The sequence below is a fragment of the Myxocyprinus asiaticus genome, chromosome 5 (genome assembly GCF_019703515.2).
Source record: "Myxocyprinus asiaticus isolate MX2 ecotype Aquarium Trade chromosome 5, UBuf_Myxa_2, whole genome shotgun sequence".
In the NCBI taxonomy this organism is placed as follows: domain Eukaryota; kingdom Metazoa; phylum Chordata; class Actinopteri; order Cypriniformes; family Catostomidae; genus Myxocyprinus; species Myxocyprinus asiaticus.
This window is the reverse complement of record NC_059348.1, coordinates 12,937,115-13,081,293: the sequence shown is the minus strand read 5'-3', so window position 1 is coordinate 13,081,293 and position 144,179 is coordinate 12,937,115. Positions and strand designations below refer to the sequence as shown.

The window sequence follows — 144,179 nt, the reverse complement described above, 5'->3', positions numbered from 1 at the left end:
CATCTGTGCATTCTCTACAGGTCGGGTATTTCGTTGTCCAGGAAAATACATCATGTGTGTGAATAAATTTGTTTAGTTCCCTCCTTCATGACATATATATAATCGCAATATCCAATTACGTCGGCAGCACCTGGGCTGAGGGATCAGTGAATATTCTTGCTTTAGTGATTTGCATTGAAAATTAATTTATTTAAAAAATGAAAAACTTAAATCAAATACATTTCTAAATTCAAACTGCACTCCAAACGAAATGTAAAAGCAATTAAAATAATGAAGTGATAAAAGAATAATATATATATATATACAGGTGCATCTCAATAAATTAGAATGTCGTGGAAAAGTTCATTTATTTCAGTAATTCAACTCAAATTGTGAAACTCGTGTATTAAATAAATTCAATGCACACAGACTGAAGTAGTTTAAGTCTTTGGTTCTTTTAATTGTGATGATTTTGGCTCACATTTAACAAAAACCCACCAATTCACTATCTCAAAAAATTAGAATACATCATAAGACCAATAAAAAAAACATTTTTAGTGAATTGTTGGCCTTCTGGAAAGTATGTTCATTTACTGTATATGTACTCAATACTTGGTAGGGGCTCCTTTTTGCTTTAATTACTGCCTCAATTCGGCGTGGCATGGAGGTGATCAGTTTGTGGCACTGCTGAGGTGGTATGGAAGCCCAGGTTTCTTTGACAGTGGCCTTCAGCTCATCTGCATTTTTTGGTCTCTTGTTTCTCATTTTCCTCTTGACAATACCCCATAGATTCTCTATGGGGTTCAGGTCTGGTGAGTTTGCTGGCCAGTCAAGCACATCAACACCATGGTCATTTAACCAACTTTTGGTGCTTTTGGCAGTGTGGGCAGGTGCCAAATCCTGCTGGAAAATGAAATCAGCATCTTTAAAAAGCTGGTCAGCAGAAGGAAGCATGAAGTGCTCCAAAATTTCTTGGTAAATGGGTGCAGTGACTTTGGTTTTCAAAAAACACAATGGACCAACACCAGCAGATGACATTGTACCTCAAATCATCACAGACTGTGGAAACTTAACACTGGACTTCAAGCAACTTGGGCTATGAGCTTCTCCACCCTTCCTCCAGACTCTAGGACCTTGGTTTCCAAATGAAATACAAAACTTGCTCTCATCTGAAAAGAGGACTTTGGACCACTGGGCAACAGTCCAGTTCTTCTTCTCCTTAGCCCAGGTAAGACGCCTCTGACGTTGTCTGTGGTTCAGGAGTGGCTTAACAAGAGGAATACGACAGCTGTAGTGTCTGTGTGTGGTGGCTCTTGATGCCTTGACCCCAGCCTCAGTCCATTCCTTGTGAAGTTCACCCAAATTCTTGAATCGATTTTGCTTGACAATAGTAAGGCTGCGGTTCTCTCGGTTGGTTGTGCATCTTTTTCTTCCACACTTTTTCCTTCCACTCAACTTTCTGTTAACATGCTTGGATACAGCACTCTGTGAACAGCCAGCTTCTTTGGCAATGAATGTTTGTGGCTTACCCTCCTTGTGAAGGGTGTCAATGATTGTCTTCTGAACAACTGTCAGATCAGCAGTCTTCCCCATGATTGTGTAGCCTAGTGAACCAAACTGAGAGACCATTTTGAAGGCTCAGGAAACCTTTGCAGGTGTTTTGAGTTGATTAGCTGATTGGCATGTCACCATATTCTAATTTTTTGAGATAGTGAATTGGTGGGTTTTTGTTAAATGTGAGCCAAAATCATCACAATTAAAAGAACCAAAGACTTAAACTACTTCAGTCTGTGTGCATTGAATTTATTTAATACACGAGTTTCACAATTTGAGTTGAATTACTGAAATAAATGAACTTTTCCACGACATTCTAATTTATTGAGATGCACCTGTGTATATATATATATATATATATATATATATATACACCTTTCCATTTACCATCAGGCAAGTATCCGTCTAAACATGCAGGCAGAAAATTATAAAAACAATTATAAATGTAAAAATAACGATGATAATAATCACTGAAATATAAATCATGATTTGAGGTGAACATGTTTTTGTATTATTTTATGTTTTAATCACCGATGTATAGGCTGTAGAGTTGTAGTCACAATGAACTGCTCTGTGGAAATAAAGCAAACTGAACTCAAAGCACCTCCTGAGCTGAGATGTCTGAGGTCACACTCATAGATGTGCTTGCAAAAAAATAAAAAATAAATAAAAGAATCTGAAGACAGAAACAAAGAAAGAGTGAGAACCTTTTAGATGCGCGTGTTCCACGAGACTGCACGCACCCATATAAACAGCGTGTCATACATGCACATAGACGGCTTTTCTGTCATCTGTTCTTAATAATATAATAAAGTGTGTTTCTTCAAGCGCGTGTCTGTGTCTCTACGGGCAAATTATTTGTAATATTAATTTGATAATAATAGCCTAATAATAATAATAATTTAATACATGGGAAAACTAGCCAAATATTGTCTTGACATCATCAAAGGCATCAGCTATTGGCGATCACTCTGACCATCGTCGATCCCCGAGATCATCGTCTGTCGGCAAAACCCTAATGTGCATTTCTCTCTATAAATTAACAACGTTCAGACAGTCTCCTTGCTGGGTTTTCCAACACATTCAGAATCATTACCACTTTTGCCGGTGTTGCTGCGGCTCGCTTCGTGTGCGCTTGTAAAATTTATATTTTAAAGGCTCATTATTACGGTTTAGTATTTCTCTGTCATGTAGAACAGTGTTAGCAATGTTACTTATAACGTTCTTTCTCAGCCCTGAAACTCAAACCATTTTCTGATGCCCCCCCCCCCCCCCAAATATATTCAAGTAATTAAATTAATATCATAAACGTGCAACTAGTCAACTAGGAAAATCTTTGGTCGGGGGCAGCCCTAAAAACTACATGTTTCCACAGCTTTAATATAGTAAATCTTTAATTTTTTTTTGTAGACAAAAGCAGCACTCCACAGTAAATAAATAATTTAAAAAAAACACACAAGTGAAATAAATTGGCTTAGTTTATTTGAAATACTACTCTTATGTTATTGGCAAAGATAAACAGATGGTAGCAGAGATCTTCAAAAATAGTCACTATAAAATACGCATTTGGTTAATTTGATTTGAAATATGAAACATAAGGTGCACAACATTACGACAGCAAAATTAATCCACAAAATAACATCCTTCACTCACTGACAAATCTCTCTCTCTCACACACACTTTTTGTTAAAGAACACAGTAGAAAATATGAAGGTTGGTTTAAGTCCCTATTATCCTGTTTGTGAAACCAGCACTACATCAGCAAAGAACTAGTACTGTTAATAATTTAGCAACAGTGAGGTCCCGACTAAAAATGATATGCATGTTGTAAAGTTTTCATTAATCCCTGTCATATGGGATTTTCCATGAGTGTTCTTAAAAATACAAAAACAAAAACTAAACAAAGCTAACCAACAACACTGAGCATAAAATAAACCAAACCAAATACTTTCAAAAGCCAAATCAATAACCATTTCACACCATCATGTTCGGTTTACCATCATTTCTCCTCTAGGTATGTGAAATAGCTGATATTCACTATTCCATCACATACAATGTTTGATTTAAAAGAATAAACTGTTGTCCACAAAGACATCAGGCAACAATGTACGTGCTAACCTCGTTTTCTGAGATTTATTAATAGTTAAAAAAAAAAAAAGTTAACACATTCTTAAAAAACAGGTCCTAAATTATTTGAGCAATAAATACAGAGGAACACCTTAATATGAGGTGGTATTAAGGGCATATCAGGTTGTAATACACTTCTTCTGTTCACTTTTTTTCCAATGCCTTCTGCTCCAATGCTTTCTGTGCCTCAGCAGGCTTAAGGATGTAGTCTTTGTACATGGAATAGACCACTCCTGAAACAAAACAGAAAAAAAAAAAAATCATTCTTTGCACTAGAAGTATGCAACTATAGGCAATAGGACTGGATAAAAATATCAATTTTCCAATGCATCGCAATCTTTATTTGAACGATCTCGATTCTTAAATACCAAGATCGATCTTTTACTAAATGCACAACTCTCTAAAATGCAAGTAAATCACTTGCATATGAGATCAAATTAAATGTCTGTGATTAGTAACTGGCTGGTACACTTTCAGTTTTCTCTCACCAGCAATTGAGTAGTATATTGGCGAAGAAGTTCAGCAACTACAACTTTCACAACGTGTTGAGAGCAAAAGTTGTTCTGTGTAATGTGTGTCCAAAGACGAGATCCACGCAACCCATATGTCACTGAAAAATGTCTCTTTTAACATCCTTTCTGTTCAGGATATTGTTTCTGTTTGTAGGATATTGTTGATCAAAAATAAAAAATAAAAATGTAATTCTAATCACTAATAGCACAGATGAGGAAAAAATGCCATTAGAGTCCTCTCTCGTTAATATGCGCTCACTTACAGACGCTCTTTACAGAACTGACGGTTTTCTTAAAGAGACAGTACCGATCATGTGTTCTCAAAATCAATGTAAATACTTGTAAACAGTATAAATTATGCAATAAACAATAAACATGTAGCTTAACAAAATGAAAAACTAATACAAATATTATTTGTAAAATTAATATTTTCATAATATACCTTGTTAGAAGGCCCCCAGTATATTTAACAGCATTAGCTGGGAGAATTTCTTTCATATGTAAGCTAAATGGACATTATAACTGAATATACCCATGAATCGATATCGATTCGAAATCAGATCGAGAGCTTGTGAATCGGGATCCATTCGAGGAAATTTGTATCAATACCTAGCCCTAATAGACTACATGCAATAATGAGCGCATTAGATGTTACCTAAAGTCATTGCTCCCACCACAAACCCCTGAGCAGCTACACGCATGTGAATTAGGTGGACTGACATCTTGGTATCGCCTCTAGTCTTTAGTTTGTACAGCCTGTATGCCACAATGGCAAAGAACCCAGCCATCCCTGAAAAGGCAGCACAGTTACACCTCAGTCACAATATAGTATATACAAAAGACATGGTTAAAAGAGATCACATAATTTAATACTGTGATACCACAATAATTGAATACATGAATGCACCATCTGTCCAGCAATGCAATGAATTTATGATCATTTAAAAAAAAAAAAAAAAATTATGAATGGTTTACCTGCAGGGACAAATGGATTCTCTTTCGCTTTCCGTAAGAACTTGGATTCATTGTCTTCGTATTCAACGGTTGTCATCTTGGCTATAAGAAACACAGGGCAAAAATAATAATAAAATAAATGTCCGAAATGAATCACAACAATGCCATTCTTCTATGACATTTTGTTGCAGATAAATGCTATCAATACATAATGTAATAATCCTCAAACTAGTACATATTGTGTATCTAGGTCTGAATTATAATGTCTGGAGTCCATCATCACATTCAAGTATGACTCTAAATGAAAACACATGCATGTTTCATTACATTATTATATTTATATATGATCTACAGTCTGTTAAACCTTATGTTTGTTAATGACTTAATGAAGGTCAATTGAAAGTGTTGCCCCATAAAGACTTACATATTTCATATAACAGTTTAAGCTATATATGCCTAACCTACATATCTGTTTTAATCAGCTCCAATCAATAAAAAAACAAAAAAATAAAATAAATAAAAAAAGACTCATGACGTTCCTAATGTATCAAAAGGAGGGTTTTACTACAGAATATCAAAGGAAATACAAATTTCCTCATTTGATTCAGAGCAAAGTGATTCATGTTGCATGAAGGTCAAACAATTCATCAAAGCCATTAAAAATATATTTTGACGGTTTAGATGATAGAATTAAGGATTTGTTTTGATGAAATTTAAAAACATAACATTTCCATGTAGTAATAGCATCATAATCAGTTTTTATTTTTTAAGAAATGCGGCATTTCCTTGTGTGTTAGACTGGCTTTCTTATCAAAGTAGTCAAAAATCACTGCGTTCTACATTATTAATCATTAAATACGCAACTATATTACCCAGACATAGCTACAAATCTAAATAAACTGGTAATATACCTTTTTTGGTAGTCTTCCACACGCTGATGTGAAGCTGCTTTCTGCCGGTTCCTGCTGAACTGCGTGACTGACAGTGATGTAACACAGGCTTACGTCACTTTGACGCGACTACTCCAGCAATCCGTTTTTACAAAATAAAAGTCTTCGTTTCATAATTCCTGCACGACGTTGCATGTCTAAAAAGTCTATTTTTATACTTTATTGTTTTTTTTTGTCCTGAAATAAATCTAACCCCGTGAAAGATCTCAGTTCTTCTCTGTAACGCAAAACTTATTAATTTCTGCGTTCTTTAATTTAACCTTTATTTTGAAGACACGAATAGTCCGGCGCTTCTAACAGTTTCCATCTCGCTGACGCACAGCACAGTCTCGATCACGAGCCAGGGGGCGTGACCCTTGCATGCCATTTCTGAGAATGTACCCATTTCTCGTAAATGATGACACCCTGTACTTTACATTTCATGATCTTCCTCATCACACATACTAAGGGGCGTTCCTCCATGTCTATACGTGTCCTGCTGCACATACACGTTTGTTTATGCTTGTTAAATATACTGTATGTATTTAAAGGTTGTTCATTTGAGGTTTATTTGGGGGATTCATTGAACTTGTTTAGCATTTGTTGTACATATTTGCCACTTGAATGGTTTTTAAATGTTTTATGTTCTGTTTTATGTATTGTGCCTAAATAAAGCACACACCACAGCAAGCTAATATAGTGGAAACTGCAATTGTCCTTCATCAGCTGTAGACATAGGCGTAGAACACGCGGGGGATCCGGGAGACGTGTCCCCCTCACTTTCAATAAAACCAAAGTTCATCCCCCGGACTTTTTCACAGAGCAAATGTGTTTACAGCAAATGTCTAAATGTATAAATGCAAAAGTTAAAATTCACTGGTCAATCATGTAATTAATTCAGTAAAAAAATGTAATCAATTGAGAGCCTTAAAAATATATCTTATATATTTATGTTCGTCTTGCGCTAATTGTTCTGCCCCCCTCACTTTTGAAATGATTGCTACGCCCCTGGCTGTAGAGTATTATGAGTTCTTGCTGTAATGACAGCTGTGCTGTTTGTTCTATAGAGCTGCACTGTCCTTGTTGCCTGTAGATACATGGACATCAGTTGAGCTCCTCTTGATGCTGATCATGCAGTTCCACCGTAGAGGAATGACACTAGTAAATAATGCTTGATGTTGTTCTTCTCTAAAGTAGTAAAAGATGACCAATAATTGCAATAAAATATACTGTAGGGTAGGCCACTTACAAATCACCAATGAGTTACCAGTAGTAGAGTTATATAGTACATAACTAATTAGGTTACTGTGTTTGCCCGAGTGTCAAACACTTTTCACAGGACTCAGAAAGAATATATGAAGATTACTTGGGAGTTTTGTACAACGTTTGTACACTGGACAGCAATAACAGCGCATGTTTTAAATATACAAATATTCAGTGATATCATGAACACTTTCAATGATTTAAGTCTGAGCTGTGATACTAAAATGAGTCGCTAGATGACGTAACAAGTTTAAAAAGCTGAGTCACTGTGACACTATCATGTTTTAATGCAATCAATATAATAACAATTGGTGTAACACTGAGATATTGAGATATGTTAGGCATTCCCGCTGCGTTACATTATACACTTTGTATAGCAATCAATGTTTAGATAAATGCACATTTATAAAGGTTATTCAGTTATGGCATTTAGCCACAAACATGCAGATTTCTGGGACGTAAACTCATGATGAGGTGTGAGAAAGGTGATACCGTCACAGGTGCATGGCATGTTTTTCAGGTCATTTTAAAGATTTAATTTTTAAAGATTACATTTAAAGGTGCAATATGTAACAATTTTCATGTAATATTCACATTATTTTTTTTTTTTTTTTTTTTTTTAATGTGTGAACGGCTTGTAATGCAACTTAAAAAATGGTTGCCTATTAAAGCCTGTAGACTGATTTTCATGTGAAGGGAGCGGGTCGCTTTTGCCGGGAAAATCCAAAGGATGTGACGTTTGTGCGTGTTCCCGAAAGCCTTGCCTCAGTGCTTCTCTTCCGCTATTCAACAGCGACAACAGACAGTCTGCAACACTAGGTAACGTTATCTTAGAGATGGATCTCCCAGCACAACACCGACTCCTACACAAACTTTGAGTAAGCCAAAAAAAAAAAAAAAAATGTATCTACTGAATCCTGTCTGGTTAAGCGGGAACGTGATCGTGGTCGAGTGAAAACTAGAGTGAACACCGGCAGGGCATTTGATTTCTGGAGGGACCTTCGTTCGGTTTTGGGGATCAAAACCGACCCTGAATTGATGATCTTCTTATTGGACAGGTAAGCTTACATAACTGCAAAGCATGTGAAACATAGTGCCATAAGGATTGATCTGTGTAACTTTAGCTAACTTGATCTTGCCTGCTAACGTTGACGAATTGCAAGCTACCTTGCTTTATAACTTTCAAATAATTTCAATGATCTTCTCTTTATACTGAAAGTCAGGTATGCTGATTCACAGTAACTGTCATAATGTTAATCTGTAATTATTCAGCAAGGTAAACTACAATAACACATGAAATTAATGCTAGTCAATGTTCAAGATAATGCAAAAAGCTCCATTCATTAGTGTAATGTAACTTGGTTATACAGAAAATATATACAATCTATTATTATAAAACAATAGCACATCGATATATCAAAATGACAGTTGTGATGGAATCACATCAATACTGAATTGTGTCAACATGTTTATAATGTACAGTCTATTTTATAAACAGCTACTGTCATCATCCACCAGATTTAGCTAACAGCTATTGATAAAGCTGGCTAGCTAGCTAACGCCGACATAGGCTATCGTACAAATGCAGTCAGTGTATCATGCAAAGAGAAGTGATTACTTCAAACTACAGTCTTGCATAGTCAGACCTATATCCACACTTTGTTTTAGCCCTGTTCCAGCACTGGAGAGTCAAATATAATATACAGTCTCAAAGTTTGTAGTAAAACAATCATAAGTGTGTAATTTTAATTATGCTACCTCATCTGTCAGCATGATGCTGGTGAATCACATTCAGTCTCTTTGTACGTTACGTCATTGTTTTGGTCGATGTTCGCTCGCTCACGTCCCAATGGAGTGTGTGCACGAGTGCGAGCGCGAGCACGAGCAACAGGTAGCTGGCTGCAGTTCCCTTAATGGCCACAGGTTTCATTAATAACAAGGGTTTCTGAATCTTACATTCTGCACCTTTAAGAGGAAAAACATTTACCATATTGTATCTGAAGATTAAAAAAAAACAAAAAATCTGGTATGCTCCGAATTTCTTCAAAAAATATATGAAGGTGCTCTTGAATGAGGAAATATAATCCAAAAAGAAAAAGGATAATCAAGGCACAATTCCAGATCAAAAATATATTTATAAAGCCTTTATTGTAAATTGCTATAACAATAACAGTTAAAACAGTGGAAAAAAATATATGCACACTTTTTTCTCTCTCTCATTATTGTGGCATGCAAGTTCCAATCACCAATTTTCATTGGCCTTTTCTCAAAGATAAGAAATATTTTGGGTTTCCAAGAGTGACCCCCTAATGTCACTCCATTGACACAACGTCAAGTGAATAATAAATTGGAAACCACAATTGATCACCATTTAAAGGAGAGGATAAAAGAAAATTTCTTAAAATACAGTAAGATTCAAGTGCCTAATCAAAGATAAAAAATTAAAAAAATAAAATAACACAAAATCAGCAACACTAAATGAAGCTAAAGCTTTATTAACTCCTAACCTTTTGCACACATGAAAAAAAGTTACTTATAATAATAGAACATGGCAATGTTGTATTTTGAGCATTTTCACGCTTTCTCCCGTGAGATGTTGAGACATTTCGTTTGTTGTTTAATAACATATTTTATTTGCAGTTGATGTACATCTAATGTTGTGTGGCTGTAAGACAGATTCAATTGTTGTGGTGTTTGCTGGTCTGTTCTCTTGTTTTTCTGTTCTTGTTGTTTCTCTTTCCTTCAGTAGACTTTGCTTGTTAACATCAGGTGTCATCACTAATAATCAGTCATCACTCAGAGAGTGTATCTACTTTATTTAATTATCTGCTGTAGATTCAACACTGCTTCAGTGTTAGTTTTTAACACCAGCGAGTGAGAACCATATAAACACCAGGAGTGTACATTTAACACTGAGGATTTTGCTGTGCACCAACAGTTGCCTGCCTTTTGAAGTCACCAGGTATCAATGAAACACATTTACCTGTTGCCTTTTGTGAAACAACTGAGGGCTGAGTATGTTCAGGTACAGCACTATATACTATATTACTGTTACTATTTGATGCATCACCTACTTCATATGTATATTGGAACTACACTGTAAAAAGAACTAACCGAAATATATATTTTTAGAGGGTGATGGTGCTTGATGCTGATGTGAATCATCACAAGTACATTTTTGTTGATGAAGCGGGCTTTAACCTGGCCAAAACTCGTCGCCATGGACGGAACATCATCGGCCAACGGACCACTGTCCAAGTGCCTGGACAATGTGGAGGAGATGGTGTCTCTGAAGATGGTGTGGTAAGACGTAGGCCATTACTTGGCTCCTACAACGCTGCACATCTCACTGAGAGTCTCATGAAATTGAGCCAGTATGTCAAGGTGAAGGGGTCATCTATGTACACTACTGTTCAAAAGTTTGGGGTCACTTGCCTGAAATGTTTCTCATGATCTTAAAAACCTATTAATCTCAAGGCATTAGTTTTGTAGACAAAAATATAATTGTGCCAACATATTAATTTATTTAATTACAAAATTAATATTTTATTTAAAAAAATTTTTTTTTTAAATGGACGACTTGGACTGAATAATTACAGAAAAGCAGCCACTAAGTGCCCAGCATATAGATGGGTACTCCTTCAATACTGTTTAAAAAGCATCCCAGGGTGATACCTAAAGAAGTTGGTTGAGAAAATGTCAAGAGTACATTTCTGCAAAATCTTGGCAAAGTGTGGCCACTTTGAAGATGCTCAAATATAACACAGTTTTGATTTATTTTGGATTTTTAGTCACAGCATAATTCCCATATTTCCATTTCTATTATTCCATAGTTGTGATGACTTTACTATTATTCTAAAATGTAAAAAAAAAAAAAAAAAACATAAAGAATGCGTAAGTGACCCTATAAACTTTTGAACGGTAGTGTAATTGTGTGGGACAAAGTCAGGTTCCACCATGCAGAGGTGGTTCAATCATGGTTTCAGGCCCATCCCCAATTCATGACCCTCTTCCTGCCCCCATACTCTCCTTTCCTCAACCCTATTGAGGAATTTTTTTTCAGCACGGAGGTGGAAGGTCTATGATCGCCAACCCCTTGAGCGCACCACCCTCCTTCAGGCCATGGATGAGGCATGTGATGACATCACTGTAGACCATTGTCAAGCATGGATTCGCCATGCCAAAAGGTTTTTCCCAAGGTGCATGAACAATGATGACATTCACTGTGATGTGGATGAGAATCTATGGCCAAATGCTCAAGACAGGCTTGATCCAAATTAATGTAATGTGTGTTAAATGTTATGTTTTGTTTTCATTTAGTTAATTTGTTTTATTTAACTGTGTACATTTGATTATAGAGAGTATACCTATGTTACAATTATATCTGAAAAACACAGTTTGCCCAAATAATTGTAGAGGATGTCTTCATTGATCACAACTTGATTACACATAGGATAGATATTATGGAAATGATAGATTCTGTAAATGCTGGGTAATGTAAGTGTATTGCCTAATGTGAAAATTGTGTAATCTGTCTTTTACAGTACTGTAGCTTATTACTTTCAGCACTTCTAAGGGTAATTTGAAACATGTATCTTGCATTGTTTGTTATTGGATTCACTGGTAGTTAAAACAACCAAACTGAAAAGATATCATTATGTTGTGTTTTGGTGATTAAACTGTATGTTCTCATGACATTTCACGAGAAACTTAAATTTTGAATCAATGGTTGTGTGGTGAGAGATGTTTATCCAAATGAATGCACAATGGGAAGTTTTGAATGAAAGACTGTCTGCGTTACAAGTGTGATGAGTTTGGAGTTATGTACTAAGAGTTGTTAGGTTTTACCACATACTTGCGATAATAGTACCAACAAAAACTGTAACACACACACACACACCTTTTCAAAATCAGACATACTTACTGTTTATTGTGTTGTTTTGGGCTGATATGATTTGGCTGATGAGGTTTTTATTCAATTACTGTAAAATCTGATGTGTTATATCAGTGACAAGTGTTGATTTCTTTTTTATTCAAACTGTTACTGATTTATCATGGAGTTCAAAGCTGTGATATGACAATATTATTTGTAGAATAACTTTATCTTCTATTTTGTTAATGACACAGTTTGACTGTTGATCCCCTATTTAACACAAACCCAGGATAGAGAGGTTGAGTGAATGTGGTCTGTTCTCTGTGGATGAGGGTCATTGTGTCAGAGACGCTGTAGAAGGACAGAGTTCCTGCACTGTGATCCACATACACTCCTATTCTAGAGGAGCTGTGGGACACAGGGAGTTCAGTCCGTTCTGTATTGTGCACGAATGAGTATCTGGAAGGAGAGCAGTACAAACTCCAGGACTGATTATTATATCTAAATGCACACTTTATCCGTCCCGTCCTGGTGATGTTCTTATATGACACTGATATATCCACACCGTAACTCCCACTCCATTCGATCTCCCAGTAACAGCGTCCACACACACTTTCTCTACACAACACCTGAGAAACACCATCAAATCTGTCTGGATGATCAGGATACTGCTGGACTGTGTCAGTGTAAGTAACCACTCTGTTCCCCTCAGACAGACGGAGGTATTTATTCACTGTGTTTGAATCCAGAGTGAACTGACTGGAATCTGATAAAAACACAATTATTTAATGTCAGTCAGTTTGTGCATGCACATGTTTCTGTGAGTATGAACTCATTTAATTTGGATGAAGGGCAGAGTAGGAGAAGATGAAGACAATTGTAGAATACAGTATTATATAATTTAAATTAAACAGATATTTCTATTTTTTCTATCAAAAAGATAGATTTGAAACATTGGATATTTTTGTTAAATAAATTTGATACTTGATTGTACAGCTTGAATTCACTTTTGATTTTCAAACTGTTTTGTATGTAATTCAATTCAAAGTTTTAACACCAAATAAAATGTATAACTCAGTAAGAATCAGTTAGAAAGTAGTTTATGAACAGATTTATATCTGCTCTGCCCAGCGAGTGTCCATTTGACAGGTGTAGAGGTCATTTAGACACAATTTAACATTCATGACAGTCCATGAAAAGACAACACTAAATATATCTTTCTTCATCTGCTTTTCAGTGTTAAGATGGTGTGTGTGTGCGTGCATGTGTGTTTGTGTGAGTGTGTGTGTAAGTGTGTGTGTGTGTATAAGTGTGAGTGTGTGTGTGTGTGTTTATGATATCTTACACTGTAGGAACTCCTCCCTGATCTTGGGTTCTTTGGATGGAATAATTTTGATGTTTGTCACTAAGGAATAAACAGACATTATTACTGTAAAAGTAAATATTTCCCCTCCAGTTTCTTTTGTTCTAAATGAAACAAAACTTATTTTTGAGAGTAAATGAACATTTAATACTTTACCTCTATCAGCTATCTTTTCTATCTCTTTACAGAAATCCTGCAGTTTTTCTTTCAGTTTAGAGACAGATTTTCCTACATCATCAAATGAGAGGAGAGAACTGACAGTAATGTTGGATAAAACTGTAGATTCAGGAGGTGCAGATAGAGACTGGAAACTCTACAAAAGAAATGATAAAAGAATTAAGAAAAATGACTTTTTTGTATAGAAAATAGTTGCATAAAGATTCTCAAAAATGTTTTGTGTTCCACAGAAATACAAAAATGCAGCATACAGGTTTGTGTTGATATGAGGGTGAGTAAATAATATATACAGTATATATATATATATATATATATATATATATATATATATATATATATATATATATATATATATATATATACACACAGGATATATACAGTATACTGTAAATATATACAGGATATAAATAAATATCCCGCTGTCTGTATATAACAACTTGCCGACAAACATACCGTGTCTACTAATCACTATGGGTGATTTAAAGAGCCCATATTATGCTCATTTACAGGTTCATGATTTTATTTTGGGGGTCTACTAGAATAGGTTTACATGATTTAATGTTCAAAACACACATTATTTTTCTCATACTGTACAATTCTGCACAATCTATTTTCATAATCTGGCTGAAATGCTCTGATTTAGGTCCTGTCACTTTAAAGCCCCCTTTCTGAAAAGCCCAGTCTGTTGTGATTGGTCAACCGCATAGATCGTGTGTTAGAAATGTAATGCCCCTTACCATAACTGAGTTTCAGACTTCATGAGCAGCTCTATAAACACTACTGTAACTATGGTAACACTGGCATTAGCTTTTGCCGTACCAGTTTGAGTCCGAATCCGATAACGAAAGTTTGGAAGAACAAGCTGATCGATCCAAACCACCTTCGCAAGCACGACTTGAGCAGAACGTTTCACAGTGGTAAGTTTTAATTTTGTAGCTTTCTTACAAGTGCACTGTTGATTATTGTGAACCTAACAAAGCTTTAAGTAAAAGACACATAGTGCATCTAAGTTAGTCATCTTTTGCTGGAATGGGTGTAGCTGAACTTTTTTTGCCCGAGATATGAACGGAGAACAGAGGCTTACTCCCGGTTAGTGAGCAAATTAGCCGTGGACTACCGTTTATAGCGGCTGTAACATTACAGCTTGTAATTATATAATTATATAAGTGTAACATTGTTGCTGCTGGCAATGATGAAGATGAAAAAATGAGGAACCCAAGTGCAATTTAATTCAAACGTGAAATCCAAAACAGTAAATCCAAATGTAAATAAAACATAAACCTGACTATGACAAACTTGACTTAACATGGCATGACTAGACTATGAACCAACATTACATCAACACAATACCTGACAAACAATGGAAAACATGAGGGCTTAAATACTTGGACATGGGAAAACACATGACAAGGATAAACAATGAACAGACAGAACTCTAAATAAGATAATCAAGCAATGAACCAATGAAAACAAGACACATGAACATGGAGGGAAAACAGGACATCACATGACTAGGGAACACATGACATGAAACAAGAACTAGAATTACAAAATAAAAGACATGATATACATGAACACACACATTAATCATTACATATCCCCCCCACTAGGGGCAGCTCCCGATGCCCCAACACATGAACACACACATTAAACATGACATAGTTCCAAAGCTCTGTAGGGAGCTGGGATGGGGGGGGGGGGTTCTTGAGGCGTGGGGCGTGGGGCGTGGGGCATGGGACCAGGGAATGGAAGGTGTGGCCCTGAGAGTCTCGAGGGGTGGAGCTGTGGAAGGTGGGGTTGTGAGAGACTTGAGGGGTGGAGCCATGGAACTTGGTGCCCGGAGAGTAGCCGAAGACTCGAAGGGCCAGGGTGGAGCCGATGGCAGGGAGGACCAAGGCGGCGCTGGAGGCTCGAAGGAGCAAGACGGAGCTAGGGGACTGGAAGGCTGAGGTGGAGCCGGTGGGGCTGAGGACCAAGGCGGAGCCATAGGGAAGGAGGTCCCCGGTGGAGCTGATGGACCGGAGGGACGAGGCACAGCCAGAGGATCGGAGAGCCAAGGCGGAGCCAGGTGACAGACCAAGGAGGAGCTGGAGGGACGAGGGACCCTGGCAAAGCTGACAGGCTGAAGGACTGCAGTGGAGCCGAGGGAACGCAGAGCCGAGGTGATGTCGAGGGATCGACAGGCCAAGCCGGAGTCCAGGGCTCGGAGGGTTGAAAGTTCCCCTTGCCTGCTCAGGAGAACTAAGGGTGGGTACAAGGGCGGGAACCATCTCCAGGTCCAACTGCTCAGATGTGGCCATGACATGGCGTGGAACATACTCAGGCGTGGCTGTGACGTGGTATGGAGCAGGCTCAGGCGTGGCTGTGACGTGGCAAGGAGCAGGCTCAGGCGTGGCTGTAACATGGCATGGAGCAGGTTGAGGCATGGCTGTGACATGGCATGGAGCAGGCTGAGGCGTGGCTGTGACATGGCATGGAGCAGGCTGAGGCGTGGCTGTGACATGGCATGGAGCAGGCTGAGTCATGGCTGTGACATGGCATGGAGCAGGCTGAGGATCCGGGGCAAAAGATGGCGCTAGCTCAGCGACCATGATGAGCAAATCTGGCTCGGCAGCTATGACGTGGAACTCTAGCTCGGCAGCCATGACGTGGAACTCTGGCTCGGCGGCCATGACGTGGACCTCTGGCTTGGCATCCGCCTCCCCCACAGTGAACGTGGAACCAATAATCTGCAGAGCGAGGTCGAAATATTGAGCCAGGTTGTGGGTACTCTGACCGCCTGGCATCAGTGAAGAGATTGGCTCATTTAATCCAAAACAGAAAATGTCTTTGAGGGCAACCTCATTAAAGTCCACCCAGCAGGCCAGAGCGCAGAAGTCCTCAACATAATCCTCCAGCGGACGATTCCCCTGACGTAGGCGGAGGAGCTGGATTGCAGGGTTCATTGTAGGTCAGGTATTTCTGTAACGTTGTTGCTGCTGGCAGTAACGAAGATGATGACGAAGAAATGAGAAACCCAAGTGCAATTTAATCCAAACGTGAAATCCAAAACAGTAAATCCAAACGTAAATAAAACATAAACAGGAACTTGACTTGACTATGACATAAACTTGACTAGACTATGAACCATCATTACATCAACGCAATACCTGACAAACGACAATGGAAAACATGAGGGCTTAAATACTTGGACATGGGAAAACACATGACAAGGATAACCAATGAACAGACAAAACTCTAAATAAGATAATCAAACAATGAACCAATGAAAACAAGACACATGAACATGGAGGGAAAACAGGACATCACATGAATAGGGAACACATGACATGAAACAGGGACTAGAATTACAAAATAAAAGACATGATATACATGAACACACACATTAAACATTACAATAAGACTCTTGAGATCGACCATTTTGTTACACAGTTTTAGGTAAAAGCCGGCCCACAGCTAAATAGTAAACCCTTACCAAAACATTAATATTACATATGAGGGTATTTTTGGAGCAAAACATCTGAGCGCCTGTGACAGTGGAATTTGTAGTTGTAGAGATTAGCCACACATGTGTATCAGTAAATTTTAAGTCACAGAGAAAAATGTTTTAAGAGTTGCAAACTTTTTTTTTTCTCTCCCACAAACACAACACAACAGTTATACTTTCTCAAATTCTTCATTGCAGGTGCACAAATCCTATTCTACGAATCACAAATTAAGAAACTCATACGCTCACATTTTTGCTGCAGTTGCTGCAGTGAATATGGTGCAAAACACATTCACATACTCACATCAAAACATTTGGGTAAATATATCTAGGGCAGTGTAGTGTTGTTTAAGTACAAAACACTGTGATAGAGACAATCCACCTGGATGTTATCAGGTATATGTAATTGAGATATCATTTGTAGTATCATTATTAAAAGTAAATTCATATAAATTTCATAAATACTGAGAAGAAATATGAAGAAAAAGGGTGAATTCAATGCTGTGACAACAGAAACTGTCTCTTTAGGATAATTTGTAAGCTGTCGGTGATACACACAGACATCTAGATTCAGCATACAAAACACATCAATGGTGACAATCAAAAAAGTCAATTTCAGATTCATGCCGCAATGCATTATGGGTGTTTGCATAGTACACAACTCAACAATGGCACCCAGCATGCATTGCAGCATGGATCTAAAAATGAGTTTGTTGATTGTCATCATTGATGAGTTTTGTACGCCGAGTGTTAATGTCTGAATGTCTAATTGCGTAAAAGTTCTATTTTTTTTAATAAACGGCTGTTGCAGCCTTCGCTGGCAGTATCTGCTCAACTTAAATATCTGTTACAATAACTCTTTCATATTTATTGTTATTGGTATGAATAATGTAGCTTTAATTTTATTTACATGTTTGCTGGTCTGTTCTCTTGATTTCCTGTTCTTGTTGTTTCTCTTTCCTTCAGTAGACTCTGCTTGTTAACATCAGGTGTCATCACTAATGATCAATCATCACTCAGAGAGTGTATCTACTTTATTTAATTATCTGCTGTAGATTCAACACTGCTTCAGTGTTAGTTTTTAACACCAGCGAGCGAGAACCATATAAACACCAGGAGTGTACATTTATCACTGGGGATTTTGCTGTGTACAACACAAAACTCTGCAAATGAACTCTCTGTAGCAGATACATCCAAAAATAATCAAGCATACATACAGGTTGTGATACTGAAGTGCCAGATTGTCCCAAAAAAGTGGGAACTGCACCATCTTTCAGGAGTAACCATCTTGAAAATCCAGCATTGGTTGTGGTTGTACTGCTAATTAATTAAAATAAATTTTAACCACTGATTCTTCAGTTCATCTGCCTTTGGAAGTCCAAGCAAAGAGGTTTTGCTTTCGCAGTGAAGAAATCAGCATCTTCTCGACATGGCGACAACAATAACCCAACTCATCCTGGCCTCAGCTATAACTATGTTTGTTTGAGGGCGGGCCAAAGTAGTCCTTAGGCAGCTATTATGAAAACGTGTTACATAGTGACGTAGATACTTTACGGAAGAAATGGCTGGACTACAAACAGCCCGTTTCTTGTAGTTCTTGAGCAGTGTTGTCTGTGGGAGAGTATAACTCCCTTTTGCATGGACTTGGTGCTTTGTAACTTTGCAGACCTTTTACATGCACAAACAGCTATATTACACACTAAAGAAAAGGTAAAATCCCCAAAAGCATAATAGGGCCTCTTTAAGAAAGTGTGCTCATAAAATGTGACATCATCCCTAGCACCGAGGTCAACTCTGCCTTACTCTTATCTTAAGATTTCCACCGATTCGTTGGTAAAAATTTGCTCTTAGCAGTTTGTGAATTGGTTTTAAGCAAAAACTCTTAGCTGGGAACTCTTTGGAGAACTCCTAGTGATAAGATAATAATCCTGTTGTATAAAAGCAATATCACATTCACAATCGTGCTGTATTGTCCATCTCAGCACAGCTGTAAATACCTGTGGCACTCTGTCTTCATCAAAGCTGTGCTAAATAAAGCTCAAATTGACAAAATGTTTCATTCTTAAAATAAATTTGAATAAAGGCATGCAGTTTGTTTCATTTGGCTATTCAAAAAGTACAATACATGTACAATTTGAGATTAAATGGGTAGTTGCAGCTGTTCTATAATTGCCACTTACATTATATGCACCTTTCCCAAGTCACTTTAGTTAGAAAGAATCTGCTTAGATTATGAACTTAAAGACATTGCTCAGACATATTAGTTGTGTTACCTGCAGGAATTGTGTGTTATCATGTGTGTGTGAAATCTGCCCCAGCTCAGCATCTCTCCTCCTCAGATCAGCAATCTCCTGCTCTAGTCGCTCCAAGAGTCCTTCAGCTTGACTCAATGCAGCCTTTTCCTGATCTCTGATCAGCTGTGTCACCTCAGAACGGCTTCTCTCAATGGAGCGCAATAGCTCAGTAAAGATCCTCTCACTGTCCTCCACTGCTGTCTGTGCAGAGCGCTGTTACACACACATTACAATCAGCTCTTACTGCTTCCTAACACAGTGTGAAACTGCTCTTCCAGCTGTTAGCAGATGTTCTTCTGCTCAGATCTCACCTTATGAGACTTCACAGCCTCTCTCAGCTCCTCAAGCTTCTTCTCGCTCTCCTGGATTCTTTTCTGCAGTTTCCTCTGTGTCTCTCCCAAAAGACTCTGAAAACAAATAACTGTAAAACCTCATGATATAAAAATGCATGCAACTAAATCATTATAACACCAGTCTAAAATAAAATGGCATAACATTCAGTTCTTGGCATTACTGTTAGCATTAGCATAGCAGCGTCTGATTTCAGTTCAAACCTGTTTCTCAGTCCTCTCTGCAGCAGCTGTTACAGTATCGTGGTTTTTATGTTCATCCATCGTACACAGATAACAAATGCACATCTGGTCAGTACGACAGTAGATTTCCAGCTGTTTATTATGTTTTGAGCAGATCATCTCATGGAGTCGTCTAGTGGGATCCATCAGATTATGCCTCCTATCTTTAAAGAGATTCTCATGTTGTTCAAGATGATTTTGACAGTAAGAGTTCAGACACTCCAGACAGGACTTGACAGCTTTGTATTTTTTCCCAGTACAGACGTCACACTCTACATCTCCAGGTCCAGCGTAACAGTGAGCAGGACGAGCAGTTTGAAGTTTTGTCTTCTTCAGTTTCTCCAGCACTTCAGCAAACATCACATTCTTAAATAAAGCAGGTCTTGTAGTGAAGGAGTGTCTGCACTGAGGGCAGCTGTAGACTCCCTTCTGATCATCTTGATCCCAGCAGTCTGTAATACAGCTCATACAGTAACTGTGTCCACAAGGAATGGTCACTGGATCCTTCAGTAGATCCAGACACACTGAACAGCTGAACTGATCCTGAGAAAAACTGCCTTCTGCCATTTCAATAAATGGACAAACAGACAGAGAGATGCATAGCCTAAAAGCTCAACAACACTTAAGTTTCGGTTTCCCTGAAATAGTTTCCTGTTTGTGCATTTGAGAGACATGTGCAAAATAGGTGTGTCCATAACATGTGATACACTTGTATTTTTAGTGCACACTTACAGACTATAAATAAAAAATGTCCACCAGGTGTCAGAGTCAAACTAAATGACAAATGATGGTGTTGTTACTGAACCAGCATGTCATCTCTGAGTCAACTGTTTTAAAACATTCATTAAACATGTATTATATTACACTTAAAGTTAATCAGTAAATCATATTTGAATAAGGTTAATTATGAGATAATTAACTGAATTCTTTTTCTTTTTTTTCTTTCTTTCTTTTTTTTTTTTTACAATTTTGACGAATGAAGCAAACAACAGACTCAGGCTTCAAATAAACCAGACAACTGGATTGCTCAAATATTTGCCAGAAAAATTGCAATGTTGTAGCATTTGTCATTTTAATATGTCATATTTTATTTTTTAATTTATTTTTTAAATACCACAAAACAGATGTGACAGCCTAATAATTAGCAAGACAAAATATGGCTGGCAGAACTGGAAATTTTTTTATTGAAACAAAATTGAAAGAACTCAAAAGTATCCTAAAAGTAGTCCATGCAACTCATGACTCATATTCCAGTTCATCTGAAGGCAAACTATAGGTTTTGGTGGGAAACCTGCTGCACATTAAATTGATTTATTTACTCTAAACCTCCACTTTAACTTTCACTTTCAGATGTAAAAGAAAGTGGAGATTTAGAGTAAAATATGAATAATGAATATTGTTCTGTTTCTCACCCACACCTATTATATTGCTTCTGAAGATATGGAATTAACACGGCAGTCATATGAATTACTTTTATGTTTCTGTTATGTGATATTTGGTGCTACAGAGGTCTGATCACCATTCACTTGCATTGTGCGGACCTACAGAGCTGAGATATTCTTCTAGAAAATTGTGTTTGCGTTCAGCAGAAGAAAGAAAGTCATACACATCTGAGATGGCATGAGGGTGAGTAAATGATGAGAGAATTTTCCTTTTTGGGTGAACTATCCCTTTAATGTGCAACAGGTTTCCCACCAAAACCTATAGTATTTCTTCAGAAGAACTGGAATGTGATTCATGAGTTGATGTCAATTTTGTTCTGTTTCTCATCCACACCTACACAGCAAAATCCCCAGTGTTAAATGTACACTCCTGGTGTTTATATGGTTCTCACTCGCTGGTGTTAAAAACTATCACTGAAGCAGTGTTGAATCTACAGCAGATAATTAAATAAAGTAGATACACTTTCTGAGAGATGATTGATCATTAGTGATGACACCTGATGTTAACAAGCAGATTTTACTGAAGGAAAGAGAAACAACAAGAACAGGAAAACAAGAGAACAAACCAGCAGACACCACAACAATTGAATCTGTCTTACTGAGATTTACATCAACTGCAAATAAAACAGATTATTGGACAACAATCTTTCAATATGTTGAGTGAGGATGTTTGTTTTTATATGTCTGCAAAAGTTATTTACTGATAATTAATAGAGGTTTGTCTCTATTTATTGTTGCTGATGTCATTTTGTTGTTTAATTTATTGTTAATTTAAAATTATTGTTCTCTTTGGTTAGATACCTGAAACTTGATTACATGCAGAGCAGTGTAGTGCTGTTCAAGTACAAAACACTGTAATAGAGGGGATCCACCCCACTGTTATCTGATATATTAAAGTGACCTCTCATCTGAAGTATTATCATTAGAAGTAAAATTAGATGAATTTCAGAAATATTACTGATAATAGAGAGGATGAATTTAATGCTATTATAAGGTGACCAGAAACTGTCTTTCAATGATAATTTATAACTTGTTAATGATACACACAGACATCAAGATTCAACATACAAAACACATCAATGGTGACAATCAACAAAGTCAATTTCAGGTTCATGCCGCAATGCATTATGGGTGTTTGCATAGTACACAACTCAACAATGGCACCCAGCATGCATTGCAGCATGGATCTAGAAATTTGTTTGTTGATTGTCATCATTGATGAGTTTTGTACACTGAGTGTTGATGTCTGTATGTCTAAACACATAAGCAGTTTTTGCATCTTTCACTGGCAGTATCTGCTTAACTTGACAAATATCTGTTACAGTAACTCTATATTTATTGCTAATGATATGAATAATGTAGCTTCAATTTTAATTACAGTGAGTGGCCAACAAATGTGATCATCACATCACACTTCTAACTGACCCTTTTCAAGTAAGAAAAATCTGTTTTCTGCTAATTGGTTTCTATCTCATCATGGTACAATTACATTGGCTTAGAATAAATATTATTACACTGGTTAAAAGAGAACTTGATAATTCAGAATAAGATTCAAGTGCCTAATCAAAGATAGCACTAATCACCATAACGGTGTCTTCAAATAAAATAAAATAATAACACAAAATCAGCACAAATGAAGCTAAAGCTTTATTAACTCCTAATCTTTTGCACACATGAAAAAAAAAAGTTACTTATAATAATAGAACATGGCAATGTTGTATTTTGAGCATTTTCACGCTTTCTCCCGTGAGATGTTGAGACATTTCGTTTGTTGTCTAATAACATATTTTATTTGCAGTTGATGTACATCTAATGTTGTGTGGCTGTAAGACAGATTCAATTGTTGTGTGTCTGCTGGTTTGTTCTCTTGTTTTCCTGTTCTTGTTGTTCCTCTTTCCTTCAGTAGATTCTGCTTGTTAACAGCAGGTGTCATCACTAATGATCAATCATCTCTCAGAGAGTGTATCTACTTTATTTATTTATCTGCTGTAGATTCAACACTGCTTCAGTGTTAGTTTTTAACACCAGGAGTGTACATTTAACACTGGGGATTTTGCTGTGTAGTTTGATGCTTTAGGTATATCAGTGGAGGGAGTGCACAAGTTGCAGCTATAGTCTGTGGAGTCAATTCTGACCAAATATGCAGAGGTCTTCCAAGACATTGGGGTTTGCCGGGCCCAGCCAATTTCCATTGACATTGATCCTGCAACCACCCCACCTTTTCTCTAAGGCACGCCAAGTTCCCTTTGCTCTACGCCCAAAGCTTGATGAAGAGCTTTACAAACTGGTGGCTCAAGGAATTTTTGAGCCTGTATGGCATGCAAGGTGGGCCACACCCCGAGTAGCAATAGCAAAGAGAGAAGTTGGCTTGAAAATTTGTGGTGATTATCGCTGCGCAGTAAATACAGTTATCAAACCTGATGTTTATCCCATACCTACCGTGTCTGGACTGTTCTCAAAGCTAGCAGGGGTAGTACTTTTCACCAAGCTCGATTTGAAACAAGCCTACCAACAGCTTCCACTAGATGACAAAGCAGCATATCAACTGACTATTAACACTCACCGTGGTCTTTTCCAGGCCTGCCGGTTACAGTTTGGGGTGTCAACAGCTGTGTCAATATTTCAGAGATTCGTGGACACTTTATTTGCTGGAAATCCTGGGGATCAACCATATTTGAATGACATCCTGATCTCAGGTAAAAGCATAGAAGACCACAACATATGGCTGCGTGCCTTACTGGAATGCTTTCAGAAGTTGTACTACAGCTGCAAAAAGAGAACAGAATTTTTGCTGCCAGTCAAGTCCAATTTCTGGGTTTCCAGGTGGAGAAGGACGGTGTAAAACCAACTGAGGAAAAGGTTGAGGCAATCCAGGAAGTAAAGCCTCCTAAGAACAAAACAGAACTTCAGACATCCTTAGAACTGTTTAACTTTTATATCGGCTTCCTACCCGACAAGGCTACCATTTCTGGAACCACTCCATCGCCTCCTTGACCAGTCTGCTACATGGCAGTGGGAAGCTGTGCACAAAATTGCTTACACTCAGGCGAAGCAGCTGCGGCAAACTGATAGGGTGCTGGTACATTTTGATTAGAAGCCTTATGGCCTTGGGGCCCTTCTGTTCCACATGGAGTGTGATGGCCGAGAGATGCCCATCTCTTTTGCTTCCTGAACAATGATGTCAACAGAAAGAAAATCATGCCCAAATTGACAAGGAGGCATTGGCGATCATCTTCGCTGTCAAAAAATTTCAGCAATATCTTGCAGGCCGCCACTTTGTGATTTTCACTGACCATAAACCCTTACTGGGCCTATTGCATCACTCCAAACCAATGCCTTCAGTTCTGTCACCACGCATTTTATGCTGGATTGTGATCCTTGGGGAATATGACTATGAGTTGTGCTACAGACCTGGCAAACAGATGCCAAATGCTGATGCATTGAGCCGCTTGCCCCTGCCTGCACCTGTTACAATTACACCACCATCCCTGGTAGTTCTGTTGCTGGAAATGGTGCCAGATGCCCATTCTGAAAGAAGAGCTGCTCTTACACCGAAAGACCCCATCCTGTCATGAGTACTGCATTGGGTTCTATATGGCTGGCCAACCAATGTTATGGACAGCTGTTTTAAACCCATTGTCACTTTGTCACCACGAGCTGTCTGCACATAAGAACTGTTTTTTTATGGGGAAGTCGTGTGGTTGTTCCCAAACTGGAGAGGGAGAAGGTTCTTACTATGTTGCATGATTCTTACCCTGGCATTGTGCACATGAAAGTCCTTGCAAGGAGCTACGTGTGGTGGCTGGGAATGGATAGAGACGACTGTTAAAACATGACACCTGCCATAAATCACATCATGCACCGCCTACACCCTTGGGAGTGGACAACAAAAAATGGTCCCGGCTGCATATTGATTTTTCAGGTCCCTTCCAAGGCAAAACAATTCTCAAAGTGGTTGACTCACACAGAAAGTGGTTGGAAGTGTCTCTGATGAATTCCATGTCATCTTCTGCAGTTGTTAACACACTGAGGCTAATCTTTGCAATGTTTGGTTTGCCTGATATTATTGTTTTGGATAATGACACTCCCTTCACCTCTGCAGAATTCCAGGAGTTTGCCAAGCGTAATGGCATCCGACACGTAACCACTGCCCCCTATCACCCCAGTTCAAACGGAAAAGCCGAGTGCATGGTCCAAACAACCAAGGAAGCGCTGTCCCGCATCACTAAGGGTGACTGGCAGATGCGGCTTGCCAGATTTCTACTGTTAAAGCATGTCATGGCAAATTAATCGACTGGAAAGAGTCCTGCTGAGCTTCTCATGAATCAGCGTATAACCAGTGCCCTGGACCGACTCCACCCACCTATGAGAGTGACATACACCACAGACAAGAACTGAATGCTGAGAAATGCCAAGGCAGTGTCAGGAGTTCCCAACCAAAGGACACTGTGTACATGAGGAGTTACGCAAGGGGCTCTAAATGGATATCTGGTGAGTCCAGACTAATGACGGACAAACACACCACCGACATCTTGATCAGCTACGATAGAGCGGTTCCTCATGTGACCATAACATCACAGGAGCCTAATGACCACACCAAACTATTTCCTGAGACTATAATGTCTGAAACACCAGTGCATGTGTCACCCCAATCTGTAACACCTGTAGAGGCCCCTGTTGACGGACTTCAGGGAAGTTCTACTAGAGCTGTGGATGTGCCCAAGCTTAAACCTCTTCGGAAGTACACAATGTTGGGCCTCATGTATTCAGATAGAAGACAAAGGCAGGCCTAACAGTCAAAAACATTCCTCAAGCCCATCCTTCTAAGTCGTAAATTTTACTGACAAAAATCGCGCCAAAATCAAACAAAGGGAGTCCAAAACAGACTACAGATCCATGAAGCCTTGCCCACTAAAGGATCGAGCACTCAACTCCTATTGGATGAGGCACACAACAGAACATCCCTCAAACATGACATCATCAGGACTTCAAATAATTCTGAAATGCTTCCAAAGTGGCTTCCAGCGACTTCGTTCACCGAATACAGACGTAGCTTTTTGCTGCTCTCCGGTGCAACCTCGTGGCTTAAGGAAGTAATGTCCGACTTGAAACTGTGGCCATACAATCTCCATCTCGCTCGACGAGTTGAGATTACTCTGTGTTCAACCGAACACTCTAACGGATCCGAAGGAGACCGCCGAGCAATTCGCATCTTCATCCGTTGGCCTACAGAAGTGAAGAGATTAAAGATTTCTCTTCCATCTTCAATCAAGTCGACATTTCTGAGTTCTCCGCCAGCCCGCCAAGAATCAACAGCCGTACCGCCCGCCGACAGCGCGAGGAAACGCCCTCTCGTCATCACCCGAGCCTCAAGGAACCGGGTCAAAGTTAAAGGACAGAGGAAAACACATTCTACCTGTGTCCTCATGCGATTCAAGTAAGAGGTTTACGTCTGGGCAGAGATAGAATATTATAGTGTGCTATTCTTGTGTTTCAAGGATTTTGCTTGTACAGTTTACGGACCGCCATGTCCGCTCATTATTAATACTCAGGGTATTAATTATCAGGAATTTGTTTTGCTGTATTGTGGTCCAACCAAATTGGATTGTTGTGCATTTTCGCCATCGCGGGTGAGACAGCAACTGAGTTCATCCATTAAAGAGTCAAATAACAAGGAACTTTTACGAGCCCCGCTCGTAAAACCGCGTCTCTGAGTGATGAACACGGCTGCTTTATCTCCAGCTATCGTGAAATCAGCTTTCGGGCTGTCACTGAATAATCTCTCTCTCTCTCTCTCTCTCACTAACCACACTGACACACACACACACACACACAGTCACACACACACACCTTATGTGTTATAGGATTATTTTTATTTCCATATCTAATCATATCACTGTTTAGTTTGTAGTTGTAAGTCGGAAGTTTATTGACTGCATTGTATGAATTATTAATTGATATTACTGCATAAATAAACTTTTGTTTATATTACAAAGAGAAGTGTTTTGGTTTGTTTTGCATACGCCTGTGTCATGCTGACGGGATGTCAGTGCTCGGATTCAAACCTTCATTCATTGTTTTTTCCCAAAAATCGATATTCTTCGGATGTCGATTTTCCTAAGAAAACAATCTAATATTGAGACTGTTTTAATATTCGGTTATTAGTCCCTGACTTCAGGGTGGTGCCCCGTCAATGTTAATCCTTATTAATATTCTACTGATTTTTGATAATTGATAATTATCTTTGATTGAATTTGAATGATCAATAAGCTAGTGTTAATTTTAATTAATGTTTCATGGACGTTAACAAATAACGATTATCTTTGATAACTGTTGATTTAAAGGATTAAAAAAAGCTAACATTGATTCTCATCAATGTTCTATTGATTTTAATAATTCATAATTATCTTTGATAATTATTAATTATTGCTAATAACCAAACTTGCTCCTAAACGTAGCACACTACATTTACTGGAGTCCCATATGAGGTTTTAATGAGTTAGATCCAATTCATTAATTTAAATATTGATTAATAACTACAGAAATAATTATTAATTATTTCTGATAGTAACACTGATCTAAACAACCAGTAAAGCCCTACAACAACATGAGAGTGTAATCCTCCACAAAGGTTTTCAGATTTTGTGGACTGGAGGAAAGGGGTGTAATGAATTGAACAGCTTGTAAAAACAGTGCATGCCCCTGTAAGAAAACTGATGATGCACTGGTGACGTTGTTCGTGTGTTCCTGTTTTGGGGCTGTTAAGATATAGCCTGTTCAACACACACATCACTGAGTTCTGATGTAATGCTTGGCTCACTGAATATTAAGTAAATGCCATCATATGGAACGGCCATCTCCTTCTCTTTTATGGATCTTATTGGCACAGATACAGATTACATAAATGCAATGAACAGGACAATTATAAGTATCCACATTATAATCACAATCATTATGGCATCTGGCTCATAAATACTAAACCAACCCAGATCAAACCAACAATTGATAAAAGCAGCTCAAATCAACTTTCAGACACATCTACCCAACTTTGTTTATTTCCAGGTTTAAATTATATTTCAAATCCAACATTTTCAATGCAGTCAGAGACTTTGGACTCCACTGTTTATAAGTAAAATCAGCCCCTCAATAAGCTCATACCACCCTCAACATTTCCTGAGATTAAACTGTTTACTCAAATATGATGTTAAGCATACATTTTCTCATCTTTTGAGGAACTGCCTCTTTTCCTGCTCTTTTGAACTGCATACTGCTTGGATTCATTGTGTTTGTGTTAAATGTCTTGGATGTGCTTTGCATGCCAGTATTTTCCAGTCTGATTTAATTGTTACTCTGCATTTCCCAGAGACCCACAAATGGATTTGACAGAAGAATGACATATGTGTGGACATATTCGAGTGCCTCAGAGTGCATTGTGAATTTTTTTGTGTTAACAAGAAAATTTCCTAAAAGACCTGGGACTGATTTCCAAACCTTGGATGTTTTACCTCCTCCAGAAGACAACAGCTATAATGAGGACTATTATAATGCAGAGGGCCTTGAAGAATATGGACCATGCAAGAAGACACATATTCAAGAATCCAGCGATGCCTTTCTGCCCATATTCTACTCTGTTACCTGTGTACTGAGCATAACTGCAAATTTTTCTGATAATTTTCATCAAGTTTAAAACTCTAAGGAAAATGTTTCCTCTGAACATGGTCATCTCATATATTTTATTTACTCTAACTCTTCCATTCTGGGCAATGTATGCAGACAGTGAATGGATATTTGGTGATCATAGCTGTAAGGCAATCACATTGGTTTATATAGTAAACTTGTACAGCAGTAACCTCTTTGTCGCTAGCCACAGCTTGCAGAGATTTTTGGACATTGTACATTGTACACCTGAGGCAACACTTTCCACTTGCGTTCTAGTTTATAATGTATAACTATACAAATATGAAGAATATAGACTTTACATAAAATATATTTTATCATTCAGGAAGCTGCCCTGCTGGGACATTACATGTAAAATTTTTGTGGAAATATTAATGTATAATGGTTGTAATGTAATTTCAATTAACAATAAGCAATAGTTTCCCAGTGAACAAAAGATTTGTAAAGCTGTTTCAGTTGATTTGTTGTTTCATTGTTATTATCTGTCAGATCAAACAAAAATATGCAGAAACATACCCCCATGATTTTGCAAAGAATTTCCTGTTTTTCCAGTCCTAAAATTTCCAGTCCTTAGTGACAATAATTTATTATTAATAATAATAATGTACAATAATTAATAGGTGTATTTATTGTTTTAAATACTTTACCCAATCACACATTCTTTATATACAGTATATATATATATATTTACACACACTGACACACACATGTAAAATCTGCATATAGATTTACGTGGTTACAGATGCTGCTTGTTTACTATTTTTACTACCTTTGCATATAAATGTATGTTCTTAAGAGATGTCAAAGTTCACATCACATTTACATGCTAACAGAGATTGCAAAGAACACAATGAAGAATAGATGTCTAGGGCTAAAAACAAAGTATACTGGCCATTGCCCCATGGTCATGCTTTATCTAGTATTATCTATTTTGCATTTGTTTATTTTATTTGTCATCAAAATTAAGTTAGGTGAATGCAGTTCTTACTGACTTTGCTTGTAAGGGACATAAACATGCCAGGAGAGGGCAGGATATCCCTATTTCTGATGTGGAAACATTTTCTCAGAATATTGCACCATTGAATCTCGCAGTGATTTACATGTTGAGTCATCACTCTTTGCACTACACTACACAGGGAGTTAATCAAACAAAGCTACAGAGATCCAGTGTAAATATTAACAAACCTATTTCAGTGGAGGGGATTGCTAACAGGAATATTAATTCCATGTCATATACCAAATATTTCAAAACACATGTCCTGTGGTATATTTTCTTAGACTCTATGAGGTGTCCCAAAGGCAGTTTTGGTGTTAAACCACAGCGCAAAAAAAAAAAAAAAAGACAAAGCTTACAATGACTCCAAATGTATTCCAAAACAAATGTCACTTTGCACAAAAAGGTACAAAATAAGGCCTGAAACTTTTGAATGAAGCAGTTTAGTTGTTTTTCCTTTTCAACAAATGCTTTGTAAATAGAGATGCTTAAAGGGATAGTTCACCCAAAAATGAAAATTCTCTCATCATTTACTCACCCTCATGCCATCCCAGATGTGTATGACTTTCTTTCTTTTGCTGAACACAAAGAATTTTAGAAGAATATCTCAGCTCCTTTGTAGCTCCAAAAATCACACAAAGGAAACTCAAAAGTAATCCATAAGATTCCAGTGTTTAAATCCATGTCTTCAGAAGTGATAAGATAGGTGTGTGTGAGAAACAGAACAATATTTAAGTCCTTTTTTACTCTAAATTTCTACTTTAACTTTCACTTTCAGATGTGAAAGTTAAACTTAACAGGCACAAGATGTGACTCTCAGATGTAAAAGTGAAAGTGGAGATTTAGGGTAAAAAAGTACTTTAATTCTGATTTTTTTTCTCACCCACACCTATCTTATCACTTCTGAAGAAATGGATTTAACCACTGGAGTCATATGGATTATTTCTATGTTTCCTTTATGTGATTTTTGGAGCTACAAAGGAGCTGAGATATTTTTCTATAAATCTTCGTTTGTGTTCAGCAGAAGAAAGAAAGTCACACACATCTGGGATGACATGAGGGTGAGTAAATGATGAGAGAATTTTCATTTTTGGTTGAAGTATCCCTTTAACTATCTGAAAATTTTACTTTTAAATATGTCAAATGTATTTTATTATTTTATTCTATATTTTATAGTAAGTAAATTGAATGTTAGATCATATTTTATGTAACATAATGGAGAAAGAAGGGCTTTGTGCCTTTAATGCTTAAAAAAGGTAAAAGAAAACTAAAGCATATGTGCAATATGGCAAATAGTTCTTCTATAAATACATAAATAAATATATTTTGGCTTAATGTAGAGTCACTCTGTTTTGTGATTTTGATATCTGTCATAGTTAATCAGTTGAATTTAGTCAGAGGTTTTTCTGCAATGCCCTTATCATAGAGATAACGGTAGCCTTGACCCTTCACCATATGGATTAAAAATGACTGTGTAAGTTGCGCAATCACACAGTGATCCATGGATATTTGTTCTCTTTTCTTTCTTTGTCTTTAAGGTCCTCAGTTTGCCGACAGTTTGGATAGGAAGTGAATCCTGTTGAAATGGGACTGTCTATGAAAATAGGTCAACATGGTCTTTATCTGCACGGTTAGGAGTCAGACACAGTTAAATCCCGTTAAACTATTCAAAATAATTTATAGATCTGATGCTTGTGGTTTAGAAAGCTAAGATTAGACATAACTGCACTTTTGAAACTTTTAATGATTGCTGTATTTTTGTTTCTTAATATTTTATTTAGATGACATTATTTTAGATAATTGTTATAATATCAATGCATTTATGTTTTTTATTCAATTTTCTTAGTTACGTCAGTACATTCTCATGATATAATTTAATATTTTATCTGTTTATACAGAAAAGCACAATGATGAAAAAAGTTGTCGAGCAACTCTAAACCCAAATTACAAAGATGATGATCCATGAAAGTTAGGTTGCAATTCAAATAGCTTGTTCTGTGATAAGTAAGCATTCAATAAATAAAAATATGCAACCAGATTAATCCCAAAAGACTATTTGCTGTTTTATTTCCTACAGTTTTTGTTTTATATATATATACAGGAAAATTGTGATAACGCACTATGTAAAAAAATAAATAAAAAAAAGTTCCATAATGGAAGTGTACCTTTCAAAATAATTGCAATTATAACTTCCAAACTAGATTTTAACATTTTATGAAGCAAGTACTGCTTGCCTATGTGAAACTCGCCACCACATTGCAAGGGTGTAGTGTGGTGGTTAATGGGACAAGTGTTTATCAGTGCAGTACTCTGAGGTTGCTAGGCTGAGTCTTATTAGATCCAGACAGAATGTTGTTTAGAGGTCATACCTCACATTGAACAAATCATCTGTAATCATTTCTGCAAAGTCCAAGGTCAGTATAACAGATGACCCCCTCCCATTCCCATAAACTATTTGCCCTCCTAACGCTTCAATCAAGAGTTCACACTATAAGGTTGAGCTAACTTTACTAGACTCATGGTGTCAGGCTCTTTTAACAGCCTCATATTTACTTCATATTCTAGGAAAAAGGTTTGAATTTCTCAGTGGTGTATTGTTTACATTGTACTGTTAAAGACAAATCGCTATAATGCATATCTTGTGTACACTACCTCTATACAGTGCACATTGCCTTGGTTTGCTTAGTCTGCAATTGCACCATTGACCTTCCCACTGTTTAGAATGACCATAAACAACAGAAGCAATATAAATCAAACTAAATAAACATCCTTAAAACAAGATACATTTACTTGAGAAGTGAAATGACGCAAGATATTTTGTCTTGTTTTCAGAGAAAAATAGCGTATATTAGTTGAGATTATCCCAATAAATAAATAAATAAATAAATAAATAAATAAATAAAAAAATTTGCCAACTGGTGCATGCCAAAATGAGCCGATGGGGCAAGAAAAGAGATATTCTCTTAATATATACTGTTTAGATATTTTTACTGGACAAGAAAAAATCCTGATTTTTATTATATAAAATTGGTCAGAAATATTATATATAGATATTAAGAAAAAACATTGATTAGATTTTATACAGCCCTTTATCAAATCATTGTAGAACTCCCAAAAAATTTACACCCCCAAGAAATTGTTAACCTAATCATTTTTAAATATGAAAGAGTAATGAATGTTGAAATGTACTTTTGTGGTTATCAACATTATGCCACAAATGCTGTTGACTGAGCTAAACTTGTATTAAACCCAGAATATTCCTTTAACTGTATAGCAAAAATATAAAAAACATCGCATTTGCCGATACATGTGCTATAGTTTATAAAGATGACAATATGACCCTAACAAGCACACAATCACTAATAATAAAAGTAAAAAACTAAACTAGTAAAAAACATTTCTAGGGGTTAATTATTATTCAGCCTGTGAATCTGAAGGACAGATAATTAAGACTAAAGAGCAAAGTAGTAAAAAGTAAATAAAGTGAAGAAAATACACTAGGAAAAGTCTGCAAGACAATATAAAAGTGTTAACTGTAGATGTTTCAGTGTGCACTGTTGGTAACATTATGAGAAAACTGAAAATGTAGATTTGAAGATTCAATAATTTAATGCCATTTCACCTAGTTATTTGTTTTATTTTACTCAAGAAACCATAATCATGAGCAGGAACATAAACCTAAATTAAAGACGCAAACAGCGCACTCATCACTTTCTATACGACAAGTAAGGTTACGCAGTAAATGAGTACATAAACATTATGCTAAATAATAGTGTGCTTCCAAAGAACATTACGAGAAAGTTAAATGTTAGCAAAGCACACTGTGACTGAAAAGGTTAACACAGCAGACAGTGACTATGTTTACATGGACACTAGAATGCGACTATTGCGAGAAAGTGGGTTACTGCAAGAAAACAGCATTCCTGTTTATATGCACTGTATAAGCGGCGTACTCTTTACTATCATATACATGCGGCTCGGTCAGTAAGCAGCTTTCTCCACAGGAATGTAATTTCCCTGCGACACTTCTGCATATAACAAACACGGGATCCGAGGAAGACTTTGCTATTTTAATCTTCGTTGCTTCGCTTTATTTCCAGATATTACAGAGTAGTTGCTGTGTTTGTTTCCTTCACTTTCTATCACGACCTGCAGCAGAATTGCACCGCAATAGTGGGGTTTCACTCTTATGTAAAACTCTGGGATTCCCCCAATGTACAAGCGCATATACTCGAACATGAAGGACAGTGGATATTTTATAGTGGTGTGTATAAGTAAGGGATAATGTACAGTCAGCTGGTTTATTTGGTTAGTAGCCTTGTAAAACTGGATAATGTACAGTCAGTTGGTTGTTATCGCACAATAAACCCTGACAGGTTGAGACCCAGACGCGAAGCTACTAACCAAATGAATAAATCCATGGACATGGATATATTATTGATTTGCATTGAAATTATGTAATTTGAGAGAAAGAAATTGCTGAACAGCTGGAATCAACCTCCGGTTTGCGTCGAAGTTCTGTTGGTATTTATACGGTGAAAATGACCATCTGACTCCTCATTATCCAGCTCATTAAAAGACTACTTGCCAAATAAACAAATAAATAGACATGAAACATTGATTCGTGTTGAATTTTTTTGGTTTGTTTGTTTACTTGTAGAGATCGCACAGTGATCCTAGAAGCAGGAGAGACGGCTCACAGAACTTGGATGAGCAGTCTGATATGTGGATGTGTGGTTGTAACAGAGCAATATCAGACCACTGGATGGCGCCATTGACCAATCTGAATCCAGTATTCCAGAGAGCCATGTAATAACTAGGTATAATTTACAGCTTATGTGATTTTCCCACTGTACTCCCAGAAATGTTGAATTCTTTCCACTGTGTTCACTTGTTGATGGACTACATCCTGTGAGGTTTGTTATGCCGGTCTGTTCCATGAACGCTCACTCTTCAAACACCCATCAGAACGCCTCTTATGCGTTTACATGGCCACATTAAGCCGCATTCTCTGAGAGAACCTAGGTGTGTTAAACCGCTTTCTCTTAATCCCTTAAGAGGCGTAAAGAAATCAATGTTCTAGTTTACATGATGTTTCAGAACGGAATAAACCATTTTCTTAAGTGTATGTAAACGTGGTCAATGACAAAGATCTAAATACAATGCACAATTAATGAAGTGGCTTATAAGGAAAAAGGTGAATGTCCTACAATGGCCCAAATTGTATTATATGAAAATGCTGTTATAAATGCTAATTTACTTGTGCCTCCTGTGCCTAGATTCAGATCCCAAACTAGAGTTATTTTGTTGCTACGTACTTTGAGTTGTTTATTCCTACCCGACCCACCATATAATAATGTTTAGGCCTACTTGATTTACTTTTCCATTAGTAATGCAATGGGAAGGCCTCTTTGGTTATAATTTATATGGGATACACAAACTCGAGTGACCTCCACCCACAATCTCTTTTGCAAGGGAAGTCTTAGGTAAATGCTGTAAGACACATTATTTCCTGTTTTAGTATTTTAACATAACACTTCAAAATTGTGGTATGTTATGGGAGGGTTCAGTTTGAAATATTCACATCATTAATGTCAACCAATATCCTAAAAATCACATATACGCTAAAATTTCATGTTTTACCTTGTCATTGCCAATACTGGTCTAACATTGGGAAACGAGGATTTGACAATTTCATGTTATCACAATAAATATTGATATACAGTATTTATGTATTATTCTTTAGAATCGTTCTAAGTAAATGCACCTATGGAGAGTTGAAGGCACACAATAAGTAATGAATCAAGGTAACCTTTATTGTACCATCAAGACCATGTCTACCTATTGCAATGAGATGTCACTTATCTCAATGATAAGAATAACCTTGATCCTTTCCCTTTTAGACTGACAGAAGCATTCACTGCTTTAAAATTACTATCAATTATTTTACCAGTGTCATTGCCCTAGAACATTTTGTGAACCACACATTTTCTAAGTTTCACAGTTTTCCTTAATTTTATTTCAGTTAAAAATTGTATTTGTTTATAGGGATATCTTTGTTTATGGTATATCTTGCTTGGTCTGAAAACTTCAAGTAAAATTGAATCAGATTTGATCTGATTATTATAATCTTTAATTACTTGATACACACTGCAATTCACCATTTGTGATGTGTAATGCTGTCTTCCAAGTGGCATTTCAGTGATCCAATTCTCTCTTTTCATTCTCTCTTTCTATAGTTTACTAATTAATGAATTAGTTGGAATTTAGTTGGAGTTTAAGTATAAAAGTAAAAATCTGATGACATCTTTTAATTAAGGAGCTATGTATTTTACCTTATGAGTAGAAAGCAAAACATTTTATTCCATTATAATGTTATTTATTAAAAAAAAAAAAAAAAAAAAAAAAAAAAAATATATATATATATATATATATATATATATATATATATATATATATATATATATATATATATATATACACACATATTATTTTAATGCTGTCATCTGATGTTGGAAAACAAAATGATAAATGGTACAAAAATGAAAAAGGTAATCCATAGAAAATTCTTCCTACAACACTATTTTTATTCAAATTATTATTTGACATTACTTGTAAACACAAATGCATTATTGTAAATTTCACTTATTTCTATCTGACAATATTTTGTGTCATTTACTGGCTCTACTCTACAAGGATTACCAAGACATGTCATTTGACCTGGAATGACGTCTGTGGGAGGAGTATAAACACAGCTGCCAAGAACATGGAATCAAAAACAGCAGTGCTGCCATTGGAATACCAAAAGAGGAACATGGGTTATCTCCTTCAAATCCTGCTCGCTCTGTTTATCTCTGTCATAGGTGGCCTTTACCTTCTGGGGGCTTTTCGCCGCCGGCGGGCTGGAGAACCCCCTCTGGATAAAGGCCCTATTCCCTGGCTTGGCCATGTGCTGGAATTCAGGAAGGACACAGCAAAATTCCTGCAAAGAATGAAGGAAAAACATGGAGATATTTTCACAGTGCAGCTAGGAGGCTTTTATTTCACTTTCATTACAGATCCACTATCTTTTGGCCCGGTGGTCAAAGAGGCAAGAACAAAACTGGACTTTACCAAGTTTGCTGAGCAACTGGTTGCAAGAGTATTTGGCTATCATTCCATGGAAAGTGAGCACAAGTTGCTCCAAACGTCAAGCACAAAATATCTCATGGGAGACGGTCTGGTTGTCATGACTCAGGCCATGATGAACAATCTTCAGAACTTGATGCTCCATAGTGTTGGATCTGGGAATGACAATACTTGGCAAGAAACTGGACTGTTTTCTTACAGCTACAACATTGTCTTCCGAGCTGGCTACCTGGCGCTTTTTGGTAACGAGTCACCCAAAAGCACTGGGACTTTAGGAAAAGCTAAGGAAATTGACCGGCAACACTCGGAAGAACTTTTCTGGGAGTTCAGAAAGTATGACCAGCTCTTCCCCAATCTGGCTTATGGGGTCTTGGGCCCTGGCGAGAAGATGGAGGCAGAGCGTTTGAAGAAGCTGTTCTGGAACATGCTCTCGGTGCAGAAGATGAGCTCCAGAGACAACATTAGCGGCTGGGTACAAGAACAGCAACAAGCAAGGGCTGAGAAGGGCATGCAAGAGTTTATGCAGGATCGGTACATGTTTCTACTTCTCTGGGCATCTCAAGGAAACACAGGTCCTGCAGCCTTCTGGCTACTCTTGTATCTTATGAAGCACCCTGATGCTATGGCAGCTGTCAAGAAGGAAGTCGAGGAGGTTCTCAGAGAAACCGGGCAGGAGGTAAAGCGTGGTGGGCCACTTATTGACCTGACCAGAGACATGCTCCTCAAAACGCCCGTCCTAGACAGCGCAGTGGAGGAGACCCTCCGTCTAACGGCTGCACCTGTCCTTACAAGAGCTGTTCTGCAGGATATGACCATTAACATGGCAAATGGACAACAGTATAACATCCGAGATGGTGACAGAGTGGCAATTTTTCCCTACACTGCTGTTCAGGTGGACCCAGAGGTGTACCCAGATCCCCTCACCTTCAAGTTTGACCGTTTTCTCACACCAGATGGAAGCAAAAAGACCGATTTCTACAAGGCTGGAAAGAAACTCAAGTACTACAATATGCCGTGGGGTGCTGGAACTACCATGTGTCCAGGAAGATTCTTTGCCACCAATGAGCTGAAGCAGTTTGTCTTTCTCATGTTGACCTACTTTGACTTTGAGCTGAAAAACCCATATGAAGAGATTCCAGGTATTGATATCAGACGATGGGGTTTTGGCTCCATGCAACCAACCAAAGACATTCAGTTTAGATACAGACTTAAATTTTAGATTGTTATTATAATATAAACTCATTCCCAAAACTTTGAACAATATACTCATTAAAAGGCAATTGCTCTCATGAAAGCTTGCTTTGAAACTGAAAAGGGTCTATAATTCCTGTGCATTTGAAGTGATTTCTGGAAAAAGTTATAGTGTTACTGTGTCCTCTAGTACCCTGAGGTGTTGTTTTCACAATATCTCACAGTGACCATGAGTGTGTGTGTTTACTGTGTTACGAAAGGACTTTACCCATGCTGGAACAATTGTTAGATATCAACACTGTTAAGAACGCAATATTTATAAAAATGGGAATACTGTGCAGGATCATCATACTTAAATAAAAATGTTTACATATTATGCAGCTTGCCCATGTGTTAAGATAAAAAACAGGTATATCATATACAGTATAAAATAAAAGCATTGATTAATCTCCCCCATTTTCAGCATTCTTAATGACTCAAGGAGGTGAGCATGGTGTAACGGAGTATTTTAAGTCAGAAACAGTTGAAAGATATAGTCATACTTACTACATGCTTTTTTTGTAATACTTTAACCAAAAACAGGGCCAGGTTTTTCGAAGCTCTACGGAAAACGTTGGTCGCACGTAAGTAGTACTTAATCTCTACAACACATTTCCCAAAAGCTGTGTTATCTAAGTGCATGCTGAAACTTTATGTAGGCCTACTTTGATAAGCATAACCAGCTAAATGCAATAGAGAGATATATTTACAATAATGATATTGATTGTACAAGAAAACATATGCAGCCCAGCAATAATAACCACTAACTGCACATTTAATTGGGAACTTGCCTAAGCAAACCAAAATGCTCTATGTGTCGGGCAAATATTTTCAAAGGAACACTGCTGGAGTTAGCATTATTTGCTTGGCCTTTGCACCAAGGAACTCTGTAAAACATTTCTTTGACATGGAAGCACAGTCAGTTTGGAGGTCCTGAATTACCATGCAATATTTTTGCCTTTAAATGTAGAATATTTGTACAAATTCTACTAAAGTACTGTATAATTTGTCAATACCTACAGATAAAGGTTTTAAAACTCAGTTCTGTTAATGCTCTGTCTGTCATCTCTCTGGTACAAATGTCCTAAAAATAATTTATTTCTCATGTCCTGTTTGGGGTCTGAGAAACCCCAAGGCTATTTTAATACTTCAAAAATATACTTAATATTGAAGTTTAAGTTTAATACAAAATCAAAGTTCATCTTAACATGCTTTAAACCTCCTCTATTTTAAATCTGAAAGACAAAAATTTCAATGAATTAGAGTTTTACACTGGTGTGCACTCTGTTGAGATCCCCTCCTGCCAGTTGTCAGTTTTGATTTATTTTATTTTATTTTCTAATTATTTGTTTTTTTCTGGGGTCATATTCACCAAAACAGAAATAATGTTACTTGAATGGATAGCAGTAATGTTTCTGAAAATTATATGCCTGCTTTGCAATTTAGCAGAGGGATAAGCTGTCAATAATATCTCCTTACTTTGTTTTGATTAGGACAGTGGAACATATTTAAAGGTTTAGAGGTTACTTTCAAATGTACTATCATTATTTACATGTATTAAGTACACATTTGGGTACATCTGCCTTGTCAAAATACTCATCTTACATGCAATTTTGTGCTGTAATAAGCATCAGTTTTAGAAGAAAAACAAGATGTGTTTACATTCCTTGGTCTTCATTGTAAGACACTTCAAAAACTTTACAGACTTATTTAGGTATATTTAAGGAATAAATATGAGCCACCCCCATAGTTTCCCCCTCCCACCCTCCCTGCCTACTCTGCTGGCGCCATCCTGGCTCTTCTGCTCCTTTGATTTGTCCCTCATTCTTCCCCGGAGCTGGAGTCAACCTAATCTGCTCTTGACCTGGAGCTTCCTCCTCTGGTTGGTCCCATCGGCAACTTCCTAGTTTCAGCTCCCTTCTGCCGGTGCCTTTTTTCCAGAGGTTCTCATCATCACATTGCATACAGTTACAGCAAGTAAAGAAATGCAAAGGAACATAATAATACATTTTTAATGTGCTGCTTAAAAGATACAAGATTCCCAGATCTATCAAATAAATTGTATAATATATTAATATCTAGGCCTAATATATAAAAAAAAAAATTTTCTCCCCTTTTCTCCCCAATTTGGAATGCCCAATTTCCAATGCACTCTAAGTCCTCTTGGTGGCATAGTGACTCGTCTCAATCTGGGTGGCGGAGGACGAATCTCACTTGCCTCCGCGTCTGAGACCATCAATCCGCGAATCTTATCACATGGCTTGCTGAGCACATTACCGCATGTTTGGAGGGCCACGCTATTCTCCGTGGCATCCACACACATCTCACGCGCCCCACCGAGAGCGACAACCACACATTATAGCGACCACGAGGAGGTTAACCCATGTGACTCTACCCTCCCTAGCAACCTATAGTTTGCTGAGGACGTAACAAAGTTCTGGTCTATCTATTAATCTACTGACTAACCAAATTCCAAGACTGATAGTTGCAGATGTAGAAATGAAATCACTATATTTTGTGAAATATTTATTTGGGTGCTTGAATTCATTAAGAATGACTGTTGATCAAAACAGGTAATTTAAAAGAATCTTTTACTGTGCATAACATAATTAATATTCATGAGTTTAGCAGCACTGCCCCCCACAGTACAATTTTCTGTACAGTTTAGTTTTATTTAGACCCAACTTTGTGTTAATCGTCACTTTCAAACTGATTATTCCAGCTGTTACAAAAGTTGATATGCCTACAGGACTTTATTAACAGAATAACATGAGATATGCATGCATTTTCAATCCATGGGTACACTTAACAAAATAAAAAAAAAAAAATTGGCCTGCATAAGGTGGTGACGTTTAGTCCAGATTGCCGGTTCTATATGTGAAGCTTAGGAACATTTAGAATTCGTTGATGTGTTTAATAGACAATGTCTTGGTGCTCTGGAGAAATATGTTACTTATTTTTTATTATGCAAAAATAGATTTTTTTATTAATGTTGGCAAATCAGTATCAAAATGGTTACTATGTGGTTCCTGTGGAAATGCAGTTGTATCACAAATTCATGGACATTTATAATTTGATAGTGACTCAAATTAATGAACTGGTACTTGTTGCAATGAAGCTTCATCCATAAGAACTACACATGGGCACTTGCTTTAGTGTTGCCAACCCTCATAGTCTGCATGCCACCCCCTTGCCACCCCACAAACACAATTCTATATCCACCCCTGCTTGGGATCCACTAATTGCCATTTCAGTCAGCCAGTGTAAGACTGAACCCCTATCATGGTGTGCGTTTGCAAAGATGCCTTAGATCGCCAACCTTGGGGCTAGATTTTTAGACTACTCTTCAATGCCACTGCAGTAAGCAGTCTGTGGCCACCATTTTCCCAGCCCATAGTGCATACAGAAGACAAAAAAACAGGAAAAATAGAAAATTGGTTAGTATTAAAAAAAATAAAAAAAATTCTAAAGGCACAATTAAGAAAACAGTAAAAATGAAGAAACAAAGAGAAAATGGCAATTATCCACTTATGAAGTAACCGAAAAATGAACAATGAATGCTTCAAACAATTTTTATTTTTGCATGTGTATTGGTATGATCTGAAAACTGTATCAGGTTATGCCTTGCATACACATATGCAAAATAATAGTGTACTACCAAAGAACATTATAATAAAGCTACAATTTATATTACAAAAGCAGACAGTGATTAAAAACTTTTCGTTGACACCCCAAATGTTTTGTGTTGGTGCAGGAAGAAGACATTTTTTTGTCAGTGATTACCATACTTATATATGTAGCCTTGTGGAGCATCAACATACAACATACAGTAGATGCTGAAAAGAATGTTCCTCAAAAAAAGATGCTTGGGAGAAAGGTCCTCTTAAAGCAAGACAATGATCTCAAACACAAACTGAGGTGGCAAAAAAACTAACTTGTGCCTGCTGTGACTAGATTTAGATATCAAACTAGAGTTATTTTGTTGGTAGGAACTTTGAGTTGTTCCTTCCATACCCACCATATAATGTTTACTTGATTTACTTTTCCATTAGCAAGGCATGGTAAAGTATCCTTTTATCATGTTTATATATGGGATACACACACTCAAGTGGCCTCCACCCACAGATCTTTCTTGCAAGGGAAGCAAAGTCTTTGTAATCCCATACAGAAATCTGATATATGGCCATATAAGAACATATACTGTAAATATATAATTATATTTCATACATTTAAACATATTGTATATATGTACATTGGGGAACATAGGGGTTATGACAGTAACCAAGACGTTCTCTATCTGTCACTCGATATAGTGTCGATATAGTGACACTAGGGGTCCCTATTCGAAATGCCACAACCAGCTGAACTGTGTTACATGGACTGGCGGTGCAGGTGCAGGCAGACCACTGTGTGCCTCATAGCAAGTGCGCCCGGCCCCCACATAACCTTCCCCAATGCCCCACGAGTGTCGTACAGCCCCTCGCACCGCAGGGACAAGACAAACTCATAGTGGGGACTCTTCTTTTTCTCCCACAAAAATGGAAAATCATTCAGCTGAGGCCATATGCATCCACATCGGGGTGGGGGGGGGGGGGGGGTTTGGGGTGTCCTTTCCCAAGGAGAAGGGGAGGTAACGTGTGGAGAATATGTCACATGGACTTACCGACAAGCAGTATCACATGTGGAAGAAGTCCCCATGGTAGGTCCTACCCGGAGGAGAGGAGCTCTACAAACACGCGACCGGTGGCAGAAGGAGTTCTGCCCAAGGAAGACGCGGATTTACCAACAGGGAAACCGTACCACGGTACAGGGCATACTAGCGCACGTACTGGGCCGGCATCGAATTTCTCTGCCGAATTCGCTGAGGAGGAAAGACATCTAGGGTCTCGTGAACTCGCATGGGGGAAAAAAGCACAAGTCTTTCCCTCTGGGAGGGGAAAGGCGCTGTACGCAAGCGGTACACCCGGCCAGCTGCCCCGCATACTTACCTGTTCGTACCTGACAACACACAGGATGAAACCAGCTCAACCTCATAGATTATAAAATCTCATGAAGGTATTGGGTGGTGCCCAGCCTGCTGCTCTACAGATGTCTGCAAGAGAGGCACCGTTGGTCAAGGCCCAGCAGGCCGCCACAATCCTAGTGGAGTGTACTCGTAGTCCCAAAGGGGGATGCACATCCTGGGCCTGGTATACCAAAGCAATGTCATCCACAACCCAGTGGGTGACCCTCTGTTTGGAGACAGCCCTCCCTTTCCACTGTCCTCCAAAGCAGACAAAGAGCTGCTCAGAGTGTCTAAAGCTCTGCGTGCCATCCAAGTAGATGTGCAAAGCACACACTGGACACAGCAACAACAAGGCTGAGTCTGCCTCCTCCTGGGGCAGCGCTTGCAGGCTCACCACCAGATCCCTAAAAGGGGTTGTGGGAACCTTGGGCACATAACCCGGTCGGGGTCTCAAAATCATATGAGAGTACGCCGGACCGAACTCCAGGCAGGTGTCGCTGACAGAGAATGCCTGCAGGTCCCCAACCCTCTTGATGGACGTGAATGCAGTCATGAGGGCAGTCTTCGATGAGAAAGCCTTTAGCTCAACCCATCTGGTAGGCCACTTAGGTCTTCCGCGACCCATCCAGGGGCCAGACATGGAGATTCCAGAGGTCTGGTCATGGGTGCCAGATGGTGCCCCGTCCCTGAGAGAAGAGGTCCTTCCTCAGGGGATCTTGCCAGGGAGGGGCTGTCACGAGGAGCGTGAGCTCCGAGAACCAAGCCTGGGTGGGCCAGTAGGGCTTTAGACCTCATCCTCCCTGACCTTGCACAAAGTCTGTGCAAGCAGGCTCACTTGGGGAAACACATACTTGTGCAGCCCCCGGGACCAGCTGTGTGCCAGCACGTCTGTGCTGAGGGGAGCCTTGGCCAGGGAGTAACAGAGTGGGCAGTGGGAGGATTCCTGGGAAGCAAACAGATCTACCTGTGCTTTGCCAAATCGACTCCAAATCAGCTGGACCACCTGGGGGTGGAGTCTCCACTCTACCCTGAGCGTGACCTGCCATGACAGCGCATCCGCTGCGCGGTTGAGGTCTCCCGGAATGTGAGTGGCCTGCAATGACTTCAGTCGCTGCTGACTCCAGTGGAGGAGACGGTGGGCGAGTTGCGACATGAGACGTGAGCGTAAGCCACCTTTGCAGTTTATATATGCTACCGTCGCCATGTTGTCCATCCGGACCAACACGTGCTTGCCCTGGATCAACGGCCGAAGCCTGCGCAGGGCCAGCAATACCTCCAGCAACACGAGGCAGTTGATATGTCAACGCTGTCGTGGCCTTGTCCAGGAGACAATTGAGGATGCGAATGCCCTCTTACCTTAGTGGGGCAAGGGCTGCCTCTGCGACTTTTGTAAAGATCCGAGGCGACAGGGACAGACCAAAGGGGAGGACCTTGTACTGATATGCCCGGCCCTCGAAGGCGAACCACAGAAAGGGTCTTTGCTGAGGTAAAACCAAGATGTGGAAGTACGTGTCCTTCAGGTCTACCGCCGCAAACCAATCTTGATGCTGGACGCACAACAGAATGTGCTTCTGCGTCAGCATCTTGAACGGGAGTCTGTGCAAGGCCCAGTTCAGCACTCGCAGGTCCAAGATTGGCCGCAACCCACCGCCTTTCTTTGGCACAATGAAGTAGGGGCTGTAGAACCCCTTCTTCTTCTCGGCTGGAGGGACAGGCTCCATCGTGTCCTTCTGCAGAAGGATCGCGATCTCCGCAAGCAGGGCAGCGGCATTCTCGCCCCTCACCGAGGTGAAACTGATGCTGCTGAACCCAGGCGGGCGCCTGGCGAACTGAATCGCATAGCCGAGTTGGATCGTCCTGGCCAGCCAGCGCGACGGATTGGAGAGCGCTAGCCACGCCTCCAAGCTCTGAGTGAGGGGCAACAAGGGGACAATCACGTCTGATGTACCTGCGGGTGGGGCCTTGCGGCGGGGAGGAGCAGGAGTTGCCACGTCGAGGAGCCTCGTGTCCCAAGCTCGTGGCTGTGCTGAGAGAAACGTCAAAGCACTTACCTTGCTCCACGTGCCCACCATAGGACTGGTCAGCGAAGGGGGAGGAGGGTGAACGTCCTCGTGACTCATCACAATCGCCTGAGCGTGGGTGTGTGTGCCGCAGCTGGGTATGCAAATGCGGGGAGCCCGCTCTCTTAGGGCCCTACCTGCTTTGAACGTTCGATGTCCGGCGGTCTTGACAACGACACCTTTAAACACCGGGTATGTGACACAGAGAATGAGGAAACTGCTCTTTCTTTGAAAATGTGGGTCAAAAATCTAATTCAAAGGGAACAAAAGATTCTCCTCCCCAGGTTTTGCGCAGCATTATGATTGGAGCATTAAAATAAGGGGCAATAATATAATATAAGAAGTTATTAGCGTTAGAAATTATAAGAATCACATTCCTATAAGAACTTCTTATGGGGATTACACCAAGTATAAGTAAAAAACTTCACGTTTTTTAACAATAGATTCTAAATTCTTGCAGTTAAATTATGTTGTTTTTTTTTTTTTTTTTTTTTTTTTTGTGAGTACGTTTTGCGTTTTGGTGTAAAGAGTAGCGTCTCTAGTTTTGATTGATATTTTTCGCCCACTGATAAACATAATGTCCACATACGAGGATTTTGGGACATTATTACCTCAAAAGTTGAAAAAAAACGTGTTAGTTCTAAATTTCAACATTAACACATCTGTGGGTCGTTTCGCTTCATTTTATTTTAAATGTTATATTTTATTTTTATCACTGTACAATATAGTTCTTTTCATTAACATTAGTAAATGCATTCCTGTATTTACTGTGCATTTTCACATTGACAATCAATGGATTCATCCAAGAGCTAAAAAATGTTGCTTTCAGCGGCTTTTTATGGATTTAAGATGAAACTGAGGAGCATTTCGATCTGTTCTGTGACCGGTGCAGACAGACAGCACACTGGAGGTTAAGTCATCCACTAAATAGGGAGCAAGGGGGCATCCTATCGCTTTCTATGCATTTTCTAAATACATACACTCCTAAAATCCGACCAAAAGTTCAATTCCAGGCTGCAGATGATGTTTGGACCACTCAACATGTTTGGAAGACATGGGACAATGGTCATCAGTACATGGATTCAGAATTTATAATGTATAATTTTATTTTAACATGGTTGGCAGTGATTGGATGATGCTGGCCATTATTTTGAATAAGATTTATTTATTTAGCTTTACAGAAAATCAGCTGTATTGTCTCAAAAACATGAATAAGCAACACTCCTGGAAACATCATAAACTATTTGATGGAAAAAATCTGACTTTCTATAGCTTGGTATTATAACAAATTTCACAACTTAGTCCCGCTGTCCACATAGGTGAACATCAATTTTTAGGAAAACTATTTGCTCTTGAATTTAATTTTTTTTTTTTTTTTATTAAGTGCTACTTGTTACAAATTAAAAAGGGAAATAGAAAACATCAGTCACGCTTTGGTCTCAGGAGGTTAATGTTAATTTATACATATACTATCACATTTCTTAACATCAAAAAGGTGTATAAGTTAACATTACATAATGCATTAACTAAGGTAACAATGAACAACACCCTTTTACAGCATTATTACTTGTGGTTTATGTAAATGTATAGATACATAGTTAATGTGAACTAACAAGGAACAGCGCCTCTATACACAGTCTCCAGAGTGTATAGAGAATGTTGCGAAAAAATAAAATAATCAGTGAGCATCGGTTCTGTGGGTGAAAACGCCTTGTTGATGAGAGAGGTCAACAGAGAATGGCCAGATTGGTCCAAGCTGACAGAAAGGCTATGGTAACTCAGATAAACGCTCTGTACAATTGTAGTGAGCAGAATAGCATCTCAGAATGAACAACACGTCGAGCCTTGAGGCGGAAGGGCTACAACAGCAGAAGTCCACGTTGGGTTCCACTTCTGTCAGCCAAGAACAGAAAACTGAGGCTGCAGTGGGCCTACCATTTGTGTACCTCAGCAGAAATCCAGATTTGTCAGACCAGGCAATATTTTTCCAACCGTCTACTGTCCAGTTTTGGTGAGCCTGTGCCCACTGCAGCCTCAGTTTCCAGTTCTTAGCTGACAGTAGTGGTACCCAGAGGGGTCTTCTGCTGCTATAGCCCATCCGCCTCAATGTTCAATGTGTTGTATGTTCAGAAATGCTTTTCTGCATGGAACTTTTGTAATGTGTGGTTTTTTGGGTTACTGCCACCTTCCTGTCAGCTCGAACCAGTCTGGCCATTCTCCTCTGACCTCTGTCATTAACAAGCCATTTTTTGTCCACAGAACTGCCGCTCACTGGATGTTTTTTGTTTTTCACACCATTCTCTTTACACTCTAGGGACTGTTGTGCATGAAAATCCCAGGAGATCAGCAGTTACAGAAATACCCAAACTAGCCATCTGGCACCAGCAATCATGCCACGGTTGAAATCACTGAGATCACATTTTTCCCCCATTCTGATGGTTGACGTGAATATTAACTGAAGCTCCTGACCCGTATCTGCATGATTTTATGCATTGCACTGCTGCCACATGATTGGCCAATAAGATAATTGCATGAATAAGTATATGTACAGGTGTTCCTAATAAAGTGGACTGTGAGTGTGTGTGTGTGTATATATATATATATATATATATATATATATATATATATATATATATATATATATTTCCTGGAGGGAGGGAAGCTCACCTCCGATGATGTGTCTGGCAGTTCGCACCACGCTTTGCAGTGCTTTGCGGTTGTGGGCGGTGCTATTGCCGTACCAGGCGGAGATGCAGCCAGTCAGGATGCTCTCTACAGTGCAGGTGTAGAACCGTGTGAGGATGTGGCGGTTCATTCCAAACTTCCTCAGCCGTCTCAGGAAGAAGAGGCGCTGATGAGCCTTCTTCACAACGACTTCAGTGTGGATGGACCATGTGAGTTCCTCAGTGATGTGGACACCCAGAAACTTGAAGCTGCTGACTCTCTCCACTGGTGCTCCATTGATGGTGATGGGACTGTGTTCTCTGTCTTTTCTTCTGAAGTCCACCATAAGCTCCTTTGTCTTACTGACGTTGAAGGAGAGGTTGTGCTCCTGACACCAGTGTGTCAGAGTGTGTACCTCCTCTCTGTAGGCTGTTTCATCATTGTCAGTGATCAGACCTACCACCGTCATGTCATCAGCAAACTTAATGATGGCATTGGAGCTATGTGTTGCCACACAGTTATGTATGTACAAGGAATACAGTAGTGGGCTGAGAACACAGCCCTGCGGGGCTCCAGTGTTGAGGGTCAGTGATGAGGAGATGTTGCTGCCTATTCTAACCACCTGGCGTCTGCTTGACAGGAAGTCCAGGATCCAGCTGCACAGCGAGCTGTTTAAGCCCAGAGCCTGGAGTTTCTCATCTAGCTTGGAGGGCACTATGGTGTTGAATGCTGAGCTGTAGTCTACAAACAGCATTCTCACATAAGTGTTCCTTTTTTCCAGGTGGGAGAGAGCAGTGTGTATTGTAGATGCAATGGCATCATCAGTGGAGCGGTTGTTGCGGTAAGCAAACTGCAGCGGGTCAAGAGAGAGTGGCAATACAGAGCAGATGTAATCTCTGATTAGTCTCTCAAAACATTTGCTGATGATGGGGGTCAGAGCAACAGGACGCCAGTCATTTAAACAAGTTATTTTTGATTGTTTTGGAACAGGCACAATGGTGGATGTTTTAAAGCATGTGGGGACTACAGACAAAGAGAGGGAAAGGTTGAAAATGTCTGTAAAAACACCAGCCAGCTGGTTCGTGCATGCTCTGATGACGTGGCCCGGAATGCCGTCTGGGCCAGCGGCTTTGCGGATATTCACCCGTCGGAAAGATCGGGTTACATCCGCTACAGAGACGGAGGGTGAACTAACCTCTGTAGCTTCAGCCGCGAGAGCTCTCTCCACGAGGGCAGTGTTATTTCCCTCGAAACGAACATAAAAAGTATTTAGCTCATCCGGTAGAGAGGCAGCGGTGTTCATGGTGGAGTTTTTATTCCCTTTAAAGTCCGTGATGATGTTAATTCCCTGCCACATGCTTCTAGAGTTGGTGGTGTTAAACTGTCCCTCAATCTTACTCCTGTACTGGCGTTTTGCATTTGTGTTTTCGGAGGGCATAACTGGCTTGTTTATGCTCCTCCACGTACCCGGAATTAAAAGCGGAGGTCCGCTCATTAAGTGCCGCGTGAACATCGCTATTGATCCAAGGTTTCTGATTCAGATAGATTCGTACAGTTCTGGTCGGAATGACGTCCTCTATGCACGTTCTGATGAAACACATTACGCTATCAGCGTAAAGCTCGATGTCGTCATCAGAGGCGGACCGGAACATCTCCCAGTCCGTGTGATCAAAACAGTCTTGTAGCGTAGAATCTGATTGGTCCGACCAGCACTGGATCGTTCTGAGGGTGGGTGCTTCCTGTTTCAATTTCTGCCTGTAAGCGGGCAGAAGCAGAATGGAAGAGTGGTCCGATTTGCCAAATGGTGGGCGGGGGAGGGATTTGTAGCCATCCCGGAACGGAGAGTAGCAATGGTCCAAAACCCGGTCCCCTCGTGTGTTGAAACTAATGTTTGAAGAAATGAAGAAATCACATGAATTTCTTTTTTACTATTTAATGGTTTATTTTGCTGTTGTTTTGTTGCAGTTTTAGTTACTTGTTTTTTAAGGTTCTGGTTTTACTTTTTATCTAAAAGTATGATTGTTGATTGTCAGCATTGTTGATTTTTTTGTTGAATGTTGATTTCTGTATGCGTCTAATTGACAACTCACAAATTCACCATTAACAATAGACACTCAGTATAATAATCTGCATTGCAGAACTCTCTTTGAATGCTTATAATTCAATTACATATGTATTGTATAATGACATAATTCTATTGCCTCTCACAATGACAAGTTCGTGAATTAATCGTTCTTTTGAACCATTCCCATACAGTATACAGTTCCCATACTCCCACCACTGAGGGTGAGCTGAGCCCAGTCCCTACTAAAATAGTTGATGTTTTTGAATTAATCTGTCCCATGAGTCTCCAGTCGCCACTGTTCCTATCCTGTCTCCAAGTCTCCTCGTCTCAGCCGGGCCCGCCCGGATTACAAGTCTCCTCATATCTGCCGTTCCCGCCCATCTTCCCACTCCCTCCTCTGCCAAGGCCATCCAATCCCTCAGCCCCACCTCCGAAGGCTCCCTTTAGCCCCTCGACGCCTTCCATGGCTCCACCCTCGACACCTTCCTTGGCTCCTCCTCCTTCCTCTGTTCAGCCAGTTCCCCTCAAGTCACCGGCTTGACCATCGGCCCAGTTGACTCCACAGACAAGGGTATCCGTCAACCCTCCGAATCCGCCTTGGCACATCGATCCCTCTTCATAACCTTGGCCCTACGTCCCCTCGTCTCCATGGGCAGTCAGCCTGTCGGCGTTACCGGGGACCTCCTTCCCTCTGGCTCCGCCTTGGTCCTCCGAGCCTTCGCCGCTGCCACGGTCTTAAGAGCCTCCGACTCCGCCCTGGTCCTTCGAGCCTTTGGCTATGCTCTGGGCACTAGGATCCCCAGTTCCACCCCTCGAGCCTTCAATGGCTCCGCCTTCCATGGCTCTGCCCCTCGAGCCTCTCATGGCTCTGCCTTCCCTGGCTCCACCTTCCCTGGCTCTGCCTTCCCTGGCTCCACCCCCAGAGTCTTCCATGGCTCCGCCTTCTATGGCTCTGCCCCCAGAGTCTTCCACAGCTCCTCCTTCCTTGGCTCCGCCTCTCATGACTCAGTATCCCAGGCCTCCTGATCCTGTCCCTGCTCTGTGGCCTCCTCCCAGGCCTCCTGATCCGATTCCTGCTCTGTGGCCACCCCCCAGGCCTCCTGATACGGTCCCTGTTCCGAGGCCACCCCCCAGGCCTCCTGACTCTGTCCCAGCCCTGTGGCTGCCCCCAAACCTCCTGATTCCACCCCTGTCTTTTGGTCACCTGTTTCCTCCTGCCCCTCCATCTTTAGGCAGCAGGAGTCGGGGGGGGGGGGGGGGGGGGATAATGTCACGTTCTGTCTCCCTCATGTTTTCCTCAGACTCTTATTTGAAGTTTCCTCCTGGACTACATCTCCCATAGTGCACTGCCCTTATCACTTTGTTCTGTTGTGTATAAATACCCTCCTGTGTTGTTCATTCTTTGTCAGTTCTCATCCATGTAATAGTTGTGATGATTTGTTTATTTAGTTTATGGCACTCCACGTTGTTATTTATCTTCAACATTAAAGCCTGCAAATAGATCCATCGACTCTCGCCTCCTTCATCTTCTCTACCACAACGCGTGACAACTATAGGTGAGCAGATTTGAATCAGCCATTGGAAGAGGAGGAGAGAGAGAGAGGAAATCTCTCATTGCACACTCTCACTCTAATCTCCTTTGTTAACCATATTTTTAATTATTTATTTAGGCATATTTATTTAAGTTTTAAACTGCATGGTCACATTATTCACATATGTCTTCTTAAATAATTAGTTTAATAAGAGCATATCATCTTTCTATTAGCATTACACTTATGCTTATCAAAACATATAACGTTATACTGTATTATGTGTCTTCTAAAGTTAGACCTATTGATTTCATAGAGATTTTTTCAACACTTTTTTATCAATTAGTCATTCATTTATTTCTAAAGCACATTTAAAAACACAAATGCTGAACAAAGTGATGTACAATAAGATTAATAAGAAAATTACACACAAGTTCGCACAAAATTATAACACAAACTCATATCCACCTACTCCATCCATAGCTACAGAGAAAAAAAAAATTAGTCTTAAAAGATGATTTAAAAACATCAGTAGTGGGACAAGATCTGATATGAACTGGTAAATTATTCTACAAATAAGGGACTGCTACTGAGAATCCTCTGAAATAGTTCATCATTATTTACAATGGCTTTCCAATGATACAATTTATTAAATGTCCCATTGTCTTAGATAAACAGTGAAAGATGCCAGAAAGACACATTGAAGTTGCATTTAATGGACTTAAGAGCGGTTAAAGCTCTCGTTAATTTACGAATGTTTTTACAAACTACTTAGATAACAATGTTTTTAAGAAACATTTCACAAGGGTGGAGCAAGAGTAATAAATGAACAAACAAACTCACATTTAATTAAAGGGTATGAAATAATGAAATGTGGCCACGACTGAACTAAAATGATGCAATAATGCACTTTAGTTGATTCGATGTTGATTTTAAACCCAGAAGATGAAAATAGTGCAAAAAACAAAATCCCTAAATTAACCATTTTCCTCCTAAAATTTTAATTAATGGGTGCTTTTTTATTTTTATAAAAATATTATTTGTGTACACACTGTAGAAATCCACTCTGGTCAGTTGTCTGTATTGATTTCTTTTATTGTATTTAAAAAATAAAAAATCCTAGGGACCAAGTCTGGACAGGAAAATTAAGAGATTTCTTTTAAATGTACTATTATTATTTTTACAAGTACATGACTGGGTACATCTACCTTGTCAAAATACTCATATTGATCTTACATGCAATTTTGTGCTGTAATAAGCATCTGCTTTACTAGAAAGACAGTTTAAACATGTTGTGTTTATACTCCTTGGTCATCTCAAGGGACTGGGTGGCATTTTAAGACTGTTTTCTCTTCTATTTTGTTCAAGTTACAGGAAACTTCAGGAAGGAACTGTTTCCGTTGGATCAGTCTATGCAGGGAGATGGTTGGCCAGCAATAAGTTGACACAGAGTATTCACCACGAGTCATAACTTACAGTACATTTCTACAGTCACTCTTTTAGGCGCTGCATTACATTTGTGATGTCTGGTAAGTCTCCAATCCCTGAGTAACAATTTTGTATTTTACCATCTTACACAAAAAAAAAAAAAAAACCAGTACAGACATATTAAGATTTATAAAACAAATTGATTTATTAAAATGAATAATAATTGTCATCATCATTTACTCACCCCCATATTGTTCCAAACCAATTTGACTTTTTTCTGTGGAACACAAGAGGAGGAACTGTAGAATTTCAGAGCTGCTCTTTCTCATACAATGAAAGCTTACAGGGGGCTCAAAAAGATAAAAAGAAATCCAAAAACATCAACATAAAAGTGTTGTAGAAGTAGTCAATATGACTTGCACTGTATTCTATCTACTGTATACCATTTAAGTCTTTTGAAGCCAAACAGATTTGCATGGGGAACAGACATAAATTGAAGTAATTATTCTTTGCAATTTTTTTCTTCCACATTAGCTGTGAAATTGCATTTATACTTCTGCATATTCAAACTTGCCACATCACAGTCGGTTACGACCAATGTGAGATTGGCATCATTGACATCAAACTAGGTGCAACACGTCATTTGATCATTCTGACTGTGTACAATTATGTATATGTTGTGATTCTTTCTATTTCATTTTTGTTTTCAATCTAGCAATACTATATGATATGTCTCACAATTTAAAGAAACAACACTGACTGACAATTAGAAGACCTCACTGAACAATCCAAATCCATTCATGCAATACCGCCAGTTTTATCAAATTTGTTCAGTTCCCCTCTTAGCACTAAAACAGATCCATAGGCTTCAAAGGATCGGCAGATGTAACAGAGATAGTAGTGCATTGACTGAATCTGTCCGGAAAAACCACAATAAAAGAACAACACGATCACGAGCGTGCATCCTCATGTAGGGATAGCCTGGAGAACAAAAGGATCTATTGGCCAATTGTGTTCAGTGTCACTGCCTGGTAGTGAGAGGTTCAGAGGAAAATTGTTCATTGTCCATCCTTGTTCTGCTGTGATGATTCAGTCAAAGGTTGTGGGTTCATGATTCATCCCTGGCATTTCTACATAGTAAGGAAATACTGATCTGCCATCAATATGGAGAGGTAGGTGATCTGTTCAGTGTGTTGGTCAGTGTTGGTTTGAACTGCACGTGCTATACACTATAGAAGACTATAATGGTTTTAATGGTTTAGAAGTTGTGTTTATATTGTTTTTTATAATAATCACGTCAATGTCTTATGTCAATTTATGCAAAAATCTAGATAATTCTGGTATCTTAAGGTTAATTTGTCATCCTTACAGGTAATTAGTCCCATTTTTTTCTGTGATATGACCTGACTCTCATTCTTACAGGGATGCTGCGATTCGGTTTCACTATTAACCACAATTAAAAATGTCACGGTTGATTTAACTGCAAAAATTTAGAATCTACAGTTAAAAACTGTGAAGTGTTTTACTTACACGTGGCAAAAATATTACGTATATAATATAAAAGTGTTTTTCAGTGTAAGCCTATCTCTTTTGCTTGTGCCTGGATGGTTAGAGCAGCTGTTACTCTGGTTACGGAAGGTTGCCGCGTGTTGCTTGCTGAACGTGAACTTTCGATTCACATGAAACTGGGGCTTACACACAAACTCCAAAACGCCTTTTTTTTTTTTTTTTTTTTTTTTGCCTCAAAAGACAATGTTGCATAAAAAGACAATTTGCAAATAATCGTAAAATCGGTTAACCGAGATTTTTTCTCAGATGGAAATCTAACCATCAAAATCTTACAACGCAGCATCCCTATGCCCCAGAATTCATACCCCCGCCCCTGTGATTGGCAACTGCATGATATGAATGACAGTAAAGTCATTAAATACATTTTCAAAAAATATAAAGCAATGTGCAGTGAAATCGGCACAATTGATCACTTTTTCCATTTGTTTACAACAGTATGTTTACATAGACATTTAATTTAATAAGGTTGATTAATCTTAATCTAATATTGATCTAAATGTTTCAAACCATGATTCAAAGTTCAGTTAGTCAAAGACAAGGTCTCACTGAGTGCTGTTTGTAGTGGTGGTGATTTTGATATTTTTCAGTGACTCGATTCACTTGATTCCCTACATCAAAAATATTAATTCAGAATCTTTCATTGATTTGTTCACTGACCCCCTTTTTTTTAAGTTACATGGTCAGTTTCATTGTGACTGATTCATTCAATACCTTCGCAAATGAGTTTACCAGTACATTCAGTTAATTCACAAATTACATGTCCGACTTGTTCAGTAAAGGGGTGCATTCATTCAGTGTGTCCAACCAATGATATGCTCCTTCACAGCATGCTCTCGGATGCTATTGGCGCATACTAAAGTCAGTCTTTCAAAGCAGAACAAAGCAACACAAATTGAATTTGCATGTCTACAAATGTATGAAGACACTTTAAAATAAAGTTTAAACACCATAACTGTTTTCACCACAAATGGCTTATTTTCCCTATATTTTGTCAAATGCTGTGCTTAATTATCATTAATTATTTTATGATTATTATTATTATTAATTATCATGCTTAGCAAATCATTTCCATCTGTAATTCATGCCATTTCAACTGTATGGTCTTAGTCATCTTTATACATACATGTATAAATTATGTTTTGTGTATACCTATAAACTTGTCTTAAGTGCATTTCACCCTTTTCTCTCCTTGTTGAATGTGAGAGACTCACATGCTGAACTGAATGTGTCACATGCCTGTCATGCAGTTAAAGTGCTATCATTACTGAGATATGCTCAAACACGTTTGTTCCTGCACTTTCCAGCTTCTGGTTCAGCAACCAGTCAAGCAAGTCAAGTTCAGAGTTGAACCCCATTCAGGTTTGAATTAAACTGAAGTATCAAACAAGATACAGAATTACAATTACAATTTGAATTTAAGGAGGTGTAATTAAAATGGAATTCAATTAAAAGGAATTCATATATCTGCTGTGTAGATTTTTTTTTTTTTTTTTACAATAAATTTCATCTTATTAGTTTGAATGCATGTCATACAATGTATGGGGTATTTCCAGATTTGATATGAGCTGAATATGCAGTGGTCAAATCAAATATGGAGACTATGGCGCATGTTGGACTGGTTGGACCTGCACCATATGCATGCTATTGGATTTGATTGGAGTGATTTGAGAGTGAAATACAACTTAAATTTTGGTCTGCTCATCACACAAAGTGTTCATATGGCTTCAGAAGACTTGGTATACAGGGCATGAGTTATCTGTTACTTTTACTGTGGTTTTCCGGTGTTTGTTTGTCCTTTGAGTAATCAATAGGCATCAAAGACATGTTTTGGTGTAACCTTGCAACTTCAACATTTTTACTTTCCTAATGAACTGGTCTGACCTCTGCTATGGGTTACAGGGTTTAATTTGTCTGCAGACATGTCAACAAAGTGCAGGATAAAACAGTGCACAAAAACAAAAAAACAACAGGAAACTTTGTCCTGAGGTTGGGACTTTGCAAGTTTGGCTGCCAGCATAGGCTATTTGCTTGATATAGGAATAGTGGAAAAATTTAACAAAAAAAAGACCCCGATACTAGCCAGGATCAGGTGAACTCATGTTACTACACTACTAATAATAAACAAAAAATGTCCAAAAAAAGGGAGAAAATAAAGTGTCCATGGGGGGAAGTGTCCAAAATAAAGGGGAATTTAGCATCCTCACGGTGAAAGGGGACGTTGTGTAGGATGGGGAGTGTCTAAAGGAGAATCCAGGATGTAGGTGGGGTCCTGTCTGCCACACACGCTCCTCTCATTGGTCCGTGGCGCTTGGGGCAGCGGCATTCTTGGTGGCCTGTCTTCCCAGGCCTGCTCTACTCCTGGATCTGTGAGGACACCAGTGTGTGCTCATAATGAGATAGAACTGCCTCCCTTAGAAGAGGAAGAGTTTATTTGGTAGTGGTGACGAGGCCAAACATACATTAGGTGTGCCTCGTTCCAATCAGCTGCCCAAACGAGGCTTATTAATTTTGAACCTCTTTTCTCTCCTGTCCACTCCTGTTGCGAGCCTGGCTGAAGTGCGGCCCTCAGAGGCAGGGCAACGATGACAAGAGTCAGGGGCGGGTCATTCCGCCACACACTGAAGTTCACTGATAATGCTAGTCATGTTTTTTTTTTTTTTTCACTAAAAACTTTCATATATTATTTTTCATGACCATTTTCCACCCCTTCTCCTAGCTTTTGAATTAAACAAGACACTGTACCTTTAAGACTTCTTACAAACGATCCCTTTTTCACAAGTAAAATTAGTAACAATGACACCACAGTGACTGCTTGAATCTCTGCCTGATTGGCAGACATCTCGGCCTGGATGAAGGAACACCACCTGCAGCTTAACCCTGCCAAGACTGAGCCCCTTGTCTTTCCAGCCAATCCTGCTGTTGAACACAACATCACCATGCAGCTGGGTTCAACTACAGTAACACCTTCCAAAATGGTCAGAAATCTAGGGGTAACCATCGATAACCAACCAAATTTCACAGACCACATCTCAAAAAGAGCACGATCATGTAGATTTACACTACAATATCAGGAAGATAAGACCCTTCCTCTCTGAACATGCCACACAACTTCTTGTTCAGACACTTGTCTTAACTAGACTGGACTACTGTAATGCTCTCATTGCAGGCCTCCCTGCATGTGCAATTAGACCCCTCCAAATGATCCAGAATGCAGCAGAACGTCTGGTCTTTAATGAACCAAAGAGAATGCATGTTACACCACTCCTCATCTCTCTCCACTGGCTGCCGGTTGATGCAGGTATCAAATTCAAGGCTCTGATGCTGGCATACAGAACAGTCACTGGGTCTGCTCCAGCATGCCTGAAATCATTTCTGCAGAGCTACATTCCCACCAGAAGTCTGCGGTCGGCTAAGGAATGTCGCCTTGTTGTACCAACACAAAGAGGAACCAAAAAACTTTCCCGGACTTTCCCAACTCCATCCGTGAAGCTGACTCACTTTCTGTCTTCAAAAAACGGCTAAAAACACATCTTTTCCATGAGCACTTAACCATTGTTGTTGCACTTTGTCTGTCTTGAATACTATTCTGATGTAATCAACTTTGTAATACAGCACTTTTCGTACCACTGTCTCCTTAAGATGATTAGCTTATAATGTATTCCTCTTTTGTAAGTTGCTTTGGATAAAAGCATCTGCCAAATGAATAAATGTAAATGTAATGTTGGCAAATCAGTATCAAAAGGTGGTTCCTGTGTAAATGCAGTTGTATCACAAATTCATGGACATTTATCATTTGATAGTGACTCCAATTAATGAACTGGTACTTGTTACAATGAAGCTTGGTGCCTCAATCCATAAGAACTTCACATGGGCTCTTGCTTTAGTGTTGCCACCCCTCATAGTCTGCATGCCACCCCCTTGCCACCCCACAAAAACAATTCTAGATCCACCCCTGCTTGGGATCCACTGATTGCCATTTCAGCCAGCCAGTGTAAGATTGAACCCCTATCATGGTGTGCGTTTGCACGCATGCCTTAGATAACCATCCTTGGGGCTAGCTGTTTAGACTACTCATCAATGCCACTGCAGTAAGCAGTCTGTGGCCACCATTTTCCCAGCCTACAAACTTTGTACTACTGGTGCAGCCCATAGCGCATACAGAAGACACAAAAACAGGAAAAATAGAAAATTGGTTAGAATTTTATATATATATAATTTCTAAAGGCACAGTTAAGAAAACAGTAAAAATTAAGAAACAAAGAGAAAATAGCAATTATCCATTCATGAAGTGAATGCTTCAAACCATTTTTATTTTTTCATGTGTATTGGTATGGTCTGAAAGCTGTATCAAGTTACTCCTTGTATACACACATATGCAAAATAATAGTGTACTACCAAAGAACATTATAATAAAGCTACAAGTTATATTACAAAAGCACACAGTGATTGAAAACTTGACACCCCAAATGTTTTGTGTTGGTGCAGGAAGAAGACATTTTTTTGTCAGTGATTATCATACTTATATATGTAGCCTTGTGGAGCATCAACATACAACATACAGTAGATGCTGAAAAGAACGTTCCTCAAAAAAAGATGCTTGGGAGAAAGGTCCTCTTAAAGCAAGACAATGATCTCAAACACAAACTGAGGTGGCAAAAAAACTAACTTGTGCCTGCTGTGACTAGATTTAGATACCAAACTAGAGTTATTTTGTTGGTAGGAACTTTGAGTTGTTCCTTCCATACCCACCATATAATGTTTACTTGATTTACTTTTCCATTAGCAAGGCATGGTAAAGTATCCTTTTATCATGTTTATATATGGGATACACACACTCAAGTGGCCTCCACCCACAGATCTTTCTTGCAAGGGAAGCAAAGTCTTTGTAATCCCATACAGAAATCTGATATATGGCCATATATGAACATATACTGTAAATATATAATTATATTTCATACATTTAATCATATTGTATATATGTACATAGGGATGCCACAGTGTGAGTTTTTGACTGTTAGATTACTGTCTGAGAAAAAAATCGTGGTTAACTGGTTTTACGATATTTTGCTAATTTTCTTTTCATGCAACAGAACTGAGGCAAATAGAAGGCATATCATATCACAATTGAATGTATAAGTGGATGCGTTTCTTAGGGATATATGGACTCTAAGCACAGCCATACAAAAGGAAAACTGCTAAATACACAATAAATAAATAGAAAGTATTTAATAAGAGACCCACTGTCTGTCAGACACCCCTCTATAAAGAATCAGCAACAGACTCCATAAAAATACTGTTCTTTAATCTGTCCACAAAATCTCACAAATAAACCTGTGGACTATGCATAATAACAGGAACATTGCTTAAAGCAGGCTATTTAATGTCCAATAATGAATAAAATTGACATTTATTGTTGAATGCTGTGAATTTGTACTCAAACAATGCTTTAAATAATGAGGATGATTTAAGACCCAATAGTAACTACACGTAAATGTACCGTGTGCTGTTAGCACGCTTAAACATTATAAAAAGTTGCATCTTTCAATTCATCCTTTTAAAAGCACCACAGCTAAAAATATTAACTTGCTAGTTGGTTGTTGGATGACTAAGTAGAACATCCTGAACATGTTTTCCATCCGTTGTCTTCAGTCAGTCATTCAAATGCTCCCACACAGCAGATTCATGTTTTGTCTGTCATGTTTTGGAGTTTGTGTAAGACCCAGTTTCACGTGAATTGAAACGTTCAGTCCACGACACCTGGCCAAGCACCACTGCTTTAACCATCCAGGCTCAAGCAAAAGAGATAGGCTTACACCAAAAAACACTTTCATATTATATATTTTTATATAATATTCATAAAAAAAATTTCCACGTGTAAGTAAAATACTTCACGTTTTTTAACCATAGATTCTAAGTTCTTGCAGTCACATTTTTTTTTTTACATCTTTACATTTTTTCATTTAAACCTGTTTTGGTGTAAAGAGTAGTGTCTCTAATTTTGATTGATATTTTTCACGCACTGATAAACATAATGTCCACATACGAGGATTTTGGGACATTATTCCCTCAAAAGTTGAAAAAAACGTGTTAGTTACTTTGACTAAATTTCAACATTAACACATTTGTGGGTCATTTCGCTTCATTTTAATATAAATGCTATATTTTATTTTTATCACTGTACAATATAGTTCTTTTCATTAACATTAGTAAATGCATTCCTGTATTTCTCCTGCAGGAAGGAAAGCACCGATCCGACCGTGCATCTCTGGGTGTCTTCCCGTCGGGAAGAGCACCACTTAGCGAACAGACGCCACTTAAAGGCATACAGGCACCTCATAGAGGGAGCCCTAGCCTGAGTGATCGTGTCTACCACCGCGGTGAGATTCCAGAGGTCTGGTCACGACATGGAGATTCCAGAGGTCTGGTCACAGGTGCCAGATCGTACCCCGTCCCTGAGAAAGAAGGTCCTTCCTCAGGGGAATTCGCCGGGTGGGGGGGCTGTCGCGAGGAGCATGAGGTCCGAGAACCACGTCTAGGTGGGCCAGTAGGATGCTACCAGGATGACCTGCTCCTCGTCCTCCCTGACCTTGCACAGAGTCTGTGCAAGTAGGCTCACTGGGTGAAATGCATAATTGCGTAGGCCAGGAGGCCAGCTGTGAGCCAGCATGTCTATGCAGAGAGGAGCCTCAGTCAGGGCGTACCAGAGCGGGCATTGGGAGGATTCTTGGGAGGCGAACAGGTCTACCTGTGCCTGTCCGAATCAACTCCAGATCAGCTGGACCACCTGAGGGTGGAGTCTCCACTCTCCCCTGAGGGTAACCTGCTGTGACAGCGCGTCCGCTGTAGTGTTGCGGTTGCCCGGGATGTGAGTGGCTCACAGCGACTTGAAGTGCTGCTGACTCCAGAGGAGGAGACGGCAGGCGAGTTGTGACATACAACGAGAGCGCAGACCACCTTGGCGGTTGACATATGCTACCATTACCATGTTGTCTGTCCGAACTAACACGTGCTTGCCCTGGATCAACGGCCGGAACCTCCGTAGGGCGAGCAGAATTGCCAACAACTCGAGGCAGTTGATGTGCCAACGCAGTCGCGGGCCCGTCCATAAGCCGGCAGCTGTGTGCCCATTGCAAACAGCACCCCAACCCCTTTTGGAGGCATCTGTCGTGACCACGACATGTCTGGAGACCTGCTGTAGGGGAACACCTGCCCGTAGAAACGAGAGGTCGATCCAAGGGCTGAAAAGACGGTGACAGACCAGCGTGATGACCACACGATGTGTCCCACGGTGCCATGCCCATCTCGGGACTTGAGTCGAAGCCAGTGATGAAGCGGTCTCATATGCATCAACCCAAGCGGGGTGGCCACCACTGAGGATGCCATATGCCCCAGGAGCCTCTGAAAGAGTTTCAGTGGAACCGCTGTTTTCTATTTGAATGCCTTCAAACAGGCCAGCACCGACTGTGCATGCTCGTTCATGAGGTGCACTGTCAAAGAGACTGAGTCCAACTCCAAACCGAGGAAAGAGATGCTCTGAACCGGGAGGATCTTGCTCTTTCCCAGTTGACCCGAAGCCCTAATCGGCTGAGGTGCAAGAGCACCAAGTCCCTGTGTGCACACAACATGTCCCAAGAGTGAGCTAGGATTAGCCAATTTTTGAGATAGTTGAGAATGCGAATGCCCACTTCCCTTAATGGGGCAAGGGCTGCCTCTGCGACCTTCGTGAAGATGCGAGGGGACAAGGACAGGCCGAAAGGGAGGACCTTGTACTGATACGCCTGACCCATGAATGCAAACTGCAGGAAGGGTCTGTGTCGAGGTAAAATCGAGACGTGAAAGTACGCGTCCTTCAGGTCTACCGCCGCAAACCAATCTTGACGCCGGACACTCACCAGAATGCATTTTTGCGTCAGCATCTTGAACAGGAGTCTTTATAAAGCCCAGTTCAGTAATCGCAGGTCCAAGATTGGCCGCAACCCACCGCCTTTTTTCGGCACAATGAAGTAGGACCCGTAAAACCCCTTCTTCATCTCGGCCGGAGGGACAGTTTCTATCGCACCCTTCCGTAGGAGGGTAGTGATCTCCGCGTGCACGGTAGCAGCATTTTCGTCCTTCACCAAGGTGAAGTGGATACCGCTGAACCTTGGCGGACACCTGTGAACTGAATCGTGTAGCCGAGTCGGATGGTCCAGACCAGCCATCGCGACGGATTGGAAAGCGCAAGCCACGCATCCAAGTTCCATGCAAAAGGGACCAAAGGGACAATGTCGTCGGAAGTACCGGCAGGTGGGGCCTCACGGCGGGGCGGAACTCGAGGTGCCACACCATGTTGTGGCCGTGCTGAGTCTAGGGACATTGAAGCACTTACCTGGCTCCTTGTGACCACCCCCGGAACAGCCTGGGACAGGGGAGAAAGAGGCCTGTCCTCGTAACCCTTGGAGACTGTCACATCGGGGGCGGATGTGTGCCACAGCTGGGCGCGCAGGGACAGGGAGTCCACTGCTGGAGCACCAATTCTGCAAGGAAAAACCCGTGGACGGTGGTCGTGATGACGACCGTGCACACTGGGTATGTGACCCAGGGAAGGAGGAAACCGCTCATTTGCTGAACTATTGGGTACCGCAGCCACTTGGGCATGTGGCGAAATCAAATAAAAAGGCAACAAAAGATTCTCCACCTGGCCCTCCACTGGGGGATGGAGTGGTCTTACTACCAGCTCCAATGCAGTGGGTTTCGTTGACCCTGGGTCACCCGTCTCAGGGGAACTTTGATGACCTTTGTGGGTTTTTAGCGGCCAGCTATGAGACGGGTGGCGTCTACTTCCTACCTCCGGAGCCAGTGCAGTCACCGCAGGGGGACGCCCTTGGCGACGAGCAGACGGGGTGCGGGATTTTGAGCCGCACCGGGGCAGGATATGCCGGATAGCCTCCGTCTGCTGCTTCACCATCAAAAACTGCTGGGCAAAGTCCTCGACGGTGTCGCCAAATAGGCCAGATTGGGAGATGGGGGCAGCAAGGAATCGTGTGCGTGTCGGCCTCACCCATCTCGACCAGGTTGAGCCAAAGGTGGCGCTCCTGGACCATTAATGTGGACATTGTCCACCCGAGAGACCATGACCTTCATTGCTCAGAGAGTGAGGTCAGTCGCCGAGCACAGTTCCTGCATCAAATCTGGGGCAGAACTACCCTCGTGCAGTTCTTTTAGCGCCTTGGCTTGGTGGACCTGCAGGAGAGCCATGGCCTGCAGGGCAGAGGTGGCTTGTCCAGCAGCGCTGTAGGCTTTGTCCGTCAGGGACGACATTAACCTACAGGGCTTGGACGGGAGCTTTGGGCGTCCACGCCAGGTGGCGGTGCTCTGTGGGCATAGGTGCAACGCGATCGCCTTATCCACCGGGGGAATCGCCGTTTAGCCCCTGGCTGCCCTGACATCGAGGGTAGTGAGGGCGGGGGAACTGAGAAATCGGGACCGGGCAGTAAAAGGTGCCTCCCACGATTTTGTCAGCTCCTCGTGCACTTCCGGGAAGAAAGGCACTGGAGCGGGGCGTGGCTGCTTGGAGCGGCACCGCGAGCCCAGGAACCAATCATTGAGCCGCGAGGGTTCAGGGGAGAGCGGAGGGTTCCACTCTAGCCCGACGCTTGTGGCCCCCCGGGAAAAACACAATTTTCCCAGCTTGTATAGCTAATGCGCATGTGCATTAGCGAGTTGATTGACAGGTGATATCTGTATCTAAAATGTGATTGGCTCTTTTACCTGTAAGGCGGGACTTTCTTTCTACATCCATTGACCATTGGGTGCTTGAGCTTCTTGGTTGGGTGTTCCAATTTCTCCCATTAATTTAATTAGAAGTGGCCTGACTCTGTCAAATACTCTCTGATATGATCATCCACATAGGTGTACCTGGATCCCCTCACCTTCAAGTAAAAATAAGCAAATAGACTGATTTATACGAGGCTGGAAAGAAACTCAAGTACTACAACAGGCCACACACAATGTGTCCAGGAAGATTCTTCGCCACCAATGAGCTGAAGCAGTTTGTCTTTCTCATGTTGACCTACTTTGATTTTGAGCTGAAAAACCCATATGAAGAGATTCCAGGTATTGATATCAGATGATGAGGCTTTGGCTCCATGCAACCCAACAAAGACAGTCAGCTTTATTTCACTAATGCAGTTAACAGCAAAGATTCTAACAATTGCTTGAGACAAAATGCACAGATAATTTATACTCTGTTTTATAAGCTCACAAAACATTACACAGAAACACACTGATAATTATAGATCTCTAATTTAATGCGCAAATAAATGCCAAGCCATGAACTTTGTATTGAAAATATGTGAATGCTTTTTAGATTTTTAATAACTTGTAAGTTCCCTATCTGTCACTCACTCGACGTTGGTGTCGATGTAGTGACACTAGGGGTCACTCTTGGGAGCCCGAGACACCTCTGGTCTTTGATAAAAGGCCAATGAAAATTGGCGAGTGGTATTTGCATGCCACTCCCCCGGACATACAGGTATAAAAGGAGCTGGTATGCAACCACTCATTCAGATTTTCTCTTCGGAGCCGAACGGTCATGCTCATTGAGCTGAATACTACTGTTCATTCACCTCTGCTGGATATGACGGCGCATTACAGTGGCTTCTCCCTCCTCTGCACTGGTGCACTGCAGAGAACGCCCCTGGGTGCTTCGGCAGAAAAACTAGAGAGTATATTTTCTGAAAGAGCATTTTTCCCCTCTAAAAGAGTATATATTTCTCTAAAAGAGCGCACACACGGAACGTCTTTTTAAAGACGCATCTTTTTAAAGATGCTTTTCCGATTGTGTGTTATTCCTGGTTGTGCTCGTTATCTCTCGCCTTCTAACGGTCACAATCACTGTCTTTCGTGTCTGGGCACTGCTCACGTGGAGACAGCATCCGTGGATGGTCATGTTCTCATTGCGAGAATATGTCCATGGCAACGTTGTGGTCGCGGCTCGCCTTCGTAAGAAAGCGAGCCACCCCATAGGCTCTAGCCTCGGTCCTTTTACCCACGGGTATGAGGCCAGCGCGGCTAGCACTGGGGGCGTTTTGGGGACCCCAGTGGGACCGCCTCTGCCGGGTATCCCCCTGCGGACCTCCCATTCCCCAGCACGCTCGTCAGCCCCGATCGGGCTTCCGGGTGAGTCCGCCGGCTCATCTCACGGTGAGTTCGACCTCTTATTCGGAGCCCGCGAAAGTGATGAGCTCTCGAGCGCAGCATCGGAGAGCGGGCTCGTCCAGTCGGAAGCCTCAGCTGGGCTCCTCCCTTCGGAGTCGATTGCCCAGTCACAGGCTGATGATGACATGCTTTCCCGGGCAGCCGTGAGCATCGGTTAGAGTGGATTTCACCGCTCTTCCCGGAACCCTGGCGGCTCAGTGATTGGTTCCTGGGCTCGCGGCGCCGCTCAAAGCTACGCCCCGCCCCCGTTCCTTTCTTCCAGGAAGTGCATGAAGAGCTGACAAGGTCGCGGGAGGCACTCTTTACTGCCCGGTCCTGATCTTTTCAGCTTCCCCGCCCTCACTACCCTCGATGGTGGGGCGGCCAAGGGCTATTCGGCAATCCCAGGTGGATAAAGGCGCTCGCGGTGCACCTATGCCCGCAGAGCGCCGCCACCTGGCGTGGGTGCCCAAAGCCCCTGTCCAAGGCCTGTAGGTTTACGTCGTCTCTGATGGACAAGGCCTACGGTGCTGCTGGACAAGCCGCCTCCGCCCTGCACGCCATGGCTCTCCTGCAAGTCCGCCAAGGCGCTAAAGGAACTGCACAAGGGTAGTTCCGCCCGGGATTGATGCAGGAACTGTGCTCAGCGACCGACCTCGCTCACCGAGCGACGGAGGTCACGCCGTGGTCTCTTGGGCGGACGATGGACACATTAGTGGTCCAGGAGCGCCACCTTTGGCTCAACCTGGTCGAGATGGGTGAGGCCAACAAGACACGATTCCTTGCTGCCCCCATTTCCCAGGCGGGCCTATTCGGCGACACTGTCGAGGACTTTGCCCAGCAGTTCTCGATGGTAGAGCAGTAGATGGATGCTAGCCGGCATATCCTGCCCCGGCGCGGCTCAAGATCCCGCACCCCGTCTACTCATCACCAAGGGCGTCCCCCTGCGGTGACTGCACCTGCTCCGCTGCAGCCCGCCCCTTCGGCCCGGCCCCGGCATGGAGCCCACCGCAGGAAGCAGACGTCACCCGTCTCGCGGCCGCCCAGAACCCGTGAAAGGCTTCAAAACGCCCTTGAGACAGGTGACACAGGGACAATGAAACCCGCTGCTCTGGAGCTGGTAAGCAGATCTTCATCTTTTTGTTACCTTTTGCATTTTGCGCTGCATGCCCAAGTGGCTGCAGTATTCAAGAGCTCAGCAAAAGCGGTTTCCTTGTTCCCTGGGTCACGTATCCGGTGTGTACGGCTGTCATCATGACCACCGTCAACCACTCCATTTGGCAGGTTTGGTGCTCCAGCGGCGGTCTCCCACCCCTGAGCGCCCAGCTGTGGCACAAATCAGCCCCCGATGTGACAGTCTCCACGGGTCACGAGGTCAGGCCTCTTCCTCCCCCATCACAGGCTGTTCCGGGGGTTGGTCACAAGGAACATTTGTTTAAATATGAATATACATATTAACCTATTAAATTAAAACAATGGCATGTTGCCTTAGTGTTTCTCAACTAGGTAAACATTGTTTAATGGTTTGAACTCAGGTAAACAGTCATAATATTAAAAAAGCCTGAGTATAAATTAAACTAAGAACAAAGTAGGCTAGTAAAAAAAAATATTACCTCATGGTAATTGTGGTTATATTTATGTGTTGTTTCACGACTCAAAAATACGTATTTCCACCTTGTTTTCACACAAAATTTCACTCAAAGCTTCAAAAATGGATATTCATATGTACGGAGCCCTGCACACAACCTGCGGGGAATTTTTTTTTATATCGTGGCCAGGGCCGTAGCAAGGAATTCTAGGCCCCCTGACTGTATATTGCTCTGGGCCCCTTACCTACAAAAGAAATACAGTTTCGAATTTGTTTTTTTTTTGGTCCCTCTGTACCTCTGGGCACCTACAATCATTACTACCTATCATTCCACTAGCTATGGCCCTGATCGTGACCATAAATTAAGAAATCATTCCCATGGCTTATTAATACGTGAGCACATTTAATTAAAACGTTCCCTCATTTTTGTTAAATCGTGGCCACGTTTTACTAATTTGTTCCCTCGTTTTAGTTAAGTTAGATTGTCAGGTGTTTCCATGGAAAATTATCAAATTCCACAAAATAAATAAATAAATAAATGAAAAATAAAAATTAACTACCTGTGGCATTGCAAGAACAAATCTACAAATGAGAAAAGATGCACATTTTTTGTTTTTTCATTGCCCAATTAGCACTCTTGCCACCTGTGACCTCATTATACAGTGTACCTACTGTACGTGACTTGCATTTTTTTCATAGACGAAATTCAGACATTACGAGTAAGAACATTACGAAGACGGGCAGAAAACATGGAAAAGTTCTTGAAAAGGAAAACGATCAACGATGGTTGTGTGGGATAGTGGGATTTAGTGAGATTTTATGTAAAAAGTGTGCCGTGGCAGAACATACTGTCAAACCTGACCATGCTATTACAGTCAAATCTGATTGAGTAACAAACAAAAGACAGAATAATAGTGGCCATGTTTTATTAATTCGTTCCCTCGTTTTAATTAAATTGTGGCCACATTTTATTAATTCGTGCCTGCAATTTGATGAATCCATCGTCATTTTACTGTGTAGTGACGAGACATCTATGGCTGCTGTTTTGGACAGAGGCTGGGTTTCCCAATAACGTTGCAACTTAAGCTATGATCATCTTAGCTAACGTCGCTTGTTATTTTACGATGGAGTAACGCCTCACTGTAATATATTTCCTCTTAAATTTACAGTAAAATACTGGCAGCAATTTACTGCAAATATACAGCACACTTAATGTAAAGCTCAAATGCAGCTTTTTACTGTATTCATCAAATACTGACAGCTACTGTTTTTCAAAGTAATTACGGTACAGTTCTACAGTACTATGTCTTCACTTCAGTTCCCAGCATGCACTGCGACATGAAGAAATTACATGATTTTTTTTTTTTACTATTTAATGGTTTATTTTGCTATTGTTTTTGTTGCAGTTTTAGTTATTTGTTTTTTAAGGTTTAGGTTTGACTTTTTATCTAAATGTATGATTGTTGATTGTCAGCATTGTTGAGTTTTGTATGTTGAGTGTTGATATCTGATATATGTGTCTAGTTGACAATTCACAAATTCACCATTAACAATAGACACTCAGTGTAAAAATCTGCATTGCAGAACTCTCTTTATATGCTTATAATTCAATTACTTATATATTGTATAATGACATAATACTATTGCCTCATTTAATGACATTTACAAGTTATGATCAGACTAATAGTCTGACCTTAAGTTCAGTTTTATCTTTACAAGTAACACAGTGCACATGATTGTAGTGAACTACATTATATAATACAAGAGTAAAACTCTTCTTATTTAACACTGCAAGCATCCCTTCTCTTGCTGTTTTAAATAGCCTACCTTTTTTTCTGGAATGATTAAATGCTCTGTCCCACCGTCATTATTGCTTAGTGATTTTTGCGTAGTGTCCCGTCTGCTGATGTTGCTTAAAGTCCCTTTTATTTTGTTTCCATTCCACATCTGTAAACTCCTTTAAGGACAACTCTCACCCACATGTCTTCATATTCACATCCAGAGATGCCTGCAGTTAGATTGAATGAGGAATGGGCATGAGGCAAATACATGATTAAGTCAGACAGGGTATTAGACGCTGCCGAGTAGAGTGAGTTACATAAGAAGAAAGCTTTTCTGGCATATTTTTTAGATATCTCAACAAAGCAAAAACACCAATTACAGACTTTGTTGCCATTCTCACTTACATAAAAGTAATCCATAAGACTCCAGTGTTTAAATCCATATCTTCTGAAGTGATATGATAGGTGTGGGTGAGAAACAGAACAAAATTTAAGTTCTTTTTATTCTAAATCTCCACTTTCACTTTTACATAAGAAAGTCACATGTGTTGCCTGTTTAGTTTCACTTTCACATCTGAAAGTGAAAGTTAAAGTGGAGGTTTAGAGTAAAAAATTACTTAAATATTGTTCTTTTTCTCACCCACACCTATTATATTGCTTCTGAAGATATGGAATTAAACACTGCAGTTTTATGGATTACTTTTACTTTTCTGTTACCTTCGCTACAGAGGTCTGATCACCGTTTACTTGCATTGTATGTAAGAGCTGAGATTTTCTTCTAAAAATCTTTGTTTGTGTTCAGCAGAAGAAAGAAAGTCATGCACATCTGGGATATCATGAGGGTGAGTAAATGATGAGAGAATTTTCCTTTTTGTGGGAACTATCCCTTTAATGTGCAGCAGGTTTCCCACCAAAACCTATAGTTTGCCTTCAGAAGAACTGGAATATGAGTCATGAGTTGCATGGACTACTTTTAGGATACTTTTGGGTTCTCTCAATTTTGTTTCAATAACAAATCTCCATTTCTGCCAGCCATATTTTGTCTTATTATTTATTAGGTTGTCACATCTGTTTTGTGTTATTTAAAAAAAAAAAAAAAAAAATGCTACAACATTGCAATTTTTCTGACAATACTTGAGCGATCCAGTTGTCTAGTTTATTTGCATATCATCTCAATATTTGAAGCCTGTGTCTCTTTTTTCCTTCATTGGTCAAAATTGTAAAAAAAATAATAAATAAAAATAAATAAATAAATAATAATAATTCAGTTAATTATCTCATAATTAACCTAATTCAAATATTATTTACTGATTAACTTTAAGTGTAATATAATACATGTTTAATGAATGTTTTAAAACAGTTGACTCAGAGATGACATGCTGGTTCAGTAACAACACCATCATTTGTCATTTAGTTTGACTCTGACACCTGGTGGACATTTTTTATTTATAGTCTGTAAGTGTGCACTAAAAATACAAGTGTACAACATGTTATGGACACCTATTTTGCACACGTCTCTCAAATGCACAAACAGGAAACTATTTCAGGGAAACCGAAACTTAAGTGTTGTTGAGCTTTTAGGCTATGCATCTCTCTGTCTGTTTGTCCATTTATTGAAATGGCAGAAGGCAGTTTTTCTCAGGATCAGTTCAGCTGTCCAGTGTGTCTGGATCTACTGAAGGATCCAGTGACCATTCCTTGTGGACACAGTTACTGTATGAGCTGTATTACAGACTGCTGGGATCAAGATGATCAGAAGGGAGTCTACAGCTGCCCTCAGTGCAGACACTCCTTTACTACAAGACCTGCTTTATTTAAGAATGTGATGTTTGCTGAAGTGCTGGAGAAACTGAAGAAGACAAAACTTCAAACTGCTCGTCCTGCTCACTGTTACGCTGGACCTGGAGATGTAGAGTGTGACGTCTGTACTGGGAAAAAATACAAAGCTGTCAAGTCCTGTCTGGAGTGTCTGAACTCTTACTGTCAAAATCATCTTGAACAACATGAGAATCTCTTTAAAGATAGGAGGCATAATCTGATGGATCCCACTAGACGACTCCATGAGATGATCTGCTCAAAACATAATAAACAGCTGGAAATCTACTGTCGTACTGACCAGATGTGCATTTGTTATCTGTGTACGATGGACGAACATAAAAACCATGATACTGTAACAGCTGCTGCAGAGAGGACTGAGAAACAGGTTTGAACTGAAATCAGACGCTGCTATGCTAATGCTAACAGTAATGCCAAGAACTGAATGTTATGCCATTTTATTTTAGACTGGTGTTATAATGATTTAGTTGCATGCATTTTTATATCATGAGGTTTTACAGTTATTTGTTTTCAGAGTCTTTTGGGAGAGACACAGAGGAAACTGCAGCAAAGAATCCAGGAGAGCGAGAAGAAGCTTGAGGAGCTGAGAGAGGCTGTGAAGTCTCATACGGTGAGATCTGAGCAGATGAACATCTGCTAACAGCTGGAAGAGCAGTTTCACACTGTGTTAGGAAGCAGTAAGAGCTGATTGTAATGTGTGTGTAACAGCGCTCTGCACAGACAGCAGTGGAGGACAGTGAGAGGATCTTTACTGAGCTGATGCGCTCCATTGAGAGAAGCCGTTCTGAGGTGACACAGCTGATCAGAGATCAGGAAAAGGCTGCATTGAGTCAAGCTGAAGGACTCTTGGAGCGACTAGAGCAGGAGATTGCTGATCTGAGGAGGAGAGATGCTGAGCTGGGGCAGATTTCACACACACATGATAACACACAATTCCTGCAGGTAACACAACTAATATGTCTGAGCAATGTCTTTAAATTCATAATCTAAGCAGATTCTTTCTAACTAAAGTGACTTGGGAAAAGTGCATATAATGTAAGTGGCAATTATAGAACAGCTGCAACTACCAATTTAATCTCAAATTGTACATGTATTTTACTCTTTGAATAGCCAAATGAAACAAACTGCATGCCTTTATTCAAATTTCTTTTAAGAATGAAACATTTTGTCAATATGAGCTTTATTTAGCACAGCTGTGAAGGCAGAGTGCTCAGCTGTGCTGAGATGGACAACACCTGTTCACTGTCACGCTGATTACTCTCCCTGACTATTTATACTCCACCCGATCTATGTATCTTTGTGACCAGCCTGTATTCCTGTGTTTTACCCTTGCTTTGTTTGCCTGTTGATTTGGATTTGTTTGAACTGTGTATTTCCTGCTTACCTGGTTATGACCCTAACCTGACTTGACTGCTCTTCTTATTAAAACTCTGCTAATGGATCTTACTTCTGTGTCTAAGCCCGATTCGTCACACTTTTATACAACAGGATTATTATCTTATCACTAGGAGTTCTCCAAAGAGTTCCCTGCTAAGAGTTTTTGCTTTAAACCAATTCACAAACTGCTCAGAGCAAATTTTTACCAAGAAATCGGTGGAAATCATAAAATAAGAGTAAGGCGGAGTTGACCTTGGTGCTAGGGATGATGTCACATTTTATGTGCACACTTTCTTAAATCACCCATAATGATTGGTAGACAGAAAACTGCTGTTGTCGGCAAGTTATTATATACAGACAGCGGGATATTTATTTATATACTGTGTGTGTGTGTGTATATATATATATATATATATATATATATATATATATATATATATATATATACAGTATACTGTATATATCCTGTGTGTAAATATATATATATACTGTATATATTATTTACTCAGCCTCATATCAACACAAACCTGTATGCTGCATTTTTGTATTTCTGTGGAACACAAAACATTTTTGAAGAATCTTTACGCAACTTTTTCTATACAAAAAAAAAAGTCATTTTTCTTAATTCTTTTATCATTTCTTTTGTAGAGTTTCCAGTCTCTATCTGCACCTCCTGAATCTACAGTCTTATCCAACATTACTGTCAGTTCTCTCCTCTCATTTGATGATGTAGGAAAATCTGTCTCTAAACTGAAAGAAAAACTGCAAGATTTCTGTAAAGAAGCGATAGAAAAGATAGCTGATAGAGGTAAAGTATTAAATATTCATTTACTCTCAAAAATAAGTTTTGTTTCATATAGAAGAAAAGAAACTGGAGGGGAAATATTTACTTTTACAGTAATAATGTCTGTTTATTCCTTAGTGACAAACATCAAAATTATTCCATCCAAAGAACCCAAGATCAGGGAGGAGTTCCTACAGTGTAAGATATCATAAACACACACACATACACACACACACACACACTCACACTTACACACTCGCACTTACACACACACTCACACAAACACACATGCACGCACACACACACCATCTTAACACTGAAAAGCAGATGAAGAAAGATATATTTAGTGTTGTCTTTTCATGGACTGTCATGAATGTTAAATTGTGTCTAAATGACCTCTACACCTGTCAAATGGACACTCGCTGGGCAGAGCAGATATAAATCTGTTCATAAACTACTTTCTAACTGATTCTTACTGAGTTATACATTTTATTTGGTGTTAAAACTTTGAATTTAACTACTATCTGTACAATCAAGTATCAAATTTATTTAACAAAAATATCCAATGTTTCAAATCTATCTTTTTGATAGAGAAAATAGAAATATCTGTTTAATTTAAATTATATAATACTGTATTCTACAATTGTCTGCATCTTCTCCTACTCTGCCCTTCATCCAAATGAAATGAGTTCATACTCACAGAAACATGTGCATGCACAAACTGACTGACATTAAATAATTGTGTTTTTATCAGATTCCAGTCAGTTCACTCTGGATTCAAACACAGTGAATAAATACCTCCGTCTGTCTGAGGGGAACAGAGTGGTTACTTACACTGGCACAATCCAGCAGTATCCTGATCATCCAGACAGATTTGATGGTGTTTCTCAGGTGTTGTGTAGAGAAAGTGTGTGTGGACGCTGTTACTGGGAGATCGAATGGAGTGGGAGTTACGGTGTGGATATATCAGTGTCATATAAGAGCATCAGCAGGACGGGACGGATAATGTGTTTATTTGGATATAATAATCAGTCCTGGAGTTTGTACTGCTCTCCTTCCAGATACTCATTCATGCACAATACTAAACACACTGAACTCCCTGTGTCCCACAGCATCTCTAGAATAGGAGTGTATGTGGATCACAGTGCAGGAACTCTGTCCTTCTACAGCATCTCTGACACAATGACCCTCATCCACAGAGAACAGACCACATTCATTCAAACTCTCTATCCTGGGTTTTATATTCATAGTGGATCAACAGTCAAACTGTGTCAAAATAGAAATAGAAGATAAAGTTATTCTACAAATAATATTGTCATATCACAGCTTTGAACTCCATGATAAATCAGTAACAGTTTGAATAAAAAAGAAATCAACACTTGTCACTGATATAACACATCAGATTTTACAGTAATTGAATAAAAACCTCATCAGCCAAATCATATCAGCCTGAAACAACACAATAAACAGTGAGTATATCTGATTTAATTACATTATTGTTACAGTCTTGTGTAAATTATTCTTTTAAAATTGATTGACAAATCAAATGTAACTTTGAATTGAATCTTGCATCACTTCCAATAAATGGTTAAAATTTAGATATGAATGAATACATAAACTATTTCAAATGTATTTTAAAAAATGTATATTTTAGGCCTATTTTGCACAAAACAATAAAGCACAATGCCAAAACAACTTGAGCCATTTACATTTACACATCTTCATTTGATTTAATTCATGACAAATATTTTAAGTGTAATTTCTGCACCACCAACGCCACAAAATGGAATTGCAAAAATAAATATTGTTTTTTAACAATTTTGTAAACAAAGTTTTTCCTAAAACTCCCCCGTCTCATATTATTTTAACAAACATATAGCCCCGCCCCCTCTCACGCCATTGGTCGAGTCAATGTTGTCCTATCGGGCCACTCCCAAAAATTGAGCAATATTTTCATAGCGCCACAGAGAACAAAGTTATCAGTTTTTGAGGAAATCAACCTAAACATGACTTTCTTATAGTTGTCTCTGCATATTAAACCAGAACAGGAGAAAATATTTTAACATTGAAAAAAATTACACACATTAAAACTGAAGTTCAAATACAGTATTCCAGTGATATTAAAGAAGTGGAATTGGTTATATTGGTTATATTAACAGTGAAAGAAGGTCTGAACCCTGAATTACATGTGTTGGATTAATTTAAAATGTGTATAACAAGCTACATGAACAAAAGCTGGACCATTGTGTCTCACAGTCCTCAACAGCACAAGAAACTTGACTCAAAACTACACAACTATGCTTAAAACCGATAAGCAATGGTGTGTGTTGCATGGGCTTTAAAACTGCTAAAATGTGATACACTGTAAAAATGTCCTCTTAGATTTACAGTAAAATACTGGCAGCAATTTACTGCAAATATACAGCACACTTAATGTAAAGCTCAAATGCAGCTTTTTACTGTATTCAAATACTGACAGCTACTGTTTTTCAAAGTAATAACGGTACAGTTCTACAGTACTATGTCTTCCCTTCAGTTCCCAGCATGCACTGCGACATGAAGAAATTACATGATTTTTTTTTACTATTTAATGGTTTATTTTGCTGTTGTTTTTGTTGCAGTTTTAGTTATTTGTTTTTTAAGGTTCAGGTTTGACTTTTTATCTAAAAGTATGATTGTTGATTGTCATCATTGTTGAGTGTTGATATCTGTATGTGTCTAGTTGACAACTCACAAATTCACCATTAACAATAGACATTCAGTGTAGATATCTGCATTAGAGAACTCTCTTTGAAAGTTTATAATTCAATTACTTATCTATTGTATATATAATGGTATTGCCTCATTAAGTAGCATTAGCAAATTATGATCAGACTAATAATGTGACTTGAAGTTTAGCTTTTTTCCTTCAAAGTAACACAGTGCAAACGATTGTATTGAACCACAACACATTTACACTGACTGGAAGAACATTAAGAAAAAAGAAACAAGTTCTCAGCCCAAGGGAACACCAATCACCGTAATGGTGACTTTAAACAAAACTATTTAAAACACTAAATAGTGCTAAAAACTCTATTAATTCTGAATGAAAACTTCTGTTCATGTCCCCATAAAACTCTGATGCAACCCTGAGCATATAGTACTTATTCAAGCACAAGGCCTGATCTGTATTTCACAATTTTAGGATCCCACAATGCAGTGCAATACTGTTATTTTACATTTATACAGTATTTTTTTCAAGGTTTAATTGTACTTTTTTAATTGCATTTAGACAAGTGAAAAAAAAGGGAAATACTGTATTTACAAGCTTAGTCACAATTTAAAAGGCACAAATATGTAAATAATACCCCAGAAACACAAGACATATGGAAACCGAAGGAAAGAACAGAGCAGAATCTGTTACAAAAGCCCATTACAGACCTAAAGAGAACATGTTTCAAGTTTGCAATCCTCACCTGCTCCCCATTAATCTAAGGCAAAAGAAGTTAACAGCACTTGATTGTTCATGACAACTTACAATAGAGTAAATGACTCACAAGAATGTGTGAATACAGACGATTTGTACATCATCATGGGAAACACTGTTCCCGATAATTACATTCACACCACAGTGAAATATGAGGGGCACTGCCCTCGATATCAACACATCGGTAGGCAAAAACTACCATCATCTTCTTCGCATTATGGAAGACACTGTTCCCAATAATGATTCTGGATCTGGTATAACATTGTTTCAAAAGGAGGATGCCAGAGGCTAGTATGTAATCTGATGGATATAGCATGTACGTGTTTTAAACAATGCACTGCCAGTCTCTGGTCACAGCTTTTGAAAAAAAGGTTATCTCCATAGCAGATGCTGCTTTCACGTTTCGACAGTATAACTGTGATAATTATGGAAGTCACTGCTTTACAAAATACTATTTATAGTGATCTATGTCACTGATAAAAAACAAACAAACTAATAAATAGAGATTTCAGAGCCACATAGGAAAGCATTTTTGTACTCAGATCTTGGATTATTTGTCAGAATTGATTTACCCAAAATAAAGAGCATCCAACCGAAATATTGATAGACATATTGTGCTTTTAAAGGTGTTTGATGAGCACTGAACTCCATAGGCAAGTTAGGTTACAGACATTAAAATGACAATGGCTGGTTGAGTTTCATCTAAACTAGATCTTACTTTTAAAAAGATGATCCCACATACTAAAACTTTAATATAATTTTGGCTGCAGTCTCACTGAAAACACTAAGGTAAACCTGTAATCATAGATTTCTGTTAATGGGGCACCAATAGAATTCTCTACATTCATTTTCCTTTTGTACTGAGTGATGGTTCAAAGTCAGCACATAATTAAAGAGGTGAGCTGGATCGGTTTGCCTAAATTTCTTTATCCATATCCCATACTTCCCCTGCAAGTGCGTTGGCACAGCCTTGGATGGTCCAGGTGGTCAAAGCAAACTGGTTCTTGAATTGGTCAATGTCAGCAGATTCGAGGCCTTGGTTAATATCATCGAGGTAGTCCACTAGAGCTGCCAGTGTGTGCTCGCCGGAGCCCAGAAGAATGTGCCGGAACAGACTCTCCCACGGAGACACGAAGGGAAAGAGTAGATTCCCTTCCACAATCAGACAGAGACATCATATAAAGCACTTATCTGAAATTTTATAATAACAGTTATAAAATTCTTTACTATACTAATTATAAATTTTAAAGATAAATATATAGCTTAATATCTACATCCCTAATATATATATATATATATATATATATATATATATATATAAAATTTTATATATATATAAAAATATGACAATTATTTTGGTTAAACCATGGTTTCTCAGAGCTGGTTTCTTAGAAATAGAAATTTCAGAACATTTGGACAAGTGATAGTTTAACAGGAATTTGTAAGGAGGTGTATGAGAGATGCATAAAAAGATTCCTGAAGCCTACAAATAGAGATAATGCACAGTCCGAACTGAAGGGGATTATTTTTCATTTATTAAATGATCAGCTGACTGCACATTATCCTGTTTATTACAAGGCTACTTGCCAAATAAAAATAAATAAATAAATGGACAAGAAATACTGATAGAGTTGAAATTATTTTATCATATATTAGGTAAATTGGTTACATGCAACAACAGCCAACTATACTGTTTAGTGGATATTATATAAAAATACTTGATCGCACTTACCGCAGAATGCTGAAATTGACCAATCAATCAAATGTTTTCAAAAGCTATGTTATAAGCTTGAAAATACTGCCAGTGTTGCTTACTAATAACGAAGAGGACCAGAATGGCAATGACAGAGATGCAAATGTTTTTGGGAGAGCACTGGCTTAGCTTGCTGGGGTAATATGGACCATCATGTTTGCTAGTTTTTCTCCCAACTCCATTGGCCTCCATGTCTTCATCCATTTCAGAGGAGAGCTTCATCTCCACTTGGCTGTTGTCACCCTCTATGTTCTGGGTCAGGTTAAAGTGTGTGTACTATCGTGGCTCCCCATTGATCTGAAATGTACAGTTACATGTCTCTAATGTGAATAACTGTCCTTACGGGTTTGGAACTTTACTGTCCTTGGCTCTCTTCACAGTTTGAAGACTCAAAAGCTGGTCAAGTTTTAAGTCATGATGGTGTTGCAATTGCATTGCATTATAGGGCAATGATACTTTCTATTTAAGACTGGTGATTGCATAAGGTTTAATCATTTCTCCTCAATAGAACAGAGTTTTCTGGATTTAACTTGAAACTTCCTCTTAAAAATGTCCATATATTAATTCCTAAAAAAAAAAAAAAAATGAAAATAGCTGTCTCCACACTGAATAAAAATTCCCACTTGAAAGTTCTGGCAAATATATATATATGTATGTATTTTTATTTTTTAAATTGGCATAGTGAAAAAAACTTGCAAAGTGGAGAGCGAATGAAAAGCCTTTTTGGCATTACATACCTGAAGCAATATAAGTTTGATCAATATAAAAAAAATTAATTTTTTTTCCAGATATTACTTTCCACATATTTATTTATTTTTTATGTTTAAATGATGCATGAATTACAGTACAATTAACTGCCTTAGTTACATAAAACTGTGTTTTGTGGCTTATACTCAGATTTTTTGGGCTGCTGCCTGAAATTTTTCACACTCCCTGTTCACAGTGGACTAATTTAATAAAAATTATCTCATTTGACAGATAACCCACTATATTTTAAGAAATGATTGGAATAATTAATAAATAGCTGTGTATGTTTACAATTTTATGATTTTTTAAAATTATTTATTTAAAAAAAATGTATGTCTAAAATTTAAAAGCATGCCATTTCAGTTCTGTGTCCTCTATTTTCAAGCAAAATTTCGTATTTTATTCCACTGGATGGCAAAAAGTACTAGAAAAAAATAATTTTCCCTCTGTCACCTTCCGTCACATTATACTAATCTGAAATGTAGGTGGTGCTCCACACTGCTTTGTTGAATATGTTGGTTTCTGAGTTATCTAGAAGCCCATTTTAGGTGTCATTGGAAAGCAGAGAATCCTAGCTTTACAATAATGTGCAACATTTCATCTTCTATAGATGAGAACCTATTTTGCTGACGATTTGGGAATATTCACCCAATCAAGCTAACAAACAAGTAAACAAGATATTTCTTTAACTCTTTTTAAGGCTAACAACCCAAGGTAAGATTTGATATAATGTTTGAGGCTATTTGGGGCTTACAGATCAGTGGTCAGCTCAGAAAAGAGACATTTGCATTTTATGCCTTACTGAAATAAAATTTCACTTTGTAATATTTTTGAAAATAATTAAAACTCTGATATTATGGCAACAAAATAAACTGTACTGTCACCTTCCTGAGAATGAGAGCTTTCATTTGATATTTAAGTGCTATGTGAAGAACTTTAATATTCATTTTTAAATTTCTACAATGTAACCTCTAGGTGGGGTCAGTTTGTGACACAAATGTCTTATTTTGTTATTTTTTGTACATAAATGCAAAAGTTATGGGGTTCTCTGAAAAGTTCAGATTCTAAACTTTCAAATGATACCACATATGCCTAACTTAGACTTCAGGGTTATAAGTGATAAAATGGCTTGCCACATAGTGCCCACAGAGTTTAAGAGGTTATTTTTCTCTTACATTACAATTTAATTGTTCAGATCGCTCAGATGTAATGCAATAGATAAAATAATTTAATGAAAAGCATGTCCAATGTAAGTTAACTAAATACTCCAAAACACAAAGCACAGACACTGCAGTCTAGATAAACATGCATCCTTGAGACAGTCTCAGTCAGTAAATGGATAAAAGGATAACAAATAAACAACAAAAAGGTTTCAGGATGTTCAGGAATAACTAAATAGTTATTAGTTCGAAAGTAGACTTCAAAAAGGTGAGCCAAATGGCTTATTCCTCTGTGACCCGCTCTGAAGTGTATTCAAATTTTGCAGTAGCTGTATTTGAAACATGAATGCACGAGATTAGGAACATTTGGGCTGCTACACCCTACCAGGAAAGGGTTTGAACACAATCAGATCAAACCAATGCTCACATCTGTTGGGCCAGACACTTAACCTCCTGTCTTCAGAAACTTTGCAGAATAATTTTTGTAGGGCCCATTAATTCACATACCTTGTCTGAGCAAGTTTATGGGTAAGTAAGCCCTGGTACTTATGATGTGCTCTCACTGTGAGAACAATGATAGCTAAATGAACCACTAGACAGGGAAAACACTAACTTTTATCACTCAAGGCTTAGAAAAATGGAAACACAATAAATAGCACACTGAAGCAGTCTTTCAACTCAAGTTAAGGCTCAAGCATGAGCATGAAGGCTGTGACATTTAGTGTAAGGAAAACTTCTAAATTATCTAAAACTCTCCACAAGCTGGTTCTTGTGCTCAGGTCAAAATCCTGAATGATTTTGTAATGGGTGCTGTTGGTTTAATCCATTCACACAAAAGACCCAGACCTCACCACAAGTGAGCATGTGACTGTGCCACATAAATCATTCTTTCTGAGAAGTAAATAGGTGAACTAATCTAAATGTGCATCATTTATTCACAGTGTAAAATAACCGCTCACTGTACTGTAGCGGATCATGTGATAGTCACACAGTGTAAAAAACACTGCAAAATATTTTGTTAGGTAACCTAAAAATGATACTTATTTTGGAAATATCTAATATTAATTAATTTAGAAATAATAATTATTATTAAAAATATAACTAAATTAACCATAAAAGTGGTGACCTGCAATTGTTACCTTTGGGGCTATTTCTACTTAATCTAACCTTTAAAATGAGTTTTGTTGGTGTAACCTAAGTTCAGTGATGTTAAATTATATTTCTGACTTGAATAAAACCAGTTAATTTAGATGTTACCACATGAAGCACATTTAACCTTTTTTTTTTTTTTTTTTTTTCAGTGTACATTGTGTTTTACCAAAAAAAAAAAAAAAAGTAATTTTAAGGGTCAGATCAGGTACGGTAACAACTGCACTTTTTCACAGTGCACACAAGATTGAACAGGATTTTGTAACATTTAAAAATGCATTGCCTCTCCAGTAACATCTAACACCAAAATTCAGTTACAAGCAAAATAAGTTTAGAATTACTAACTCATTTAGACACATGAGGTCTGTAACAGTTTTGAGGTTAACACACAGAACTGAAGAGACTCGAGTTCACTGTAAAGGACACTGGGTCAAAAATGACCACACGGAAAATGTCAAATCCATCTGGCAGGATTAAGCCTGTACATGCGTTTAGATAACGTTTGACAATCAATTTTAATTATATTATATAATTGCATTCCCACAGTTTCAAGTATATCTCGATGCTGTGAGAGATAATACTAAAAGTGACGTTGCAACTTCAGAGGTTCAAACATCTACAACACAGTTATTACAGTGTAAATGCCCGGAAGTTAACATTCTGCAGACCATAAAATGATCTGAAAAGACCATAAGGTCTGTAGTCTTACCAGTGCTTTAATGCACCTCTCCTGTTCAAGGCGAAAGTGACGACCGCTGCATAGACACCGACGCGTGTAGAGCTGAAAGTCTAACGGTTATGTTTGAATGACAGATGGGGCAGTCACATCAGCATCATTTCCCTTCTCTATATTAAGACAGACCTTATATCTCTCTCATTTCATGCGCTGATGGTTTAATTTGAATAAAAAATTATTATTAGCATTTTTATTTATTTTTAAATTATGACATTTTGAAATTTCGTTGCAATTTTCACAGTATTCATAAGTTTGTATATAGGCTATATACAGTACATAAAGCATTTCAATAATAAACTATGAACATTCAGAACAAAAATACAAATCATTAGACCACATGCTTAAAATTATGATAATCTAAACACCATTTTAATATTTATTGTGTGAAAAAAAAAAAAAGAGAGAGAGACTGTCCCACAGTTGTGGTGTTATTTCCTCTACTCCACCAAACAATTTGGCCATAAAAAAGTTTTATCAAGAGTTAATGTAGGCCTACTTGTCAACCAAGTCAGTAATAGTGAAGAGTGAGGGTGACAGGGTTGAATCCAGTATTGTCTTTATGTGTCAACAGCATGAACACTGACAATAAGCCACAGATCTATACTACACTTTCACCAAGATGGCACTAGAATTTTTTACGTTCATCTTCCCATAATGCTTGGCAAATAACAGTTTTTTACGGTTAAACTAGTCACTTCATAATGAGCCTGCTCTTTATCTCCCAGAATGCAATTTTTTTTTTACATCAAACTGTTTTATTTAAGAATTACAGTAGATTGCTGTTAGAATTTGGCAGTAAATTTACATACATTTTTAACAGTGCTGTTTCCCAAACCAGCACATACTGTAGATCGCTCGTTACAAAGTAGAACTTGAGTGATTCGTTATGGGAGCTGTCCAGTCCAATTGGTGCTGATCACTTTGGCCAATATATGTCCAGGAGTTTGTTATCTCAAAATGAAAATAATGTTGAAATACTGACAAACATGGAAGTTGTTTGTAACCTTGTCGAGGCACCGAAATGTATTAACTATTACAGAATTGAATTAAAGAAATAATTATTTCAGATGTATTGATGCTCAATCATAGAGATTAATGAAAGTGACACAATAAATGCATGTAACGTGAACGAACACGATGTGAATCATAAGGGGCTCTCACGTAGCCTAAAGTTTTGTTTCTTTGGCTGGAAACTGAACAAATGCACAGAGAACAGTGTTCAAATGATGGGCATCAGTATTGAACTACTCATAGACCTATCTAAATATTAATAGATCATCTGGTTAGAGTTGTAAAAAGACCTGCCTTATAAAAAGACTATAGGCGAGCGGATTTGAATCAGCCATTGGAGGAAGGAAGAAGAGGAGGAGGAAAGAAGAGAGGAAATCTCTCACTCTCACTCTAATCTCCTTTGTTAACCCTGTTTTAATAATTTATTTAGGCATATTTATTTAAGTTTTAATCTGCATGGTCACATTACTCACATATGTCTTCTTAAATAATTAGTTATAATAATAACGTTATACTGTATTATGTGTCTTCTAAAGTTAGACCTATCACATTGCATGTGCAGACTGCAGAGACTGCCTATTGATTTCATAAAGATTCATAGAGAACACTTTTTTTATCAATTAGTCATTCATTTATTTCTAAAGCACATTTAAAAACACAAATGCTGACCAAAGTGCTGTACAATAAGATTAATAAGAAAATTACACAAAAAAGTTCACACAAAATATAACACAAACACATATCCACCTACTCAGATCCATAGCTACAGAGAAAAAAAAAATAGTCTTAAAAGATGATTTAAAAACATCAATAGTGGGACAAGATCTGATATGAACTGGTAAATTATTCCACAAATAAGGGACTGCTACTGAGAGTCCTCTGAAATAGTTCATCATTATTTACAATGGCTTTCCAATGATACAATTTATTAAATGTCCCATTGTCTTAGATAAACAGTGAAAGATGCCAGAAAGACACGTTGAAGTTGCATTTAATGGACTTAAGAGCGGTTAAAGCTCTCGTTAATTTACGAATGTTTTTACAAACTACTTAGATAACAATGTTTTTAAGAAACATTTCACAAGGGTGGAGCAAGAGTAATAAATGAACGAACAAACTGGTCACATTTAATTAAAACGAGGGTACGAAATAATGAAATGTGGCCACGATTTAACTAAAATGACGTGATGATGCACTTTAGTTGACTCGATGTTGATTTTAAACCAAGAAGACGAAAACAGCGCAAAAAAATCCCTAAATTAACAATTTTCCTCCTAAAATTTTAATTAATGGATGCTTTTTTTTAAATAAAAATGTTATATTGGTGTATACATTGTTGAGACCCACTCCGGCCAGTTGTCTGCATTGATTTCTTTTATTGTATTTTCCACACACACACACACACACACACACACACACACAAAAGATTTCCTAGGGACAAAATCACCCAAAATGTTACTTGAATGGATAGCAATAATGTTTCTGAAAAGTATATGCCTACTTTGTGATTCAGCAGATGTATAAATAAATAATAAATTTCGACGGACCATTGAATTGTTAAAAAAAAATGCACACCTGAGGTGGTAATGCGGTCACAAAGCACAGCGGAGCTTATACCACGGTTACCACACCTTAAGATATAGTTCAGGGTTTTATCTCACGACATTTTCTGGTTTTCATCCCTATTACGCTCTTATGAGTGGAACTACTTTCTTCCGCCTCAGATTCAGCGTCTTAATTTAATATAGTCTGAGACTTCGTTGCTAATTCGAAAACGTCACTTTAGAACTAGCTACAAAGGATGCGCGGCTTTTGTGTGTGTGTGTGTGTGTGTGTGTGTGTGTGTGTGTGTGTCAGACATTTGTAATGTCTGGTATGTCTCCAATCCCTGACCTTACACACATACACACACACACACACACACAAAAAAACTAGTACAAACATATTAAGATTTATAAAATAAATCGATTTATTAAAATGAATAATAATTGTCATCATCATTTACTCACCCCCATATTGTTCCAAACCAATTTGACTTTTTTCTGTGGAACACAAGAGGAGGAACTGTAGAATTTCAGAGCTGCTCTTTCTCATACAATGAAAGCTTACAGGGGGCTCAAAAAGATAAAAAGAAATCCAAAAACATCAACATAAAAGTGTTGTAGAAGTAGTCAATATGACTTGCACTGTATTCTATCTACTGTATACCGTTTAAGTCTTTTGAAGCCAAACAGATTTGCATGGGGAACAGACATAAATTGAAGTAATTATTCTTTGCAATTTTTTTCTTCCACATTAGCTGTGAAATTGCATTTATACTTCTGCATATTCAAACTTGCCACATCACAGTCGGTTACGACCAATGTGAGATTGGCATCATTGACATCAAACTAGGTGCAACACGTCATTTGATCATTCTGACTGTGTACAATTATGTATATGTTGTGATTCTTTCTATTTCATTTTTGTTTTCAATCTAGCAATACTATATGATATGTCTCACAATTTAAAGAAACAACACTGACTGACAATTAGAAGACCTCACTGAACAATCCAAATCCATTCATGCAATACCGCCAGTTTTATCAAATTTGTTCAGTTCCCCTCTTAGCACTAAAACAGATCCATAGGCTTCAAAGGATCGGCAGATGTAACAGAGATAGTAGTGCATTGACTGAATCTGTCCGGAAAAACCACAATAAAAGAACAACACGATCACGAGCGTGCATCCTCATGTAGGGATAGCCTGGAGAACAAAAGGATCTATTGGCCAATTGTGTTCAGTGTCACTGCCTGGTAGTGAGAGGTTCAGAGGAAAATTGTTCATTGTCCATCCTTGTTCTGCTGTGATGATTCAGTCAAAGGATGTGGGTTAATGGTTCATCCCTGGCATTTCTACATAGTAAGGAAATACTGATCTGCCATCAATATGGAGAGGTAGGTGATCTTTTCAGTGTGTTGGTCAGTGTTGGTTTGAACTGCATGTGCTATACACTATAGAAGACTATAATGGTTTTAATGGTTTAAAAGTTGTGTTTATATTGTTTTTTATAATAATCACGTCAATGTCTTATGTCAATTTATGCAAAAATCTAGATAATTCTGGTATCTTAAGGTTAATTTGTCATCCTTACAAGTAACTAGTCCCATTTTTTTCTGTGATATGACCTGACTCTCATTCTTACAGGGATGCTGCGATTCGGTTTCACTATTAACCACAATTAAAAATGTCACGGTTGATTTAACTGCAAGAATTTAGAATCTACAGTTAAAAACTGTGAAGTGTTTTACATACACGTGGCAAAAATATTATGTATATAATGGACTGAACGTGAACTTTCAATTCACATGAAACTGGGGCTTACATACAAACACCAAAACCTGACAAGGAATTTGATCTATCAGACTCATGTCCACTGAAAAAGCGACTTAAAATCGTCTGAGAGGGAGCATTTGAATGACTGAATGAAGATGACGGAAGGAAAACATGCTGACAGAAGTCATATAAAGTTACACGTCCTACAAATGGGACAGGATGTTCTACTTAGTCATCCAACAACCAACTAGCAAGTTAATATTTTTAGCTGTGGTGCTTTTAAAAGGATGAATTGAAAGATGCAACTTTTTATAATGTTTAAGCGTGCTAACAGCACACGGTACATTTACGTGTAGTTACTATTGGGTCTTAAATCATCCTCATTATTTAAAGCATTGTTTGAGTACAAATTCACAGCATTCAACAATAAATGTCAATTTTATTCATTACTGGACATTAAAAAGCCTGCTTTAAGCAATGTTCCCGTTATTATGCATAGTCCACAGGTTTATTTGTGAGATTTTGTGGACAGATTAAAGAACAGTATTTTTATGGAGTCTGTTGCTGATTCTTTATAGAGGGGTGTCTGACAGACAATGGATCGCTTTAATAAACTGTTGCAAGAGACAAAACTGTTGTATGCCATAAACATGTTGTGCACCCACAATAATCTTACAGTTATGCAGTTCTGAAGCGACTCCAAGTACTCCAGCTATATTGAAGCGCATTTTATAGGGCTGGAGAGCTCTATCATTACTGAAATATGCTCAAACACGTGTAACATCTGAGGTTGATTCCCATCCTACTAACCACCAGAGAGAGCCCTCTCCTGAATACTGATCAAAACACATTCCTTCACTGCTCATTTCCTGTTTGCCACATGTGTATATAGCCATGCATATCCATTGTTCCTTGCAAAGTGTTGCCAGCTAACCTCTGTCTTATCGAGTGTTTTCCATTGCCTGCTAGTCATGTCTCATGTTATGACTCATTGTTGGACTGTTTGCCTGTTACTGAATCACCACCCGTTATATCGACTACATCTCTCAGCTCAGCGATTTGGATTTGTTTGCTTGATTTGTTAATAAACTTACTGCATATGGATTCTAAAGCTGCCTCTATGTCCAGTTCGTCACAACACGTTTGTTCCTGCATGTTCCAGCTTCTGGTTCAGCAACCAGTCAAGCAAGTCAAGTTCAGAGTTGAGCCCCATTCAGATTTGAATTAAACTGATGTATCAAACAAGATACAGAATTACAATTACAATTTGAATTTAAGGAGGTGTAATTAAAATGGAATTCAATTAAAAGGAATTCATATATCTGCTGTGTTTACAATAAATTTCATCTTATTAGTTTGAATGCATGTCATACAACATATGGGGTATTTCCAGATTTGATATGAGCTGAATATGAAGTGGTCAAATAAAATATGGAGACTATGGCGCATGTTGGACTGGTTGGACCTGCACCATATGCATGCTATTGGATTTGATTGGAGTGATTTGAGAGTGAAATACGACTTAAATTTTGGTCTGCTCATCACACAAAGTGTTCATATGGCTTCAGAAGACTTGGTATACAGGGCATGAGTTATCTGTTACTTTTACTGTGGTTTTCCGGTGTTTGTTTGTCCTTTAAACTGAGTAATCAAGAGGCATCAAAGACCTGTTTTGGTGCAACCTTGCTGCTTCAACATTTTTACTTTCCTAATGAACTGGTCTGACCTCTGCTATGGGTTACAGGGTTTAAATTGTCTGCAGACATGTCAACAAAGTGCAGGATAAAACATAATAAATAAATAAAATAAACAGAAATTACAGGAAACTTTGTCCTGAGGTTGGGATTTTCAAGTTTGGCTGCTACCGTAGGCTATTTGCTTGATATAGGAACAGTGGAAAAATTTTACAAAAAAAGACCCCGATACTAGCCAGGATCAGGTGAACTCTTGTTACTACACTAATAATAAACATAAAATGTCCAAAAAACTGAGAAAATAAAGTGTCTATGGGGGAAAGTGTCCAAAATAAAGGGGAATCTGGCATCCTCACGGTGAAAGGGTGGGGATGGGGAGTGTAGGATGGGGAGTGGCCAAAGGAGGATCCAGGAGGTGGGTGGGGTCCGGTGGCCGCATGCGCTCCCGTCATTGGTCCGTGGTGCTTGGGGCGGCGGCGTCCTTGGTGGCCTGTCTTCCCAGCCCCGCTCTGCTCCTGGATCTGTGAGGACGCCAGTGTGTGCGCACAAGGAGACAGAAACCGGCTCCCCTAGAAGAGGCGCACTCTACGTTTATTTGGCATTGGTGATGAGGCAAAACACACATCAGGTGTGCCTCGTTCCAACCTGCTTCCCAAACGAGGCTTACTAATTATATGCCTCTTCTCTCTCTTGCCCACTCTCGTCATGAGCATGGCTGAAGGGCGGCCCTCAGAGGCAGGGCAATGATGATAAGAGTGAGGGGCGGGTCATTCTGCTACACCCTGATGTTCACTAATAATGTTAGTCATGTTTTGTTTTGTTTTTTCACTAAAAACTTCCATGTGTTATTTTTCATGACCATTTGCCTTCCCATCTCCTAGCTTTTGAATTAAACAAAACACTGTACCTTTAAGACTTCTTACAAATGATGCTTTTTTCACAAGTGAAATTAGTAACAATGTTGATGTACTGTATCATGTCATCTCCAAAACAAATAACATCCATCCATCCATTGTGTTAACTGTGGGAAGATGCTAATCAGGCGTGACAAATGCCAAAAGCATAACATGAATTCATGTTATGCATAAGTAGTGACCCCAAAAGTGATAACATTTAACCAACAAAGTTGACACCACTTTATGAATATGATGAAAAGCAGATCTCTTTGGAGACCTTACTGCCTTACAAAAAGTACTGTGGTACCATGGTAATAATGCCATCTAGTGGTTATAAACAAGACAAAAGTGGTTACTTTTATATAACTGTTTGAGTCAGAATAACTTATTTAATTATTAGATGATTAAAATGTAATAGGTTCATAAAACAATACTCATTTACACTCTCTAATAATCTAATATTAACTATAAGCCTATTCTTACATTTGTGTAATGGTGCACATCATTTGTAGGAGTATTTGTCACTGGAATGATGCATTGGTCACAGCTGAGGAAAAGATAGTTGAGGCAATGATGAATATTTATACTGTAAATAAATGTTAATATTTTATATTTATATGACATCATATACAAAAGTATTTTTCCATGTCAGATTTGGGGAAGTTGTCACATTTTATTTGTAATTGATTTATATGTAAACAGTATCTGCTTTCATGTAATAATTTTTGCAGTTTCATGACTTTTAAACTGTTTTCCGTTGGCTAAATAAACTGCTAAATAGCCTGTAATACATGCTAAATTCACATATGCTATGTTAGGATTTTTATTTTATTTTTTTACTTTTCAAATTATTTCATATTTCAAAAAAAGTTTTTATTTTCAAATTAGTGTGAATAAACATCAGGCCCCTATTGCAACAACTTACCCCACATAGTGTGACCAAAACTGTTTTCGCTATTAGCCAAAATTAATTAAATGATGTCATGTTTAACAGTAAAATTTAACATACTTTTTACATTATTTGTTAAAAAGTGGATGACGAAGTGGGAACTGCTCTCTTGTTTTCAGTATTATATATAGTCTAATATTTATTTTGCTCTAATTGTTCAGTCATACAGCTGGTACAGAAAAGATCCCTGTGTTAATTCTCAACTGTATTTGGTGATTTATTTGGTGTTGTATTTGCAAGAGTCAGTTTATATCAGTGTTTCTTCTTTATATACATGCTATCTTTACCAGAAATCTGTATTTCATAGGACCAAATCTATATATATCTTAAAGAAATATTCCTGGTTCAGTACAATGTAAGCTCAATTGACAGCATTTGTGGCATAATGTTGATTACCACAAAAAACAATTTTGTTTAAAAAAAGCAAAAATTTAGGTTACGGTGAGGGACTTACAATGGAAGTGAATGGGGAAAATTTTTGGAGGGTTTAAAGGCAGAAATGTGAAGATTATAGTTTTATAAAAGCACTTGCAGTACATTCATTTTTCTGTAAAACTCATGTGTTATTTGAACTGTAAAGTTGTTTAAATTATCATTTTTACAGTCGTTTTAGGGTTTGTTGACATTACATCGTCATGGCAATGAAGTTGTAAAATTGGCTATAACTTTACACAGAAAAGGTTAGTAAGTGATTTTATCACACTGAAAGCACGTTTACACACATATTATTTACGTCTTGTGGCTATACTTTTGAAAAAGTGAGTATTTTAACGTTTACGGATTGATCCCATTTACTTCCATTGTAAGTGCATCACTGTCACCTCAACTTTAGCTTTTTTTTTAAGAAAAAGAGGGACGAGTCAAAATTTATCTTTGTGGTAATCAATATTATGCAACAAATGCTGTTGATTGAGCTTAACTTGTTTTGAACCTGGAATATTCCTTTAATTATTATTATTATTATTATTATTATTATTATTGCTTTTTATATATTAATACTTGCACTACCAGTCTGAAGTTTGGACACATTTTTGAACTGATGTTTTTGTGATCTTAAAAGTTGTTTGATCTAAAGGCTAATACTTGAATCCTTGTAATTAGTTTCATAAACAAATATAAACTGTGCCTAATGGAAAGTCCTTCAGAACTGTTTAAAATCCCAGGATGCACCTCATGAAGTTGGTTGAGAGATGTGGGCAATGGTAGCTACTTTAAAAAAGCTCAACTATAAAACAGTTACTAGAGAATTCTCTAGTTTAATAGATTTGATGATATCACTGTAATTCTATATGTGAAAAATAGTCATAATACAGAATGATTAGGTGTGTCCACACTTTTGACTAGTAATTAACTTTCTCACACTGTATAATATAAATATGCCGTTCCACCACTATAACCGATACTGTCATGAAAAATCTTTCTAAATTTACAGAAGTACATGAAGTGCTTCACAGCATTAGTGTGCTGCTAAACACTTAAATCTTCCATCAAAGCAACAATTAACTTGATAAGCATCATAATATGAGCTGTTCAGTGAACACACATCATGACTGTAACCTCGTCAACATGAAATAACAGTTGTGAGCATAATGATTTTGGTCAATGATGACCACTAAAACTGTCAGAGCTGAAGATTGGGGGGCCCCGTGGCATGAGTTGGCTAAGTTCACCCAGTACACTGCAGCTTTGCTGGGAGCTCTGAGGAGGAGATGTGGCTCTATGTTGCTATGACAACCTTGATGACCCTTGGAGTGAGGAAGACTCCTTGGGCTTTGCCTCGCCCTGCTCATGACATGGGCAGTTTTGACAAGATCATGTGAAAGATGAAAAACCTCAGGCTTGCTAAATTTGAGTGTTAGGAACGACTGTGTATAAGTCTGAGTGCATGTGTCGACATGCATGCAACAGTTGCAGCAAGAAATGTACAAGAGAACCGGCATCTTCCGGTAACATGAGTGACAGCAGACAGTTGGAGACAGAATGTAGCAGCATTGAGCAACGTGACAAAGTTGAGATAAGTTAAAATGTGTGCAAATGAAGGGCAAATTTACGTAAACGACTAACTACCAATGGGAGTAAAGACAGTGGAGCTCACGTCATCTGTCTTCAGTAAGATACTGGAGTTGTATCCAGACAACACAGAGGAAGAGGTGACAGCATTTTTTTTCTAGATTTTTAAGGAGGAGCTTATTAAACAAAATTGTTATCAAGTCCTTCATGCCAATTGAATAAAACAAGGCAAAAATAAAAATTTCACATAGTGTTATTTTTTAGGGATATTAAGGGTCATATCCAGATATTATTATTATTATTAATTTTATTATTATTATTATTATTATTATCAGTAGTGCCACTCCCTATACAATATTACGCAGTCAGTGTAGGGCACCAACTCCTTAGGGGGGCCTTTCTCACATGTTATACGTTGTTTACGGACCCTTATTTTAAATTGGGGGGGCATTTTTGTCAATTCGGTGGCAATTTTGCTACAAGCCTTAATTTCTGACACTGCAGTATAGACTGTGAAATCGCAGGCCAGTTGAAGATTGCACTCCTCGGCCGCCATGACAGTCAACCAAGCAGCCATGCAAGATGCTCCAGACATCAGCTCCGAACCGAGCTGGACACAGTCCTGCCATGGCTTCCCTGCCAGCTTCCCATTCTGAGCCCTGGAACAACCCGCTGCCCTGTTATGCCGGTGATCCTACTACATGTATCTCTTTTTTGACTCAATGCTCAGTGCTGTTCTCCCTCCAGCCAGACACCTTCTCATCCAAGACTGCTAAGTTGGCCTAAGTTCATGAAGTTGGATGTCCGCAATGCCTTCCATCTTGTTCGCATCAGGGAGGGGGATGAAAATTAGTGGAAAGTGTCTTTTAATACTTTCACAGGGCACATTGATTATCGGGTCATGCCCTTTAGGTTGACCAGTGCCCTGGCAGTCTTCCAAGCCCTTGTCAGTGATGTGCTGAGGCATGTGGGTAACCAGTTTGTTTGTGCACCTAGATGATATTCTTACATCCAAACACATCAGGTGGGTACTGCAGGGGCTGCTACAGAATCAGCTGTATATCAAGGCAGAGAACTGCACAGTCCACCCACAGTTAGTTCCGTTCCTGGGGTTTATTGTCAAACCCAGATTTTATTATCAGACCCATCGAAGATGAGGGCCGTTTCTAGGTGGCCGACTCCTAACGCCCGCAAGGTGCTAAAGCAGTTGCTGGGGTTCGCCAGCTTCTATCAGTGCTTTGTTGAAGATTACAGTTTTTTAGTGACTGCTCTCAATCCCACAAAGTCAGGTTTTCTCTGGTCTCCCCAGGCTCAGGCCACTTTTGACTCCCTTAAGGCCTCTCTTCTGATCCTATCCTCTGTTTCTCCGACCCTAAGAGGCAGTTCTTTGTGAAGATGGACACGTTGGAGGTCGGAGTTGCTGCGGTTCCTTTGCCAGTGGTCTCCTTAAAACTACAAAGTCTAACCCTGTCCCTTATTCTCCAACCACCTGTGCCCATTTAAGCAGAACTACAACATTGGTAGCAGAAAGTTGATGGCTGTCAAGTTGGCCTTGGAAGAATGGTGCCATTGGTTGGAGGGCTCGGCAGATCCCTTCCTTGTCTGGGCCGACCCAAAAAAATTAAAGTATGTTTGCTCCGTTAAGAGACTGAACTCCCGACAGGCTCGCTGGATACTATTCTTTGTGCACTTTCACTTTTCTAGACCCCTAGACTTCTTTATCGTTTGATTACTTGGCCATATTCCTCATCAAGCCATGATATTAGATATCATTCATATCCGTAGCACAAACAGTGTAGGACAAGTTACGCCCAGAAGTTTACTACTTAAGGTTAGAGGTTTGTTAAGGTAAGTAAAATCCTTAACTTTAAAGCACAATTCACACCACCTGCAAAACCACCGAGTGTCACCAGTTTCTGTACTGTTTATTGCGAGGAGCCATCCCTGCTGGAAGAGAAAGTGTTTTAAATAAACTACAACAGTGCTTAATGCATCATATTATGAATCAGTTCTTTTTATCAATTTGTATAAATTAATTTCATGTATATATGGTTACAGACAAATAAAATAGAATAATGAAATTGCTCACAGTAACATGAACTTCTCCTCCGTATTGTTAGTTGCGGTTTTGTAGGCTATGTTAACTTAATAGCCAAAATATTTTGTAATGCACAAATCAGAACAAAAAGTGATCCTGGAATGAGTTTTAGTCACAAAGTACAGTATGCAGTGTAGAGATCAGGCAGTATGTAATTACTGAAAAATGCCATTGTAATATTGTAACTGCAATATTCCCTAATGAACTGATATGAAATCAAATTAAAATTGGAATCTAATCGAATCAAATTAAATTTGGAAAACAACGACACTACCCAACACTACATGATGTTTATTTAATTTTATTAGTAACAGCCTACAGTATCTATCTCATTATTAAAATTGAATTTATTGATTAAATTGAAGTATTTGACACAAAAGGATGATACAGAGTTATTTTATGAGGTTAGGAAAAAAATTCCCTTTAAAAAGAAAGAAAAAAAAATGCCTCTGGAAATCAATTTCAGGCTGACCCGGCTATACAGGCCAGATACTGTCAGAAAATGGAAAAAAGGGCTCAAATGCAGGGTCAACTCAAAAGAGAAAAATGTATGTCATGCTATGGGTGTGAACTTTAATATATCGATTTAAAATTGATAATGTAATTTATCGATGAGAAACTGATGGCCAAAATGTGCTTTACTGCTTTCAAAAGAATTCTAATGTGGAGGGACATGATGGGCCATATGAAGGTGAACTCAAATCACACATACAGCAAGGAGGACACAGAAAACTGGGGTGGTCAGCTCAAAGTCATAAATGGGGTGAGAACTTTTGACTTGTTGTACACCTTGTAGCTGTAAACAACCACCCAGAACACACTAGCATATGGCAGAAAATGATCCACAGGGAAGCACTATTCACATTTTCTTTTGAAAAAGTCAACATTTAGCCTTATAATGTGCTGTTGACTTTATGATGTAACATGTCTATTTATCTGTCACATTACTGTTAAACTTAAGCTACAGTGAATAAGACAGCCTGTGTCTGTTAAACGCTTTTTATGAATTATTATATATACTGGGCTCAAGGAAATGGAAAATAGACTCTTATCTGGAAAACCTCACTATTTTATTCTGTCATCTGACATTTGCAGGTGTTGAGTTATGGCAAAAGACATTGACCAAGCAAAAAATGTTCCTAAGAAACAGACTATTCATTCTGTATTGTCAGAATACAGAAAAAAAAACATTATGTACAGGACTTAAATAGAGATGGGATGGTCGGGCCACTCAAACGAACAGAAACCATATGAATTTCAATTGTATAACAAATTTCCATTAAACTGAATTGAGTAATCCTTAACAAAATTAAATTAATAAAATGTAAATATTTTAAACATTTTTAAATACTTTGAAAAATTTTCATTTTATTGATGCAATTTTGTTAAAGGGATAGTTCACCCAAAAATGAAACATTTCTCAGCTTTTCTTGACACCCTCATTCCATCCCAGATGTGTGTGACTTTCTTTCTTCTGCTGAACTCAAACAAAGATTTTTAGAAAAATATCTCAGCTTCCTTTATGTGATTTTTTGGAACTACAAAGGTCTGATCACCATTCACTTGCATCGTATGGACCTACAGAGCTGAGGGCAGGTTTTGTGTAAGTACTGCCCTTTCGCTGCAGTTTGCAAACCTTATTCAAATGCTTGTTCAGTTTTTTTTTTTTTTTTTTAGATGTGCTCACTATGAACATGCGATGTCATTGTATGGAAAAGAGCTGCATGAAGATTCTTCAAAATTTCTACTTTTGTGTCCCGCAGGTTTGGAACAACATGAAGAAGACTAAATAATGAACAATTATAATCTTTATTTATTTATTTTGCTGAGCTATTCCTTGTTAAACGTATTGAGGATTTTTTTTTTGTTTTTGTTTTTTTTTTTGCTTCCCTTCTGTTCAAACAACCAATTGAAATGTGAGGTCACAGATCTTGGATATGTATTTCAACTCATTGACCGTGCAATGCTGCATATTTTATCACATGCTGTAGCTGGCAGTTTCCATGACATTCCAGCGATGTCCTTCTGCATTTGATAAGAGTGCAAGCAGAACAAGAGACTTCGGCCTTGCTGAGGTTAGTTTCTCTGGCAATGTTGGCATGAACCTCTGGGCGCTTGTTCTAAGTCATTTCAGTAGATTCAAGTTTTCATCAAACTCTGTGCAAGGGGCATTGACCGAAAGGCATGCTAAGCCTAGCTCAACCAGAAGATGTAAACACATGAGACTGCCACTACACAAACTGCCTATAGGTTAGCCACCACACTAGCTTATGGGTCTAGCCATTCTGTGTGTGTATGTGTTGGTGTTTTTGTCTGTAACTGAGAGAGAGAGAGAGAGAGACAGTAGGGAAGTAGATCTTTGGAAGGACTTTGCAGTTACTTCCTTGTTGTTCAGATTAGGGTCTTCTGTAAATGTTTCTCGGGGGCACTTCTCAGTCACATGGCTGTTGCATAAACCCAGACAACTGTGGCCCCAGACCAACCCTGTCAACTTAAAATTTTTGGAGAAACTTTAGAGTTGATATTAGAAAGAGCAAAAATGGCTGGTTGGATGCTCACTTCACCAGCCAGTCCATTTAAACAATTCTAACAATGCTAAGTACAAGCTGTTTGATAACGATGACATCATTTATACGTTTTTTTCCGCCATTTTCTCACCCCATGTCACCCTCCGCTGTAGCTCTCTGAAGTCTGATGACAATTACCTCAAGTCATTAGTTCTCATGTGTTTCATGACCAAATGTTATTGATGTCAAACCTGAAGCAACACGTATAACAATTGCCATATTTGACTTGGGATCTTTGATTGGGGGAGTTGCGATTAGCGGTATTTAGGGGCACAGTCGGTGTTCAGGTTAATACAACTGGTAAAAGTATCACAACAGAGCATGCATGCCTTAAAAATGACTACAGAATTAATTTACAAAAGATTCATCATACATGACAAAGGATGTCTTCTCTGATAAACCTTTTTCAAATTATTATTTCTTAAGTTAACTTTACAGGCAGCACCAAACTCCATCAGTCCTGATGGATCTCCTTACGCCACTAATAATCTAATAATATACTGATGACATTTTATACTTCCATTCGCCATAAACAAACATATACTGTAGGTATGACTAATTATTAACAGATTAGTAGCTAGTTCATCAACATTTAAATCTTTCAAATCAAACTTTCAGGACATTCATAACTACATTAATGTATTTTCAGTTTTATCTGTCTATTAAGCATTGTATAATACAATAATGCTTAACGGGTTATTCATGAAAGTTATTCAATGTTAATAAACTACCAGAAATTAGCAATTCTGCATCTGTATATGCTGTTTTTTATTGTTTTTCTATGAAAATATGAGCCAGGCCAGTGCTTCCCAACCTTTTTACCTTGAAGCCCCCTCTACTTATATACTGTATGTCTACACATACAGCATATGCAAAGGTTATGCAATGCACGTTCCCAAAAAAAAAAAATGGATTCGCACATTTTAATTTGACTTGCTATTTTAATCCGTCATTATTTAAAACGCTGTCCGTAATCTTGACACATAAAAAAAACAAGCAAGAAACTCTTCATGTGGTATATCTCTCCCTCGGTCTCTGCGTGCACATGAAAGATAGAGAGAGCGGGAGAGGACAGCGCTCGCTTTTTTGAGAGTGAAAAAAGGCGCTTTTAATGCAAAAATAACTAACACACCTCTTTTAAATGTATTTGGTATATGAGGGAAGATACATTAGGGAGTTTTAATTCTGATGGTAGGCTGCAATAATAAGTTCATAACTTTGGGCATTAGATCTGCTGTTACTTGCATTGCAAGCAGTAATTTTCACTCGCAAATGGGAGTAAAACGCTGGCACTGTAGAGCCCTGATTATTGTAAATAATTCACGAAATTGCGAGGCCTGGGTAGCTCACTTAATATTGACACTTACTTCCACCCCTGGATTCGCGAGTTTGAATCCAGGGTGTGCTGAGTCACTCCAGCCAGGTCTCCTAAGCAACCAAATTGGCCCGGTTGCTAGGGAGGGTAGAGTCACATGGGGTAACCTCGCGTGGTCGCGATTAGGGGTTCTCGCTCTCAATGGGGCACATGATAAGATGCGCGGATTGATGGTCTCAGAAGTGAAGGCAACTGAGACTTGTCCTCCGCCACCCGGATTGAGGTGAGTAACCACGCCACCACGAGGACCTACAAAGTAATGGTAATTGGGCATTCCAAACTGGGAGAAAAGGGGGATAAAATAATAATAATAATTCACGAAATTTACAGTATCCTAACTGTTTATATTAAATGGTATTTGTCATTATTAACTTTACTAAAATCAAATATTTGGGGACAAAGTCTATTTTTGACTTCTTATGTGGGAGTCTCTAATGCCTTATGAGGGGGTCCTGCCCCCCCTAGCCCCCCCTCAATTCTAGCACTGCTAATACGTATCTTCTATTATCATGATAAACCACATGTATACACAAATCAGATACTTTTAGCTTTGCAGAATACCAAATTATACATTAAAGCTTTCATTTATTCTGTTGTAGAATTACACATTTTGGACCACTGGCACGTGTGTCTCATCTGACTCATCTGTAGCATCCCCATGGGAGGGCACAGGGATGGGCAGGATCCCAAATGCTATAAAGTACGACAAGACAGTGTATTCTTGACAATGACCCAACAAGGGTACACATCATCTGGAATGTGTTCTTTCATATAAGTGGGCATAGCGGCAAAGGCTTCAGTGGATAAAGCCCAACAGCGCAGTTGAGTTGGTGGGCAGTACCCACCCGCTGTTGGTGTCAAGTCCACAGAGGCTTGAGAAAACATGAATCTGCAGAAGTCCACTATAGTTTTCTGCTCACTGAACATACAATGCTCTCTCATCATGGCACTAGTAAATGTAATGGTGGGGCACTCCCTCTGGACAACTACCTATCTTCTGCAGAGCTGTGATGAGTGGAACTAATTAAAAACATTGCATAAGTTACTGTGGTTTAAAACAACACTAACTATATTAGAGCTGGTCTCTATCTCTCTGGAAAAGTTACATTTTTAAAGTACAATTGGAGTTCATTTACGTGGATTTTCTTTTCCATGGCCATTAAAGGGATAGTTCACTCAAAAATGAAAATTCTCTCATCATTTACTCACCCTCAAACCATCTCAGATATGTATAACTTTCTTTCTTCTGCAGAACACAAATTAAGATTTTTAGAAGGATTTTTCAGCTCTGTAGGTCCTCAATGCAAGTGAATGGTGACCAGAATTCAGAAGGTCCAAAAAGCACATAAAGGCAGCATAAAAGTGATCCATACGACTCCAGAGGTTAAATCCATATCTTCTGAACCAATATAATAGGTGTGTGTGATAAAAAACAAAAACAATATTTAAGTCCTTTTTTACTATAAATCTCCACTTTGAACAACAGTAGGTGGCTGAATGTGACAGTCACTTCAGCACCAGCATGTGGAAGTGAAAGTGTAGATTTACAGTTAAAAAGCACTTAAATATTGATCTGTTTCAGACCAACAACTATCATATTTCATCAGATGACATGGATTTAACACTTGATTCTTATGGATTACTTTATACTGCCTTTTGGGCCTTCAAAGTTCTGGTCACCATTCACTTGCATTGTGAGGACCAACAGAGCTGGAAATTTTGTTTGTGTTTTGCAGAAGAAAGAAAGTCATACACATCTGGAATGGCATGTGGGTAAAAAATTAGATAATTTTCATTTTTTGGTGAACTATCCCTCTAAAGTAATAAGTGGTGTTTGTTGAGGCTGAGATGATGGACAAAAAATATCACAAAGACTTGAAGTTGGGCTCATTTGAATTGGGGCAGTAAGCAATGCCCTGGCAACCACCAAGAAAACCCTATTGCAACCACATGGCAATGCCCTGATAATCAACCACGACACCCTAAAATCATGTTGGCGATCATGGGTTTCCCCAGCGAACACACAAATATATAGCTTTAATACAATTTAATGTCACTCTGGATAAAAGTTTGAATGCACAAACATACAGTGAATACTTTATTGCATCATAAAATCACTAGCTTTGTGAGGCCTCACAACTAAATTAGCCAATAGAAATTAAGAAGAAACTGCACAGCCCAGATATTACTACTGGGCCACTAAAGAAACCAAGATCCAACTGACAGAGCTGCAGGCTAATTTGGCTGAAATGGACAAAACTTTCCAGACATCAACAATCTCCTCAGCACTTATTGTGATTCTTAGAGTTCACTGTGAAATAATCTAAAGCTTTAGGAAGACTTGTGGTCTGAAAAGTCTAAAGTTGGACTGAAAGTATATTAGTATCAAGCTAAAACGAAAAAACAAAACAAAAGAAATAATAATAATTCTTAAAATAGCGTTAGTTTTCTTAAAATATCTAGTCCTCAATGACATCTTGTAAACCTTTTTATGAGACAGAACAGAACCCATTTTATGGTTATTTCTAGGGGGGAAAATGTAAGAACTATTACAAATCAAACTTTTTCTTTTAGCTGCAGTTGAAACAAACCGTTGCAAGCCCGAGGGCACTTAGCCAGAGTAGGGTAGCCTGCTCACCAAAAGGAGTGTGAAAACGTGTGCCCACGCCATATCTTACAGCTTTCTCTGGAGAGAGAATCCCTAGCGTAAACTTTCAAAGCACTATGTTGGAAAAGACACGACACAGCACGGTGCAAGTCCCGTCTATCCATCCTATCTCTGGCTCCTTGCCTGGGTAGAACATCTAAATATTATGACGCAAGATATGACAGAGCATACCTGGCAGATACAGTCTGCACTGTGGCAATGTGCTCCAGCTCTATATTGTGTCACATCTATTATTCCTTAGATTCCTGTTCTGTCGACTTCGCTGATGCTACTTAGCCATATGCATGATGTAACAGCAATAACGACGTTCTGTTTCTAACAATGATATACTCTAACAAGCGAAAAGGTGTAGGTTAGTTTTTTCCTTAATGGAATAATTTACCCACATAATGTCGTAATTATTTACTCACCCTAATGTCTTCCAAACTCCTATGCTGTTAAAAAAATAAATAAAAATGGAACAGAATATTCATGCAACAATTTTCGTAAAATGAGAGTTAAAGGAATATTCCGGGTTCAATCAAGTTAAGATCAATCGACAGCATTTGTGACATAATATTGATTACCACAAAAATGTATTTTGACTTGCCCCTGTTCTTTAAAAAATGCAAAACTCGAGGTTAGGCACTTACAATGGAAGTGAATGGGGGGTAGTTTTTGAACGTTAAAATACTCACTGTTTCAAAAGTATAGCCACAAGACATAAACAATATATGCGTTAACATGATTTTAGTGTGATAAAATTACTTACTAACCTTTTCTGTGTGAAGTTATAGCCAAATTTACAACTTCGTTGCCATGACGATGTAATGTCTACAAACCCTAAAACCCTAAAACGACTGTAAAAATGACAATTTAAACAACTTTACAGCTCAAATAATACATTTGTTTTAACAGAAGAATTAATGTAAGTGCTTTTATAAAATTATAAGCTTCACATTTCTGTCCTTAAACCCTCCAAGAAATTGGCTCCATTCACTTCCATTGTAAGTGCCTCAATGTTAGCTCGATTTTTGCTTTTTTAAAGAAAAGGTAGGACAAGTCTAAATAAATTCTTGTGGTAATCAATATTATGCCACAAAATGCTTTCACTGAGCTCAGCTTTTATTGAATCTGGAATATTCCTTTAAGATCTGGGAATATTTTGTTTTTCTGCATTCTGGATCGGATCAGGCCTGGTTGACCGCATTGCCATTCAAAGTATACTCTTTTGGCCTCAAGCGAATACGAACGCGCACTGCACAGCAGTCAATGGCAGGCGCATGTGCCAACGATGCGCACAAACGAGGACTGTCTGTGTGTTGAGAAAATCTGGGCCACACGCGGATAGTCCACGCAGATATTGCTGATGACGAAACTTGCGCATACTGTTTCAAAAAATGGCATGACATGTCAGTTTGATGCTAAAGACAGCAAACATCATTTGTTCACTGATTTGGCAGCGCGTTCCACCAGTTTGGATATCCAGAATGGAGAATTAGATTTGAGAGCTGCAGTTCATTTTATTTATTTATTTTATGAATACAGAGTGTCATTTAAATTTGGAAGTAGCATGCAGTGGTGGTCCTGACTCACATGGTGCCCTAAACAGACAATAATAGGCCTATAAATTAAATTGTAGGCCTATATTATGTAATTTTATTCTCATACAAATCTTCTATAAATTTTTACCCAATTTTTAGCACAAAAACTATGACCATCTCAATTAGGCTGATTTTAAACCAATAGAGTGACAATATTGAAATTGAACAAAAACACATACAAAATTTCAAAAATATATACTAAATACAAACAATAAAACACTTTTCTATTATGTGATTTAAAAGTATAGTGATAACTAGCTGCAATTACATAAATATTTCGATAAAAAAAGAAGACGCAGTGACTTTGCATGGGTCCAAGTGAATCATTGACTTGTGTATTTGAACTGATTCATTTACATGAACCGTCCAAACAAACCAGTTCACTATACTGAATTTGACTTTCCAACGCAGCATGTAAGTTGATAGGTGAACTGTTTTTTTTAACCATTTCACTTACATGAAACGTCCAAATGAACTGATTCACTTAAATGTTTTGAACAGTCCATGAGAGAGTGATGAGGGTTAATGTGCGCTTGATCACTGTCTCGGTTGCTGCGTGCACAATACAATATGGCTAAAAGCAAAGTAGTGTTTTATCATGTTACTCGTTAAGTAGCCAGTTACTGGAACAGCTATTGTGATGGTTTAATTACTGTCATGCCTATGCATAATGTAATAGCTTGTATATTAGGTGTGGCACGGTTAATTGGGCTCCTCCAGGGAACCCTGCTGCCCTAAGCCATTTTTTTTTCTTTTTTTTTTTCTCCCAATTTGGAATGCCCAATTCCCAATGTGCTTTTAAGTCTTCGTGGTCGCATAGTGATTCGCCTCAGTCTGGGTGGCGGAGGATGAATCCCAGTTGTCTTTGTGTCTGAGATCGTCAACCTGTGTATCTTATCACGTGGCTTGTTGAGCATGTTGCCACGGAGACATAGCACGTGTGGAGGCTTCACACCACCCACCGCAGCATCCACGCTCAACTCACCACGCGCCCCACCGAGAACAAACCACATTATAGTGATCACGAGGAGGTTACCCCATGTGACTCTACCCTCCCTAGCAACCGGGCTAATTTGGTTGCTTAGGAGACCTGGCTGGAGTCACTCAGCACGCCCTGGGATTCGAACTAGCAAACTCCAGGGGTGGTAGCCAGCGTCTTTGCCACTGAGCTACCCAGGCCCCCTTAAGCCATTGTTTATATTGCCTATATACCAAAATCCACCTAATAAAAATGACTAAACAGATTGGCTTGAAAATGCATATGTAAAAATGTGCAGGATATAGGAGGACAATATTACAATAGAGGAGGAGGAGGAACACAATACAAAAATGCTAACAGGACAAGCCTGTAAATTGACAAACCTATAAATAGATCTCCAATGAAAGCAATATCTTAGAAACATGTTTTATTGGAAACATTTCAATTAGTGAAAGGAAAAATAAGAAGCATAGCATCCGGTGTCATGACAAAATTGACAACAGTAGTTAGAGCATTTTTTTATGCATGTTTTCTTGGTCTTGCACTGACATCTAGGGGTGTGGATGTAGCATCATTCAAACACAGCAGTTTTTAGATGCCGATGCCATTGTAAAAATTCACTATTCACAGTCAGCCATGATAAATTTAACCCATGAGTGAAAGTGTCTAATAACAAGGCGGTTACTAAGATTAAGCGAGTATATTCGGCTGGTCATGTGATCTTAAAATGATAAAATGAATATGATTTGCAAATTAAAAAAATTCAGTATTTTATCCAATATACATATGACGGGGGTATGAGAATATAGTGCACTGTAGGAATGACTCTGCAAAGTTTTACAAGAGATCACTGTAAGGTGTCCATTAAAATAACTATTTAAGTGCTTGCATCCACTAGCAGCCAGTCGCAGTTTAAACCCTTGATTCAGGGTCATTTGCCAGAGGAGCTTTTTCTTGTGCTGTTTTTTTTTTCTTCTTTTCTTTTCTTTGAATTTATACTTCCTCTGCTGCCTTTGGGGAGGTGTAAAACAAGCCGACTCAGAGAGGAGTCAGAGACATGTGTGAGGCAGACACTCTCTCAAGAGCTGTGCCGTGTGTTCAGTCTCCCGTGCTGACTGCGGCTCTAACAGCTGTTAGATGATAATGGGACATCATTTGATTTGATTATGGAGCGGCGGACACATCATAGAGCACACCTGAAATGGAACATTGAGAGACCGCCGCAGATTCACGAGAAAGTTCTGGCCGGATGGAGAGCGTGTCTTCTGGAGGTGTTTCCCTGCCACAACTTCCCAAGGTCTTTGTGTAGTTTATTTCCTCAGCACATGTGAGAACAGATAAGCAGTCTAAACTTTCCTAAAGGAGTAATTCTGTTTTCAAAATTCTATATCTTTTTATCATTATTTTTTTTAGTAACTAATATATATTTTTTTCTATTTTCTAATAACTTTAATTATTAACATTAACAAACATTATAGGAGTTAGTTGTCACGTGCAGGAAAGTTGTTACAAAGGCTATATCTCAGCTATATCAAAATAACTAAATGTAAAAAAAAAAATTTTTTTTTTTACATTTTTAGCAGTGGTTTTGTATGCTGTTTTCAAACACTAAGTTTAAAACTTCTTAAAGTACCTTTTTAAAGACTTTTTCAAAGGTTAACATAATAATAAAGGAAGAATGTAACTAAAGGGTTGAACTATATGTCGATAAATGTCCTGTCGGGGTTTTCACATATATCAGGGCGGGATCATTAGTTATAATATCAGTTGGCCAATGTTTTAATAATTTTAATAATTTTACTTTGCCTTTTACATTAGTTTGATTAATTGTTTTGTGTTTCATTGTTGCTTTACTGTTGAAAAGCCTATAATATGCTATTTATTGGCAGTTTTTAACTATTCAGTTATTTTCAAATAGCAAATATCCCCTGAAATGTATTATTGTAATGTCAAAATGCAACTTACAAGGCAATTTATCTCACTTAATTTGTTATAACAACACGTGTTTGTTTAGTTGTACTTAGCCTTCTGTTTCAGGTTTTCTTTCATATTTCTTTATTATTTATTTTGAGTAGTTTTACATATAAAATCAATGACAAACACAAATGCACAAACTAGCAGCCTAAGATGAGATCTGCAAATACAGTAAATATGCAAATAACAACAACAGCATAAAAAATAAAAGAAAAAAAGGAAAGAAAAAAGAAAGAGAAAAAAAGGGGAAAAAAATTCCACTTCCAATCTGTGATATTAAATTTTGGAGATGGAAAATGGGAAGTATTTATAACACGATGTAAATAGTTTGGATTAATTTGACACGTTTGGTCATCTGCTGATGTATATTCATATTTATTATCTGCATGTTTACCCTGTGTTTTCATCAGGAATTTATTACTAATACATTCAGTGGCTTACTTACAGTACAGCCTTTATGACTATAGGATGGAACAGCAAGGCTTTTTAAAACAAGTATGACTAACGAGAGTTCAAAAAGTGTTGTGCATCATTTAGAATATGTTATTTCGGGTCTGTGTGGGTGAAGTTTTGTAATCCTACTTTTGATTTCCTAAATGCGATTGAACTACTGAACACACATTTATGATTTTGTCATGTCATGGACTTACAGTGCCCCAAGATGTATGAATGTCTTCACATTGTATAACAAAATATCAAACTATATATCATTTATTTCAGAGAGAGATAGTACAAGCACATTTTTCTTGTTAAATAGTAAAAAAAAAAATAAAAAAAAAAAAAATATATATATATATATATATATATATATATATATATATAGTTTGTTCGGTTTCAAATGATTAAGCATTAAGATGTACTGTACAAATGACAAATGTCAATCTAGTTCAACATATCTATAGTTAATGTGATGACCTATGAAGTGGTTTCTCAGGATATCATGTGAACTTGAGGCGAACAGACTTCTTACATCCACTAAAAATCATCTTGACACAGTTGTTTAAAAGTAATTGTAAAAATGACTCAGAAAAGTGAAATTAGTTTTGAGAAAACGTTTAGCACCTTTGTAGATGTCACTTCATTACCTTTTTTGTTTCATACATTTTAAGTGTGGCTTAAGTGTCCACAAGTCTTCAAATACATTTGAGAGCCACAGTATTTTATGTTTAATAATGTTTCGAGTGGCAAACATTGAGAAATACATGCGATTGTAACAACTGAACTCTATGGTGACTTGGATAAATGAAGACCTTAACAGACATTCAACTGGATGTTATGCAACCTGAGAACCAAAAAAAAAAATTCTCTCAATTCACCTTCAGTTACAAGATATGAGACAAGTACACTCTTTGAGTAAAATCCTGTGACACAATTCTCCACTTGGGTCTCTGATGAGCTTCCAGCCTGCAAGGTTATACACTTTTTTTTTTTTACACTTTCCTTGGAAAAAATCCAGTCAGGCAAACAGCTATTCTCCCTGAAGTGTCTCAGGAAACGATGTACCATGAATAGTGAGTGCCATCTGTGTCCAGTTAACCACAATTTCCTCCGCCATACACACAGTGAGCCTGTGGCAGCCGTTCCTGTTTGTTCACACATTACATCAGAGAATGATATGCTGAAAACATGAACAGCGGCCAGTTTATAGTTGTTTTGCAAACCTTTCCAGGTTATTCGGGTGTTTTGTTTCTGTTAGCTCTTAATGTTTGTGTTAATTAAAATTGGCAGATGCTTTTTGCACCCTGGTGCAAATAATGGTATATGCAATTTACACCCCAGTGCAAATAGTGGCAGATACTATTTACACTCCAACCCTGTGGTAGATACTAATTGCACCCTGGTGCAAACAGTGTCAGATACTATTTGCACTCATATTTAAATACCAACATACAGCATTTGCATTAGCGATGGGTCGTTTATGAACGATTCGTTCATTTTGAATGAATCTTTTATGTGAATCAGAAGAACGAGTAGTCTCAGAGAGTGAGTCGTTAATTTTGTGTTGGCCGTGCATGTGCATTGCGCAACCTCCGTTCGTTTGTTACGTGAAAACCGCATAGGCGCTGTACAGGAAACAGAAATGATTAGTTCATCTCTCGAGTCTCCTGGTCCGAGTCGTTCGTTCTTTTGTCACGTGACAGCCGTATACGCTATGCAGTGACAAAAGAATGAATGACATGGACGAGAAGTTTCCAGAGGTGAACTAATCTTTCTGTTTCTCATAATTTGTCCTTGGCTGCATTATCATTTTTTTCCTTATTGGGACTATAATCAAAGTTTACGTAAGTAGACGTGTTGTGGAGGGATCTGGCTATTGAAAATGTAATATTTTAATTTAATTCTGCTCAAATGAACGAAATGAACTAAATGACTTGAATAAAGATTCATTCATTTTGCTGAACGAGACTCAAAGATTCAAGTCAGTAAAATGATCTGATCTTCCCATCACTAATTTGCATCACTGCAGTGCACTGTAAAAAAATCCTGTTGTTTTTACAAAAAATAAATAAAATAAATCAACCACAGCTGCCAGAATAATTATGTAAAAATGTAAACAACTTTACAGAACAACCTGTAAATTTCACAATTTAAAACTGTTGTAATTTACTTAACCACGCTAGCACTGTAAAATAAATAAATAAATATTTTTTTTTGTTAAATTTACAGTAAAAAAATAAAAAGTCATAAAATTTATATTAACCTTCTGAAATTATAAAAATCCGCTTTTTACTTTATAAGGTATTGTTAATCACTGTAAAAAAAAATACAGAGGAGCACATGATGACATGAAGTTGATCATTAGAGGCTCTTCCAGGAGCAATGACCAATAAGGATGTAGAGACAGTGCTCAGTGTCACTCACACAAACACTAAACACCGTCAGGGTAACACATGTGAAATTTAAATAATGCAGTAAACATTAACTAAACTACATCAAATATAACACAGAACACCCCGAAGTTCATGACTGATATTATAAATAAGAAGAAACATAACTATTCCCATACAATATAATTAAATATGATGGGTCATGCAGGGAATTGTGGGAATGCCTGATTATTATATTTTTTACTGTAATTTTAACAATAATTTACTGTAAAAAGTACATGGACTCTTTTGATAAAAATAATGTAAAATTTCACCATTAATTATACAGGAAAATCATACTTTTTACATCTAGAAAATGTCATTTTTACAACATTTTATTGTAAAAACTACTGTATTGTCTTTTACAATATATTTAAAAATGTTACTGTATATTTTACAGTTAATACTCGTTAATCAATTAACAGTTTTTTTTTTCTGTAGCATTTTACAGTCTTTTACCGTTAAAATTAAAGACATTTTTTACAGTGTGTGATTATTTTGTTTATTTAGAGTCCCACAGACAAAGTACATTAACCCCTAAACCTAACCTTAACCTTACCTTAGAAAAAATAACCTTGGTTTTACTACAATAACCAGGGTTTCACCATGGTATTGTTTTAGAAATTTACAGTAACCACAAACTTAACCATGGTCACTATATTACCACCATATTACTGTACTAACACTGCATTAAAACTATGGTTTCTGCCAAAAAAACATGGTTACTACAATATTAGTAATACAGTGATACAGTCTACACACAAGCAATGCCGAGCCATGAGAACGAGTGTGATAGACAGACCCCGCCTCTGGAACAAACTCTTATCTGCACTCCCTGACATTAGCCGTGACCAAATCACTGCGATGAAATCTATATTTATATTCATTTTTATCTATTATTTTAAGTAGTATGAAATGAAATATTAAGAGTGGAAACAGGAAATCGGATGGGAAAAAGAGTGGGACAAAACTCAGATTTGAACCGCGGTTGCTAGGACAACAGTACACATTCACACACCATCTTTACACCCCACGCCAATGCAGTGACATCTATTGTTTATTTTTCCATACATTTCTTTGGTTCCATCAGACTATTGGGGTGCAAAAAGCTGCACTGTGTGGCAGATGCTATTTATACCAGGGTGCAAATAGACACTCCGATTAAAATTAGCCTCAGGAGAGCTTTTCTGTTTCTGTGATGCTCATTATATATATATATATATATATATATATATATATATATATATATATATATATATATATATATATATACAGTAATATCACTTAAAATTTAAATGAAAGGACACAGATTTTGCCAGAATATGTTCAGAAAATTCCTTGCTCATATGCTGATCTATGACGCTTAAGGGACTTTTGACCTAGTTTTGTCAGGGTCATGTTTGGAAGCATGAATTCAACTGTGACCTAAAATAAACCACAATTCTGGAATGACATTGTTCATGGGTAATGTGTGAGAGAGAAGTACACCCAGGTGTGTACGCTGTTTCATTGCCTGAGAGCAAAAAACAAATGAACTGTACATCCCGTTACCAGGGACCACATGAACATAAACTGCTAAATTACTTGATGTTACAATGAAATAACCATCTTTGTGTACCCTTCGGAAATGGCCTTGTGGAAATGCCCTTAGAGAAGGGTTTCTATTGCTCACTTGCATTTAGAACGATGCTACAAGTAGCATCTACTTCCACACATTGCCCTTCAAGGGTGCAAAAATGCCATTTGGAGTTTGCCCAATATCTTATATATGTATGCTTATACACTTTTTTCTCTGCCTTACCTTCCTCTGTTTTCCCTTATTTACAGACCATAGATAAAAAGTCTCTTTCACGAACATGAGTTGGAGCTTTCTCACTCGTCTTCTGGAGGAAATCCACAACCACTCCACATTTGTGGGGAAAGTGTGGCTGACTGTGTTAATAATTTTCCGCATCGTTCTGACGGCAGTGGGAGGTGAGTCGATATACTCGGACGAGCAGACAAAGTTCACCTGCAACACCAAGCAGCCTGGCTGTGACAATGTATGCTACGATTCCTTCGCCCCACTCTCACATGTCCGGTTCTGGGTGTTCCAGATAATAATGATATCCACCCCTTCTGTCATGTACCTGGGTTATGCCATCCATAAGATTGCGCGTTCCTCGGAGGAGGAACGGCACAAGCACCAGAGACATCAGAAGAGGAGTTGCCACAGCCGGTGGAGAGATGGACAAGCAGAGGTTTTAGAGGAGGATGATGATGATGCAGAGCCAATGCTCTATGAAGAAGACACCCTGGATGCACAGGAGGTCAAACCAGAGACAGACAAGAGCAAAAAGCAAGATCTCGTGAAGCATGATGGCCGACGCAGAATCATGCAAGAAGGGTTGATGAGGATGTATGTGCTTCAGCTTTTATCCCGTGCCATCTTTGAGGTAGGATTCCTCACCGGTCAGTATCTCCTTTACGGCTTCCGTGTGAACCCCTCGTACGTCTGCAACAAGATCCCATGTCCACATCGAGTAGACTGCTTTGTTTCAAGACCCACAGAGAAGACCATCTTTTTGCTCATTATGTATGTTGTTAGCTGTCTTTGTCTACTGCTTAATGTTTGTGAGATGTTCCACTTGGGAATTGGTGCTTTTCGCGACACCCTTCGTAAGCGTCGAAGCCAAGGCAGACAACCTTCCTATGGCTATCCTTACTCCAGGAACATTCCAGCTTCTCCACCAGGGTACAACCTAGTGATCAAAGCAGACAAACCAGGTTGCATTCCCAACAGCATCCTATCACATAACCAGAACTTGTCCAGTGTGGTTCTGGAGCGACACTGCACAAGTCCCGATGAGAACATTCCATCTGACCTGGCTAGCTTGCACCACCATTTACAGGTAGCTCAAGAACAACTGGACATGGCTTTTCAGACATACAGAAAACAAAATGCTCAGACTTCTAGAACCAGCAGCCCTGTGTCTGGTGGCACAATAATGGAGCAGAACCGGGTCAACACAGCCCAGGAGAAACAGGGTGCACGACCTAAATCCAGCACAGAGAGGGCTGGGACAATAGTAAAAAATGGAAAAACATCTGTGTGGATTTAGATCTTAATTGTTAAATTGTGACTTGACTACTCACACAGTAAGTTGACCATCAGCTTCAACTTACTGTTACGGATCATTTGGTCAGAAAACACTGTCCCTGCCAAACCAAGCTACTGTTAGTGAGGGCATGGTTGAACACCATGTCACCAATGATCCGATGAACATTTAACAAAAATCAACATTAAATATACCTGTCTAGATTTTCTTAGGGGTAGTATTCATTTCTGAAAATGAGAACTTTCTTCTGATTGCTTTACTTGTGCTAACCCATCCTCAGAACAGTTCTTAATGTGCTTCTAGTTATATTATAGTAAGTGTTATGTTTCTCTAAATTCCAGCGCATGCAAGTGTATTGACCATATTGGAAGTCTGTTAAACAATTTTGACATTCATGGATCACTGATTTCATTTAACTTTATAGAAACAACCCCTATGCAACTACTCTATTTAAACCAAACAAGGAGGGAACTGAGAAGCTACAGTACCTTGACCCTAAAAATAAAATCCATTGAAAAAATGATATTATCCCCACCTTTCTGTTTGACATTCAGTTCTTAATGATTATGTTTAGTGCCAAGGAGCAATTCATTACAGTACATTTATTGAGTTTGTTGGGGTGGTCTTAATCAATCTCATTCAATGTTTATGAAAATGTTTTGATGATGTATTAATTTATGTTTCTCTGATGTGGAACAGCTAGGGTTAGGAGTTAGGGTTAACCCTAACACTCTAAACAGCCTAACCCCCTGTTGTTTTTGGCAGTTGGCTTGTTGAATGTTGCCACATTTTTTCAAAAGTGATGGCAGCTTTTGTGGCTCTGCTGCACCTTGTGCTCTCCAAAATTATCTAAAATCACAAGTTCTACATTTGTTTGAGAGCTTGTTGTAAGGTACACATACATAAAGATGGCAGTTATAATTTCAAGGTAGTCCTTAAAGACCTCTTATTTCTCTTGGCACCTTCCCTATCTTTGGCTCTGTTCCAAATCCTAAAGAGATCCCCACATGGACAACAATGTATCATTGGCAGGGCCATCGTCAGGGGGGGCAACTGGGAAAGTTGTCCTTGGACCAGTCACAAGGAGACCCCACTAAGGTCCTCTGTGGTCAGATCTGGTATGATATCAGATTTGTTCATCAAATTTGTTATACCTCTATGTTATGATATCAGAATTTTGAATTCATTATTGAAATGCACTGTATAAACTGAATTACGTTAGTGAACTGAATTTACCAACTCTAATGCCGTGCTTACTAGTTAAGATGTGAGACTTTTAAAAGATTTGCTTAAAGCTTTCATACTCGCCAGGACAAGGAGGGATAGCAAAACTAGAGTCTAATAATGACATGGCCCTTGGGAAACTTTTTAGTTTCTGCTTAGGTAGTGCGGTTCCAGTTCAGATAGGATACTGTCCATTGTGTAGAGTGAGGCAGCTCATTAAGTTTTTTACTTTTTCAATCCCCAATTTCTTCATTTTGAATAAATAGCAATAGTAATGTGCTTTTAGAGCTTCCTGTTTTGAAATTGGAAGTTTTTATTCTGATTTTTTGCATGAGAAGTGGTGTTCTAACTAGAATCAGACATTGGGCCCTACTTTAAGAGCGTTAGCGCTAAGCCCAGAACTATGCGATTCATCATAAGCACAAAGTTAATGGGCGTGGCCATGAAGTTTTGGTATTTTGATGCAAGCAGGCTCATAGTCTGGGTGCAAGTGGGTTTGGTGAAATTGTGTGAGCAAAGTGCTAATGGGCTGGGTCAAGTGCAATTTAATTCTGAGAAAACATATCTATGAAAAACTTACACCAAAAATATTTCCTAAAAATATTTTGAATATTTCTATATTTCTTAATTTTTTTTTTTTATTAAAACAAAAAGTGGTAAAAAATAAATAAATAAAAATAAACAATACATTTGAATATAATCAGCTACCCAAATCCAAAAAGTTTACCCTCTCCAACTTCTTCCACCAGCCTCTTTTGCAGTGACTTAAAAATCACTCTACGACAACAAGTGGAAAAATATTGATGCAAATTAGATCATAAATACAACTGCAAAAATAAACATAATAATAATAATAATAATTGAAAAATAAATCATGATCTCTAGAAGTTTAACTCAAATCTCATTTTTTTTTTTTTTTTTCATAAAACGGCTACAATAGTGATTGTCAGGGACATTATTTGATGTTCACTATACTTTCAGAGTTTGGATATTAACTTTATTACCGCCTGCAGGTGGAATCTCCAAACTGCAAATGCAGGAACTGATTTCAGACTTTGTGCTGAGAATAGTGGTGCTTCTCAAACGTCTTAGTGCAATGACTTATTTCTCAGGAAAATAGCAAATTGTGCTTTGCGCCACTTCATTAACATACAATACACCCACAGTTTGCGCACATACAGATTTCACATTCTCCAAAGATGGATATAGTTTTCAGGTTCTTGTTTTCTTATCAAAGTGGGTTATGTTGATTAAATTATACAATTATTGAATAAAAATACATTAGCCAGAATGTTAGCATGAGACAGGGCAGGTGAGGGCCATTTCATCACTGCACACCTTGTTTAGGAGTAGGGTTTGGTTGCTTCATTTTAGTATAAGGTGCAATGGCTACTGTTTGAGCACTTTTTCTGGGAATGGTAAATATGGCTTAACTTTATTTTCTATTGATTTTCAAGACCATAATGTATACATTTTATCTCTGAGCTGTCTTGAGTAACTTGTATACTGGTTATATAAGGATTTATTGTATTATGATATCAAGCAGCTGAAACTGTCAAAATACTAAAGAAAACAAATGTTATCACAAATGAGGTTTTGAAGGCTATGCAATATTTATTACAGGTAGAAAAGAAAATGTTTTGAAGACTAAGCTGTATATGTTTTTAAAATACATTTTATAATTACTCTTCCAAACTGTGCCTTTACTAATTAAGACTGTAATTATAATGGGTTGTTTATGATTAAGATTAATAATAAATTAACTGTAGGATTACATTATCATGACCCGTGAGAGTGTTTTGAATCATTAATCAAATACAATACATACTGGATATCACATACAAGATGGAGACAGGATTGTGTCAGGAACATATTGTGTCATAAAAAAAAAATAAAAAAAAAGTTAAAATAAAAAAATTCATCATAAGCTCTCTGATTTCTTGATTTATTGATTCAGTCAATGTGATTATATCGCTCAGCCTCTGTATAGAGTTAATCTCACAAAAATAAATGTCCAGGTTACATTTCACCCCAAAATCAAAAGATACAAGCATTTTTATTTTTAGGATTATTATTAGGATTTGACATTATTTTAAAATATACTGTTATACAATGATATTTTTTTAAAATAAGTATATAAAAAACATCAACACATACTACCATGATGTATAAATACTTAAAAATGAAAATAGTGTCTCATTATTATTACTGTAATTGATGTCTCAATGCAAATCTTACATCTTCCTAAAATACAAGCTTCATTTTCTTTATTCAGAATATAATTTCGTATTTCTTTCTTTTGATTTTGGGGTACAGAATATATGACCCTGGGCCCATTTTTTTTTTTTTTTTTTTATATATATATATACCCATGTATGAATACATGTTTGTCATCAAATGTAATGCGATTAACTTCTTTGTATGTAAGTAAATCTTTGCATACAGTGGTAAATATCACAAAATCAAAATATAATTCCAGATTAACAGTCTCGTTCTTATTGTCATATTGATGTTAATTTTAATCTGGTTTATCATTTAGATTTTTTTTTATTATATACAAATCATTATTTTAGCGATTTGCATTAATCATCTAAAAGACAATATAAACGTTCCTAAATTCCTAAATTGTTTAGAAGAACAAATTCAGTCACTTTTTTTTTATGAAAACCATGGGAATGCTTTATGAATATGTGTAGCATGACCCCGTAAAGAGATGCATACATTTCTATCTGGTTATTACTGTTATACAGTGGTTCTAAACTGGTGGGTCATGACCCAAAAATGAGTAGCTGGTTTGTTTTGATATGGTTGTGGGAGGGAAAATACAATGCTGAATGTAAAAAATAAAACGCAACTGACCACTTTATATTGCATTGTTAACATAGCTGAGTAAATAGACTTTAGCAACTTTTAAGAGTTGAGAATAGAGTGGAGAAACACTTCCCATATCTTTTGGTGCTGTGCATTAAATTATTCTGTCACTCAGTAATTTGGCTTGTAATATACTGTTTAATATTTGGCCCAGCTCTTGTTCCACATGTAATGCTGGTAAATCAATATTTTACTATTTCCCTTTTTATCCTATGGTATGTTAATAAGTTTGCATATTTTAATTTGTAATTTTTTATTGTACTGTTTTGCTATGCTCACATCGTGGCGGAATTACCGTAACTATGAAAAGTCAGCTTGGAGATTGAACTCGGAACTGTTCATGTCCTGGGACCTTGGCCTTACTTGTTTCTATGGAGACATTCATTATTCAAAAAATGGCTTTTGTTGATAATAAATATATTAAATAAGTATTTATCACTACATTAATGCACCGCTATATGTAGCTGCAAAGAACAAAGACATTCCAGGTAACAATGACATAATAAAATGGCAAATCAAACAGAAATATGTGTTTACTACCTTTAACTGTTTAGCACACTGGCATATTGGCTTTTTTACATAACGTCACGATGGTCAGGTTCCGACCTGACCATCGTGACGTTATGTAAAAAAGCCAGTTTCATAGAATTCAGAGATTACAACTTGTAATTCCGAGTTCCACAATCTACGGGAATTCCGACATGATGTGAACGCATCATTAATTAATTTCCATGTTTAATTTTAAGTACATATTTGGTACTTTTGTGTGATAAAACATTTTGATACTGTGTTGGGTCTGCACTTGATGTTGAATATCAAATCTTGGCCCTGAACAAATCCAGTTGAGAACCACTGCTGTAATACATGACATAATGCTGAGCCAGTGGGACAGCTTAAGTGCAAGCTAATGTTGTCCTCAGTCTCCATTTGTTCTCATCTTGTTGTCACTTGCCTATAGGGTGACCTTTTCATCATCTGCTAGGGTATGTTATTCATGTGAACTTGTGAACATATCTCTTTATCCCAAATCTGGCAGTGGCTAAAGGGGCATGTGTTTGAAACTAAATGTTGGAGCTGCAATATAAAAGTGTGGTTCCCATCTAAAAATTAAATTAAAATACATAGAGCATTTAAGACTGTGAAGAAACAAGTCAAAAGTTTAACAAGTCTTTTAAAAAGTATTGTTTTGCTCTTGATCTCTGCAGGTTTCAGGTTTCCAGATAACATTGCAAATCATGCTCTTAAAGGAATAGCACACCCAAAAATTATAATTCTCTCATCATTTACTCACCATCATGTTGTCTACAACTCATGTGACTTTCTTTCTTCTGTGGAACACAAACAAATATATATTAATGGAGATATGGCATCTGTTTGTATATACAACGCAAGTGAATGGTGACCAAATTATTGAAATTCCAAAAAGGTCATAAAGGCAGAATAAAGGTAATCCATCAGATTTCAGTGGTTTAATCAATTGCTTCTGAAGTAATCCAATCGGTTTTGGGTGAGAAAACACTAAAATATAACTCACTTTAACTGTTTTCACTATAAAACTTGCCATTGCAGTCTTTAGGCACGATCATAATTTTAAGGTTGATTACTTTTCCTAGTGTTTGACCGATTGATTGCTAGATGGCACTAGGAAGTGTAATCGAGCTTAAAATCATGATTACCAAGGAGACTGCTGATGTCAAGATTTATCTTGGAAAAAGGCATGCCCCACTCGTCTGGAAGGCTGTCCACTAGGTAAAATATTGATGCAGGGATTTGCTCCCATTTGAGAGCATCAGTTAGGTCAAGCATTGACATTGGCTTGGCTTGGTGTTGCCATTCCAATTTATCCCTAAGGCGGTCAGGTCTGAGCTTTGTGCAGGCCGGTCAAGTTCTTCCACATTAGTAAAACATTTCTTTATGGACCTCACTTTGTACACAGGGGTATTGTGATACTAGAACAGCAAAGACCCTCCCCAGTCTGTTGCAACAAAGTTGGATCTACAAATTACCTGGAATGTTTTTAATGGAATTACTGCAATAGCCAAACCCTTTAATTAGAAGGGGGTGCTTACATACTTGGCCATATGATATAAATCCCAGAGAGACACATGGATACACATGAATACACAGGTCCAATGACTGTGCAAAGTACTTGTGATTGCCACTGCTGAATGTACAATATGTGACTGCCATGCTACCGAGTTGGCAACACCATAGTGGAACCTACCATTGGAGAAAGAAGAGGATGATGAGGAGAAAGAGAGAGTGGGGGATGCTCATTCAGTACACACCAACTCAATTCAACATGTTTTCAAAAATGCATGTAATTTGGAACAGCAATAATATCAATTTGTAGCATAAGATTTATAGTAAACTCTCTGCAGTCCTGCTGGTGTCAAATGACCAAGTGTTTATTCAGAATTTACAATTTTACATAAAGTAAAATGACCTCTGCTTGAGTGAGGTAAATAACACAATGTGGCTCTCTGGGTCTGACTGCTACACGGAGGTATTTAATACCTCCAAAAACAAATATTTGTTTGCATTTCCATTCACCTAAAAGGCAGTTGCTCGGCACATGACCCCCACAGTGTAAAAACTCCAACTTGTAAAAAGTTTCCCCCAAAAATATAAATGATTGACTTGAACAGAGATTCTTTAGTTGGAGTTCATTTATTGTTTAGTGTAAACTTAACAAAACTAGCCTGTGCATGTTGCTAGGATAGATTATATTGTTGACCTTACTTAAAGGGGTAGTCTACCCAAAAATGAAAATTATCTCAACATTTACTCACCCTCATGCCATCCCAGCTGTGTATGAATTTCTTTCTACAGCAGAACACACATTTTTAGAAGAATTTCTCAGCTCTTTTGGTCCATACAATGCAAGTGAATGGGTGCCAAAATTTTGATGCTCCAAAAAAAGGCAGCATAAAAGTAATCCCTAACACTCCAGTGGTTTAATCCATATCTTCAAAAGTGATATGATAGGTGTGGGTGAGAACCAGATCAATATTTAAGTACTTTTTTCCTAGAAATTCTCCTCCCTGCCCAGTAGAGGGTGATATGCATGAAGAATGTGAATCACCAAAAACACAAGAAGAAGAATGTGAAAGTTAAAGTGGAGATTGACTGAGCAGGGAGGGTAATTTATAGTAAAAAAGACTTAAATATTGATCTGTTTCTCACCCACACCTATCAAATTGCTTCTGAAGACACTGATTGAACCACTGGAGTTGTATGGATTACTTTTATGATGCCTTTATGTGATTTTTGGAGCTTCAAAATGTTGGTCATCATTCACTGAATGGACCTACAGAGCTAAAATATTCTTCTAAGAATCTTTGTTTGTGTTCTGCAGATGAAAGAAAGTCATACACATCTGGGATGGCATGAGGGTGAGTAAATGATGACAGAATTTTCATTTTTAGGTGAACTATCCCTTTAATACCAAAGTGATTTCTTCAGAGGAAGCGTTGGAATTTAATATACATAAAAAAATATTATTTATATATATATATTAAAAAAAATAATAATCCCCAAATGTTGTTTCAACTTTCTGAAAAATTTCATATTGCACAATGGGTTTATAAGTCCCCATCTTATATTTTACTTAAATTATACAGTTACTATTAAAGGTTTATTATTTTATTTTTGTTCAGAGCTCATCTTTTGACAATTGTTGAATTATTTATTTAGTTTTGCGCATGTGAGGTCTTGAGCTCTATATGTGAATCTGGTTTCAATTAATGGATGTAACATCTTGTATTCTCAAAATAATATCCTGTTTCAGCCTCTAGTGTTTAAAGGCATAACATTCTTTTAATGTAGAAAAATGTATTACATAAATTAACTGTAAGGATGACGCAATGACAAGTCTGCTTATCAAACAATCTTATCTGTATTAGATGAACAAATTGAAGTTATCAGATTTCTTGGCTACTCAACAGATTGAGCTGGACAGTTGAATTTAAGCTGAGTTTGCTCAAAAAAGTGCTTGTAATAAGTTGCTATTTTTTAAGGTTAACTCAACATAAAAATTCTGCAAGAAAATTACTTAATTACAGTGGTTGGCTGATAACGCACATGCAGTGCCAAGCTCTTCACTAGTGACTATCATCATCCTTGTTTCCAAAAAGCATTGTTAGTCTAAGTAGATAGTAGAATTCATCTTACGATTCATCTAAGTTTTGCGGCCCATTTCCCAAAGCCATCATTACTTAAAGGAATATTCCGGGTTTAATACAAGTTAAGCTCAATCGACAGCATTGAACCCCTAAACGAATGCTGCCTTTATGTGCTTTTTGGAGCATCAAAATGTTGGCACCCATTCACTTGCATTGTACTGACCTACCGAGCTGAAATATTCTTCTAAAAATCTCCATTTGTGTTCTGCAGAAGAAAGGAAGTCATACACATCTGTGATGGCATGAGGGTGAGTAAATGATGAGAGAATTTTCATTTTTGGGTGAAGTACCCCTTTAAGGGCTCTTGTCAGATCTGGATGAATTTGTCAATGAGAAGAGAGGTTTGGAAACGTTTCTAGTAATTATTACAGTGAAAACGTGAAAATGTCCCACAAGGACATTATATATAATGCTGAAATATAAACCAAATCAAGATCATGTTTTATTAATGCCTACTTTCGCTATTTAATAGCTTTTAAAGTCCTGTGTGGATTCTTATTTCAGCGTAGTTACAGTTTTCAGTGTCGAAAGAATTTAGGTCATTAGTTCTGTACAGCAGTATCGCTGCTCTCTAAATGCAGAGTGCGCAGCCTGTGTAGGGCACCAACCCCAGTCGCAGAACACTCGCTGTGTCTGAAACTGGCCACTATCCACTATATAGTACACTATTTCGGGTGTCCGCCATTTTGTAGGAGTGTCTGAATTCTGAGTGAGCCACTTGTTCCCTACTTTTGTTCACTCATTCTTACACACAATGCACTCTAATTTCGAGTGGACATTTGATGTACACTCGACGACGGTTAATTGCCCATAATCCACCACGGGGAAGATGTACAAGCTGAGAGTTTACTGCTTCCTTCACTCCTGCAATGTTTTATTTCATGCTGGATGTATTAAATTACTTTTTGTCAAATCATTACTTGATAAAAAAAACATAATAACATATTGAGAGGCAAAACATACAGACACATTAATATGTACTGTTTATTTATATTTATACAGAAATTTGCCATTAAGCTGAAGAATTCTTTATTTACTAAATAATTCACTGAGGTGATATTATTTTTAACTCAGGAGACTGCACACAGTGGAAATGATTCTGAGGATGATTTAAATATTCAGTTATAACATGTAAGTTATGATAATTTGATCGGATGAGGGCGCTATGCACCCAGAAACGCTACCCAGCTTGTATAAGAGTTTAAAGATACTAAAATATAATAAATAAATACAATAATGTACATTAGATAATACGTGTTTACTCTATAACATATTTATTATTCGCCATACAATCGCCTTGCACCCGCACATCTCTCAAGCGCGCCCCTCACTGTGCACGCGCAGAAATGCAGTCTGTTTACGCTCCAGTTGTCAATCACATGTTCCGGAGAGCAAAAGGCATTTACACGCAACGTGGATGTTTACATGGATTTATACAGTTAATCAGCCCGAAGTAGCTGCGATAGTTTCCAGTACGAGGGCGCGGGGTTAATGCGTAAATACTGCTCATGACATGCGGGACAAAGCGCACTCTATTGCTGCACTGATTTAAAAATGCACACATAAAAACTGATGTCATAAGAACGCATATTTACAGAATCACCCTGAAAATGACCATCTCATTACACAAAAAAGCCAACGTTATCTTTAGATCCACAGCTCACCTCAGCGTGCTGCCTTAAGTTGGAGCTTCAATTTTAATCTTGAAATATCCGCTTGTCTTGGTGTTAAATGAAGGCATTGCATGACAAAACTATTCTTTTTTTCACTGTGCGGAGCAAAAAAAGTGTTTGTGTCACTTTGTTTGAAGAGCTCGATGCTGCAGCAGTGATAGACTCGGCTTGAGTGACAGTCTGTGACAGCGCGCGTAGCTGTGTGAACTTCCACTGTCGTAAAAGTAATAATCTCTCAAATTACACATTAACTCAAATTAAACCCAGACAGGAATGCTAGAAATGTACTTGAGTGAGAGTAAAAAGTACCCACTTTTAAACCTACTCTAAAAGTAAAACTGTTTTCCAAAAAAAGTTACTCAAGTAAATGTAACGGAGTAAATGTAGCGCGTTAATACCCACCTCTGTATATAATGAAGTTACAATGATGAGCAACACAACACTGTCACAATTTAGCACACATGGACAGCGACTTTCTTAGGTAGCACTTAAAGTGCATCCTCGCACGTTCATGTTAAGTGCAGCTTTGGGAAACGCACATAAATAATAAACTTTATTAAAACGTTAACAGCTAAGATCAATTTTTATTGGGAAACAGGGCCGTGAGCTGTGACACAGTAGACAGGCTAAATGTGTTAAGAGCCCTACAAAAAATCAGGGACATCTATAATGTAATGAAATATAGTAAAATGTTGTGTACATTTATAATAATAAATAATAATACAAAAAATACAAACAAAAATGCAAAAAGCTAAAAAAAAAGTTAAATAAAAAAAAAAAATGCTAACCAGACAAAACCTGACCTCTTGGTCTATTTGGTTTTCTATTTAAAGCAGATAGCAGATAGGCATATGGAAATTTTTCAAAGCAGTATGCAAATATATCCATTTGTGAAATAAAATGTAACTTTTATCTTTTTTGTTTTACTTTTATAAAACAGGATGTCTTTATATCTTCTGGATGTTCTGAGCCATTCTTCTGTTTTCTGAAACACACAGACAAAAAATAAAATAAAATAATAATAATCCAGCTTTCACTTAGTTATTATTAATATTTTGAATGAAAAATATGTTCACAACAACAAGTGTAAAATTGTTATGTCACATCATTCTTATGTTTTCTCCAATGACTCTTATTTTGAAAGTTTGAAGAGACTCTTGGTTTGAAGTTTGTTATGCCTGTCTTCCTGTCCATTGCCCTAATTGTATCCCAGGTGTTCCTTGTCTCCTTGTTAGCCCAAGTGTATACACATTGACAGCCAAAAGTTTGGAATAATGTACAGATTTTGCTCTTATGGAAAGAAATTAACTTTTATTCACCAAAGTGGCATTCAACTGATCACAATATATAGTCAGGACATTAATAACGTGAAAAATTACTATTACAATTTGAACAAAATGTTCAGAACTTCTTAAACTACTAAAGAGTTCTCATCAAAAAATCCTCCACGTGCAACAATGACAGCTTTGCAGATCCTTGGCATTCTAGCTGTCAGTTTGTCCAGATACTCAGGTGACATTTCACCCCACACTTCCTGTAGCACTTGCCATAGATGTGGCTGTCTTGTCGGGCACTTCTCACGCACATTAGAGTCTAGCTGATCCCACAAAAGCTCAATGGGGTTAAGATCCATAACACTCTTTTCCAATTATCTGTTGTCTTTATTATCTTTTTTTTTTATATTAAAGTACCAATTTCCTTCTGAAACAGCAGAATCTGTACATTATTCCAAATGCCAGTGTATATATCTTCTTCTTTTTTTTTTTTTTAACTTGTTCCTGTTGTGGTTCTTGTTTGTATGTAGTGCTTTAGTTGCCAGTAGTCTGCTGTAGAGTTTTGTTACCTTCCTTCTTCATATTATTCCTTCATCGTTGTATCCTCTTCTTTTGTTTATAATTAAAGTTCTGTGTTTGGAACCTTCCTCTCATCTCTTGACCCCGCTCCCTTCCTGAAGCCACATCCCAGGCCTCCGGACCCCACCCCCTCCTTGGAACTGCCTCCTTGGCTGCCAGACCTCGTTCCCTTCCTGGAGCCACGGCCCAGGCCTCCGGACCCCGCTCCCTTCCTGAAGCCACTTCCCAGGTCACCGGCTCTGCCATGGTCTACTGTCAGTTTCTTTTTTTGGGACTTCAGGAGCTGCCCTTTAAAGGGCCTTAACACTCAAATCCCACACTTTATCTTTAGCTGAAATAAAATAAATAAATACTGCATATTGTAAAATAACAGTATTGCACTGGATTATGGGATCGTAAACTGGTAAGATACAGATACGCCCTTGTGCTTGAATAATGTATGAATGCATGGGCAATGCATTCTGGGCTTTATTGGGACATGTACAAAAGGTTTTATTTAGAGTTTATAGAAGTCTTAGCTTAGTGTTGTTGTTTATATATATATATATATATATATATATATATATATATATATATATATATATATATCAGTAGTTGTGTTTTGTTTGAAGTCACATTATAGTGATTGGTGTTCCCTTGAGCTGAGACCTTGGACCTTCTTTATTATTATATAAAGGTTTACCTGCTACTGTACTTGTGATTTAATGAAGCACAATTGATTGCACTGTATTACTTGGAAGAACAATAAAAGCTAAACTAATGATCAACAGTTGGTGTGCTCATAACTTAATTTAGAAGTGTTATTTTAGTTAGCTGAGTGTCTGTTGTTTTATGGATGCACATGGGTATAAACACTCAGCATACAAAAATCAGCAATGGTGACAATAAACAAACATTTTAAGTTAAAAAAGTAAATCTAAAAAAACAAGCGACTAAGAGTACAACAAAAACAACAGCAAAATAAACCAGTAAATAGTAAAATCCATGGAAGCGTCAGTGGTAGTTCTGTCAGGGAGACTCGCATGGTACATGTCATCGTTTCAGCCATAATTTCCTTTAACCAATCACTGTTCACCTCTCGCTTTAAAGGTCTGCCAGCAGCCAACCACTCTGCTGCCTTCAGGTGCCAACCTGGCAACCGCCTCCTCCCCACCACCACCAGCACCAGCACCAGCAAGTCTTCGTCTGATGGGGGGTAGGCTCCTCGCCCCTGCAGTCTTCCCCAGCAGGATTTGATGGCTCACTAAAATTTTCACCGGACCGTCAGACAGGGGACTTACGCCAAAATACTTCACTATATTATTTTATTATTCATCAATAGGGTATTATTCAGTCTCACGGGAGAAAGCTTGAAAATGCTCAAAATGCAATATTGCCATGTTCTATTATTATAAGTGACATTGGGATTTTTTTTTTCATGTGTGCAAAAGATTAGGAGTTAATAAAGCTTTAGATTCATTTAGTGTTGCTGATTTTATTTTATTTTTTTAAGTCATCATTATGGTTATTAGTGTTCTCTTTGGTCAGGCACTTGAACCTTACTCTATAGTGAATAAGATTTGTTATATATATATATATATATATATATATATATATATATATATATATATATATATATATATATATCAAATCAAATCAAATCACTTTATTGTCACACAGCCATATACACAAGTGCAATGGTGTGTGAAATTCTTTTAATGTTCTGAGCAACATAGCAGTCGTGACAGTGATGAGACATATACCAATTTACAATAACATCAAATTAACACAGCACAATTTAAACATCTGTTATACACATAATTACACACAACAATATACAAATAATAACATACACTGTACAGTATACAATACGCACTATATAGATACACATTATTAATAAAAATAAAAAATAAAATATATAAAAAAGTATATATAGTATATATAGAATGTACAGTATTGTACTGTATTGACATTCAGGCTGTCGGTTGATAGTCAGTTGTTAAGAGAGAATATAATATAATAATAATAATATAATTTATGACAGTCCGGTGTGAGATATAAGAGTAAGGGTAATAAAGTGCAGTGCTAATGCATTTGAACGTGAGAGATCAAGAGTTCAGAAGTCTGATTGCTTGGGGGAAGAAGCTATCATGTAGTCGGCTGGTGCGGGTCCTGATGCTGTGATACCGCCTACCTGATGGTAGTAATGAGAACAGCCCATGGCTCGGGTGGCTGGAGTCTCTGATGATCCTCCGAGCTTTTTTCACACACTGCCTTGTATATATGTCCTGGAGGGAGGGAAGCTCACCTCCGATGATGTGTCTGGCAGTTCGCACCACCATTTGCCGTGCTTTGCGGTTGTGGGTGGTGCTATTGCCATACCAGGCGGAGATGCAGCCAGTCAGGATGCTCTCTACAGTGCAGGTGTAGAACCGTGTGAGGATGTGGCGGTTCATTCCAAACTTCCTCAGCCGTCTCAGGAAGAAGAGGCGCTGATGAGCCTTCTTCACAACGACTTCAGTGTGGATGGACCATGTGAGTTCCTCAGTGATGTGGACACCCAGGAACTTGAAGCTGCTGACTCTCTCCACTGGTGCTCCATTGATGGTGATGGGACTGTGTTCTCTGTCTTTTCTCCTGAAGTCCACCACAAGCTCCTTTGTCTTACTGACGTTGAGGGAGAGGTTGTGCTCCTGACACCAGTGTGTCAGAGTGTGCACCTCCTCTCTGTAGGCTGTTTCATCATTGTCAGTGATCAGACCTACCACCGTCGTGTCATCAGCAAACTTAATGATGGCATTGGAGCTATGTGTTGTCACACAGTCATGTGTGTACAGGGAATACAGGAGTGGGCTGAGAACACAGCCCTGTGGGGCTCCAGTGTTGAGGGTCAGTGATGAGGAGATGTTGCTGCCTATTCTAACCACCTGGCGTCTACTTGACAGGAAGTCCAGGATCCAGCTGCACAGCGAGCTGTTTAAGCCCAGAGCCCGGAGTTTCACATCAAGCTTGGAGGGCACTATGGTGTTGAATGCTGAGCTGTAGTCTACAAACAGCATTCTCACATAAGTGTTCTTTTTTCCTGGTGGGAGAGAGCAGTGTGTATTGTAGATGCAATGGCATCATCAGTGGAACGGTTGTTGCGGTAAGCAAACTGCAGCGGGTCAAGATTGAGTGGTAATACAGAGCAGATGTAATCTCAGATTAGTCTCTCAAAGCATTTGCTGATGATGGGGGTCAGAGCAACAGGATGCCAGTCATTTAAACAAGTTATTTTTGATTGTTTTGGAACAGGCACAATGGTGGATGTTTTAAAGCATGTGGGGACTACAGACAAAGAGAGGGAAGAGAGGGATATATATATTAACATTACATAGTAGGCCTATTTACATAATTAATCCTAATATACTATTGTTTCATAGTATTTAATACTGGAAATATTTAATAATGTTGTTTTCTCTCTGAATAAACACTAAAAGTTATATCATGAGTAGTCAATATGAAACAAAGACTCTGGCAAACTTCGTGTAATCTAAACGTTGGCCAGCGTTACACTGTCATGGACAGTCTCGCCATACTAATGTTTAAGAGAAGATTTCAGCAAAATGTTGCTAAATGGTGAAGGCGTGGCTTATTCTTAATAATTACGTGACGTAACGTTTGGAATACGTTCTTCTTTTACGGCGTAGGCTTGGCTCATGAATATTAATAGAAAGTGATTAGAGTTCATTGGAAGGAACAGGAAGGTTACGAAACAACCTCCGCAATGACATAATTAATATTCATAAGCTTAACCTTCGCCATTGTAGGCTTCGCAATGAACGCCGCAAATAAACAGTCAGCGCATTGCATTATGGGAAGCAAAATGGACGGAGAAAGGACAAGATAACGCAAACTCGTCTCGCTTTGGGGAACTTTACTCTTTTTAGATTCGCGCTGAGGAAAATAACAATGTATAAGCTGGATTTGTTCGGACGTGCTGTCAGAGCGCTCGCGGCAGGATCAAGCGGACTCCAGGCGAAGCGTTTCTTGCTGTCCTGTGTGAGACATGAGAGTGTGTGCAGAACTCACATCAGAAAACACAGTCAAGATCAACCCACACACACCGCAGGACACTTGACCTGTTACAGCCTACCGCACAGGACTCTTATCAACATATCTGGACATGACACGAACTCTTTTCTTCAAGGAATTATCACCAATGACATGGATCTTCTGGGAGAAGATGGACTCACAGCCATGTATGCGCACATGCTCAATGTTCAAGGCAGGACACTGTATGACATCATCATTTACAGGTAATATATATGACATTATTTTAACATCTCTTTAACGTGACATGTAAACTAGGCATGATACATATTATACAGGCGCTGGAACTGTGAATTATGATGAATAGGTGGAGTGAGATATGGGCGTGACCTCAACATTTATCTCACTGTCCCACCTTGGGTTGTTGAATTCAAAAAGAACCCACCATATCACACACTATAGGCTACTACTATACGGTTAATGTCACAAAAATGGCTTATATTAAAAACAATGCAGAAAACTTTATTATTATTATTATTTTATAGAGGCTTTGTTTAAAAAAAAAATCCCAGATTTTGAATGTGGTCTCAGACATTTGGACCCAGCTGTACATATAATGTAAAAAAAAAAAAAAAAAAAAATAATAATAAATAATATATATATATATATATATTAATAAAAAAATTGTATAATAGTAGACTTATTATAGCAAATATTTGGTGAATTTTGTGAGGAAAACAGCTGTGTTCATTTTATGTTATGCATTTATGTATTATTGTTTTGTTTGTTTTTTTTTTTTTTTTTTTTTTTTTTTCAGTTTAAAAGAAAACCCAAGTGGACATAATGGGGTACTTCTGGAGTGTGACAGCACTGTACAGGACTCCATCATACGGCATCTGAAAGTGTACAAGATACGTCGCAAAGTGAGCATCAGCCTCTGTCCCAGTCTCTCACTTTGGGCTTTGTTTCCTCAAGATAAAGATGCAGTGCTGGGAAAGTCAAAGCCAGATTTTACTGCAGCAGACAAAGTGTTGGTGCTGGGAAAAGACCCAAGAACTGAACTCATGGGCTGGAGAATGATCACTAATAGTGAGGTCAATCCAACGGAGATCATCTCGGCCTGTCGAGCGGGCAACACTGAAGAATACCACAGACACCGCTATGAAATTGGTATTAAACACATTTTATTGCAATTGCAAATTTTTGGACATAAAATAGTTGTAATTCTCTCTGATGAAAGTTTATTTGGGTAGTTGAGAGACATCTCCAGTAGTGATAGTGATAGCAGGGTCCTGCAGTGTGACAACTAATGCTTGATCTAAAACTAGTGATAGTCCAATATGTTTTAATAGGATGATATTCTGCATTTTTTCAGATTATCGGTGAATAACTGTGCCCGATATTGGACGGTTAACTAAAGTGGTAATTCCATCTAGTGCTATGCACTTTCCAAATCTACCAATAACCTTGTCAATTAATCATGTAAATGCTCAGTTTTCAAATATTTGTGAGTGAATTTAAAATATTGTTTAAAATAATTGTTCATTTAAATTTTGCGATTTTGTATACAGTACTTAAAGGAATAGTTCACCCAAAAATGAAAATTCTCTCATCATTTACTCACCCTCATACCATCCCAGATGTGTATGACTTTCTTTCTTCTGCAGAACACAAATGAAGATTTTTAGAAGAATATTTCAGCTCTGTAGGTCCTCAATGCAAGTGAATGGTGACCAGAACTTTGAAGCACAAAAGTCACGTAAAGGAAACACAAAAGTAATCCATACGACTCCAGTGGTAAAATCCATATCTTCAGAAGTGATATTATAGGTGTGGGTGAGAAACATAAATATTTAAGTCCTTTTTCACTATAAATTCTCCTCTCCACCATTCACTTGCATTGGACCTAAAGAGCTGAAATATTCTTCTAAAAATCTTTGTTTGTGTTCAGCAGAAGAAAAAAGGTCATACACATCAGGGATGGCATGGGGGTGAGTAAATGATGAGAGAATTTTCATTTTTGGATGAACTATCCTGTTAAGTTTGTATCTTAATTGCTATAAATATCTTGCATTCTTTAGATTTACAGTGATGAGCCAAAACATTATGACCACTCAGAGTTGAAGCGAATAACGTTGATCATCTCCTAACAAGGCCACATTTCAAGGTCTGGGTAGATTAGATGGTAAGCGAACAATCAGTTCTCATAGTCAACGTGTTGAATGCAGGAGAAATGGGCAGGAGTAAAGACCTCAGTGACTGGGTCCGAGCATCTCTGAAACGGCAAGGCTTGTGGGGCGCTCCCGGTCAGCAGTGGTGAGTACCTACCGACAGTGGTCCGAGGAGGGACAAACCACAAACTGGCGTTGAGCGCCCAAGACTCAACGATGCGCGAGGGCAACGAAGGCTATCCCGTCTGGTCTGAAACCGACAGAAGGTATACTGTGGCACAAGTCATAGAAAATTTTAATGATGGTTACGGGAAGAATGTGTCACAACAAACAGTGCAAACTGTGTATGGGGCTGCGTAGACACAGACTGGTCAGAGTGCCCATGATGACCCCTGTCCACTGCCGAAAGCGCCTACAATAGGCAAGCGAGAGTCGGAACTGGACCTTGGAGCAGTGGAAGAAGGTCGTCTTGTCCGATGAGTCCTGTTTTCTTTTACAACACATGGACGGCCGTGTATGTGTACACCTTTACCTGGGGAAGAGATGGCACCACGATACACTGTGGAAAGATGACAAGCCGGTGGAGGGAGTGTGATGCTCTGAGCAATGTTCTGCTAGGAAACCCTGGGTCCTGGCATTCATGTGGACGTCAGTTTGACAGGTGCACATACCTAAACATCGTTGCAGACCAGGTACACTCCTTCATGGCAGTGGTATTCCCTGATGGCAGTGGCCTCTTTCAGCAGGATAATGCACCCTGCCACACTGCAAACATTGTTTGGGAATGGTTTGAGGAACATGATGAAGAGTTCAAGGTGTTGCCCTGGCCTCCAAATTCCACAGATGTCAGTCTGATTGAGCATCTGTGGAATGTGCTGGACCAACAAGTCCGATCCACAGTGGCTCCACCTCACAACTTACAGGACTTGAAAGATCTGCTGCTAATGTCTTGGTGCCAGATATTACAGGACACTTTTAGGGGTCTTTTAGAGTCTATGCCTCAGTGGGTCGACACTGTTCAGATCCATAACACTCTTTTCCAATTATCTGTTGTCCAATGTCTGTTTCTTTGCCCACTCTAACATTTTCTTCTTGTTTTTCTGTTTCAAAAGTGGCTTTTTCTTTGCAATTCTTCCCATAAGGCCTGCACCCGAGTCTTCTCTTTACTGTTGTACATGAAACTGGTGTTGAGCGGGTAGAATTCAATGAAGCTGTCAGCTGAGGACATGTGAGGCATCTATTTCTCAAACTAGAGACTCTGATGGACTTATCCTCTTGTTTAGTTGTACATCTGGTCTTCCACATCTCTTTCTGTCCTTGTTAGAGCCAGTTGTCCTTTGTCTTTGAAGACTGTAGTGTACACCTTTGTATGAAATCTTCAGTTTTTTTGGCAATTTCAAGCATTGTATAGCCTTCATTCCTCAAAACAATGATTGACAAGTTTCTAGAGAAAGCTGTTTCTTTTTTTTGCCATTTTTGACCTAATATTGACCTTAAGACATGCCAGTCTATTGCATACTGTGGCAACTCAAAAACAAACACAAGGACAATGTTAAGCATCATTTAACGAACCAAATAGCTTTTCTGTGTTCAATATAATGGCAAGTGATTTTCTAGTACCAAATTATCAACTTAGCATGATTACTCAAGGATAAGGTGTTGGGAGTGATGGCTGCTGGAAATGGGACCTGTCTAGATTTGATCAAAAATGACTTTTTTCAAATAGTGATGGTACTGTTTTTTACATCAGTAATGTCCTGACTATACTTTGTGATCAGTTGAGTGCCACTTTGATGGATTAAAGTACCAATTTCCTTCCAAAACAGCAAAATCTGTACATTATTCCAAACTTTCAGATTTCAAAGTCTGATTTTGAATGTACTTAAATCTTGCTTTGTGATTATTTTTTATAATCAAACCTCTATTTTATTTTCATTTCTATAGGACTTCCTGAAGGAGTCAAAGACCTCCCGCCAGGTGAGGTCCTTCCACTGGAGTCTAACCTGGTCTACATGCAGGGAATCAGCTTCAGCAAGGGCTGCTACATCGGACAGGAACTAACTGCCAGAACTCACCACACTGGTGTAATACGGAAGCGCCTAATGCCTGTGACCATGTCTGCCCCAGCTGAGAATCTGGACCAAGGGGCTACTTTGGAGACTGAAGGGGGCAAACCAGCAGGGAAGCACAGGGCAGGAATTGGCAAACTGGGCTTGAGCCTTATACGCTTGGCTCATGCAAAAGAGTCCCTCAAAGTTAAATCCTCTGATGATATGACAGTGACTCTACAGGCCAGCGTGCCTGACTGGTGGCCAAAAAATGCGAAAGATAAATGAAGGGTTAATCAGCAACACCAGAATAAGGTCTGTTTTGTTCAGATTAGCACTCCTGTTACACATGCTGTTTTTTAATGGCCAATAAGACTGCTGTTATTGCACTGCAAAAGATATTTATTTAGATTTTGAGTCAATCACTACAGCCATTTTTCAGAGATGTTGATTAAAAATAAAATTCCTTAAACACATTTCTTTGTTAGTCATATTCTTACAGTAGTTGTAATTTCCAAGTTCACCTGTTCAACTCCTACTTCCAAGTTAGTTCATCATTATTACGACGTCACACATTCAAGTAAAAAAAAATAATGGCAGTAGCCGAACAATCTGACAAGGCATCAGTTTTACACCGTCAAACAACCTATATGCTTTATTTATACATGGTATCTTACAAATAATACATTTTCATAAAGCAAACCACGAAGGGTGAAATATTAGCTTTGCATTATTTGACTGTAAGATCTTAATATGATTGAAATTCAGCAGTAAATATGTGAATAAATTTGCAAAAATGAATTCGCTACATCTACTTCTATGATGATATGCCCTTTCCAGTTTCACAACTTGGGCATCATTAAGCAAGTTTATGCTGACTACTATTAAAAAATCAGCTTATTGACGAAAACTGACAATGTTAGTAGTCCTGAGATGCATGACATAATCAGATTATTCTCTGCTTTTGATGTCAAAACGTAAACAGTCATGTGCACAACACCTGTACACATTGAATAAATTGGTATGAATGCTAGTAAAGGTGTTTACATGCAGAGTGAAATCAGGTCATGGGCAAAAATATTGATTGTTTTTTGCTTAAACAGTTTATGCCCTTACCCCCATTAAGGGGATAGTTCACCCAAAGATGAACATTCTCTCATCATTTACTCACCCTCATGCCATCACAGATGTGTGTGACTTTCTTTCATCTGAAGAACACAAATTATGATTTTTAGAAGAATATTTCAGCTCTGTAGGTCTTCACAATACAAGTGAATGGTTATCAGAACTTTGAATCTCCAAAAATCACATAAAGGCAGCATAAAAGTAATCCATACGACTCCAGTGGTATAATCCATGTCTTCAGAAGCGATATGACAGGTGTGGGTGAGAAACATTTCAATATTTAAGTCCTTTTTTACTGTAAATCTCCACTTTTGACCTGCCCTTCTATGCGTGTGCACAAGAGGACCGAGTTCTGCATTCTTTGAGCATATCGCCACCCACTGGGCTGTTGTGCAAATATGATTTATTTATTCCTTTTCCTTTATCCCTCCTTTCTTTCTTCTCCATGCCCAGTAGGTGGCGATATGCAGAATGTGAATCACCAAAAAACAAAAGAAGAACTCAGTCCTCTTGTGAATATGCATAGGAGGGCTGGGCGAAAGTGTAGATTTACAGTAAAAAAGGACTTAAATATTGATCTGTTTCTCACCCACACCTGTCATATGAAGATATGGATTTAACCACTGGAGTCGTATGGATTACTTTTATGTTTCCTTTATGTGCTTTTTGGAGCTTCAAAGTTTTGGCTACCATTCACTTGCATTATATAGACCAACAGAGCTGAAATATTCTTCTTAATATCTTTGTTTGTGCGCTGATGAAGAAAGAAAGTCATACACATCTGGTATGGCATGAGAGTGAGTAAATAATGAGAGCATTTTCAGTTTTGGGTGAACTATTCCTTTAAGAAAACCCGTTTAAGGCATTTACTGAACATGACCACACATGTTAGCTTATTAGGAATAATTGGTTTAAGAACGAGCATGTAAACACACATTTACATGTGCCATGCTCTACTATCTGAGTCTTAAAATGACAGTATAAACAAAAGTTTAAAAAAAAAATATCTCAAGAGACATACATTGTTAAAATGATTTTTTAAATATTTTTGTCATAGCTGATCTTCCACATACAGTAGCACATGTCTTTTATACAATGGTTTGGACAGCCTCTCTGATCTCCTGAAGCAATTCCTCAGGTTTGAAGCTCAGGGCTGAAGGATCCAGTCTCTTAAAATCTTCATTGCTAAGCATGCTCTCAAATATATACAGTACTCTCTGCAGATCAAAGGCTGCATGGTGAGGGCCTAATGCAAATAGAGTTTCAGCAAGGTGGCCTTGACAATTATCTGCATTTCTGGGGCACGAATTCAAGGAGGATATTCGATTATTCGCGATGGTCTTAAGAAAAGAGGCAAATTCCCCGTAATCGATTCCTGTACATGATTTCATGATCACCTAAAATTGAATAAAATTACAATTTATTATTCAAAACAATTACATTTACAATTGTGCATATAAGTATTTGGACACTTTAGCCACACCTAAAAATCTGTGAATGGCATTGCATTAGATATGTAGCATTTATTCTTTCTAGTTGTTAAATGTTAGTGGAACATGTCAAAAATCATTTGTTTGCAGATGTCACTTGGTTTGAAGTTTTGATATCTAATGCATTGACATTCAAACATTTTTAAGTGTGGCTTAAGTGTCCAAATACATTTTGGGGACAATGAAAAAAGGTTCAATTAAAATGGCCCACCTAAATCCTATAGCTACTGTAAAAATAAAGTGTTACCTGACAATGCTGATGCCAGGTGTCCATAGTATCACGCCATTCCTCAATCTCTCTCTGGACAGAGGAAAGTTCCTCCTGGAGAAACTGCCACATGATGTCCAAATTAACACCATTCAGCCAGTTATGATTGATGGAGATGGTATCCTCCTATTATAAAGAGAAGCATGATCATCTGATGATTATTAGATCACACTACAGAAATATTTTCTCATAGATGACAAAAAATAAATAAATGAGATTTTGCTTAAAGAAAATTAAGCCTATTTTGGCCCATTATTTTTTAATTTTTTTCATTGTAACTATTTTCATGACAAGGACATTTCCCAAATTCTCTTCAGTGGCATATGTCCACATGCCGGCGGGTCCACAGGGGGGTGCTATATCACACTTAAAAAGGTCAGGCATATGATGTATCATTTGAAAGCTTAGAATCTAAACTTTTCAGAGAACACCATCACTTTTGTATTTATGTTACACAAAATAACAAAATAAGGCCTGAAAAGATTTGCGTCGCAAATTAGCGCCCCCTAGAGGTAATGTGGTAGAAGTATTAATATGAATACATAAGTCTTTCACATGGCACTTAAATGTATAAGTCATACATCAAATGAAAGCTCTCATTCTCAGGAATGTGACAGTAAAGGTTATTTTATTGCCCTAATACCACAGTTCGAATATTTTTTTTTTTTTAAATCACAAAATGAAATATGATTTCTGTCAGTCATCAAATACATATGTCTCTTTTATGCATCAATCATTGCAGCTGTAAACTCCAAATAGCTAAACATTTATATTTGCTTTTACCTTAGGTAGTTGTCTAAACAATTAGCCATTTTTACTTGTCTGTGAGCTTTCTTGATTGAATAATCCAATGTTATATTTTAGATGTCCAGAACAAAATGTGCCATCCAGCAGGAAAAGCAAGCAAAACAAATCATCATAAAAATATGTTTTTGACTATTGATGATAAAATTATATTATATCTCAATTTTCCATTGACACCTAGATTGAGCTTCTAGTCCATTCAGAGGCCGAGATATTCAATGAAACATTGTGGGTGGTGCATAAACTGAAAATTAGACTAAATGTCTATGGACGAGCACATCTGTGAGGGCTAAAATGCGTTATAGTGCCTCCTACATTTCAGATCTGCATATTGTGATGGAATATGATATAGAGAAAAAATCCTTTTTACTAGTGCTTGCTGCAATCAAGTGGAATGAAATAAGACTTTTCAAAGTGATATAGAGCGAAGAGAACCAGATTTACATGCTTACAAAGTTGGGACAAAAAGTTAAAAAAAAAAAAAAAAAAAGGGGGGGGGGTTCTGAAAAAAATTAGACACATTTTTTGCAATTGGTCCACAGTGTGTGTGTGTGAAATACTTTTAAATTTGAGTGTGAAAAATTGCAATAATATTAAAAGTAATATTTGGAAAAATCTTGAAATGATCTCCAAATATAAAAGCTTTATATATATATATATATATGTATATATATATATATATAGTATATATAATCAGAAATTGCAAAGATTTAACAGAAATTGCATTATATATATATATATATATATATATATATATATATATATATATATATATTTTTTTTTTATTATTATTATTATTATTATATTGATTTTGGGGTGAAATATGAATCGGGCATGTTCTTGAAAAAGGTTTTTGAAAAGCAACTTAATCTCATGAAGCAAATAATGTTTAGTAAGTAATATAATAAAACTATATTTTAAAAATGATGAAATGTCATGCATAAAAGATATAGAAAATAAAATATAATCACAACGTTACGATAACATAAAAATGTGTGCAGTACTTTTGAACACCACTGAAGGAATTCTCTCATTTACTCAGCCTTATGTCATCCCAGATGTGAATGAATTTCTTTCTTCAGCAGCGCACAAACAAAGATTTTTAGAAGAATATTTCAGCTCTGTAGATCCTTTCAATGCAAGTGAATGGTGACCAAAATTTTGAAGCTCAAAAAAAAAAAAAAAAAAAAAAAAAAAATCACACAAGTCAGCATAAAAGTAGGGCTGCAACTAACGATTATTTTGATAATTGATTAATCTTTGATTAATCGATTAATCGGATAATAATTAAATTTTATTTCCTGTATTTATTAAAATATGATTTTTCAAAAAACTGAAATGATAAAGGGGTTTAGGATTTGATTTGCTTTACATTATTGAATTAACGATTCTATACACTCACAAAACTTTGAACAAAGCCTGGATCATCAGAAGTTAAGTTTAAATTTATTATTATTATTATTACTTTCAGGACATATGCAAAACAGTTCTTTAACTTGTAAAACTTAATGAAAATTGCTCATCATTAAAGAGTAAAATGATCCATAAGACAAAAGATCAGCCCAGCAGAGGGCAATAGTGACACGAGAACAGAAATGTTAATAATTCTGATGAGCTGAAAATGTTAGATACATATGCTTGTACACTGTCACTGATCATATACATTTAAGTATTTTAATATTATAGTTTTTAAAATAGTATTTTCACTGATTACATGTTTCTAAACTATTCTTTTAAAAAAATTGTGTATGTTTATCCAGTAAAATAATGTTTGCCATTGTATAAATTTACTAGTGAAATCAGACATTACATGATGTGGCATTATCAGGATGACCAAATATTAGGACCTTTAACATTATTATACATTATATTCAGCATTACATACAGTTTAATAAAGTACAATCGTCTGTAAACCCTGTGCAAATTCACTCCCGCGCTGAAAAAACTCATCCCGGTGCTCACTGTATTACATGCACTTACATGAGCAGGAGAAAAAAACATTTTAAAAACTAGCACACCTTGACTACTGAGACTTCTGTCTGATATCCATGAAAGCTGCACAAATGATTAAACTGAAACTGAAATCGTGGTATGATGTTGGACAGTTTAATCAAAATGATTGCACTCCCTTTCTCCATTGTGATCGGTTTGATTGACGTGGATGTGCATGTGATCTGTTTCTCACCCACACCTATCATATTTCTTCAGAAGACATGGATTTTCACCACTGGAGTTGTATGGATTACTTTTATGATGCCTTTATATGATTTTTGGAGCTTCAAAATTTTGGCACCATTCACTTGCATTGTATGGACCTACAGAGCTACAATATTCTTCTAAGAATCTTTATTTGTGATTTGCAGATGAAAGAAAGTCATACACATCTGGGATATTGTGAATAGATTATGAGAGAATTTTCATTTTTGGGTGAACTATCCTTTTAAAAACTTTTACATACCAAATTGTAAACCTGATGATGCCAACCACTTGGTACAAAGATGATCTCTCCAGCTTCTTGAATGATCTCTAAAGGCTGACAGGCCTCTTCAAACTGTGCGTACAGACCTTTGTCTTGAAGTACAGGTGCAGTTACATCATAGGCCAAGTTGCCATGACAGTCTCGGAGGAACTCCTCTTGACCTGGAGGATACAGGAGCCATTTCTTCCGTCCGCAGATATTTGCAGACCAACTGTAAGAGCGAAACACATCTGCATGGAAAGGTGTCCTGCAGACAAGCACAAAAGCATTAGCTTCAAGGGTTAAAATAAGAAATACATCTTGATATATTAAACCAAATATTAATGAATTTTTCTTATGTATTAGCTGAATTTAAAAAGATTTTGAAATTGCAAAACAACATAAAACATTAATTACAATACAACTCTATCTCTGCTAAGCAGAACTGCAAAAATTAAAGGGATAATTTTCAAAAATGAAAATTCTCTCATTTACTCACCCTCATTTCATTCCAGATGTGTATGACTTTCTTCTGCTGAACTTAAATTAAGATTTTTAGAAGAATATCTCAACTCTGTAGGTCCATACAATACAATAAATGAGGACCAGAACTTTGAAGCTCCAAAAAAGCACATAAAGGCAATCCATACGACTCAAGTGGTTAAATCCATATCTGCAGAAGCCATCTGCATGAAACTGGTTTTGGGTGAGAACAAACCAAAATATAACTATTTTTTTCACTATAAATCATGACATCAGCAGTCTCTTTGGCGATCATGTTTTCAAACTCGATTACACTTCTCAAAGCCATCTAGCGCTCTGTGCATGCGTCAAGTGTTAGGAAGTGTAATCGAGCTTGAAATCATGATCGTGCCTAGAGACTGCAAGATGATGGGGGGGAAATGTTATATTTTGGTCTGTTCTCACCCAAAACCGATTAGATCGCTTTAAAATACATGGATTAAACCACTGGAGTAGTATGGATTACTTTTATGCTGCCTTGATGTGCTTTTTGGAGCTTCAAAGTTCTGATCACCATTCACTTGCATTGTATGGACCTACAGAACTGAAATATTCTTCTAAAAATCATAATTTGTGTTTTGTTGAAGAAAGAAAGTCATACATATCTGGGATGGCATGAGGGTGAGTAAATGATGAGAACTATCCCTCTAACTTCATTTAACTTCCAACAAAACAACAAGTAGCTTGGCAAGGAGTCTCTTGCAAACCATATTTTAATATGTTTAATATAAATATATTATATTGCTATTGATTCATACCATGATCCTTTAGGTCCCATGTAGACAAATCGATAATCATCCACTTCAATTGTGTCCCAATATTCATTCAGCCAATCAGAGGAGAAGTAAATTGGGGTCTTGTAAGTGTTGTGGTCAGGAAAGTTCCTAGAGACGAATACGAAACGTGATTCTCTTGTCTCACAATGAAAATGAGTATATTATGTCCAAAAGTATGTAAAATAGCTTATGGTATATGCATTAAAAGAAATAAACATGCTCTTTAAAAAAAGAGCTGTACCTCTGCATATGCCAGTCCTTCAAGTACAGACATCCTTTTGGAGAAGAATGTCCATTCTGTATGTACTCTCTCCAATACTGAATAAATGCCTTGAAAGGCATAATCTGCTTGGGATTTGCATTGTATTCTTTTGCACTGCAGTTTGCTACAGGAACAGGAGTCTCATCTGCAGAAATGCAAATATTAGGCTATTAATTTAAGAAGTGCTTTTTTTTCCTTGCACAGTGTGAGAAAACCATTTAAAATAAAGTACTTGCAATGCATGACACACAAGTGCAAAAATCAAATCAAATAAAATATATTAGCAATGATATTAGCATTCTTTACTCACCAAATTCATGCAGAAGTCTTTGAAAATTAGGTTTCCCATCTTCTGTAACCCAGTTTTTCCTGCAGTTCCAGTCCTCTGTGAATTTTTTGGAGAACATGCACGGATGGTTTGGGATCAGGTAGTTCTTGAAGAATTTGGTGTATGGTATTTCTCTCTCTATGTACTCAATGAAATGAGAGGAGTGCTGCTGCTGTATCTGTCTGGGCATTTTGACCAAACTACAGCAGTTATGAAAGGTTTCCCTGTCCATAAGCACTGCTTATTTACTAACACGAATCTTTAAAATGTTATATAATGCATTATGTATGATATATCAACATATAAAGGCAACAACTAGCACACATTGCAGCAGCCTCATGCTTCTTATTTGACAGGTTCGCGTGGTTATTTTTAGGCTATACAAGCGCAACTAATGCTTCGACGGTTAAGCGACGCGATTTTTGCGTTTAAGTGTAATTAAAATATCTATACGAAACGATTATCTTTTTCTACATGTTTACCAATCGTAAATAATTGTGTTTTTCTGCGAAAGGCTTGTGTGACGGCTAGCGAGTTGCCCACCGGAAGAAATACGTGTGTGCACCAACATGGTTATTTACTCACCCTGTTCGTGTGTGAAGGTGATTTATTGGGGTACATGTCTGCGTGTCATCTAGCCGAAAAGGCGAATACATTAAGCATTATTTTATTAACTCAACAGAACCATAAGTCGTTGTTCTTAGTTGAATATGTGTGACGCGTCATTTGATGAACCTTTAATGAGTGTCTCTGTCACATCGGACAGTAAACATGAGCGCACCAAACAACAGGCGCCGAGTTCAGTTATGTTTACATTGCTCAATCGCAGCAGGAAACCAGAGCCTAATTTCGGCTTTAAATCGATTATATACATTATATAAGGACAGCACAATAAATGTGTCGCTTCCGACTGAGATGCACATCAAAGAAAACATATGTAAGCTGCCGCTTACGATGATTACATTAGTACGCCATTGATGTCTCACTCTTCTGAAGCTGCTGTCATCTGAGAAAAACCCATCAGCAAGCACGATATTAATGATGAGTGTTGCGTTTGATTATGTAATGGTACACACGACATCATATGCTGTTATTGAGGGAACAGAACCTTGTGACTCAATAAATGTGCCACAAGATTTCACTGCCAGACTTTTAATAGTGTTTACATTGATTTGAATTGATTTCAAATTTCGTGCCTCACAATGAAATAAATACACACACACCGGTCAGCTGCAATATTAAAACCACCTGCCTAATATTGTGTAGGTTCCCCTCATGCTGCCAAAACAGCACCAACCTGCATCTCAGAATAGCATTCTCACTACAATTGTACAGAGTGGTTATCTGAGTTACCGTAGACTTTGTCAGTTCAAACCAGTCTGGCCATTCTCTGTTGACTTCTCTCATCAACAAGGCGTTTCCGTCCACAGAACTGCCACTCACTGGATGTTTTTTGTTTTTGGCACCATTCGGAGTAAAGTTTAGAGACTGTTGTGTGTGAAAATCCCAGAAGATCAGCAGTTACAGAAATACTCAAACCAGCCCGTCTGGCACCAACTATCATGCCACGGTCCAAATCATTGAGATCAAATTTTTTCCCCATTTTGATGGTTGATGTGAACATTAACTGAAGCTCCTGACCCGTATCTACATGATTTTATGCACTGCACTGCCACCACACAATTGGCTGATTAGATAATCACATGGATGATTGTTGGTGCCAGATGGGCTGGTTTGAGTATTTCTGACTTTCCAGCACGACAATGACCCTAAGCACAAGGCCAAGTTGACCCTCCAGTGGTTACAGCAGAAAAAGGTGAAGGTTCTGGAGTGACCATCACAGTCTCCTGACCTTAATATCATCGAGCCACTCTGGGGAGATCTCAAACGTGCGGTTCATGCAAGACGACCAAAGACTTTGAATGACCTGGAGGCATATTGCGAAGACGAATGGGCAGCTATACCACCTGCAAGAATTTGGGGCCTCATAGACAACTATTACAAAAGACTGCACGCTGTCATTGATGCTAAAGGGGGCAATACACAATATTAAGAACTAAGGCTAGGCAGACTTTTGGATATGGGTCATTTCATTTTTTTCTTTGTTGCCATGTTTTGTTTTATGATTATGCCATTCTGTTATAACCTACAGTTGAATATGAATCCCATAAGAAATAAAAGAAATGTGTTTTGCCTGCTCACTCATGTTTTCTTTAAAAATGGTACATATATTACCAATTCTCCAAGGGTATACAAACTTTTGAGCACAACTGTATATATATATATATATATATATATATATATATATATATACACACACACACACACACACACACACACACACACACACACACTGGCGGCCAAAAGTTTGGAATAATGTACAGGTTTTGCTGTTTAGGAAGGAAATTGGTACTTTAATTCAGCAAAGTGGCATTCAGCTGATCACAAAGTATAGTCAGGACATTACTGATGTTAAAAACAGCACCATCACTATTTGAAAAAAGTCATTTTTGATCAAATCTAGACAGGCCCCATTTCCATCAGCCATCAATCCAACACCTTATCCTTGAGTAATCATGCTAAATTCCTAATTTGGTACTAGAAAATCACTTGCCATTATATCAAACACAGTTGAAATTAAATTAAGCTTAACATTGTCTTTGTGTTTGTATTTGAGTTGCCACAGTATGCAATAGACTGGCATATCTTAAGGTCAATATTAGGTCAAAAATGGCAAAAAAGAAACAGCTTTCTCTAGAAACTCATCAGTCAATCATTGTTTTGAAGAATGAAGGCTATACAATGCTTGAAATTGCCAAAAAAACTGAAGATTTCATACAAAGGTGTACACTACAGTCTTCAAAGACAAAGGACAACTGGCTCTAACAAGGACAGAAAGAGATGTGGAAGGCCAGATGTACAACTAAACAAGAGGATAAGTACATCAGAGTCTCTAGTTTGAGAAATAGACACCTCACACGTCCTCAGCTGACAGCTTCATTGAATTCTACCCGCTCAACACCAGTTTCATGTAACAACAGTAAAGAGAAGACTCAGGGGTGCAGGCCTTATGGGAAGAATTGCAAAGAAAAAGCACACTTTTGAAACAGAAAAACAAAAAGAAAAGGTTAGAGTGGGCAAAGAAACACAGACATTGGACAACAGATAATTGGAAAAGAGTGTTATGGATCTTAACCCCATTGAGCTTTTGTGGGATCAGCTAGACTGTAAGGTGTGTGAGAAGTGCCCGACAAGACAGCCACATCTATGGCAAGTGCTACAGGAAGCATGGGGTGAAATGTCACCTGAGTATCTGGACAAACTGACAGCTAGAATGCCAAGGATCTGTAAAGCTGTCATTGCTGCACGTGGAGGATTTTTTGATGACAACTTTTTGAAGTAGTTAAAAATTGTTTTTTCCAAATTGTAATAGTAATTTTTTGAATGCCACTTTGGTGAATAAAAGTACAAATTTCTTTCCATAAGAGCAAAATCTGTACATTATTCCAAACTTGGTCGCCTGTGTGTGTATATATATATATATATGTATATATGATATATATATATATATATATATATATATATATATATATATATATATATATATATATATATATAAATCATATAAATTGATAAATTAATTAATCAATTATACAATCACCCCTGGAGTTCGCGAGTTCAAATCCCAGAGCGTGCTGAGTGACTCCAGCCAGGTCTCCTAAGCAACCAAATTGGCCCAGTTGCTAGGGAGGGTAGAGTCACATGGGGTAACCTCCTTGTGATCGCCATAATGTGGTTCATTCTCGGTGGGGCGCGTGGTGAGTTGAGCGTGGTTGCTGCGGTGGATGGCGTGAAGCCTCCACATGTGCTATGTCTCCGTGGCAACGCGCTCAACAAGCCACGTTATAAGAAAAAAAATCAATTATAGCTTTCTGTTTAATGTGATTCACAGTGGTTTGATACTCATGATATGAGCAGTCTAGAATTATCAGGGAACTTTTGAGACTGTTATTTCCAGGCTTGGGAAACTCATGCAGTTTCTCAAAATCTTTAAAAATAAATAAAAAGACATAGGCAAGTCATTAAAATTTCTATAATAAATATACACCGATCAGCCACAACATTAAATCCTCCTGCCTAATATCGTGTAGGTCCCCCTCATGCCACCAAAACAGCTATGACCCGTTGAGGCATGGACTCCACAAGACCTCTGAAGGTGTCCTGTGGTATCTGGCACCAAGACGTCATCATGAATCAGACTTGCTGGTCCAGCACATCCCATAGATGCTCAATTGGACAGAGATCTGGGGTATTTGGATGCCAATCAACACCTTGAACTCTTTGTCATGTTCCTTGAACCATTCCTGAACAATTTTTGTAGTGTGGCAGGGCACATTATCCTGCTGAAAAAGGCCATTGCCATCAGGGAATACAGTTGCGATGAAGGGGTGTAAGTGGTCTGCAACAATCTTTAGGTGGGTGGTATGTGTCAAAGTAACATCCACACGAATGCCAGGACCCAAGATTTTCCAGGAGAACATTGCCCAGAGCATCACACTGCCTCTGCCGGCCTGCCTTCTTCCCATAGTGCATCCT

The 144,179-nt window shown here is 38.2% G+C and overlaps 8 protein-coding genes across 14 annotated transcripts; 4 read left to right on the top strand and 4 right to left on the bottom strand.

Moving 5' to 3' along the window:
• Positions 1–2,993: 2,993 nt before the first annotated feature.
• On the bottom strand, positions 2,994–6,157 carry higd1a (HIG1 hypoxia inducible domain family, member 1A). The gene is made up of 4 exons (XM_051698071.1): positions 6,038–6,157; positions 5,148–5,228; positions 4,828–4,962; positions 2,994–3,893 (listed from the first exon to the last, which is right to left on the bottom strand). Exons 2-4 carry the CDS (start codon positions 5,221–5,223, stop codon positions 3,805–3,807), a joined length of 300 nt encoding a protein of 99 aa, XP_051554031.1. The 5' UTR covers positions 5,224–5,228; positions 6,038–6,157; the 3' UTR covers positions 2,994–3,804.
• A 6,100-nt stretch (positions 6,158–12,257) lies between these two features.
• LOC127440945 (E3 ubiquitin-protein ligase TRIM16-like) lies at positions 12,258–20,702 on the bottom strand. 2 transcript variants are annotated; one of them, XM_051698035.1, is made up of 6 exons: positions 20,067–20,697; positions 19,824–19,919; positions 19,492–19,725; positions 13,711–13,867; positions 13,537–13,596; positions 12,267–12,957 (listed from the first exon to the last, which is right to left on the bottom strand). In XM_051698035.1, exons 1-6 carry the CDS (start codon positions 20,649–20,651, stop codon positions 12,434–12,436), a joined length of 1,656 nt encoding a protein of 551 aa, XP_051553995.1. In that variant the 5' UTR covers positions 20,652–20,697; the 3' UTR covers positions 12,267–12,433. The 2 variants fall into 2 exon arrangements, with proteins under 2 accessions (XP_051553993.1, XP_051553995.1); XM_051698033.1 differs by having other exon boundaries at positions 12,258–12,957; positions 13,537–13,867; positions 20,067–20,702.
• LOC127440950 (uncharacterized) lies at positions 14,070–19,481 on the bottom strand. Its single transcript, XM_051698041.1, has 2 exons — positions 16,413–19,481; positions 14,070–16,358 (listed from the first exon to the last, which is right to left on the bottom strand). The coding sequence occupies exons 1-2, from the start codon at positions 16,674–16,676 to the stop codon at positions 15,315–15,317; spliced, it is 1,308 nt and encodes a 435-aa protein (XP_051554001.1). The 5' UTR covers positions 16,677–19,481; the 3' UTR covers positions 14,070–15,314.
• A 16,178-nt stretch (positions 20,703–36,880) lies between the features above and the next one.
• On the top strand, positions 36,881–38,972 carry LOC127440947 (5-beta-cholestane-3-alpha,7-alpha-diol 12-alpha-hydroxylase-like). The gene has a single exon (XM_051698037.1). The coding sequence runs from the start codon at positions 36,964–36,966 to the stop codon at positions 38,542–38,544; it is 1,581 nt and encodes a 526-aa protein (XP_051553997.1). The 5' UTR covers positions 36,881–36,963; the 3' UTR covers positions 38,545–38,972.
• Positions 38,973–54,437: 15,465 nt separating this feature from the next.
• LOC127440953 (gap junction gamma-1 protein-like) lies at positions 54,438–114,518 on the top strand. 4 transcript variants are annotated; one of them, XM_051698045.1, is made up of 2 exons: positions 54,438–54,478; positions 110,245–114,518. In XM_051698045.1, the coding sequence occupies exon 2, from the start codon at positions 110,274–110,276 to the stop codon at positions 111,516–111,518; it is 1,245 nt and encodes a 414-aa protein (XP_051554005.1). In that variant the 5' UTR covers positions 54,438–54,478; positions 110,245–110,273; the 3' UTR covers positions 111,519–114,518. The 4 variants fall into 4 exon arrangements, with proteins under 4 accessions (XP_051554005.1, XP_051554004.1, XP_051554003.1 ...); XM_051698044.1 differs by lacking the exon at positions 54,438–54,478 and adding an exon at positions 86,285–86,378; XM_051698043.1 differs by lacking the exon at positions 54,438–54,478 and adding an exon at positions 104,495–104,873.
• Positions 70,288–75,017, top strand: LOC127440944 (E3 ubiquitin-protein ligase TRIM16-like). Of its 3 annotated transcripts, none has more exons than XM_051698032.1 (6): positions 70,290–71,625; positions 71,773–71,868; positions 71,979–72,200; positions 73,284–73,443; positions 73,558–73,617; positions 74,174–75,017. In XM_051698032.1, exons 1-6 carry the CDS (start codon positions 71,041–71,043, stop codon positions 74,710–74,712), a joined length of 1,662 nt encoding a protein of 553 aa, XP_051553992.1. In that variant the 5' UTR covers positions 70,290–71,040; the 3' UTR covers positions 74,713–75,017. The 3 variants fall into 3 exon arrangements, with proteins under 3 accessions (XP_051553990.1, XP_051553992.1, XP_051553991.1); XM_051698031.1 differs by having other exon boundaries at positions 70,292–71,625; positions 71,967–72,200; XM_051698030.1 differs by having other exon boundaries at positions 70,288–71,625; positions 71,967–72,200; positions 73,284–73,617.
• Positions 114,519–127,110: 12,592 nt separating the features above from the next.
• On the top strand, positions 127,111–132,919 carry LOC127440957 (putative transferase CAF17 homolog, mitochondrial). The gene is made up of 3 exons (XM_051698050.1): positions 127,111–127,597; positions 128,149–128,501; positions 131,447–132,919. The coding sequence occupies exons 1-3, from the start codon at positions 127,251–127,253 to the stop codon at positions 131,836–131,838; spliced, it is 1,092 nt and encodes a 363-aa protein (XP_051554010.1). The 5' UTR covers positions 127,111–127,250; the 3' UTR covers positions 131,839–132,919.
• A 475-nt stretch (positions 132,920–133,394) lies between these two features.
• On the bottom strand, positions 133,395–140,131 carry LOC127440952 (2-oxoglutarate and iron-dependent oxygenase JMJD4). The gene is made up of 6 exons (XM_051698042.1): positions 139,566–140,131; positions 139,235–139,400; positions 138,976–139,101; positions 137,696–137,963; positions 134,413–134,559; positions 133,395–134,072 (listed from the first exon to the last, which is right to left on the bottom strand). Exons 1-6 carry the CDS (start codon positions 139,813–139,815, stop codon positions 133,764–133,766), a joined length of 1,266 nt encoding a protein of 421 aa, XP_051554002.1. The 5' UTR covers positions 139,816–140,131; the 3' UTR covers positions 133,395–133,763.
• Positions 140,132–144,179: the final 4,048 nt, after the last annotated feature.

Excerpts from the sequence above, each read along its gene's own strand:
- higd1a (XM_051698071.1), bottom strand. The coding sequence starts at position 5,223 with ATGACAACCGTTGAATACGAAGACAATGAATCCAAGTTCTTACGGAAA. Across the intron at positions 4,963-5,147 it reads GAATCCATTTGTCCCTGCAG|GGATGGCTGGGTTCTTTGCC; the intron begins GTAAACCATTCA and ends CTGCCTTTTCAG. Across the intron at positions 3,894-4,827 it reads GGTGGGAGCAATGACTTTAG|GAGTGGTCTATTCCATGTAC; the intron begins GTAACATCTAAT and ends GTTTTGTTTCAG.
- LOC127440947 (XM_051698037.1), top strand. The coding sequence starts at position 36,964 with ATGGAATCAAAAACAGCAGTGCTGCCATTGGAATACCAAAAGAGGAAC.
- LOC127440952 (XM_051698042.1), bottom strand. The coding sequence starts at position 139,815 with ATGGACAGGGAAACCTTTCATAACTGCTGTAGTTTGGTCAAAATGCCC. Across the intron at positions 139,401-139,565 it reads AAGACTTCTGCATGAATTTG|ATGAGACTCCTGTTCCTGTA; the intron begins GTGAGTAAAGAA and ends GCATTTCTGCAG. Across the intron at positions 134,560-137,695 it reads ATCATCAGGTTTACAATTTG|GAGGATACCATCTCCATCAA; the intron begins GTATGTAAAAGT and ends TCTTTATAATAG.
- LOC127440953 (XM_051698045.1), top strand. The coding sequence starts at position 110,274 with ATGAGTTGGAGCTTTCTCACTCGTCTTCTGGAGGAAATCCACAACCAC.
- LOC127440950 (XM_051698041.1), bottom strand. The coding sequence starts at position 16,676 with ATGAACCCTGCAATCCAGCTCCTCCGCCTACGTCAGGGGAATCGTCCG. Across the intron at positions 16,359-16,412 it reads AGGCGGATGCCAAGCCAGAG|TTCCACGTCATAGCTGCCGA; the intron begins GTCCACGTCATG and ends GCCGAGCTAGAG.
- LOC127440957 (XM_051698050.1), top strand. The coding sequence starts at position 127,251 with ATGTATAAGCTGGATTTGTTCGGACGTGCTGTCAGAGCGCTCGCGGCA. Across the intron at positions 127,598-128,148 it reads TATGACATCATCATTTACAG|TTTAAAAGAAAACCCAAGTG; the intron begins GTAATATATATG and ends TTTTTTTTTCAG. Across the intron at positions 128,502-131,446 it reads CAGACACCGCTATGAAATTG|GACTTCCTGAAGGAGTCAAA; the intron begins GTATTAAACACA and ends TCATTTCTATAG.
- LOC127440945 (XM_051698033.1), bottom strand. The coding sequence starts at position 20,651 with ATGGCAGAAGGCAGTTTTTCTCAGGATCAGTTCAGCTGTTCAGTGTGT. Across the intron at positions 19,920-20,066 it reads CAGAGAGGACTGAGAAACAG|AGTCTTTTGGGAGAGACACA; the intron begins GTTTGAACTGAA and ends ATTTGTTTTCAG. Across the intron at positions 19,726-19,823 it reads AGGCTGTGAAGTCTCATAAG|CGCTCTGCACAGACAGCAGT; the intron begins GTGAGATCTGAG and ends TGTGTGTAACAG.
- LOC127440944 (XM_051698030.1), top strand. The coding sequence starts at position 71,041 with ATGGCAGAAGGCAGTTTTTCTCAGGATCAGTTCAGCTGTCCAGTGTGT. Across the intron at positions 71,626-71,772 it reads CAGAGAGGACTGAGAAACAG|AGTCTTTTGGGAGAGACACA; the intron begins GTTTGAACTGAA and ends ATTTGTTTTCAG. Across the intron at positions 73,618-74,173 it reads CAGGGAGGAGTTCCTACAGT|ATTCCAGTCAGTTCACTCTG; the intron begins GTAAGATATCAT and ends TGTTTTTATCAG.